Source organism: Melozone crissalis, unplaced genomic scaffold (assembly GCF_028551555.1).
Source record: "Melozone crissalis strain CALT ecotype California unplaced genomic scaffold, PUWL_Pcris_2 ptg000013l_1, whole genome shotgun sequence".
Lineage (NCBI taxonomy): Eukaryota > Metazoa > Chordata > Aves > Passeriformes > Passerellidae > Melozone > Melozone crissalis.
In genome coordinates, this window is record NW_026535791.1 from 61,335,404 (window position 1) to 61,479,582 (window position 144,179).

Here is a 144,179-nt window from a genome sequence, read left to right on the forward strand (position 1 = left end):
CTGTTACATGCTATCACAAAGGCAAAACCCTGCTCAGTGAGTTACAGTGGCAGGGTACCTTGTGGGCCACAGTGAGTTCCTTCATCCAGTAGAAGTGTTTTTCTGTACTGAGCATGCATTATTTGGCAGAGCAGAACAATGTGGTCTAAGTCTGGATCATGTCTGGATCATGCTTGTGACCTGGCTTTCCAGCACCTGCTTGGCTGTCTAGTGGCAGTGAGTAAGTAGATTTTCCAGTGAACAGAAATGTGGCCATTTTTAAGCATTTAATTGAACAAATGATACTCAAATATATCTGAACTTCAAACACACTAAAATGCATTTTATGTCATGCTGATCAAAATACATTTGAATAGCTTTAAACATTTTATAGTGCATCCAGATTCATGCAACAATGGATGAGTTTCATTCAGTATTTTATTTAGCTTAAAATTATGTTTTATAATTGCTTTTATGCCCAGATATAGGGAAGAAAAAAATGTAGTTAAAATAAAAGCAGCAAGCCATAAATGTTTTTATGAAATGAGGTTGAAAGCATTCCATACCTCTTGAGAGTGTGTTTTCCAAAGGCAAAGGCTTCAATGTCCCAAGAAAATGTAGTCATGGCATCACACTGTGAAAGCCTAGACAGGAGTGTGAGTTTATCTGATTGACTCAGAGTGAAGTGAGCTGCATTTGCATCATTCCTGGTAATGTGTTCTGGTGCTCTGAACAGTGGGAGTAGTGACAGCAAAGGGAATGAATTAATTTCAGCAACAGTCAGCACCTTGCTAAAAAGCAGAAACATGGCACTGCATTTTTCAGACTGCTTTTGCAGGGAAAGACTTGGAACCAGAGAAACTTCGAAAAGGCCTGTGTGAGAGGAGCAGGTCTGAGCCTCTAGGAAGTGTAAGAAAGTCCTGTGAGAAAATGGAGGGCTTTCACTTAACACAGTTGGTATCCTGGGCTATGGGACCGCATTCTGGCTGGCTGCAGCACAGCCTGGGATCCTGATCTCTCTGATGGCACATGGGAATTCTCATCAAGGTCTTCCCAGTGTTCTTCTGTCCTGAGCTGCCCTGAACATGCTGGAGGCTGTACCCAGGTGAGGAGCTAAGGCTTGGGAAGCCAGTAGGAAATTCTTTTGTGTGTCTTAGTCCAGATGTTGTCTGGCTGTGAGTGCTTTTGCTCTGCTTTGGGGAGATGGACTATGCCTCTCAGGGTTCTTATTTCCTCTCATTAATTGCTGCTTCAAAAGCCATGATACTTCTAGGTTGTTTTTAGAAACTTACTGTCAGTCTGCAGACTTTTGCTCAGGTAAAGCAGATGCTGTGATTATACCCTGGCCAATCTGAATTCTGTTGGTAGTCCAAATTGCAAAACACTTATCACATCTTTCACTTTTTTATTAAAAGCACGATCATCATGGAAATTTTACTTGAGGATTGTTTTAAAGTTGGATAATTAATGTCCCATTTCAGTCAACCAGTTCAACCAAGGAAGAGGCTGATTGTGTTTGCAGCAATTTCAAAGAACTCACAACAGAAACAGCATTAAATTATTAGAAACCTATGAATTTATCAGCATCTTTTAGTGGACTAAGATTCTGTCATTTTCTTGGGAAGTGCATATTGAAGAAGTTAAGGAAACTTTTTCAGAAGAGCATGATTTTTTCTGCAAGTTGGAGAAAAGGATTTGGCTTTGATCAGCATAATTTTCCTTCCCTTTAAGCAAGCTTGGTCATGACTATTTTTGTCATTAACTTTGCTAAGAGTATTGCTAATTCCTTTGCATGGTTATTTAAATGTCTAAGAGTAGCTAGTTAGAGCCATACTGAGGCCCTTTCATCAGTTTCCCTAATCCAGCTACTTGTTCTTAGGTTAGTGAAAATTTATGGGGAGAAATACCATGTAATGATCAACTTTTGATCTGTAGATCTAACAAGTAGTTTGGGTATGTTTAATAGTGCAGAAATCCTTATTCTGTTCTAAAACCTTGTGTTAATAGTAAAGACAACAAACCTTTATTTGAAATAGAGATGTTGGAAACTTAAGGGCTGTCAGAGACATAGCAATTTGACTTGTAAAGATAATTATAGTTGGTGCCTAACTGATTTTTGAGGATTTCTGCAGCTTCAGGAAAGCAAATGTTTGGTCTCGATGATCCTGCCCCGTGGGGCCTCATGCTGTGGTTTCACCCTGATCCGACTCTGGTCTCCCCTTTCCAGAGAACTCGCTGACTAAACACATTTCAACTCTGCTGAGGGGCTGCTGCTTAGCATTATTAGATACATACATAGTTACTGGAATTGCACCAAGATGAGGACAAGATGAGAAATGTCTAGAAATACCTCCACTGAATTAATACACACAAAATCTCACATTGTCAAGGGGCGTTTTATTTAGGACATCATATTTAATGTGAGATTTTTCTGGCTTTCAGCTGTGTGCAAAGTGAATTTTAATCTCATTTTGAGATGAAAGAAAAGAGCTCAGTGGAATAAAATTCTTTGAAATAAAACTAACTTCAGTAAGACCCTGAGCTGGTTGTAGCAATGCCCTGGAAGAGCAGGATTTGGTTTTTCAGGTTTGTGGGTGGGGTTTTTTTGTTGTTGGTTTTCTTGGGTTTTTTTTTTTTTTTTTTTTTTTTTTTTGGTTTTTTTTTTTTTTTTCCTCCAGGCTGATTTCTTCTGAAAACAGAGGTTATGCACTTGTGCTTTCCTGTCTCTGTATCCCTTCTCTCTCAGCCAGCCTTGCTAAGTAACGCTAGATCTTGTCAGCCAGCTTCAGTCAAATTTGACAGAAGGGATTTGGGTTCAAAGACATTAATTCTGAGAAGTCTTTGCCTGGATTAAAAGATCTCTTATTTCTGCTACCAGCCCGTGGTCAGGTGCATTTGTTATACAGAGGGATGTGATCCAACAGCCCCTGAGTGAGAAAAGCTTTCACCAGAGCTTGTGCCTGATGGGACTGCTGAGCTCTACTGCCTTGGGCTTAAAGCACTTGGAGGAGCTTCTGCTTCACTTTCTTTTGTTTCCTACAAAAGTTATCACAAGCAGGCTCTGAGCAGATAGCAGTGACAGGGTGCCTGTTACCTGTTCAGTGGCACCTCTGTGGAGCAATTGCTCTGCTCCTGGCTGCAGCTCTGAGCTCTGGTGCTGCCAAAGATCCAAGTGGCAGAGCAGGCAGAAGCCATTGCTTTCGCAGAGGCAGTCGTGCCTCTCTGAGAGACAGGAACTCACAGTGGAGGGATCTCTTTGGCAGATGCTGAAAGCAGCCACATACAGGGCTGGTGGCTTTCCTCCTCTTTTAATTTAAAATGCTGGTGAATGTATGTCTCATTGCACACCTGAAAATTCATCCATGGGACACAAACTCCTTGGTAACCAAGCTTTTTGCTTCCACTCATAAAAAGAGACTTTGACAGCTGCCAGCAAACATCTGGACAAAGCAAAATAAGTGAGTAAAGCCCTGGTGGAATGATGCAATATTTCAAGGAAACAACAGATATTTATTTGTGTTCTATTTCCCTGTACCTACAGCTGTAGCCACTGGAAAAATGATATTTCCCAGCAGTGTCTTTTTCAGTGTCTTTACAGCCTATATACATAGTTAGACTATATGAAAAAACCAAAAATTTGCTCTAAGTTATGCTAGGGTATTTTGTATATTTCTTAATCCCCAACTGAAATGCCATTCTACAGCCCATGTCAGCATGTACCCTTGTTTAATCTCTGCAGCAGGATGACAGATGGGAAGGATGCCCATGTGATGGCTGAGTGTAAACACTCTCTGGCTGTAGTGAGAATGTGGTCTTTAGGAGAAGTAGTGTTTGGTTTAGCCAGAATTTTATGTGCTTCTTGACGAAAAATTGCCGGAAGACCTAAAGCAGTTCCTTCTGCTTGAGAACATATGCATTGCTTCATTAAAGTGCTTTTTCAAAAGAAGCAAATAAAAAGCTTGCAAACTTAAGTGGTGTAACTTTAATCATCCCAGATGTTTGGTTTCATAGTCAGTTGCTGTTTGGGTTAGATATAAGCACCTTTTGGTCAGAGAATGCAATGTTTTCTGCAGAAGGGAAAAATTGCTCTTGGAGTAATGAGAATAGCTTAGTCTACTCGGAATAGAAAAAGAAAAAATTGATTTGGGTATTAAATGTTGGAGAACAAAGTTTTCTGCTTTGCAGGGTGTTCTCCTTACAGTTGCAGTTATAGTTAGTGGAGAAGCTTGCCACCAGCAGTGTTTGGAGCCCTGCAAATCCTGTTGGCTCAGTATTGACTCCTAATTAATGATCCACATTCTCACAGATGCACTGAGGCCTTCTGTGATGTGGCTGGACCAGTGGAAAACAATAGAGTCATTTATTTCCAGCTGTATTTGTCCCATGAATAAAGGACATGAATTAGTGCCAGTGTGTGGTTTCTGTTGGCTGCTGTACAGAAATTTGGCAGCTTTTGTAGCCAAGGGAGTGTAATTTATAAAATTCAGAGATCTGATGTCAACTGGTCAAGCTGTCTCCAAATGCAACATGTTGAGCTTTTCTCGAGTTCGCTTTGTGTACATAAAGCCCAGTTCTGGCTACAACAGCTGCATAGTCCAAAAAACCAGTTCAAGGCCCAGGGTGAAATAGGGTGGAATAAAGCCTTTACTCTGACCCACACTAATTAATCTCTTTCAATGAAGCCAGCATATAGCTCTGTTCTATGAGGAAGCCACTCAAGCTGTATCTGGTGTCTCTGCTTCCATCAGTGTGATGGTGACTGTGTTTTCCTTTTACCATGGGCTAAAAATGCTCAATAGTACATTACCAAAGCTGTGATGCTGTGATTGTGGACTGCTTCTGATAAGCTGTACTTGCACTAATGTACTTTAGGAACCTCTCAGATAGGACAAGTGTTTAATGTGCACATGAGGACAGTGTCCTCTGAGGCAATGTCTGTAACTCATGTGCTGGTGTAACCTAAGATGTTTTACCTGTATTACATTGGGGTTTACATCTAGAATTGAACTGGGATTTTTTTCTCTTTTTATAAAAAGTATCAGTGATTGTTTTAATATGTTTTGAAGTTATCTAAATGCCAGAAAGATTAAATATTTTACAATACTCAGGTTCATTGCATGCAGGTTCTTTAAGCAAGCTTGGGCTGGCCATGTGCTGTCCTCAGGCTGTTTTGCTGTTCCAGACATTCACCAACACCTATGCAACTGGTTTGGACTGTTCCAGTGAAAACTGGGCAATATGTGTGATTTTGTTGATAAATTGAATAATCAAACCTCGCTTTCTTGGGCCAAGCTATATGAGGTGAAGCTGACATGGTGCTATTGATTTTACCTCTAATAATGCTCTTATCTGACTCTGACATAATGGCTGGAAGTGAGAATTGTGTCTGCTTGTGGAAGAGCAGGATAACACACACCCGCGTGTGGTTGTGAGTGTACATTCATGTGCATACACGCACACACATATTCACAGACAGACCTTTTCTAGAGGCTGGGACACTTGCTGTAGTTCAGTCCAGAGCACGTTCCAGAGGGTTGGCCAGCTCTGGCATATGACCATGGATAGAATTGTTTGTGCATTGTCCTGGCTTTGTTACAAGTGCCAGAGTGATCCCATTGTTTGAGTGGGATCTTGGTTCAAATGGAATTCTGAGTGAATGAAGTGTAGTTTGGAGCATGTAGCATTTAGCTATTGCTTTTTTGCCCCTTATGTCTGTTCAATGTTTTATGAATGTTTAGCAGAGTCTTTGCACAGCCTCATTAAGTGCCTTATTGGGCTGCAATGGCCAGGAGTGCTGTTAGCAGTTCCAGCAGGAGGTGTGGCCATGTATCCTGTACTTGTCAAAGAGCTGCTGGACTTGGGAAGAGCAAGACAACCAAATCCTAGAACGCTCATCAAAAACGAAAATTAAATTCCACAAGCTTCTGTCACAGATCATCAACATCAGGGACTTACTCACATGTGCTCTGTGCACCTTTTCAAACACTGCCAGAAATGGACCTCTGCAGCTGCTGCCTGCAGCTGTTTATGGTTTAGCTGTAATTTCATAGTTCTGTACATGCTGGAGAAACCAAGATGGTTTATTGACTACAAGCAGACTCTACAGCCAGAGGAAAGGACACTTTATACTATGCCAAAGTGTAAATAAGCCCACAAACCCAAATGTGGAAAAGCCATTCTGTTGCTGACAACTCCTTTGTGATTTTTCTTGCCACAAGGATTAGGTGCTGCTTGGAGCTGACTTGCCAGAGGACTCGTGTAGTTGGAGCTTGCTGGATTTTGTTGGGGTAGCTCCATGTTCCCATAGTCCTCACCTTGTTGTGTTTGGGAGAGGGGAATGAATTATCTAGCTTCTCCCTGCTCTTTCCCTGTCTTTCCTTTCCCTTTCCCCCTGACACAGATTTATAGAGAAATAACAGGTTGCTGCTTTGTCTGTTGAAAGCTGTTCTTAGTTTCTGGCTTGATGTTGTCCTAGAAAGAGCTCAATTGTGATGATGCAGTGATGCAGACTCCCCAGGCAGTGCAAAGGAGAGCTGCTTTATTGCAAAACCCAGGCCTTTTTAAGCAGTTAGCCATTTATCAATTTACCTAGTAAAGGTAAGGTACAACAAGCCCAAGTCAGCCAACTACTGAACAGCATGATGTGGACAATGCAGCTGTCACGCAGCACATCTCTCACATCTCTCCATCCCTATTCCAGATGAGTCACTCTCCCATAGTTCCCTCCTATTTAGCCTAAGTATCAGGCCTGAGCCATGATTTTACAAGGGTAACAAAGCCCTTATTTTATAAGGCTTTACCTATGTGCAACAACTGATGAAAGCGAAATCCTGCTAGTGAAACACTGAAAGAGCATGAAGTTCAGTACATACAAGAACTTCTCAAGGAGGAAGAAGCTGAAATGTAGAAATTCTGGTGGAATTGAGTAAGCATATGATAATTCAGTGTTGGTTGGGGGGACATAAAGCTGACAGTATGAATAGGTCTAATAGCTCAGCATTTGTAGTGTTGGGGTTCAGTAGAAAAACCATCAGGTAACCAACAGCAAATAGTTGTCAAAAGCTTCTTCTGAGGTTTGCTCAGTGTTCAGGTCACGGATACAGTGGATTAAGTGTTGAGATGACATGGTGGCCATGAATTTTCCGTCAATACCCTGCCCTTTTGGCAGCCCCTTTGAGATCATAGTGATTTCTGATATGGGGACTAAATTGCACCAACATCACACAAATACCTTCCCAAACCTGTGCTGATAACAGTCTTGTGCTGAGTATTTATTATAACCAGATATCTGCTCACACCCATGGAGTCATTCACACATGACTGGGAATTTCTATGGTGGGAGACATGTGGTCCTCCTGGTTCTGCAGCATCATTTCCCTCTCTTACCTCAACTGATAGATGTCAAAATCATGGCTTATATGTGGGACAATAGGCAGGTGAAAAGGAGCAAATGTTTTTTTCCTGTTCTGCATCAAGCAGGGAATGCCCTCTTGGAACTTCCTGGTGAAGAGGGACAGGAATAAGAACTGGGGGCATTTTGTTTGCAGGACATCAACAAAGGCAGTAGAGGGGGATGAGAAGTTTGGATTTCAGGACCTTCCAACTCTAAGCCTTCTTCTAGGTAGAGTGAGCTTTTCCTTTAGGTTGATGTGACATCCAGGACAACTTGTGTGCAGGTACTCACATGGAAAAAGGTTTCAGTCTCCAGGCTCACAACTGCCATTACACACATTTTGTGACACATGTACATCTTTCTTCTCTCTCTACTTATGCATCTTTTTATCAGGATGGCTGGGGGCTGAGATAAGGACTTTTAAGTCCCCATGAAAGTACGTAACTCAGTAACATAAACTGTTGTTGAGAGCATGAGCATGGTGCTGCCTCTCCCTGCATCCTTACGTTTAGTGTGAGAGTCCAGCTCTCAAGAAAACAAGAGCTCCTCAGAGGGCTGAATGTCACACTCAGCTCAGAGAATTCACCCTGAAATGGCTATTTTTTTACTTGATGAAGGGAGAATGTTTCCTACGTGGAGAGGACTCCAAATCTACTCCACTGAGAAATCTATATAAAAAGAAAATTTTTTTAATCCCCCACCATCTTGAAGTGCCAAATAGATACTTTTCCACTAAGCTCATAGTAGTACTTGACTTGGAAGCATAGGATCATCTCTTAAAATGTGTTGTGTACCAGCAAGGACTGAAATATCTTGCCTAGAAAAAAACAGATCTAGCTTTTAGAGCAGGACTTTTCTGTAGGCTGGCTGATTATTGCTTTGTGCTGCTTGACTGTGATTTTTGGCACACAGTGTCACATACCAAATTCCCGAAATAAAATGCTACATGATATTCTAAGAGTTCTTAGGAAGCTTTAAAAAGGGATTTGTCTGCTGAGTGGGTACCTCTTCTGAAGCCAAATGATGCAGCAGCAATGGTTTGAAAGGAGAAAACTTTAGTCAGCAGATAATTAGTCTTTTTAAATAAGTGCAAGGAGAAAAAAAAAATCTTCCATCAGACTTGTGTTTGTAGAAGTTGTCAGCAATCCTGGTTTGATTGTAGAGGGTGTGCAGCCCTTTGAATAGTTAAAACATCTGTTCAGCGACGTTGTGAAATGCTCGTGTTGGGAACCCCTGATAAGGGGGACTGCTGAGCACTTGGCTCCTACAGGCTCCACAGGCAGCAAGGGCTGCACTAACTGTGGCCACTGCTTGCCTTTCCTCCTCCTGGGCAGAGCACAACGTAGGACACAGCCACTATTTTCCATGTGATTTTGCTTTGAGAGGCAGAGAGCAGGAAGTGCCTAGGAAATGGTTCATGACAGAAACCTGGAGTTTTAAATAGGAGAGAAGAGGAGGAGGAGGAGAGCACATGGGCACAGTTTGCGAACAGTTGAAACACTGACACAACAGCAGCAGGGGAAAACCAGACTTCTGAGAGAGCAAGCACCTCCCAAGCTGTCCTGATGGAAGGAGAGACAGTCCCCGAGGCCAGGGGAGCAGGCAGCAAAGCCACTCGGATCGCCCTCGGTGTCTTTGTGAGCGGCACTGTTGTGCTTGGCACCGCTCTTTTCTTGGGTAAGTGAAAGCCTTGACACTAACCTGAGCACAACCTCCAGCCTGCCTGCTGGGTGCCCGTGTTTGTGTCTCACAATGTCTTTCGGTGAAAATCTAAATCTCTTTTTCTTTCCCCTCTTTTTATATTTATTCTGAAGGGGTTTTGTGTCAGTAAAGGAGTTCTTGTTGTGGGAATGCTAGAGCTGGGGGATGCAATGGGAACTCATGTAATGTTTTGAATGCTGAATTTAAATTTGGATACTCAGTTGAATGTGTTCTGACCAGACTTGGGCTCTTCCACACGGCAGAGAGAAGCAGGTGAGATTATGCTGATTACGGATTCAGTCTTGTGACTGATGTGAAATAATATTCTCGGTTTCCTGAAAATGAATCTGTGTAGTGCGTGCATTTTATGGAATCTTTTAGGGTTTTCCTTCATTTGGTTTTCATTTAGGGCTTGACTAAAACCCCTGTAGAAATCTTCAATAGTGCATATGTGTGCACATATTTTAGATCATTCTGTTCTTCTATGATGAATTGCAAAGTTGCCTTTACAAAAGTCATAAAGAGTGCATCTAGGATGAAATTGAAATATTTTTGTTACATATATAAGCTGTAACTAGATGCAACTAAGAAGGAAATAGTTTTTCCTCTCCTAGATTTGGACTTAACTGTGGATTGGTTTTGTTAGCATAACTTGAAAGCATATGCGTACACTTTTGAAATTATGTGTAGAAGTATAAATATGCCCAGAAACTCCAAGCAAAAAGGAAACAGTGTTTTATCCTGTAAGAACTTTGCAGAGTTGGATCCTCTTTTGGAACAATTCTGCCCAACTTTTTGTTTCTTTAGACCAACACAGATTTCCCCAGATTGGTGGAAATCTTGCCTCTAAGTGTGTCTTTTTCTTTCATCCAATCCTTTATCATCTTGTTTGAAAGGTCTGCTTTGTTTGCAGTCACAAAACAATGTCAGGTTTTCTATAGAATATTTAAAGCAACAGGCTCACTCTTGGTTAGAGCTTTTCTGCTCTTAAGCAATTTCTGCAACATTTGCAGGAAAATAACTTCTGTGTCAGTGATCCCATTCAAGTAAACTTTTTATAACCATGAGTGAGTTTGAATCTTCAAATTTCTAGATAAAAGAAAAAATTTTTTCCCTTAAAAAATGCAGTATAAGCACCAGGGAGTAATAATGGAGAGACCTTATTTCTTTTTACCTTCACTAGATTTGTTTGTTTGTTGCTTAGAGCAATAAAAGCAATTGACGTTTACCACCACAGCTTCTCAGAGATAGAACTGCTTTATCCATAGACCAGGTGTGAAAATTCAGGTGAATATATTAATTCTTGCAGACAGTTTTCCAAGTGTGCCTGTGGCATGTTCTGTAGGCAGCAATTCAATATCAAAATTTTCATTGGCATAACTGCTAAGAAAATAAAAATGCTGGCCTTGGGACAGCCAAAATGCTTTTAGGATTTCTTTGGAAATGGTCTGAAATTTTCAACCTAAAGAACCAAGGAAAAAAAGTTAAATTGTTGTGGTTTAACATTTTTTCAATTAGATGTTTCCACGCTTCATTGTGACATGGTTTTGTTTGTAAGTTTGAGCTAATTTTTTTTTAAAGTTTTATTTAACTGTAGAAATGGACATCATTTTTTCTGTCCATATGAAACATTTCAGGCACCTCAAAATGTTCTTTTTTCTTCAATTTTCATTTAGTCTGCAACACTTATTGTTTCTGGTACACTTGAAATTAATTTTCTAGGCTGAAGAGTGAAATGTAGCTTTCTCCTGCTCTCTTGTTCTCATAGTTCCTACAAGTCTAAGGAGGATGTGGGAGAATCAGGTATTGTTATTACTGTTCCTTGCTCGTGCTGGCTGTGATCTCTCTGTGACTCCAGTGGGGAGCATTGCTGGGATCCTGCCTGTGACACTCTGGTGGGAGTCCTGTGACAGGACAGGAGCCACCTCCTCCTTGGAGGAATCAGATTGCTCTCCAGTGTCCTTGGGTGGGAAGTCAGGCAGCTTTGAATCTCAATTTGAGAGCCTCTTCTACAAACTTGGTGGAACATTCATATTATTTCCATCTGTACATTTGTATTGTTTTCCTTTTCCCTTAGAGATTTATTTTTTTAAACTCAGTTGTGGAGTGCATTTGCTTAACAATCTGGAAACAGGCTTATCAAGGAGGAAGCTTGGATGCTGAGGGTTATAACCATGACTCTTAAGTAATAATGTTGTGATTAGTTATCTTAACAATAAAAAAGGCAAGAGAAAAAAACTGTGCAAAGTTTTTTCTGTCAAAATTAGCTGTTATTTAAAATGGAAATGTTACTACCAAAAATTTATTCTAATTATAAAATTGTAGGTGTCCCATTGAAATGGTATTTTGTGTTTGTTTAGAAGTATCAAAAGCACAAGGGCTGCCTCAAATTAAGCATGAAATTATGTCTGGGCTTTTCCCTCCTTTCTCTGCTTTGTTGTGAAAAAAGTCTAGCAAGCATTCAAGACCTGGATGGATTCTAAAGGACTAAATTCTAATCAGGGAAAAAGGTGAGCTGGGAGGAGTGCAGCACTTAATTAAAAGGGACAGTATCTATTATTTGTAGTTCATCTTTGTAGTGGCTCAAAATCATATTCTGGAGATCTCCACTTCTCTATTTTCTCATGGTTTTCAATATTCCAATTAGAACCTTTGCATGCCTCAAAATCTTGTGTATTTCTTGGCTAATTGACAGAGGTGTTTGAGGTGTTGTGTTTCACTAAACCAATGAAAGCTTTGAAAAAGCTGTCCAGAAATAGTTTTACATTCCCATTTTTTAAGAAACTTGGATTGAAATCCAGCTATTTCTGCTATTAATTGCCATTTAAACTGTGAGACTGGAAGAGAGGAAACAGCTTTATGTTCAATTCTAGCTTTAGGACGTTTTGCAAAAAAATTTTCCTGGGCTGAAATGAAATTTCAAATTTTTCTATCACTTTAAAACATATAATTACAGCAGAAATTGCTTTAGAACTATCAGCACTGTTAAAGCTATGGTACCATAATATATTCCATTGTTGGGTTTTTTTGTTCAGTGTTATTTGCTTTTTTTGTTTTTGCCATGGACTGTTATTAAGATAATGGGTATAATGAGACATTTCTTTATGCCTACTGAGCACATCTAGTGAGAACTATTTCACCTATCCCTTGGGATTCTCCCTTCCTAAACGCAAGTATTAATTATCTGCATATTTGCTGCCTGAGAGCAGTGTCTGAAATTAGCAATTCCTGTGCTTAAATTTCAGTGGCAGTTGTAATACATGTTTTTAAAAGACGAGCGAAATTAACTGACAATTTCATAGTTCTTCTCAGCAAGGCTTTTGGAAGCAAATGCAATTACAAAACTTACAAGACAATTCAGACAGAACCTGGGTTGTGCCCTATAAAGCGCAGCTATCCTTGCGCCCATTGCAGCCTGCTCTGTTCCAGGCTGGAATGAGGAGGCCCTGGGAGGGTCCTGTTGGTGCTGGGTTGTGCTGGGCAGGGCAGTGCTGCTGCAGGGCAGTGTGGGCAGCACAGATCAAGGGAGCTCTGGAAGCCCTACAGAGGGTGGGGAGGCTGCCCCGTGGTGCATTTACAACCATGGAAGGTGCAGCCTGGTCCTGTGCAAGGTCTCTGCCCATGGCAGAGCATTGGAATTAGAGGATCTTTAAGGTCCCTTCTGCACCTAGCCATCCTGTTCTCTTGTTTCCAAGCTCTGGAGGATTATAATAGTGTGAATAGTTTGTATGTGGTGGTGCTCACTGTCAGGGAGTAGAGCTGAAGTGATGCTGCTCCAGGCACTGTGCACAGACAGCCCTTGCTCTGTGCTGCCTGTGAGCAAAGAGGGGCAAGGAGAAAGCAGCACTAGGAGAGGGAAGTTATTTGTACAAACTGCAGTATTTACATAATATATATTCTAAATATTTACTTAATATACATTCTAAGTGCTCTAAATCAGTGCAGTCAGAGAGGCACTGGGACCAGAGGCTGCACTGATATTGGAATGATTGAGTACACAACATTTGGCTGCAGCTGTCAAAATTCATTGCAAATGATCTCATTATGGTTTTCCATTTTGCAGTTAGCCAAGGTCTTATAAAGTTTCATCCGAAGCAACAGTACTGTTTGACTGCAGAATGCATTGAAGCTGGTAAGCAGCAATTTTATCTTCTCAATTATATCATGATTATAGTATGTTAATGAGATATTTGTACCATTTAATTTTTTTCCCATTATACATTTTACTCAGAAAGTTCAGTTAATGAGGGAGAAAGAACAACAATCCCAAACTTTTTAGAAAGTCAGTCCTCAAGTTGCTTCTGTTTTGTTTATTTTGTACAATTAAAATTCGCATTTTAATTTGGTCTAATTCTACTAGTCTAACTAGGTTGACTCAAAGTTTCCCGGAGGGGTTATTTTCTTTTTTTTTTAATAAGAAAAAAAAGTGTTGAGTGACTTTGAGTGACTAGACCTTCAGGAAGATTTTGTTGCTTCCTTTCCAGTTATCAGAAAACTAGCAAGTGTGTTGTTAAGCAGAGAGATGCTTTTGTACCAGATCTGGCACACATTTTATATGATTTTATATAAAAAGAGGGTAGATTCAGACTAGTTATATGGAAGAAAATTTTTATGGTGAGGGCGGTGAAACACTGGCACAAATCACTCAGAGCAGTTGTGAATGCCCCATTCTGGAGGTGTTCAAGGTCAGGCTGGATCAGGGACTCTGAGCAACATGGTCTAGTTGGTGATGTCTCTGCTTTTTGCAGAAGGTTGGACTAGGTGACCTTTAAGGGTTCCTTCCGAGCCAAGCTATTTTATGGTTTTATGATTATGTATTGAAAAGCTACTGAGCCTTGGGCTTGTCAGACTGATCTCTCTCTTACCACCTCTCTTTCACTGACAATAGTAACTGGTAAGGAAGCAGTCACAAAATGGAGGTGAAAATGCTGCAAATCTTTTACAATGAATCGTAGATCTGAATTTGATTTGTTTTCTTATGCAGTATTCAGCTAGAGGTAAACACCACATATAGCTACTCCAATGCTAATCACAATCTACTTAATATGTATCACTACTAAATTCCTCAGGCAATTAATTCTATCATGACAACAATGGAGAGCCTATCTTCAAGTGCCTGGCTTCAGCAGCTCATGTTCATGTAGTGCTAAGTTCAGTCATCATTGCTGTATGTCTCTCAAGAAGATTCATTGCAGATATTTTGTCTTTTTTGTTTGTTTGTTTATTTCTCATTAATCATAATTTCTGGACTGTAGCCCTGCCTAATTCTCTATTTATGAAAAAGTGTTCCACAAAATCTATGTGGTATTTTTTTTACAGCTGCTAGCATCCTGAGCAAGATAAATCAATCTGTAGATCCATGTGAGAACTTCTATCGATTTGCATGTGATGGCTGGATAGATAAAAACCCCATTCCTGAAGATATGTCCAACTATGGTGTTTATCCCTGGCTGCGACACAAAGTGGACCTCAAACTAAAGGGTAAATAGAAAATTTCTAAAAGTACTTGGTTGGCTTGTCACTGTAACTTGTTAATTGGCTGAGTTTGAGAGGATCAAAAATCTCCACAGTTCTCATCACTGGAAAATACCCAACAGCCTGACTTGATGTTCTCTTTTAAGTATATTTTTCTTTTTTTTTTAATTGAAAATTACATTGAGACATAATGAATTTAACATAAACAGAATTTGGGAGGAAGAATAGAACTGCTGGGAATTCTGGTAACTCTACAAGTTAAGAATGGATGGATGAAATTATATGGATTATAACAAAAGGCAAAGACAAGGGGATTTAAATCTTTCCCCCTTGAAGTAGATGGTTAGACCAGATGTAGGAGCTCAGCACATGCAATTAAGAATGTCCCAAAATCAGTCATCAGTCCAGGGCAGCAGGCTGTCTCTAACAGTGGCCAACAGCAGGAAAGAATGTAATAAAGCCAAACCAGGGTGATATTTTCCAGTACACCTAGCCCTCAGCAGAGGCAATTCTCAGGGTTCTGGAGATGGAGGTTGTTTGGGTATTGGGTTTCCTTCCCTCTGCCATTCGGGCTGCCACTGAAGTACCTGAGCTATCATCTGTGAAACAGAAAGTTGCTTAAGAATGTGTTTCTGGAGGAAAAAACAGCTCCAGGGTGGAAATGTGTAGGAAGAAAGGTATTTTAATCTGCATGTGACTTGACTTTGGGCTATACTCTGCAGCGTGGCTACCTCTCCAGGAAGCCCTGCAGGCCAGCTGGGGAGAAAGGGTGATGATTATTGTTAGGTAGGAAAATCTTGCCAGATTCTTACAGTCTTGGCTAGAAGTGAGTCATTCAGAAAAAGGGAGACATGCAAGATTTAATATTGTTGGTGGTGTGCTTGAGCTTTGCCCACCTTGAGTACATAATTGACATAAGAATCCTGCTTGAGCTCACCACAGAACAGAGGCCAGTTTTAGAATTTCATGCTTAAATACAGCATTTGTTTTTCTTTGAGTTTTGTGTAGGCACCAAAGCTCTTCTCCAATTGCTTTCTGCAGTCTTATTGTATCCAATTTTCACATCATTAAGTATATTAAAAGCTGCATTTGGGTTCAGAATATGAGTTTTGGTTTTCAGCACAGTACATGATCTCAAGACTTTTGTTTAAAGTCTGCTGAAGATGTCACAAGGAAAGGAAAAATAATGTTGCCAGAGCCTATTTTAAGTTATGCTTTGCATTCTAATTGTTCTGCTGCCAGAATTGGGCTGTATTAGATAAGTGCATGTCCTGCATGAACCATAGCCACAAAGAGGCCAGTCCTAATTGAATATAGAGTAGCAAGCTGTCACTGTCATCCTTAATTTCCTCTTTTTGCAGGTCCTAATCAAGGACATCATGCTAAGCCAGATTTTTATTTGGTTTTCTTTCTGCAGTTTCTTTAGAAGTTGCTAGTACATAGCTAGAAAAAATGCAAGACAAAGAAAGAAACATCCAAATGGGAAACATTTGCTTAATGAAAACTCTGTATCAGATAAAGGGAGTTTATACAAATTTATTTAATAAGAGGCGCTTGGCACAGATAGGGACAAAAATATGTGAAATGCTGGTTGGTGTACAGGAGTGTTTTTAAAATAAAACTTCCCATCTCTTCCTTAACTTTTAACTTCATAAACTTTCCAAAATATATTATTTGTAATTAAAAAAAAGGAAAATGGAAAGCATTGGTAGCTGAAATAATAAACATAACTTCAGCCTCTAGGTATATTTGTGTTTTCTCTTGTGTTATCTCAATATACTAGGTCAACACTGAGTTATTAATTTGTGTATGACCACAACCTTGCTAGCAGTTTTAACAAGAGGAAGAACTTCTGCACAGAGAAACAGTTATAGGGCTGAATAGACCTTGGAAGCAAATTTAATCTCTCCTTTCTCAAGAACTCTTAGCAGAACTTTGTACCACATGGTAAATATCCCTGTTTGACATTCAGTAGATTAAAAAAACCTCAGTATTTAAAGACCTGGTCATTATGAAAGTTCTATGCTCTGAAATATTTATCATATTAAAGAAAACTATTAATCTTAAAATGATAACATGGCTTGGCAGGAAGACACATTTTTCATTTTTGATGTTCTTTGATGGTATGATAGAGATGGAGACATTTATTCAGGCTATATATTAAAAAAATATGTTAGTTAAAAGAAACTATTTAGACATCTAATCTGTTTTTGGTCCCTGAATGTTCCTGAGCCTACTCCTGTTCCAGAGAAAAGGGATTTTGGGCAAAGACCTGTTACACAGATTGCACAAGTGTATCTTCAGTATTCTGGAAACTTTTTTTTTGTTTGTTCAGGAGCAATTGCTACAGAAGAAGGTCTTCCAGTAGATAATGAGTAGCAAGTGTAAGAATTAATTTTGTCTTACCAATGAAAGGTAGTTGTGGCTGTGTAACGTAATGTACTGAGCCCTGCATTACGTGTTAGTGGGCTTGAGAACAAAGCCTTTTTTTTCTATTTCTGTTGGGTGTTTTTGTTTGTTTGTGGTTTCTTTGTTTGGTGGGTTTGTTTTGTTTTGTTTGGTTTTTGTTTCTTTTAGTGTGTGTTTGCAATTTTGGGTTTTGTTTAGTTTTCTCTTTTTGTGGGTTTTTTTTTGGTGTGTTCTTGGCGCTTTTTTGAGACTCACAAGAGCAAACAGCTTTTCAGGTGTCAGCTTCAGAAAGGGTAGAACATTTTCTGTATCAGTGAAGGTTTTTGGTGCCTTAATAGGGAGTTCTAAAGAGGAAATGGTAGTAGGTCAATCCAATATAGCTAAGGACTACTGGGTGGTAGATTTTTTTGTCTGCATATCTCTGGTTGATTAAAAGATCAGGATTAGAAATATTATTTTTGGGGTTCTTTTAGATATCCAAACCGTAATGTGATAGTTAAAAGTAGGTTTTTTTTTAAGATTTGGGTTTATAATGGGGGTAGGAATATGTATATGTATATGTATATGATGCTCCCATGGGTTTCTCTGGCTGTCTTAAGATGCATTCAAGCTAAAATCATATAATCATTTCCTCTTTAATTTCTTTTCCATATGTTGTTTGAGGGTACTTGGGTTTATTTTTCTGCGCTCAGAGGAATCCACAAACCACATGTGTAACTTGCTTTCATCTCCTGACTATACAAAATAAATAAAGTTCCAGCCTGGAGAAAGTAGTGGTAGGTCTTTCCTTGGATGTGACCTTCAGCAGGATTTCAGGCGTCGTGGAGGAATGTAAAGGAGATAATTGTAGAGCCAAAAATACCTCAAAAGCAGAGGCCTGTGGTTTGGGTTATAATCCAAACCTAGTTAAGGGACATGTAATATTTAGGTTAAAATTGCTTATAGAACTATTCTTTATAGAACTTTTCTGGAGAGGACTGATATATGACTACTTCCCCTTAACCGTTCCTGGCTGGAGCCAGCCTTTCCTTTTCAGCTACACCACTTGTTAAAAAGTACCTCACTAAAGAGCTAACACTCCTGGTGCCCAAGAGGCCTCCGATGAGGAAGTTCTTGGAGTTCTCCAAAATGTAAAGAATCATTTGGCTGTGGCCTGTGTTGTATGAACAGAAGCAATCTCAAACTTCAACAGCTTCAGCCTCATGTCAGGGCAAGATAGCAGTAACTCTAGGAGTTACTAAATGTTTTTCAAATACCATAATATTTCCTGCAAAGCTATTTGTGTTCCTGATGAATTTTTCCATCTTGATTTGATGACCTCCATTAAGGTTTTAAGAGGGCTTTTGTCTTGTCACTGAAAAGCAAGTGGCTTTTTGTGAACAGTTCAGAGCTGGAGGTCTAAGGCACATAATTCAGTGCTTATTACCTGTGGTGAATGTTGGTAGTGAACCCAGAAGCTTCTTTTCCTTTCTCTGAAGTACAATGGTATACAGCTGGCTTATTTTTTTCTTTCTGGGAGTGACCGTGCAGGAAGCAATAAATTAAAATAAAAACAACAAAACAAAACTCCACAAACATTCCTAAATCTCAGCACTGCAAAGGAGCTGATTTAAATTATGTGAATAATTTGTGAATATATCTTCCAGATCTTTTCAATTTAATTTATGACTGTGGAAACAGTTTACAAATTAAGGCTCCATACTGCTCTTGGTCCAGTGAGACACCTACTTCAGGCTGATTTGCTGTGCTAAGCTTTGTAGTGTGGCTGTTTTCTGAATGTCAGTCAGTATAAAATGAGGAATTTCCAGTGTGGTAAACAGAAAGAAATGGAGGCCTTTTAGGAGAATATGGTGTGTGGGTTTCTAAAGAACATGAGACAGACAGCAAACAAAATATCTTGGCGGCGTAGGCAGCTTTTCCCAAGATAATCTGCAATGATTTCCTTTGGAAAAGAAATTGTTTATAAGTAAAACCGGTAAGTAAAAATATATCTTTGGAAATTTATGCTGTTTGATTATACGATATCCTTTCAGACTGATCCCAGGAGTCGGTGTTGAGCAGTTGTTGCTGTTGAGTGGTTGCTCTCCTGCACAGAGGACCCTGAGCCATGGGGCTCTTTTAGGCTGGTTTTATCTCCCACCATTCAACTGGTGCTCAGCTGGGACCACTGGGATAGTTTGGATGTGTCCCATGAAATCTGTAATGCAGCTGCTGACACTTCTCCCCAGGTTTCCATTAGCTGACCCGTCTCTTGTGATTTGTTTCCTTCAAAGTTATTTGGGCTTTTTGAGAGCTGTCCCAAGTATGAGGAAGAATACCAGTAGCAATTAAAAGAGGATATTTATGGTTTTGCCTCCAATATATTGCTGGCTAACTGCTCTTGAATAACAAGAAGGCAGAAAAAATCCATAGCACTTCATGCTGTTTTGCTTGGTCTTTTCTGCAATAAATGGATCTCTTTTCAATGGTACAGACACTTCTTCAGTGGTCCAAATTTTTACTATAGTGGCTTATTTGTAAGAAAATGTAAGAGAAAACATAAGTGGCACAAGTCAGGTAAATCTCTCCAGGCAAGAAGTGAGTAGGTTTTTGGTAAGTACCTAAGTCAAAAGTGGAGAAGCCAGGACTTTTTCCAGGCTTTGTGGCTGCTCAGAATGAAAATTGTTTGTAATGGGTGACTTTTGGGAAACCATGAGTACAGAGAGGAGACAATTTTGGTTCCTAAATGAGGTTTAAAGGCAGCACAGTGACTGAGCCGCAGGATTCCCACAGCAGCTGCCTGGTTTGGAGGCAAGAATGGCATTCTCCTCTGAGCCCTCAGCTACAACCAGAGCAGGGCATCCTGCTCGCTTCTGTTCCACATGTGGCACATATTTCCCTTAAATTTACAGTGAACCTGGGGTTTGTATGATATGTGCCACTCATACTTGCAGATACTGAATTTCAAAATTTTTAATGGCTATGTTTGGGTGGGCAATTTTACAGAATCAGGATTGATGCCTTGGAAGGCCCAGCAATCCATGACATATGATTCTCCTTTTTGACCAAAAAATTTCCACAAGTACATGTTGAAAGTATTATTGTAATGAAGTAAATGTAATGCTGCCATTTAGTATGGAGCTCCACCTATATTGTAATGATTGGGAAATTTGCAATCTTCTGGTGTAAATGTGTTTTAAAGTCGTTTGCCTAACACTACAGTGACATGTGTTATCCCCTAAAGCATAATACTAGGAGGCCAGAAGGGCAGGGCAGGAAAGAGGGCAATTCTACTCAAATGAGTAAGATTTATCATTGAAATTTAATTTATGAATAGAGGGTCTCACTTCCTTATAAAACAATATTTTGTTTGGTCACAGTTTGTGTACAGTTATGTTGACTTTTGGAGGAACTCACATGATGGGCTTATCTTTTGATATACAAACTCAGAGAATTTACCAAATACTGAAACTGTAAACAAACAACATTTCCGTTTGGGAAATGTGGTGTGTGTTAGGGCACTGAGCAGCATTAGGAAGCATTTATGTAAGCACAGCTGTGTGAATGCTATTTCCATGAGAACTTCCATATTGCTAAAATGGATATTCAAGGAAAGAATTTGTGGGGGAATTTCTTTTCAGGGGGTGCGGGGGATCCCTAGAATGTCAGTACATTAGTTGGGTTTATTTGTCTAAATAGAGAATCCTTTAATGAAATTCGTATTTGGAAATATTTTTTTGTTCTACTTGGTTTATGTTCCTTGGGAACTAGAACCTATATGAATTGATTAATTATGAGATTGTCATGAATTCCTGTGGAAATACATATTCATAATAATGACATCCTCATGAGTGCAAAATTAATTCATAATGATTTAAAGATTCCATTGGAATATCATAAAAATTAATAATGAGGGGCTGTTATCTTTCAAGAGTCACTGCTCCATCCATGATGAGATGAATGCTGCCATCAAGAATTGGCTGATGGACATTAATTGCATCAAATAAAAAATAAATTTCCTGAATTGATAACCGGTGTCTTGATCATGATTAAATATCTTTAAGAAAAACCAACAAAACAAAACCCCAAAACAAACAAAAAAAAACCCCTAACCAACCCCCTAAAAACCAAAACAATGAAAAAATAGCAAAGAAACTAAATTCCCCCCACCAACCAACCACCAAGCCATCCTCTCCCCTCAGCTCACAAAATAAAACGAAGGGGAGGAGGGACACACAGTTTATCAGAGCAAGGCAGACCGAGATTCAGGCATCACCTCCACAGGGGCTATTCTGAGGAATGAACTTATGGAACTGCAGAAAACACTGGTAGATTTATTAAAGAAGAAAACAAAAACAAACTAGTTACTGGTTTAATAATAGGGAATTTAATATCTAAGGCATATCTGAGGCCTGTGAGCCAACACAAGGCCTTCCAAACGTGACTAATGGCCCCGTCCATTGACATCCTAGGTGGTTCTGCCTTCCAAAGTGGGAATATACAATACAGCAGGTGTGGGCAATCTGAGAGGAGGCTAGTGCTCCGCATTGTTTCATATTTCTCTGTGAACAAGGGGTTTGCAATATTAAATTTGCATTGAGTGATTATTTCGATCACTTATGTACACCTGTAAGATGATTCTGGTTCTGGTGATCTGATTATTAACAATGGGGAACTGAGAGAAGAAATGTAAGAAAGTAGTGGAAGGCTGGTTAAGAAGGGAATGCAAGAGACATGAAAGTGGAAATAAGGTGTGCTTTGGAAAAATTTAAAAACTGTGTTATAAGCACCAGAAAGGTGTATTGATTTGCTCTCTTATTTTACTTTAGACACTCAAAGCAAAAGGCTTTAATTAGGCAAGGGTAATTGTAACCACATGGAGAAAGATTTTTTGCAAGCCTTTGATGCTAGTTTGTTCTCCCATATATATATTTAGCAAACAGTAGAGAAATATGGACTATAATTAATCAAAAACATAAAATAAATTTATAAAATGCAAGGAAATATACTTTGTACTGCATTAGGCTTGGATACTTCCCTTCCTGTGCTCTGAAACTGAGAATTCTTTACAGCCACCAACGCACAGAGAAAAGGAAGAAAAGGCTTAATGTCAGTAACAATTTAGCAATTATTTAATTTATTTATGGTGGTGAGAAATTTTTTCATCACTTTTCATGCTTGTTTATTTGTGAGTGAGTAAAAACGTTATCTTTAGATTGTGTATTTTCATATTTTGGACTTTTGGAAACAAATTTTTATTGAAAACCAATTATTTGCAGTTCACTTCTAATAAAGTGCCTGGTGGGGGAAAGGACTCCAGACTTCATGTGTCAGACTGTACACAAAATATGTGAACTAGCAAGAAGCAATGCAGAGCAATTAGCAGAATCAGTAGTTTACAAAAAAGGAAATAAATTTATGTTAGCTCATATTTTAGGGAAACCTCAGAAACCAAATATTGCCATCAATTGCTACTAGAGGAAAGAAGTGATATTGCACACTTAAGTTGCCTATCAGGAGACATTATCAGCAGAACTTGTGTTTTTAAGGCATTGAGGACTTTAACGAGGCCTTGAAATGATGAATTTGAGGTTGGGTTGCACTGGTGTCAGACAAGAACTGTGAGCAGTCATCTGCACCTCCACTGAGATTTGTCTCTGTGGTATTTTCCAGGCAGGCAAGATCTTGCTTTGCTCTTCTTCCAAGGCTTTCAGATGCACAGCAATTCTGAAATGGAAGCTGGGTAGGTGCATTCAAGTGGGAGTTTGACCTGTGCTATTAACCAGCTAAGATGGATAAAGTTGTACTGAAACATTAAATGTTGTGTCCTACAGCAGATGTCCATGTCTTTTTCAGAAGAGTGCTCTGAAGAAACAGATTTAACTCTAAGAATAGTCTTGGCTTGATGATACTTGTCTTGTTCCCAAGAAATGTGTTCAGCTTGAAATATCAATTAAGTCTATCACTTCCATTTAGAACATACATACATACATATATATATAAATAATATTCTTCACTCTCCCCTCAAGACCCCATTCCAGCTATAAGTCCCTTTTCCAAACTGATGAGAATAAAAATATATGTATCAGATTTTCTTCTTTGACTATTTTGTAGCCTGGAATGTTGCAGTCTAATTAAATCTTATTTTCATGTATCAAGACAGAAATGTTACCATTGGTCAAAAGATCTCAGCAGTCTTGTGTATAATTCTATGTGCTGTGGCCAGTGCTTTTATTTTGGGGTAGAACATTGTGCCCCTTGTAGGAACAATGATACTTACCACTGCCAGCTCTCCTTCACTTTGGACTCTGAGAAGGAGGAACTGGAAACCAGATACTCTAAATGAATGTCAGCTGGCCCCAAACCATTCTGAAATTATCACTCTTGAAACGTGCAAGCTCATGTTGCTTCAGACTGTACGTTTGTCTAGCTGTGATGTCTGTAATAGCAGTGTGGTATCAAAGTTCTTTGTGTGCCCTTTGGCATCTTGGCCAAATCTCTGCTTTGTGAACCATCCTGACCCTAATTTCTGAAATCCAGAGTGCTGAGAGTTCGAAGAGGGATGATGCCTTCATGCTGCAGTTGGAGGGATAAACATCCCCAGTGGCACACATGCAGGTGGATACTTGGTTTTAGAGGTTACTTTGCAGGAACTCTTTTGCCATACCGCTTAAGCATGAAGAAAATATGGGAATTAAGAGTTAGACATTTTTATAGAGAGCTAGATTAATCATAATTATCTTATAGTTCAGGGACCTCAAGGAATGACATTCTGTACACATGTGTTGTGTGTTTAGTTTGATTACTAAACTCCAACCAAGGTTCAAGAAGGTTTTTCTCTACATTTCAGAGGTAATTCCTCACAGAACATCCTTAAAAGAACCTGCTGTTGGCATCAGAGGACCATCTGCAATTTTCCAAAAGATAACTTGGGTTTTGTTTTTTCACAGAGGGAGCACATAGCAGTGCTAACTTAGGGGAGAAACAAAGGTTGTCCCTGATAGCCTGAGATGGGAACAGCTCTTTTAATTATTCTTCTCATCAGTTAAGAAACTCAGTTCTTATAGCTGTAGAGTACAGTGAGGGCAGGGTGACTAGCAGAGTCCTAATTGCTCAAGTGTTGAAAGAGAAATTATCTGTCATTGGGTATTTACAAATAAACCTGCTGAATGTGCAGGGCCTTGGGCTGCTTTCTGAGTCTGATCCCAAAAGAATGCATTACAAGCTGCTTTCAGTTTAGTACTGAGCATCATCTGGGCAATGCCAAGCAGCTCCCACTGTCTCTGAAATGAAAAGGGCTGAGGGGCACTCACTGTCTCCAAAGGATCAAGCTCTTTGAGTGTGTGGATCAAGTTCAGCAAGCCTTATGCTTATAAAGGAGCACTGTTCCAATCACTAGGAGGCTGACATTAGTTAGATAAGGAGCAGTCTGTGCCTCACTTTCTTTATCTGCAACAATGGATGATGGCTGTGTCTCCTTGCTCTGTCATGCCTAAGAGTGCTTTGAGATCTGTATCCTCAATGTATAGAGTGCAATGGCAGCAGTAACCACTAGATTATTTCCTGTGACCCTTTTTGTGTCACAGACAATTACATTACCCATGTAATGCAGCTCAGTAGCTTGCCCTGGGATAAAACATAATTGACTTTGGGGTAAAGTTTATCTCCCAAAAAAGCATGAAGTCTTTAAGATATTAAGGGGCAGAGAAGTCACTATCTCCTCTGGTTGCTGGTTCCAGTGGTTAATCAGTGTCACTGATGAATTTGTCTTGATTGTTCAACCATTGCCTTTCTTTGTGCCTTTTTGCCATAGACTTCTAAAGACCTCTCTAGCACCAAGCATTTTCTAAAGGTGTTTTGATATTGTGTTCCCATCACCCTTTCACATCTCTTGTGAGAAAAATCATGTTCCCTCACTGCATGCTTTTTTTGTCCCTCCCTTCTATTTCTCAAGCCACACCCTCCAAAGAAAAAACCCAATTGTTTTGATATTTTTCTGCCCTCTGTCCAACTGTCCAACATTGTTTTTACAATTCAGACAGCCAAAGGCAGGCTGTGTTCCAGTCTGTCTCACCAGCCTATGTACTCACTAAGATCATCTCCTCATTTTGATACTTCTCTGGTTTTGCAATCCAAGACTCCTGTCTGTTCTAGCATTGCCCTGGGAGTTCACACTGCATTGTTTGTCTGCTTCTAGCTTTTGAGTCCTCCAGGGTTACAACTTTCCAGGAAATAGGATGTCCCTTGGGGTTCTTGTATAATTTTTGGGTTTTTTTCAGTCCAAACATATTCCCTGGGGGATGTTTGCACATGGAGTTCTTTTTCTTCAAGATACAAAGCATTATAATATATTTCAGATCATTGCCAGATATCACTATGCAAACACTTGAACTTGCATTTTCCACACAGAGCAAATGTTTGTAAAAGGATAAGGACAAAAACTAATGGAAAAATGGTACTGTCTTTACCAACTAGATATTTCTCTATATTTAGGGTTGTAAAGTGCAGAGAAAACTTTTATTTTTCTCACTAGAATAGGAAATAAACCTCATGAATAACACAGTATTTCTCAGGATTTCAACTCAACAATATATATAGAAAATGGTCTGATAGGGTAAGTATATATCAGCATACAATCTGATCAGGACACTGATAAATTGAATCAATATTTCTAATCTGAATGAATGGTGTGCATGTTTCTTTTCTTTTCAAATCTGGCTTTACCATCCTTTTTCATGCAGTCCAAGTCAGAAGAAGGAAAGGTACGGGATTTCTTGGTGCCATAAATAAAATATGATGGTAGAAAACCAAAGTGAAGCTGTGCAAGACAGTGGGCTGGAAAATCAACAAGGGCTGGAAATGGAAAGTGAGATTAAAGGTAACACTTAGCCACAAGACTATCCTTAGCAGCTTTAGAATAGTATGCAGCCAAATAAACACACATGCAAAGCTTACTTTGTAATGTGCCTTGCTCTCACTTTTAACAGCAGATGATTGCTATTTACTCGAGGGTAGTGAACCACAGGAAGCTGGCCTTTTTTAGCACTCTTGCCCTGGAAAAGAACTGTGTGAAGGCAACTCAATATAAACTCTCTTCCTTCCTTCCTTCCTTCCCAGCTCCCCACCCACAGCTGTGCCTTTTTTTCCTTGGCTGTGTATCTGAGCATCTCCACTTCAGACAAATGAAGAGCACTCCCAGCTATGGAGTGGTTTTTGCTGGCGATGCTGAGAGTTTGTGTTTCGTATGAGAGTCAGGGAGTGCAGTGACGCAAACCTGCCTGACCTGGGGCGACAGAAGTTCAAGAACCTTCACTGGAATGGGAACTTCTACACGCTCATCTCCTATATACAAGAAGGTGAATGATGAAGCCATTTGCAACCTCAGGAAATTTAGGATATTGTGAACACCTTTAGCCAGTTTCTGACTGTGCAAGTGGTAGCTGCTTAATGCCATGAGTTATGTTATTACAACACTGTGGAGTGCAATTGCTAATAGGGGGTGACACTCGCCATAACTAAGTTTTATGTGAAGGGAAACATAAATCTTACATTTGGGCATCCTGTGCATATGGAAACATGAACAATGAGGTGCTGAGGTCAGTGATAGAGGCAAAGATCTTCTTTTTATCCCAAAGAAAATGACTTTGGAAATAATTAAGAAGTGAAGAAACTGAAAGATGTAACTGAAAAAGAACCGCTTTGCTAAAAACACGATTCAAACATATACTTGATATTTGGCTAAGGAAATGGGATCCAAAGTGTACATTCAGCTGGTTTAAGCTATGCTAGTTCACTTTTTGATTTTTGGTTATGATATTCTGCTTTGCAGGCAGGCTAGCAGTATAATTCAGTAGCAGCAGAAAATTGTTAAATTTTGGTTGATGTTAATAACAATTCAGTGCTTTTTCAGATGCCTGGAAATCAGCTTAGATTGTGGTTTCTTTTTAACCTCTGCAGATTTTGTTGGAGTGGTGTGTATTTCCTAATCTGATCAAAACTATATATTCCTAATAATTCTTCTTTAAAGGTAAAAAGAATAGTGTCCTAAAATGGAAGATTACTTTAAGAAATTATAACTTTTAGTTTGAAACAAGAAAACAGCAAGTAAAACAGCTCCAAGAAGAAGCTCAGTGTCTTTCTCAGCGCTAAGTGAGCTGTTTTAGTCAAAATGTTGGTAGCCCTGATCTCTCTAACTAGGTCAAAGTTTAAGGAAACTGTGTTTAAGGAAAGCCTATCAGACTGAACTTCTCAGTGGATTTGTATGAATACACACAATTCCTTAGTGCGGCATGAGTTGGAGCTTGGAAAGACAAATTAAAAAACCAAACAGCAAATCTGTGGTCTCTTATGATGCACAGCATTAACTGATCTTTGGTAGTCTTTCTCTTCCTATCCCTTGAAAAAAATAATCCCTTGATTATATTTTGGTGTCAAAACAGAAAATATCTGAAGCTATTTCAGTTTTTCAAAGTAGAAAGACAATTCTCCTAGACAAGTGTAGTTCAGGTGAATTTTTTCAGGGGAGCTGAATTTGCGGTCTGCGTGTCACTGGCTGGCATTTCCCTTGCTGCAGATGAAATCCATGTCACATGTCAGGAGGTGAAGCACTGCTCAGGGTGTGTGGGATGGCTCTGGAGCAGGTTTGCTCAGCTTGCAGAGCCCTGGGAGAGCAGGCTGAGCTGCTGCCCTGTAGAGAGCAGCAGGCATCGACCCACACAAACAGATTTGCTCTGTTGGGTGGGTTTGTCAGAGCCTGCAGCTGTGGCCAGGCTGCTCACAGCGCCCAATATTGCTAATTTAAAGAGCGCTTGATGGGCCTACATTGATTTCAGTCACAGTAGTGACTTTCTTTCCATGAATAAGCAACCTCTAGACAGACTAATTGATTACATATATCTTTGTTCAGTGTGCTGTGCTTCTTGACTTTTCTTGCTGTTCTTGCCTTTTCGTGCTGTTCATCCTTAAGAATTTAAATACTAAAGGACATGTAAAATCCATATGTATTGTGAGCTAAATAAGAAGCAAATTTCTAAATCTTGTGTTTGGATTTTATACTAGTTAATGTAATTTTATATTATATCCACATAACTAGTGGATGTGCACTGCTCACATCCACTAGTTAATACATGTGGATGTGAGCAGTGCTTCAGTTTTGTGCTTCTAAGTCTTTCTGGAAAATTGAGGTTAAGGCTGGGAAACCTCCGTAGCCTAAAGACCGTCCATGGATCACACCCCCTATTTCAGTGTCCACAGGATTCAAGCATCTTATTGAGTCTTTCATTTTTGATCACTGGATTTTATGTTATCAGAACCGAGAATTGTCTTCATAAAAGAATTCTGAGCAAGCTGGCAGCATCTACCCCACTTCACTATTTGCAGTAGTGAGGTAGTGTAGATGTCACATTAATGAGATGGTTTGATGGGTAAACACCAGGTCTGATTTTAACACAATTTGATGCAGTTTTATCTGAAGAGTTGATTTTATTGGCTCTTATAATCTGTTTCTCTCTTGAGCTTTAGCCATTGGATTTTATTAGCTTCAAAATTTCATGGTTGTACAGCCCACTGGCAAAGAGAGAAATTATTGTAATGGCTTTAATGGGAGGGTAGTTTTTCATCCTTAGTTTTATGGAGGATTCATTTATCATTTCTTTCAAATGCCATTTTGAAAATGTGAGCAGGTCTGATTATGCTGCTATGAATTGTACACACTGAACATATATATATAGGTGATTTGTATTACATTGTATCTAACTATTTGGGAAATATTTGAGGATTTGAAACCAAACCTATCCTCTCCAGAAGTATTTTTATGGAAAAATCTTATTCATAACTAAGAGAGAATAATCTCATTAAGGGTCTCATTAATAATCTCTTAAGGGTCTAAGCAAAAGAATTGGGCAGTGGGGTTTTTTGTTTGTTTGTTTAAGGAGAAAAAGGGTCGGAGGGAGAGAAAAGTGGCATTGCTCATCACTATGGTACTCCTTGAGTAAAATAAAGTAATAAACAGTGTGAGGTCTGCATTATGGTCCCCTGAGTGCTCACATGAGCTCAGGTGGGGAGCTCAGGGGTGCAGCATGGCTGGTTCCTCAGGGGCCTAGGGAAATTTTGGGAAATAAATTCCTTAAGATCCTGCCTCAAGCAGTGAGTTCCTAATACTGAGAGAAGCTGTGCAAACCCAGGGTATTCTCAGCTGAAGAACCCAGCAGTCACACCCAACTTCTGCCTCCCTGGAGAGGAGGCATTGTGGGGTGGAAGGAGCAGGGCTGGAGAGCGAGTGCCTGCCTCTGTTTGCAGGAGAGTGCTGCTTTGGATGGCAGTGCCAACACCCCTTCTGTACTCTGCATGTCCCCAGCCAGTCCTGGCAGAGGAATAACATTGCCTTGACCCTGATCCAGCTCTGTGTGGGAGCTGTTTGGTCTCACCATGGCTGGTGTTATGGAGCCTCAGTCGTTCTCTGCATTCACAGGCCTCTGGGACTCTTGTTTTCTTTGTTCCCCCTTTTGTGTGGGGCACACTTCTCTGCACACTTCCACTGTGCTGCCTCTGCTCATTGAAACCCAGAGCCTGGGGTGGTGCTTTGCTGCTGGGAAGGGAGTCTTGAATTTTTCAAGGCTTTTTAGCTCTGGCTGAGCACATAATGGGAGGGACTTGATGCCAGCAAAGCCACTCCTTCCAGTGGTCCCAGTAACAGTAAGGTAAGGCTGTGCAGAACCTACTTGGATCTTGCAAAACCAGACGAGGTCCAACAGAGTTTGCCAGCCCTGTTCCTGTGCTGTGCTCAAGAGTCACCTGCTTCTCCTGGCCATGGAAGTGCTTGTGCAGTGCAGCACCTGAGCTGACAGATCTCTTGAAGCTCAGCTCCCTCTGCATTCATCCACAGTACTTTGTATCTGCAGCTGCATTGTGGCTGATTTACAGCTTGCTCCTGGGATCCTGTAACCTTCTCCATTAGGTCGTGATTTCATAATGTACCAGAAGCTGAGCCGCTTGAAAAAATTCCTGACTCCCTGCTCTGTGTGTTGGTTCCCACCCCATGACTGCCTGTCACCTCAGTTTGCTGAGGGTAGCTGGTTGTGAGGATGAGTAAAAAGCTGCATCTGTCATTTGGCTTTATATCAGTTCTCTTTAAAATAAATAAATAAAAAACCCTTCTCTGTTGGGGATTGAAAAAGGTTCAATTATGTCTGTGCTACTGCTTAAGAAAGTACACATGGAGCCTCATACTAAATCAAATAAATCCTATGATTAAAGCCAATGCTGAAACAGGCAAACAATGTCTACATCTTCCAAAGTATTGAAAAAATGACTTGTTTTTTCAGCATTGTTAGAGAAACCCATCAGCAAAAGACGAGACAGTGAAGCTGTACAGAAGGCCAAGATCCTTTATGCATCCTGCATGAATGAGGGTAAGTAGATTGATTTGAGGAGAGCATAGATGCATTCCCTGCATTTGTAAAGGCAGGCTTTTTGTCTCTCTGCAGAGCTCTGTGAAGCTCTATGCAGATGCATGGATTTTGCTGATATGGATTCAGCTGGGGTTGAGGGTCTTCTGTACATTTAAAGCTGTGAATTGAGACTAAGGTACACTCAGGCACAAGTCCGTTTTAGAGAAACCCCTGCTTGTCAGAAGTATGAAGAGATATTTATCTGTGCAAAAGGATGTTAAACTGTGCCTCAGGCTTGTGGGGTTAGTGCCTGGGGTTATTAAATCAGAAGAACCCTCTGATGAAATTCTCATCTTGATATTTTCAAGAGCCTGTTGCTCATCACCTTCTACATTTCTCTAAATCTGTTTAATCAAAACACTATCCCAGGGCTGGGTATAGACAGCCCTGGACCCTTTAGCTTTGGTATTTGCATGTCAAGCAAGTTAGCCATGTTTGCAGAGTGCCTTTTCTCAGCTTGTAATGCTGCTGTAAGGTACTGTTCACTAATTTGGGACACATCACTACTCTTAGGTAGCTGCACAGGTGAAAGAAGGCTTTGAAGTCCCCTTTGTCCTTCTGACTCTTTCAGGATTTATTTTCTGCACAGTTTTCTTCCAGCATGGCCTGTCTGACTGCCAGCAAATGAGATAGCCTGCTCTACAGCCTTGGTGCCCAGATATTGACTCTCTAGCTTTGATTATGAGCAATAACCCCCCAAATTTCCCTAAAACCAGTGAAATTTCTATGCTAGTTCATAAGCAAGGTGTGGGGTTTTGTTTTGTTTTTTTTTTTTTAATTTACCTAATTCCAGCCTTTGCCTTTTTAGAAAGGCACTGACTTGCCTCTCTTATTCTTGATACAGATAAACAGGATTGGACTTCTATGCTGCCGTGCTCACAGGCAGAGCAGAGGCTTTGAGTTTCAGCTATTGTGATTGCCTTGCCTGGAAATCAGTTGGTGCCAATAAATCTTTGTCTCGTGTGGCTGCTGCTGGACTTGAATTGTCTGGAATGTAATTGTTGTCACACTTTGACATTTCAGATAAAATTGAAAAAGCCGATGTGAAACCCCTGTTAAGTATCCTGAAGCATTCACCCTTCCGCTGGCCTGTGCTGGAATCCAACATTGGACCTGAAGGGCTGTGGTCAGAGAGGAGGTTCAGCCTGGTCCAAGCCTTGGCAGTTCTGCGTGGCCAATACAGCAGCTCTGTCTTCATCCGTCTGTATGTGGCTGCTGATGACAAAATCTCCCACCGCTACATCCTGAAGGTACAGCACAGCATCTCTGATAGGTTACTTTGCATGCTGCTTTATGTTGTCTTTATTTAAAAACCCGTTTACATACCAAAGGTTTACATTTGATTGTTGTTATTATCTACTGGCTTACAGATGTATGTAGGTGCCAGTTTAAGGGAGTGTAGAAGCCACTAGCAACTACTTGCTATTGGAAAGTATTTTTGTGCAGGTTTTCTTATTTCAAATGGAAAAAAACCCATAAAAATGTCCCAGTAGACCAATAGCCAGGGTCTATGTGCATGAGAAGAAGAACTCAATATCTAATTCTGTGTGCTGCTTATGACTCATTGGCTGCATGAAGGAGGCTTTTTGTCTGTGAGGATGAAAAATGGTCCATCAGTAGCAGATATTTTGAACTTGAGCTGTTTTTCTTGAGATGGAAACACTTAATCTGGTGCTTATACAGCACCTTACAACACAGATTTATCCCAAGTGCTTTTAAATGTGAAATAAGAGAATTCACATTTTTCCTGAAATGCTTTTAGACCTGAAATTGCTTTTAGACCAAAACATTACTGAACTCTTAACAGTGCATGGCATTAAATAGCAGTTTGATAAGAAAAAGACTCAAGAAATGTTGCCTCCCAGTAGTCTAACAAAACTCCAGATAAAATTGTATAACTATGGCAAGACTGAGTGCCTGGGCCAAATGCATTGTTGTTTAAGAGCTTCAGATGAAAAGCCAGAGCAGGCGTTCCCTCCATGGCTACAAGTAAATAGTTCATGAAGGCAAGAGAGAAGGAACAAATAAGAAAGTTATGATGGCATTCATCACAGCAAGAAAAGGATTTAAGATCCTTATTTTGCTGGCATCTTGGCTAGCTGTAGGAATGTAGCCAAGAATACATTGTATTTAGGGACTGTGGTGGTAATGGAGAGGATGTCAGTTCTAAGTCACTTCTTCTATATGTCTTTTGACTGAGGCATTTAACTGGCATAAAGTTAAAGGGTAACTTTCCCTCATCTCTAGGACATTTTGCAGGATAATCAACAGCAGATCCACAGTTTGCTGTATTAAAGGTGTCATTCTGCTATGATGCTGTTTAGATCCTGTCAGGTTTTCTTCAGCTAGAGACTCACTCAAAAGAACTGAAGCTGTAGAATCTGGGAGATGTTTATCCAAGTGTCTCCTGTCATTAAATTTCAGTTCAAGTCACCTGGCAGCAAATGGCTGGGCAGGGACACCCTCACTGCTGGTCTCTTGGAAATGATTTACAAGCAGCAGCACCTTCACTCTCTGTGCTTAGGGGCACCTAGGAATTAAATATCTAACTGAAGCACGACATGCTGTGAGTGACGTATTATTCTGTAGGGTGTTCTGATGTTAGTTTGATTAGGACCTTGATCTGCAGAATGCATCAGCCAGTGCTCTACTTTGTCCATGTTTTAACAAATTCCCTTGAGTGTAGATGTACCACACAGTATTTCAATGTGCTTGAAAAATGGCTTTATTGCAAAATTCTTTTTGTTCACCATTGCAAAATCATCAATGGGTCATAAAAGAAGTGGAAACTCCAAATAAAACTTTGTTCAGCTTTCAACATGATATTTTTTCTTTTTTTTTTTTATGAGTGCTGATGCTGTTGGTTAACATTTTTTGTTTATTTCTCATATTTGTGCTCTCTTGGTTTAATGTGCTGTCAAATCTAATTCTTAAAACCAGGGAATTTGAATGAGCATTTAATGTAACAGTCACATTATTGAAATTCCCCAAATAATCAGGAGTTAACTATTGCAAAGACACATGTACAAAAAGCCTAAAAGTATATTTTTTTGCACCATTGTGCTGAGAAAAGAAAGTTATGCTGTTTTTCAAAGAATGAGGACTGCACTGAGCATCACAATTATTCCTTCCTGAGGATGGTTTGCTTTGTAGAGGAAAAGATTACATTTATTCATTCACTTAAAATTCTAAGTTTTATTTGTTTTTACATGTACATTTTTTAAACATAATTCACTTAACCTAAAGTATTTGGATAAAAAAGACCTATATGAATTGTATGAATAAATACAATCTATTGTCACTAGACTTATCTTTTAAAAACAATTGCAGCATCAAACAAAAATGTTTAGAACATCTAATAAGTTGTCTCTGCTCCAATCCAGTCAGAGTTTGGAAGCTGGTTAGTGGAAGTTTTCAGCTTTGGCTTCCATACCCTAACCTAACTTGATCACATTGAAAAGTTCTGGGAAATCTCAGTTCCTAGTAGTTACTACAAAATATGTGCTGCATAGTGAGTTTTTCCTGGTTAGGAAAATTCCTATGTTTCAAATGAAGCAGTATGCAAATATTCCCATGTAGATGTTTCACTCAAGACCCTAAATGCAAATCTCAAACGTTCAGGCCTAATTCCAGTATTAGGGTGAATGTACACCAGAAAATCTGATCCATGTTTAGATGGAAAAGGTAAGTGAAGGCCAGAGATCCATCTGGACTACAAGACACCTTTAGCTAAAGTACTGGGGACATAACAATATCCTGTGCTTGCAAACCTTGCTGGTAGCCACTTCAGTTTCAGTTCATCTGTTCAAAAGACTGAGTACAGCCCCCAGTGCTGGTCTATGTGAAGCTCAAAAGTGTAACCTCAGTTGCAATCACAAAAACCTGATGATGCCTCCCAGACAGACAGCAGCTCTCATGCTCCAGCACCTCAGGGGCATTTGGTGCATACACTGGACTGGTGTGGTCCCAAGCTGACTCTTGTACTCCTGGAATAGACATAAGATGGATGCATGGTCATCAGAACCAGGGATTTGATCCTGTAGACCCCGTCCTTTTGCATTTCCTACTCACTGATGTAGCTGTTTTAAACACCTAAATCACACCTGTGATTCTTTCTTTAGGTGGCTTAACTATTGCAGGGGGTCATCAGAGGCTCCTCAGATCACAGATAACAGTAATTACCCATCAGCATAGCATAGCATTTTCCTGTTTTGAAATCTTGTCCAACTCAGGCTGGTGCAGTGTTTTATATGTTAGATATTTGCACACAACTACTGTAATTGTCAGAAAAACATGAACCCTTCCAAAGCTGCTTGTCAGTTTGTCTTTGAATCTGATGAATTTACCTGTTAAATGCTACTTTGTGTTGTTTTTAACAGCTTGATCAAGCAAGCCTCTCTCTGTCCTCTCGAGAGGATTACCTAGAAAATACCACAGAAGCCAAATCTGTAAGTATTGTCAGCTGGATAATAGAGCCACCATTTCCCCCTCATCTCTTTTAATTGTTGGTTTTGTTTTGTTGAGCTCCAAACTGAGAAAGGGCTGTGCTTTGTTTGGATTTGGGTTTTGCAGGGTATCTAGCAGAAAACTCCACTTCTATTAAACACTCTTGCAAAGTTTCCTAAATGAGGCTTGCACTTGTATACAAGTACTTCTGTCTCATGGTGGTTACTGTATTAGTCAGCCTAAAATACTGGTGTACACTTTTACACATTGTCTAATTCATTTGTAAGAGCTGAAAGTTGTCAGTCTAATCCAGAACTGTTATTTGCATTTCCTGAGACTTGTACTCCCTGAACCACAGCAGTTGTCTCTGTCATGCACAGTATTTTTACAATGTTATTTCTCCTTTTTAACTTGCTTGGCATTCAAGGTAAGGAAAGCACAACCTTGACATGAAAGCAATATACCCCTTCCTATAGCTGGACATTTCTGGTCTGCTGCTGCAACTCTGCTCAAGAGCAAATCCTGTTGTCATTTCAGTCTTTCTCTTTCTCTACAGTACCGAGATGCCTTTTTGAAGTTCATGGTCGATACAGCAGTGCTGCTGGGTGCAAATGCCTCCCGAGCTGAATCTGATATGAAATCAGTTCTAAAACTGGAAGTTAAAATAGCAGAGGTTGGTAATCCAACATAATCCTTTCTTGAACTGAAAAGCCATTGTATCAACAACTTTAGCAAAGGAATTTTAGAAGCAGAAGGAAAGGAACAGATCCTGATGAAGAAAGGATGAATAATATTTCTCCCTTCATCCCTTCATTAATTGTTAAACTCTAAATTTTATTTTATTTTATGTCAGGGGAAAAACTTTAGCCAAATACCCTTGGTGTTTTAAATTGTAATGTCAGCCAGGCTGACCAGAGGCAAGCCTGGGGGTGGCATGGCAATGTTTAAGGGATGGTGTATTAGCAAGGCCTTTTGTTCTGCCATCTCAGTGGAGGTGGGGGATGGAGATCCATATGGCAACAGAGATACAGGGGCTGTTGATGTTTGTTGATCCATATGGCTGAGATACAGGGGTGTTAGAAACTGTGGAAGTGCCTGAGGATGGTCCAATAGGAGTTGGGGCTTCTCCTTCCAAAAAGGCGATGAGATCAAAATCCCAGCTGAACTGCATCTACACCAATGCACTGGTACCCACTGGACAGCTGGAAAAATATGACATAACTCAAGACCTTACATGTCTTTTCCAACCTAAGTGATTCTATAATTTTGAAGCTGTGTAGAATCTGAGCTCCTGCCATGCACCTGTGTTGAGAATACACAACACCTCTGTTTAAGGAGCAGATTGAGATGATTCTTTGTGTAACAGTCTAAAAGCAGTGTAAGACTTAGGTGGGATATTGGATCTTGGTGGTGAGAGGTGGTGTTTACAACAGTACCACCCTTAGTGTTTTCATAAAGCAGTCTGGGAGAGAGGATGTTTTAATTTAGGGGATCAACTGAATTTAGTGAAGTGTATTTAAAACTGGTACTTGCTTCTGACATTTACTTGGTATCATTTTTGCAAGGAGTTTAATTTATGCCACATAATTATTGCAGATTGAAGGAATGTTTTTGCTTCTCTATATCTCTGTTTCAGTGTGGTTACTACAGGAATCCCACTCATGGGAGTGGCAAGGTCATTATCATTTCAGCCTCTACTAAAACTAGAGAGAAAGGTTGGCCTCAGTGGTCACAGCCCTTTGTGGCTGGGAAACCACAAAAAGTAAGGGTACAGACTTGATGCTGCTTTGCAGAACTACCAGCTGAGCTGAGTTTCCTTCATATTGGCAAGGAAAGGAGCTATCCCTGTTAAATGCTGGTCTCCTGTTAGCAGAGAAGCCTGTTGCACAGGACAGGTGATGCAGCAGATGTCTTTTATCTGGACCCTGCTGTTGCAGTCTACAGGATGCTTCTTAATGCTGTGTTTGTAGAGAAGTGAAGGCCACCCACAATAGTAGCCAATCAGTGTTTCCATCTCTGCTGAAAGGGATGAAATTTTGTTAAACATCTAAGCCAAGCCAAATATTAATTTTCAGTTACTTAGCATGGATGGACTAATGCACAAATATTTCCTTGTGACCCAGCACACTTGAAAAGCAGTACATATTTGTTCTCTTTATCACTGATGGCATACGAAGATGTATCCTTAGCTCTGATAGCTCTAATGCTTTCCTTAACAAGTGTCTTACAGAGCATTTATCCACAAAGTATGTAAAGGAACTGCCATGTAAGATGACATGGATCATGTAACAACCCTCAGCATCAGTAATGCACGTCATTATGCAACAAGCCATGCTTGCTTACAGGTTCTTTTAGTAAAAATAATCCTCCTAACATCTGTCCAGATATTAGGCATGAGTCAATGAACATGGATTGTTGCATAAACCTTAATAAACAGAATGATTATATAAACATCTTACTGTGATGGAAGTAGTCCTGTTTGTCACTGGAGGTTTTACTGTATCCAGTGTTCCTCTGCATTTTTCTAAGTAAACATATGCAATGGAGAATTCCTGTGCTCAGGAAGAGGCAGCAAAAATACTTTAGATATAGGAAGGAATGGCATGCTTTGAGAGATCTTGTTGTGTACAAGGAAGAGTTTCTTATTAAGTTTGAATCACTGGAGCTAGAGGGAAGGTTTTAAGGGGAAAGGAGTAAATGGCTTCAAGAAGTGTTTAAAGATTTTTCAGATAAATGAAATTTGCAGAAAGGAAAAAGAAAATAATTTTTTCCCCTATGGCTTGAGCAATACTAAAACCATAAACACTTACTGGAGAATTTTGTTTGGAGAAGTGCCAGCTGTCTGGTTAGTCTGGTGTCAATCTCTGTCCTTCAGACTGCCCAGCATTGCAGTCTGTTGTATAGGATTTACCTTACAGCAGGGCTGGAATTGCCATTGGGAATTTTTGTTTCTCTTGAACACTGAGAAAATCTTGAACTATATCTTGTACTTTGTTTTACTATTATGAACCACAGGGGTGTCTTGGAGTCTGCATGTCCTTCTTGTCAGTTATAAAAGGACTTGCTTCATATTTAGGATTTCTTTTGCTGTATCCTTGGAGGCTGCAGAGGAACTTGAGATCCATCTCCTCTGGTCACACAGATGAGAGGCCTGGTTGGGGAATGCTTTATTCATGTCTGGGCTATATACTCAGGTTTCCTGCTATGGAAATCAGGATGATGGGGTGAAATGGGGAGAAACTTGTGTGTATCTGGCTCTCCCCCCAGGTGGAGTAAATCCCTAGGAAGAAAACATTCAAAGACATGAGATGCACTTCTAGCTATGAAGGTGCACCTATCTCAGATTTGACCTGTTAAATCTGAGGTTGGCTTCTACTCGATAGGAAGGAATGAATAAATATTAATGCTCTAGGTGTACTTTTATCTCTTATGTATTAGCATGTCTTTCCTTAGCATAATCAGAGCTAAATCAATCTAAAGTCCAAAGACATGCAGCTCATTAAATTTCCCAGTAATAAGTTACACATAAAAGGAACGATGTTCCATTTCTTCCACTTAAATGCAATCCTCAGAAACAGAGGTTAATGCCATAAATGCTTGGAAAACAGGTGGTGAGATATTTCTGCACCAGGATTAGGGAGGATGGTAATGATGTAAGAGTCCCTGCAAGATAAACCTTGTTTTAATGGTTTTGTGCATTTTTTTCTCTTCACCAGATCATGATTCCATATGAAAACCGAACAAGTGAGGTGATGTACAATAAAATGAACATATCAGAGCTTAGTGCCATGATTCCACAGGTTGGTTGGGGAGAACTGAATTTTTTTTTTTTTATCTGACCTGTATAATTAAAACTGTCTTTAGTGTTCAGAGCAGCATGTTAAAGAAGTATCATTAGGAATGTGTGTGCTCATTTGCAGAGTATGTTCTCTTAAATATAGTTCCAACTTTAATGAGGATTGAAAACATATGTAATGACCAAGTGTAATAGTTTCTAAGTTTTTAATAAGTAAAGCATTGAAACGATTAGTTTTAAAGGTGTAGCTCAGTTAATAAATCATCTCTCTTCCATAATCTGCTTTAACCAGCCTTCTCTTTGTCATTGCAGTTTGACTGGCTGGGATACATCAAGAAGGTGATTGACACCAAACTCTATCCTGAGCTTAAAGATATAGGTCCTTCAGAAAATGTGATTGTCCGTGTTCCCCAATACTTCAAAGATTTATTCAGGATACTAGAAAATGAAAGGAAAAAGTAAGGATCTTATGATGGTTTCACTCACACTTGTAAGGGGACATCAAATGCCTTTTCTATTTTTTTTCCCATGAGTTTCAGCTATTCTTGGAATCGAGTCTCTAGGCAAACAGTCTGTTTGGATTTGTCTGAATGAGGATTTAGATATTACCCTGTGCACAGCAAGAGAATTTTCAGTTTCAACACATTTCTTCTATGGTTAACACAGGTTGCAGTAAAGCTGCTCTTTCCAGAAGCATTCAGCATCTCTTACTTTTATAGGGTCTTGTATCTTGTGAAATCCTTTACACCTGTAGAACAGAGTTGTAAAATGCAGGTAGCTCAAATTAAACATGGTAGATGTGCTTTGCACAGGGAAGCAAGACAGCTTTGGGCAGTAATGAAAAAGTGACATCCCATTTGAAACATCCTTACTGATGACATCTAAGGGATTTCTGTGATAATTTGGTCTCTGAGGCATGTTACTGAACTTGAAAATAAATTTTGTTAAGATGTTGTCTCCAAATATCAATCTGTGCTGATTGTACAGTATGGCCACAGCCGAATGTATTTCAGGAAAAAAAGGACAAAGATTATTCTTATATTGTCTCTCTCTGTCACTAGTGATGGGATACTTACATTAGTTCATAGTACCTGTAAAAATAGAACACAAATCAAACAATTAGAAAAATAGAAATTACTGATTTGCCTGCAGATCATCAAATATCCTTTCTTTAAAAAGAGTCAGATAAGTAGCATTACTGGTGCCAATATTAATCTATTGAAGAAAGTTTTTAAAATTATTTGGGCTGTCCCTGCTTTCTAACTCAAAGTTTGTTATATCAGTGGGTATAAATGTATGATTTAGAGGATGCATATCTAGCAAGATAACAGAGAATTAGTTATTTCCTGCATAAAAATACTCTTAGATGCAAGTATATGTTGTAACTACAGAGTAAATACTTGGAGACTTTTTCCATAAGTTTCTTATTCAAGGAAAATCTGAGTATGCAAGAGAATTTAAGCCAGCCTGTGTGTCGTGGCAGAAGGACGCTGGAGAAAGACCAGAAATAATTGCAATGCCTGTCTTTAGCAAAGCTCAAGACCAGGTTTCCGACCTCACAGGTCAGGGGGAGAGGGTGAGCAAAATCAGTTCCAGCATATTCACACTGCATATTTTATAGGTGTTAATGGCTTAGGCATTTTCTGCCCAGTCTTATCCTAAGAAATTGGCATCATAAAATGTTAGAAATGGCAAATAGTGCTAAACTGAACCCAAGCAGGCTTCAAATTCTTGTGTGTAAAATGTATCCAAACAGCCCAGGCCTGATAACCAAGACCATGTTTATCTATTAGGTGTTAATGTTCATTACTTAAAATGTCAGAGTCTGCTCCAGAGATAACCTTGCTATCTGGCCTGAGAAAATTGGGAAATCATCTCAATGTGGACTCCTAACAATGAGGTCTCAGCATTTCCCTGTAGGGTGAACTGTGAAAGCTTAACAAGGATATTTTCTTTTAGGTAATCTCATTTGTCATTCTCCATATGACATTTTAAAGATTTATTTAATGTAAACAACATGAATTTGATTTGTTACTGTAAATATCTAGACCTGAAATTCCTAGAAAAGCATTTCAAAATTTTAGATTTGCTTCAGTATTCATCATGGGAATTATATTCTCATAATTTCAGGAGATGGAGTGTCATTAGGAAAAGCAGGTACTTTCATCAAGTTCATATTCTTTTCAGTTACATGGCTATCCCTAAATTATACTTTTATTCCAGTGCTTTGTATGTCGTCTTCCTGAATTAGCACCCTGCTAGCCTGGGTACTATTTAAAATGTCACAAAAAGATGGCTCATGCCCCAGTATTTTACCCAGTGATCTGGTAAAGTATTTAATGAAGTTTGCTTCAGGTGGAGGAAAGAATGGAGTGAAAATTAAGTCTGGTTACAGAAGCAATTTATGTTGGAAGTGGCAAGTTGTACAAACTCGCAATGCCTGTATTAAAAATTTCTCCCTCAGAGAACCTGCTGAGCAATCTTGAATTGTGAAATCATTCACGGGGCAATATTACTAGAAGAGAGCACATTGACATGGTGTAGCATGAGTTGAGCAGAATTTTCCTTAACTGCATATAATCAAGTTATTGAGTGGAGCTTGAAATAGGTGCAGCAGTGTCCAGAGGTCAGTCTGGAGTCCCCAGGCCAGGGCACTGCTGTGACTCCACCCCAGGAGCTGGGCTCTCCATAGCCAGCTGCCCAAGAAGCTCAACAACCAGCCTGCAAGAGTTTCTACCAGCTTGGGGGATAGCCAGCCTTAGTCATGTCAGGCGCTGAAGTCACGCCTTTATGAGAGATCTCCAAGGTTTCCTTCAGCTTTTTGGTGCACTAATTCATTTTTATGGGGTATATCTCTATTAGAGGAAGAAGAGAAGTGTGTATGTAGCTGTAATGTAAATGAGCCATGGCAGAGCTCCAGTACAGCTGTGCCATGTGAGGGGGGAGACAGAACTGTGCTGGCACTAACTGGGAGCTTATATCCCTTCCCTGTTACCGGTGTGCTGGTGTTTTATGGGAGCCATAAATAGGATACTCGAAATCCATCCTTTCTGGAGATCTTTGCAGCTGTTGAAAGAAGCAGCTTTTTCATTCTCATAGATCTCAGAAAGCATAACTAGTTTAATAGAATCATAGAATGGTTTGGATTGGAAGGACCCTATGTATCATGGATCATCAATTACAGAACAGGCTCCTCTAGGTGGGTTTGGGGCACCGCCAAGTCCTTAGAGTTTTAAGTGTTGGTGTTCGTAGTTCTCAGGTGGACTGGGGTAATCATCAAGATTTAGGGCCAGGCATAGTGGGGTATCTAATCCCATTTTGGACCCTGACTTTCATGGAGTTCATGAGGCAAGGGCAGCCTGGCCTTGAGCACTTCCAGGGATGGGATATCCACAGCTTCACTGGACAATTTGTTCAGTGCCTCATCTCCCTCACAGTAAAGAATTTCCTCCCAACAGATAATAAATCTGTCCTTTTTCAGTCTAAAGCCAGTCCCCCTTGTCTATCACTGTATGTCCTTGTAAAATGTCCCTCTCCAGCTTTCTTGCAGGCCCCTTTTCCCTTGTCTTACCTTCCCATACCTTTGCAATATGGGACTGTTAATTGAGAAGAGCTCTAATTCATATAGCATATGAGGAATTTTCTTCAGAGATGGAGAGAGGCACTGAATCTCTTTTCTGATCTTAGTCTGTGTCTGGAAAATCAGAGAAGTTACAATAATTTGCCTTGAATTAGTGCCTCTAGCAATAGAGGCAAAAGTTTTTCAGTACTTTTAATTTGATTCGTGACTCAATTCTGAATAGAATTTTCAAACAGATCTAAAATTTGTGAGAGATCTTTTTCTTAAAATGTCAATTAATTTTTCCACCTATCTCATATTAAATCTGTCCTCTTTAATTGCTACCATGTCTGTTGATTAAAATATTGCAAACTTACAGAATTTTACATGAGCAACCTACTTTATTCTCAGACAGGACAGAAAGTGCTTTAGTAAATATTCATAAGTACTGGTATAATTTTAACTGTCCCAGCAAACAATCTCTCTACCACTTCCTTTGGGAGTGTGTGTCATAATAAGGGTCATACTGGTTAAAAGTGAGCCTACACTTTCTGCAACAGGCATTTAGCAGGAAGTTAAAATAGAGTGTACTCTTCTGAAGGGTTACAACAACAAATAGTCTGGTCTCACTGAAAGAACAGAGAGGATTTTTATGTTTTATTTGGGTACTGGATTTTGCTTGATGTGTAGAGATTAGCTTCTCTGAGCCTCAGTGAACTTATTTGTGAAACTAGGATGAAAATCACCCCAAGATCTGCACTGTAGCAACTTTATCAGCAAAAAGTGTCAGTTTTTAAGCCAACTGAAGATAATGAAATGATTTGAAGTTTGCATAGTTAGCCCAAAATGTAAAATAATCATTCCCCAAATAGGTAAATAAATTCAGATAAATTAATATTTTATTTTGTTTTAAAAAACAAACTAAATCACATGGGGCTTCAAACACATGACAACAAACCCCCTCAACCTTTCCACCTGTTTCCCACCCCTGATCCATAAGCATTCAAGTGGAACCTCCCTGTTGTTTAATGCATTGTGGATTCTGTTGTGGTTACAATCTGGAATTATTACTGTCTCATCAGACAGTAATAATTGGTTTTAGCATGTGTCAGCCTTTTCCTTCCCAAATTAAAGCAATCACCAATTAATTACATTTCCTGCAACTGTCATCCACCTTCATTACTTATACCTGACACAAACATTTCCGAATCTTTGTTGATATTACTGCCTTTCAATAAGTCACCTTTTGAGACCCAGGCTTTATGAATTTCAGTCTTTCATTCATTGCCATTTTGAGAGAAGTTCCCCAACTCAAATGTAAGGACAAACATTGCTGTGTGAAAACAAGTCCACAGAAGACAGAATTGATTTTGGTTTTGTGAGTAAGTACCAAATTGTAATATGTAATTGGTGCATGATATTGATTTATTTAGCTAAGGATTTTACCCAAGGCTTTTGACTGGAAGCAAATCTTTAACCTTTTAATCTGTGAGATTTGTATAAATGCTGCAGAAGTGGCTACAGCTGGGTATTCTTCAGCTCTGCTGAAATATCTGAGGCAGATTGTTGTGAGGTTTCTGGAGTTTGAGTAATTTACCAAAACAATGAGAACCTAGGGTGCTTCACTTGTCATTGAGTGAGAAAATTCCACATTGTCAGAAACTTTTTAAGGGACAAGTCTGAACTTTGTGGCATTTCTTAGGTTGAAATGAATTTTTAATGATCCTAAAATGGTGTGATTTTCTAAACAGAGCTAACTATTTTGGCTTTTGTGACTTGTACCATCTTATAAATGTACATGTCACATGCTAAAAAATCTTTTCCAGATATGTTTTACAATTATTATGGGCATTTAGGTGCACTATAGAATATATCTGTGTACTAAAAGACGGAATATACCCAGTGTGAGAGATGCAGCAACACATCTTGAGCTGAAGGCTTTGTGTGGGTGGACTGGAGCCTGGTTAGAGGCAAAACCAAAATTATGTCTCAAGCAAATGCTGCTGTCAAGACAGCATGCCCACAAAGTGCATTCCCAAGCTGTTCTGATTCAGAGGAGGGAGCTGCTTGGGATGTGTCTCTGAGTGATGTGTCTCTAATGGAGTGACACTGCAGCAACAGCTGCGTTGCCCCACACCTATGGCAATGGGAGATTGCAGAAATGGGATTTTAGAGATGGGGGAGTTGTTCAGACAGCCCATAATAGCACCCTTGGTTGCATAGGAGCCATTTTCCTATTCACAGAGAAGTCTATGGCCTGTCAGAAATGTTATGAATATCCCAGTGGGAAACAAATAACATTTGAATGTCCTGCCTTTGAAGCAATGACTGTCCTTGAAAAATATGTCATGTATAAAAGAAGGTGAGAATAGGAAGTGTAGGCCATTGTTGGACTTGTTTTGAGACTGTTTGAGGTTGAATTGTGTATTTCAGAATGCACCTTTAGCTCATACAGCCACTGCTGAACATGGAGAGATATCAACCTAGGATGCATAAATCCTCCAGTCAGGTGCCCAAAGTTTTAGAAAAGGGGCATGGATGCCAGATCTCCTGGGAATTTTAAACAAGCTCTTCCTTGATCTCTCAGCCTCAATTCTCAGAAGATTTTTGTTACTGATACTTCTCTTTTTTGGTATTTCAATTATCCATCTGACAAAACAGGAATGGTAATACTTTAATAACTTTGTGAATAGTAGAAGTTTTCAAAGCATATTGATAACTTCTAATGAAAGATACAAATACGAGATAATGAGAGTGTATATGGGATGGACTGTTATCTATTCTGTTACCATTTATGTGCCCTACTAATGAGGGGAGATAACATTCACTTTGATCTACAAAAGAAAAACCAGTTAATCTCTGGATAGAACTTTGATGCAACTGTTATTATAACACAGTTCTTGCCACTTCTAAGGAAAATCAAAGCTGCCTTTTGAAATAAAACATTACCTAAAAATTACATACTATGTGATGGACCTGTTATAAATTATCCCTAGTAGATGGTTATTATGGGGCAATTATATATTAAATGGCTGCAATCATACAGATTCTTCCATGTAATTGGGATTTATCAATTTGGCCATCACTCATTAATTTTTAAGGTGAAGTTTCCACCATTGGGGTAAAATGTTTGGGGAGATATTTCTGTAAGTGCTTTGTGGTACATCATATGTGTTTGCATGTTTGATAAAAAATATTCCTGATTTAACAGGACTCTTGCCAATTACCTGGTATGGAGGATGGTTTATTCAAGGTTATTTAACCTCAGTAGACGCTTTCAGTATCGGTGGCTGGAATTTTCTCGGGTAAGTTATGCTTTCATAGCATTTACCAGGGTCCTAGTGCTGACACTCTTGGTTTCCCTTATAGTTGCCTATACCTTTGCAAAACAAAAAATGTTTTCCATGCTGGATACATTTCTTGAATAAACTTTTTTATTTTTGAAGACAGCCTCTAAAACAATTGATAAACATATTTTTTGTCACTAAGACACTTACATGACACTAAAACAAAAAAAGTCTTTTAGATGATGTTAGAGAGGCTTTGAAACCTCCCCTTTAAAAAATTTAGTCTTCCTTGGCAGAAACTTGAATTAGGTTATGTGGGCTGTGACATTCAGGCCAAACCCTTTTGACCAAAATCTATACTTTTTGAAAACTACTGTTTGCCCACTTGTGAATACAGCTGTACTAAACCAGAAGTCTAGGATTTTATTTTTTTAAAGCTTTCTCAGCACTCTCCCATGCTCTAATGCCATTACAGGAGCTCAAGCACAAGGATACCCAGTCATTTCCACAGAGAAAATGATCAGGTGCCTTCCAGCTTGGGGTTGCAGAAGAACCAGAAAAGTGCCAGAAGCTGTGAGAGCAGAACCAATTATCTGTTCAGTAATATGGGCATCTATGTAAAACACATACATTTGATTCAGTGAACCCTGAATAGAAATCCACCTTGGTAATTTTGTGGGCAGTGTGAGGGCTCCTTAAGTAAACCAAGGATGAAACTGAAACTGAATGGTGCTTGGTCTTGTGTCTCAGCTTCTTTGGATGCTGAACTTTGTTTGCCATTATGAAAATTGGCGGACAACAGGTGGCTGGCATGGTGCAGGAGGTGTGGATGTTCTGTCCTCCCTGGTGAGCCATGCAGGTGACTAAATAATCTATACTGTTTTGCTTTGAGGAGTACTGGAATAGTTCTGAGTTGATCACATACCTAGCAATAATCTCCAATAGCTTGATGGAAACTACATAGGAAAGGCAGCCTCTTGTACTTCTGAGATCATATTCAAAATAGTCTTGTTAAAGATGCTATTTTCTTAATGTAAAATATGAGAAATTGGCTGTCAGAACCACAGTGACAAGTTTGTAGGTGTTCCCTTCTAGGACATTTCTTGCTAGTCAGGTAAAATATATTGATGCTGGCTATCAGCCAGTCTGTAGCATAATACTGAGTTACATTGAGTTATATAATGGCAGAAAAAATCCTGAAAGAAAACATTAAGCTTTGGGTACTGTGCATTTTAATATGGTAACTGGCTGCTGTCACATCTCTGGGACATAGAAGCTTAGAGAGAAATTGAATTCAAAGTGATTGAGTGCTTATTAATGATCTCATCAAGGCTGTCATAGAATTACAGAATGGGTCAGATTGGAAGGGACCACAGTGGGGTCATCTGGTCCAACCTCCCTCCCTGCTCAAGCAGGGCAATCCCAGAGCACAAGGCACAGAATTGTACCCAGGTGGTTCTTGAACATCTCCAGTGAAGGAGATTCCAAACTCTCTCTGGGCAATCTGTGCCAGTGCTTGTTCCCTGCAGAGGAAAGAAATCCTTCCTCATGTTCAGGTGGAACTTCCTCTGCATCAATTTCTGCCTCTGGTCCTATTGCTCAGCATCACAGAAAAGAGCCTCCAAAGGGCTCCATCCTCTTGGCACCTCCCCTGCAGATACTTTTAAACAGTGATGGGCTTCCCTCAGTTGTCTCTTCTCAAGGCTAAGCAGGCCCAGCTCCCTCAGACTTTCCTCATAAGAGAGATGTTCAGTCTCTTCATCCTTGTTTCCCTTCACTGGACCTGCTCCAGAAATCTCTGTCTGTCTTGTGCTGAGGAGCCCAGAGCTGGACCCAGCCCTCCAGACAGGCCTCACTGGGCTGGGTGGAGGGGCAGGATCCCCTCCCTGCCCTGCTGGCCCTGCTGTCCCTAATGCACCCCAGGATCCATTGGCCCTCTCGGCCCCAGGGCACTGCTGCTCATGGACAGCTCATTGTCCATGGGACCCCAGGCCCTTGTCTGCGGAGCTGCTTTCCAGCAGGGCACCCCCAGCCTGTGCTGCTGCCTGGGCTGGTCCTTCCCCAGTGCAGGGCCCTGCATTTGCCTTGTCTGAATCCCAGCCCATTCCTCTGCCTCTCTCCAGCCTGTCAGGGCCCTTCTGAAGGGCTGCCCAGCTCTGGGGGTACTGGCCACTCCTGCCAGCTCTGGGTCTGCAGGGAGCTCACTGAGGAGGCCCCTGCCCCTTCCTGCAAGTCACTGATGAATAAGTTAAACAATTCTGGCCATGTAAATGGGTGTAGATTTCACAGGTCAATAGAAAGGACATGAGGAATGGAGTCCAAGGCATTGCACTAGTCTATTGTTGAGTAAGATTTGTCTAGTCAGAGGATGGAGAACTAGTGGCACTTTAGGATCATAAAAAAGAACCACCAACCCCTCTGTCAGGTAAGAGAATAAAACATTGAATTACTACTAAAAAGTTATGGCCATGAGATAAATCTGTGACCATTAAAGAAAAGGATGTATTTTATACATCCATTGTTTCATTAATTAGTCAGCCTCAACCATCATAAGCAGACTTTTTTTCTCCAGTTTCTCACTTTCTATTGGTGGCTTTTATACCTGATGTGTAGAAATCTTGGCACCAGGGTCTTAAAATCTTTGCAAGGAGAAAGAAAAATGCATGATGAGACTTTAAAAAAACTTCAGGTTTAGAAATAGAACAAACCTGCTGACTCTAGAGAAAGTGCTTTGAGTACCCACACCAGCAACTATCAGCAGCTCCTCTGCAGTGGCACTTTGAGGCCTTGTAAATGTGCAGTGGCACCTGGGGAAGAGGTTGGTTAATTGTGTCATGAAGCTCTGAATTGGCTGGGAGGGCTTGAAACCTGCTATTTATAGCCACTGTTACTACCTGAAGTACTGTGTTTTAGAGTGGTACATTAATATTAGGAGGACCATTTGAGGGAGTTCCTGTTGGCTGTTGTGACATAAATATCAATAAACCAGCTGTGGGATATAATCTATTCCTCTCAGCTCTATTTTTATTGGTCTCACAGCCTGTGCTGCCTTTATGTCCTCCTTACAGTCAAGCCTCCCTCAAAATAATGATAATTATTATGTTGTAATAATAGTATGCCACAGTCTAAAAGTCAGCCCTGTCTCCTGACTATTCCTATGGCTGATGCATACTCACAGCTTTTGGAAGGAATTTCAAGCTCTGATGACTAATACCATAGTTCCATTCTTTCCCCTGTACCAGGAAAAAGCTCCATTTCAGGTTTACTCTGACCCTAGAGAGAAATTTTCTTCTCTTTTGTTCTTATCTTTTTTTGAGTGTTTTGTTGTGTTATGTATCAAGGTTGAAGAATTTGGAAAAGGAGTTGATTGTCAAATTTGGCTTTGTTTAGAAAAAAAACACCTTATTTTTTATTGGTTTGACTAATAGGGGTTCTTTTTAGAAGCAATGTACTCTTTGCCATCGAAAATCTATTACTGCATATAGAGTATTAATAAAAAGCACTTGGAAATGCAATTCACTGGTGTATTTAAGTGTGAGTCATTGATTATGCCTAATTATAGACAATATGATAGGGAAAATCAATCTTTGAACTACCAAAATATCTCACCTTCAATAGTTGAGGGTTAAGCTGCTCTGGAATTTTCCAATGAAATATTTTCCTATTGGGAAAAGACAAATCCAAACCCTTCATTTTGCTGGACATTTAATCTTGTGCTCAAAGGAGGAGAATAATGGGAAAAAAGAAAGGGCTCAGAAACTGCAAAATTGGTGCTTAAAAGGCTTTTATAATCTGTGAGAGGCCAGAATCTCTATCCCACTTGCTCTGCTCCGATGCTGACTATAGTCTGCCTTTACACTGCTGTCAGGTGTTGGCTGCCAGACTGGAATTGTGTTTCTTCTCTGTGGAAAAGCTTAAGTTGCTTAAGTGGGAAGGGAACACTTTGAACAATGAAAATAACAGAAGTTTCTTAAATCAGCACTGTTTATTGTGCATATGAGCTCATCTTCTATCTTGTGTGCAGGATTTATTTACACAAACTACATCTTGATGAGCAATGTAATGTTAGCTAGGTAAGCACCCACAGTAATAAGATTGCTCCTGGGAGAAACAGAAACCAAGGCAACAAATGCTTTTGAGTTCTGTTTTACCTTGTCCCTTGTTGTGTTGACCATTCTTGACTGTTTCTTTTGAAGCTCATTTATGGTGACATCATCAGAGCCTGAAAGTATGGATTTAATACCATTCCTTTAGTAAAGCATGCAAGTTGTTCTACCAATGTCTTTCTACTGCAACATAGAGTGATTTTTAAATTTTTTTGGGGGGAGGCAAACATATTAAGTGTTCTTGATGATTTAAACCTCTTTTCTCCTGAAAATGCTCCATTTGGGAAAGGAACTGAAAGCAATTTTACTACTTTACACAAACTGCCATAAAAGTAGTTGGACAGGTAAATGACAAGAAGATATGAACCTGTACCCATCTGTGTTAGATGTCATTAGTTCATGGTGATGGAGGGCTCTGCAGGAGCTGTTTCATAAGGACTAACCCAATTTTGATGAGGACAATCTTCCTAGGCTTCTCACCCTGTCAGAGGAGAGGGAAACGTTTTCAGGAGATATCTCACAGCAGGGTTTTTCTAGAGGAAATTGTCTCTCACACAGAAAGAATACCAAGATTAGTCCAAAGTAAGCACTAATTCTCAAAGCCTAGTCCCTCTAAATCACTGCTACCATGGTACTGTTCTGAAGTTTAAAATCTTACAGGTATTTTGTAGTGTTCAAAATATTTGTCATAGCATTAGATGAAAATAGGAATGACTGTAGAGTATCATTATTTTTCCTTTTGGTGGCTTTTTGACAAATATGCTTTGGTGTGTACCCCGTGTAGATTCTTCTTAAACAGCATGATGTTATGGCCTAATACTTGCCCCTGTCTACAGGTGATCCATGGGACTACAACTTTGCTGCCCCAGTGGGATAAATGTGTGGACCTTGTAGAAAATGCCCTCCCCTACGTTGTGGGTAAGATGTTTGTGAAAGCCCATTTTAAAGAAGACAAGAAAGAGATGGTGAGTCCTCTGCAGTCTCTGTCTGCAAATTTTCAGTTAGTGGTTTCATCCTCACAAATTGCCTCTGATGTTAGAACAAAGTTTTAAAAGATATAAGATTTTTGAAAATGTTTTTATTTAATTTAAAAACACTATGAGAAAATGGAATTAATTTGAAGAAGTGTTAACTTTCTGCCCACCTGGGCACTGCCCCTTCTTTCCATCTGCAGTCTTACAGAAAAATAAGCAGTCAGTTCAAAAACAGGTTGAACACTGTTAATTTATGTAAATAATGACAGCCAGGCTGTGCAGGACCAGAGTGAGGGGTATTGATGAGAAATAGTTTGGTATTGCTAATATAATTTATTATGGTAAAGTTTTCACTGACTAATCAAAAAACTGGTTGAGATTTCTCTGCTTTAGGATTGCTCTTTGAAAACTGTGACTGCTACACAGTAGCAGTCTGTGTAATCTGAGCAAAAAACATGTGACTGGTATCTGGCCCAAATTAAGGGAAGCTGAGAGTCACATAGTGAGAGTTTGTATCTGGGATTCAAATTTTTCCTGCTGTACAGTGGAAGGAAATATTCTTCCATACCTTTGAGTCTAGAGAAATGTTCATCCTCATTCTAAAATTTTCAATATTCAAATAATTAATAACCCTTCACAATAATTTATGACTTATTTTCAGTCCATGCTTTTCTTATGAAGTTTTCCAATATCTGCTTTTACAGCCATTGATTTTCAAGCAGTAATCAGTTCTAAATTGACTGATTTAGTCATGAACTTAGCTCTCCATGCAGGAGAGGCACAGCCGTTGAGGAGACATGAGATGGGACCCTGTGCTGGGAGCAGCAGCCCTGTGGAAGCCCTGCACTGCCCTGGCTCAGTAGCCTGAGTTTGCCCCTTTGACTTTATCCCCTTGGACTGCTTTCACAGGGAAGGATCCCATTTTAGAAACCACATGCTTATTTGACTTGTCCACATCTTTGTCATCTGTTTCCCTCTCAGGTTCTGCATTTCTTTTCATATTTGCCTTCAGCTGGAGTTTCCTCTCTGAGATCCAGTTTTTCCATCTCCTTTTTTTTTGATCCAGTTTGTAATGCGCTATTTGGCCATTTTGTGGCAAAAATATGCCAGGCATATGCAGTATGTTATCCTGCACAGATAAGTGGGAAGAGTAGGAGTATAAGAAATGTACACTATATGGAGGGGATGGACACTTTTCATATTTGCATGTGTGAGGAAAAATTATGAGAAGCAGATAGAGCAGAGTTTCTCTTGAAATGCAAGTTAATTAGAATGTTTCTTAGTATGCACATTCCTTTTAGACCAAAGCTTTGGAAAACTATGAAGTCTGAATTCGCAGTAGCACCCATAGTGAGAAATGCATATAAAATTCATAGTGTAGGTCACAACATTCAGTCTTAAAATGAAAAACCCATGGAGATAAAATTACATACAGATGAAATTCGTTGCATTTCATTTAGAAGTGTACTTTTCAAGTTAATAATTTGTGGTGTTATCATTTTCATTTCAGTGGTTTTCAGTTCTATTTCTCTTTCTTAAGCAGTAAGAGTGCATGTGAGTAAAGCTCTTATTTGTACAGGTTTTTTCTTTTTTTTTTTTTTTTTTTTTTCTGGCTTATGGCATATATCTGTCTATGATAAGCAAATCCTGACTTGCAGATAATATGGATTCTTTCCCCCCACCATGTTTTGTGATTGATGTTTCATACCTTAGATACCTCTTTTATCAAGAAAGACATTATTTGTGTCTAAATATAGCACTGCTTCTAACTCAGAGTGCCTGCAGTGTTTTTTACAGTTACGCCTGAGCAGTTTCAGTAATAACTTTGATAGCAGGAATAGGTTTCTGCCCCTGCCCCCTGCAGCTACAGCTGCTGCAGAAAGCTTAAGTATACACCAGGGCCCCTCTGCAGAGCTTGAGTTTGAACTTGTAACCTCCAAATACAGGGAGTTCACCTCATTAGTGAGCAAAGTTAATTGAGTCAGTGCTCTGTCATCAATATCTTTAAGTTACCCTATTTCCTGGGATGCTGTTTACTGTGAATGTTTACTCTTTAGTCATAGTTAATGCTAGACCTGCTCTCGTTGACCCATATTGCCTCTAAAAATGCAAAAATGTTTTTTGAAAAGGGTAGGGGAAAAATGAATAATCCAAGGAACTTTGCTACATTTTTTTTCCCACTTCACCACAAATAAATGACAGTTCCAGATTAAAATGTTTGTCTGATACATTAATGACAATTTAGCTAAAAGAAATGTTACTTTTAAGGGTTTAGTCCCTGCTTTTAATGACATTTCAGATCTACTAGATTTATAGAATAAGATTATACAAATCTCTGCTGCTTGACATTTTCATTATTTTCAAATGTAACATAACTGATAACACAAAGTTCCAATAAGTCTTCATCTAATGGGTATCTGTCATGTCTTGTGCTGTCTCAACTCTGGTTTGTGCTAAAGGACTCAGGCAGTGGCTGGATCCCTCTCATTGCCTCACTCTCACAGCATTCCCAGGGCTATTTGTTGTGGGGTTCATCTGCTGACATAAATAGAGACAGCAGGTTGCATACACTTCTGGGCTGCCAGACAGATCCATAGGAATGAGGGCTCTTTAGACTCATATAATGCATATCTTAGCCATTATATTTCTTGTTTTTTGTAATTTCAGGGTTTTCTTAATGTGCATGCTCACTGAACAGTCCTATTATTATTATTATTATTTACTTGCTTGAGATGCGGTCTTGGCTTTGCAGAGGTGTCTGAAGAAGCAGCTGAGGTGAAGTGGTTGTGGGCTTTCCCAGTTTTGCTCAGATCCAAGCTGTCATTTATGGTCCAGGACCACAGAAGCAGCTAAGGCTTCTCAGTGGTGTGAGCCAGGGTCTCCCTCCCTGCTGTAAGTAAAGGGTAGCAATGCTTCACAAATGCAGCTAAATACAGGCTAAATATTTGGATGCTGCTTTGTATTTGGATCATGATGCTGTCAGCCCAAATTCAGTTCTTTGCCAGTATTAATAAGGCGTGTCTCTGTCTCACATAAACCAAACGAGGCCACAGGCATTCTGCAGAAAAGGCTTTATTTGTGCAAATGCCTTTCAGCTGGCTCCTTTTGCATGGGCCAGTGATCTAGAACCTAAGGCACAGAAATCTCCCCAAAGGACTGAAAATCTCTCAGTGTTTTTTATCATTTCAAGATGGGTATTCTCACAAATATGACATGAAATGATCAGCAATGAACAGGGTGTGTGATGCCAGAAGGGAAAGAAGATGGAAAAAAACTTGCCTTCAGAAGAAGCATGTTACTACTGGAGAAATCAGAAATTAGCCTTCAAGAAAGGAGAGCAGATACCATCTGATCTGCAATTATTTGTAGTCTGAACAAATCTATCACTCCTATACACACCAAAACTTTCCTTACAATGATTCTGCCATGATATATTTTACTGGGGAGGGATTTACTAAATATTTTGCAGATGGAGGAATTGACTGAAGGAATTCGCTGGGCTTTTATTGACATGTTAGAAAAGGAGAACGACTGGATGGACTCTGAAACAAAAAGAAAAGCTCATGAGAAGGTAATAAATATAAATGTTGGATAAAAAAAATCCTGCTATGATAAAGATTTGACTTGAGTGATAACAGTATGCCATGCACTGTATTTGCAGTTCCAGTTACTGACAATTTTCTTTGTGAAGGGACACATTTGTTTTTCTGAATGCGGAGCCATCTGAGCTCCTGCTTCTCTGCTGAAGTTATTTTTGTTACCTTGTTCTTCTTTCCTTGCATCCACCTTTCCCTATCTGGCTCTGGCTGATGTAGACTATGAGCTTATTTCAGATTTGGCTTTTCTTGACAAAGTCTTCACCTTGACTGGGATTCCAGGGACACAGCAATCTACAGACAGAAAACAGTGCCTGAAACACCTGTGACAACCAAGAGTATTTGCTGTGAAGAGGGAGGATCTAGCCTAGAAGGGGATATGAGAATAATTCAGGTTTTACAGTTTTTCCAGTGCTGTGGAGGGAGGTCTAACTTGAGAGCTGTCTTTTGAGAGCATAATGGTGATCCCAGCTGAACATCCATTTCCTGGCAGAATAATGCCAGTTATGAAGTGTTATAATCAAGGATGGCATTACTGGTCCTGATTGCTTTCAGATAAAGTCACAATAAAATGCAGGAGGCAAAGGTGAAGGCTGGAGGATGTACTCAAAACCTCCTTTTCACCCTGTTTCCACATTTACAGCATGTGATGAGTGGAAAGGAAGATTGTCCAGATGCAGAGCCCTGCCCCCAGAGCAGCAATTGGAGGGGTTGTATAAAAAGACAAGTGGAGGGTGTTGTGTAGGTCTGTGTCCTTATTTACCGAGGCAATGGGATATCAGTGAATTAGTAAGCACCCTCTTTGAATAAACTGACAGGCAAGTGCAGCTGAACTGTTCCTGCTCTCTGTGCTTGAATAAAAATAGCAGTGGTTTAATTTAAAAGCAAACACGGACTTCAAAATTTTTAGTAATTCTAATGAAAAGGCTGTTGAGGAATTTTATCATTGGAAAGATTTAAATTCCATGTGCAGCCCATTTACATTTTATAAAGCAGTGCTATTCATATATGTGCAAATGAAATAGAGCTGCATAAATGCACCAATAAACTCAATAACAAGAGAACAATAGTGAAATGACATTTATTTCCTGCTAACCTGGTGGTAAATGGGCTGCAGTTATTACTTCTTCCTGGCTGTTACACTTTTTTTTTTTTGCTAGAAATGCCATTAGAAATATAATAATCTGTAATTTAGATATTTGTTAAAATTGATGCAAAATAAGAGCAGGATTATTTTCTAATGATTTCCTTAACAAAGATATTTCTATATAACAACATGCTTAGGTACTGTGTTCAAAATTTGCTACCTACCTTTCAGCAGGGAAATTATACAAACACTGCCAAAACCCAATGAACTCCTAAAAAAAGCTCTCCCTTTCCCATTTTAAGGAGGATTTTCATCAGAAGGTAGGCTAGATCTCTGGTAGGTAGAGATGGCTGTTTCCCTCTGTTGACAGATTTTGGAAGCACATGGCACTTTGCTCCCAATTTAGACATGTCATAGAAGGTTCTGAATTTAGAAGGGTGAGTCTGGGCTGAAAAATGCATGACAAACTAAATTCCATAAGTACAACAAAAATAATACTAATACTACAAGCCATAGTACTATGAAATGTATAGCCAATGGTTCAAAATCATTCTCACTGAACTGAAAAACCATTTCATAGTTTGCTGACATAGGAACAAAGTCAAACTTGTAAGACACGAGTGTTATGTAATGCCTTAGATACTGCAGCAACAATTACGTGATATGACTTACGTCTACAAGTTTAAGTTCAGATCCACAGAAATAGCTGCTTGGCTGGAAGGAAAGAGCCTAGAGAGACATTTGGTAGATTTCCAGGCATGGAGTGTATGTTTATTAAATATTACTTATTGTTAATGATAGATCTTCTGTTTGTCCTGGAACTCTTGGATGAGCATGTTTTTAATTCAAGAAATAGATTCATTACATGTAGGGTCAGATAATTCACAGGGGAAATCTAAGTTTTATAATACAGCAGAACCTTCAAAATCTGTTACACTGTTCTAATTAAATCTCATGAGCCTAGCACTTTCTGCTGTTACTTTTTCAATACTTAGGCTTTAATAAAGCAGCACAGACAAGCATGAATTTTATAAGGGAGATTGGTTGGTTAAAAAAACCCCACTATTACTCTAATGTAGAGATCTGTAAAAGTTGCATTTCTTTGTCAATAAATGTCATCCACATGCTGGACTCTGCACCCAGGATGGAGAAACACCAGGAACCAAGTATAAATTGGGAGAGAGAGGGTGCAGGGAAACAGCTGGGGACTTGGGGGCTGTCTGGTTTGGAGAAAAGGAGGCTGAGGGGCCACCTCTACATCTTCGTGAAGAGGGGAAGTGGAGAGGGAGGTGCAGATCTCATCTCCCTGGGGTCCAGTGACAGCAAGTGCTGCACCCAGTTTGGACAGTTCAAAGCTACTTCATCAGGAGAGGTTGTACTGGACATTAGGAATCTTATTTTTACCAAGTGGGTGGTCAACCACTGGAATAGACTTCCTGGAGAGGTGGTTGTTGGCCCAAACCTGTGTTTGAGAAGAATTTGGACAATGCCCTTAACACTGTTCTTTAACTTCTGGTCACTCTGAGGTGGTCTAGCTGTTGGACAAGATGCTCTTCCTTCCAACCAAAATATTCTAATTCTATTCTATCAATTAAGTAAAGAAAGGATGCTATTATTTAGGTTAAGGATGATTTAGGTCATTTATGTTTTCATCACTAACTGTCACATTGTCCCTTGTAGCAGCGCAGATTGGAGGTTCTGCCCTAGGTTCCATGGCAGAACTGTATCCTACATGGAAATGACTGATTCAGTTATTTTGCTCATCCTCTGTATTTTTAATCACATTTCATTTTTGAAATGTTCAAATGCTCTGAAAAGAAATTAACTGCAGAAACCTGATGGTGGTTTTGTTTACTGTGCCTGCTCCATGTGATCTGTTTAATTTCCTTTAATTTTTCTTTAATTCCAGGCATATTTGGGTCATTAACAATTTTTTTACTCATTTCCTGAAAGAAGAAGAGGGTCAGTCTTGGTGTCTGGACAATGAGCATAGAGGGTCTTGTGGTGATTGTATCTTTAGATGACAACATTGTAATGAAAAGGACATGGCAGGTTTGAAAGAGAATTAATTGCAAATCCTCTCTGTGATTCAGATACTCACTGCTTCCTGTTTTCTGACTGATGCCCTCCTTTCTTTTGTGCTTGGCTGAGGCCAAATTTGTAAACCTTGCTGTCAGCCTGATGCTTTGCAATCAGGAAAGGAACCATCGACCTCCAAAGGACTTACAAAGGACCCTCTGGTAGAAACTATTGGTGAATTTTGCTTTAGGCAGCTTGTCAGCTCTATCTATTCACTCCATCTGTGACTCTTTGTGTCTGTCCTGTTGTTTTATGTTACTCAGAGGGGACACTACTAATTTGATGTTGAAAGGATCAAATCTACTACTCCATGTGACACAGGGAACAATTGTCTTGCAGCCTTGATATCTGAGAATAATCTCTTCAGCTGTTGTATAGTTTGGAGTTAAGGTTTGACATTCCTTTTGTAACAAAACAATATCATGAGATAACATCTAATAATTTATCTCTCTCCTCCTTCCATTCCTTTCTTTCTGTGATCGAAAGATGAATTTAAACCAGACCGTCTAAAAGCCAATCTCACAGAAAAGGTTTCTAAGAGGGTGAGGTGGTTCTGCCTTCCCGTGCAGTTCTCACCTGGCTCTCTGGATGGAGCTCACGCTGCTTCCAAAGGAGCTCGGAGTCCGAGAGAAGCGCTCAGCTCTGGGCTGTGCTGCTGTTTTCTCTTCTGTCCTTACTCCTCTGCTCTATTCAAACCCTTTTTTTATTGTACATATTTGACTATCATCTCAAATTTGCTGCAAGTATGTCTGTTAACTCCCTGAATTTTCAGTGGAATGCTCTGATAAACAAACAAACAAACACCCCAAACAGGTTTCTGTTCTTGCCCTTTTAGTCTCCCTCATTACATTTCGCCCTCATTTGCAGAACAGAGAAATTATTCAACTGGGTGCAGCTCCAAGGGTGTCTCTGGCAAGCTCTTCAAAGGCATGTTCTGTGAATTACCCATGGCCACGTCAAAGCCTCTGCAGGGATGGAGGAGAGAAGGGACGCCCTTTGGTCTCCCTTACAGTGAAGGTGCAGAATGCAGCCAGCCATGGTGGCTGAATGCTATTGACAGATCTGTTTTGGCATGGTGGGCCACAGGGGAAAGGGGGAACCCACAACTGAAACTCCATTGACATAACTTGTGTGACGAGGGCTCACTTCTTTAAAATGGTAATTTATTGCTTCTGCTCTTCAAAGGATAATTCAATGGAAGATCATCACTGGCATGTTAAATTATTCCCACTCCTGGGCAGGAACCATTATTTTATTAATCACTATTTTTCCTTCCTAAAATGTCCTTTGTTCTTGGGTTTAACTGGAGGCTTGAAAAAAGACGTTTTTCTTAAATTCTCCAAGTCTCTTGTAAAAGATCCTCTTAGGCTATGGCACAGGAATAATTTCCTATTTGGAAGTTAGTTCTTTTGCTTTGCAGTACTATTTTTAAAGCATGGATTATAAGCCAAAAAAGAGCTTGTTTTTCCTCTAGTAAGATTTTTCTGTAACATTATTAACCTCCTTAAGTCATGGAGCACAAATCCCAAGGTCACTGTGCAATCATTTGGCTCCTGAACTTGCCTGCTGCTTTGCTTTATTTCGAAGTTGTATATGCAACATTTGTTTTCTCCACATCTCTGAGTCTGAAGACTGAGTCAAGAGGAGCACAGGAAAACATCAGGACTTTGCCTAGCTATAGGTGGCTCTCTTGGGCAGTGTTAGGTACCTTTGTTTACCCTACAGGGCTTGTTCTGCTTCTTCAGAGAACTACAAAGCTCCCTAGACAACACAGTGTAATTTGGGCCCTAGGAAATCAAGAGCCATCTGTACAAGCCCTGATTTTACAAAGTATAGGTACTTTAAAGGAGGTGGGTGTCCGTGGTTTATCCCACTGAAGCCATTTGTTTCCCAGCCACAACTTGCTGGCCCTGTCCAGCCCTGCAGTCACTTATCTGAGCCACAACCCCCTTTCTCAGTTCTCCTTGGTCTCTGTCTCCTCACAGTTGGGTGATTTCACCATGACCATGACAGTTTTACTGCTCAGAGCAGAGTCCAGGCTCTGCTTCGGACAGTGGCCAAACAGTAGCAGATGTTTAGAGTTGAACTCAAGGACAGGGCGAGCATAAAGGGACACATTCCCACTGTCCTTTCCTGGCCTCTGACAAACTGCAGCTCACTTGCTTCCTGAGCCAGAAGTGGTGTCTCTGTATTTACTCATATTTTCCTCCTCTGAGTTTGTCTACTGACTTTTTGAACCCACAACAATTTTCATCATCCACAACTTCCCAAAGCAATGAGTGCCACTGCCTCACTGTGCTCTGTGGGTAAAAAGAACGTCTTTTTTGCTTGACTGAAAAATGTCACCTTCTCCTGTGTTATGGTAGTGCAGAAACCAGAGAATCATCATCACCTGTTCTCTTTTTGTGCTCACTCTTGTGCTAAAGTCTTGGCACAGCAATACATACTGGGAGAAAGGAGCCTCCTGCTTTTCTTCACATAGCCTGTCCAAGGCATGCACTAGATACCGTTCTGAAATATAACATTTCATTGAGATCTGAGGCAAGCCCAGACAAAAAGGGCCAGGCACCACAGCTTCAGGAGCTGAAATTAATCTTACTTAATGCCAAGCTACTTTGCACAAAGATGACAAATCATCCAGTCTTGAAAGTGGTTACTGGGTGCTCTGCAAAAATTAGAAATGCCTTTTGAGTCTTGTGGGGTCTGTGGATCCATCCTAAGACGAATGCAAAAATATGACAGTGGAACCAGCCCTGAGACTCAGGACTTCTGATTTCAATGGCTTTTTCAAGAATGAAAGCCAACACAAAACTGATAGAACAATACTTGGTAAAAGAGAGGGATGGAGTTTCAAAACCAAAGCTTGCAAGACACCTTTTACATGTTCCTTTAAGATAACTTTATATCTTTGCTGCAAGGATGTCAGAGAACTTCACAAAGTATAAGACTATTTCAGAGCAGTCATAGAAACTGCTAGACATACTTCAGAAGAGCTAAGAAAAGCAGGGGAAATTTCCAAAGACTCTAATTGCAGTTAGACACTTCATTCCTGTTCAAAAGCCTATAGGGGAGACTGCTGACTTTTTAATTTACTGGTTTTACTGGAAAGCTTGATTCAGATATTCTTGAAACAACCTTGCTATTTCTCAATTGGAGAGTGTATTTTGTTGAGTGCCAATTAAACCTTAGCCACTCTTCTCCTTTGTGGAAGTGAGCATTCTGAAATTAGGGTAGTCTCTGTCTGGGTGCAAAAATTTCGAGGGCCTGGTTGCACTGTAGTAGTTGCATTGCAGGGAGCGATGAGCAAATCTCCTCACTAGGTTGGAATGTGTTGAAGTTTGGAAAAGGCAGAGTCACATTTTAATTACTTTCTAATATGTCTGCAATTCCTTTGTGCATCACTAGGGGTTTATCTTCCTGACTCATCTTTCATAGAATCACAGCATGGCTCAGGTAGGAAGGGACCACAGTGGGGCCATCTGGTCCAACCTCCCTGCTCAAGGAGGGCCATCCCAGAGCACCTGGCACAGGGCTGTGCCCAGATGGTTCTTGAACATCTTCAGTGAGGGAGACTCCACAGCCTCTCCAGGCAATCTGTGCCAGTGTTTGGTCACTTTCACATTGAATAAATTCTTCCTCATGTTCAGGTGGAACTTCCCATGCATCAGTTTCTGTCTCTTGTCCTGCTACTTGGCACCACTGAGAAGAACATCCAAAAGGCTCCATCCTCTGACACTCTCCCTTCAGATACTCAGAGGCATTGATGAGGTTCCTTCTCAGTTATCCCTTTTTGAGGCTGAACAGCCCATTCCTCCTTCTACCATGTGCATGGACATATGAAAAGAAGGAGACAACTCAATAGGAAGATGTAAGGAAAGTAGATGCTTCTCAGACATGATGTAAGGGATTTGAAAATTTGTGCTACTTACCTAGTTTGGAATTTGGTCAGGATTTTGAGGCTGCCACTCCGACACCATTCCGTAGATATCTGTTTGAAAATGCCAATTTTTAGAGTAACATTTTTTCACCTGGAAGAAACAGAGAATGGTACTTTTCTTCTAGAGCAGAAGTGCTCCATGCTTTTCTCTGAATAAAAATAGGTCTTCACTTTCTATCAGATTAACATCCCCTTTTCTTTCTTATCCATTTTACATCAAATATTTATTTCTCATCACAAACTTTAATTTTTCAGCTCTAAGAATAATCTATCACATCCTGAATTTAATTTAACCTTCACAGGAAGACTGGGCCTTCCTGGTCAGTAACCACAGGAGATGTTCTTCTCCATTGGCCAGAGCTGAAACTAATAGCCATGGCATGTTTGCTTATCTCTTATCTCTGGGGTTAGATTGCTGCTGTCAGCTTCTCCCTTGTTATCTGGCTGCTGCTACTGCTCACTCAGTTGTGCAGGGATGTCAGTTCCATTAATAACCTGAGCGCCGTGCAAACAGATAGTGGAAAACAGGTGAAGGGAGAGGAAATTGTATTTAACCCTGATCTCACAGCTGTCATTTTTCAGACTCAGCCATGACTACATAAGGCCAGAATGGGTGTGTGACATCAAAACACTTGTGACAAATCTCATGCTTGAAATAGGAGGGAGACAGATGGACAGACACCTGCAGATGCTCAGGGACCAGGGTGAATCTGAAGATTTTATGGAAGAAACGCAACATGAAAACATTGTTATGCTAAATGACAGAGTGATTCTTCCAAAGAGCAAGAGATCTTCCACCACCCCTGGAAGTGTTGGGTTGTTTCAGCTTTAGCTTTCACTATCTTTGTTGTTTGGACAAGTGAACCTGTTTCCTGCAGAGGTACAGTTACAAAGACAGTGTAGTCCATCCCCTGCGTAGCAGTAGCAGATATGGAGGCGCAGGAGAGCACTTCTCAGTGTGAGGAGTCTACAAGGGTGTGCTCAGGGATCTGCTTGGCATTGCCTTGCTCTCTGCAATGAAGGTGCTTTTCCTGGCTGGGGTGATCTCCACCTGCTGTAAATGCCCACTGAGGAGAGCTGCTGGTGGCTGGGAGTGGGTGAGGAGCTCAGCAGGGCAGGGCTGTGGGCTGGGACCCCACCATGGACCCCCACTCTGGGCACTGAGCTGTACAGAACCAGGTGTGTGAGCCAGCAGCACTTCAGCTTGCTCAGACATTGTACCAGCCACTGGGGTCTGAAGCAAAGTTGTGAGATTTTAAATGGCTTCAGGTACTGGTATTGCTGGAGTTTACCTGTAAAGGAACTATGCCACAAGCAGTTCATCAGACTCAGGAATTTGTTCCTTTAGCAGCCTTTCAGAGGCCAGGATGCTGTGACTAAGAATAAAGGCTTCCTCAGCTGCCCTCATTTGTGAGGGAGCTGTGAAGTGTCTTGTGCTCAGTTTTCTGCATATGGGATCATCAATGTGAAAATATCTAGATATAACTTATTTAAAACTAAAAATATGTACAGGTTTGGAATAGAGAGGAATTTGATCTTGAGTAGAGAGAAGAGCATTTTCTGAATATTTTTTTCTCTAAGTTCTGCAGCCTATGTATTTGATTATGTACACATCTGCTTTCCCCCCATATATTACAAGGCATGGGCAACTGAGAGTGACACACTTACTGGTACAGTGCTGATCAGGTCCCTGTTCAAGCAAAAGGAATTCCATCTCAGAGATAAAACATGCAAGTTATGAGTACTCCTGGTGTTTAAGTTCTCAGTCATTATTTCAGTTGGAGAAGTTAGAAATGGTCTCTACCATGTCTGGTCTCAGTTGCATCAAGACTGCTGCTGAAGCTCACCTGTGAAATGAGAAATGAAAAGGGAATTTTTCACATCCTATTCTTTATTTTTAAAAAAAGTGCTCAGCAACCTTTGCTTAACCTTGAAAATGTTAAATGAATGTAAACTGATGCAGGCAGAGACTAGGGTCAGAAGTTGTCCCTTTCTGGAACAGGTTAGTCAGAGTTTTGCATAAAACTGGAGAAGAAATGCTGTGGTGAATCATATCCAATGCAGTTATGATGGGAGAGAGCTTCCTCACCCTTTCCTGATCTCTGAGCCTGCCCCTCTCAATGTCCAGTGCCAGAGATCTCAGCACACAGTGGTTTCTTGGGTCCCTGTGAACTTTCATTTTGCTAGCACAGTGGGTTTTCTTAAGCCTGCTGCTTGCCCTGAGCTAAAACAAAACAGCAGAAAAGATTTTTTGATTAAAGTGAGTGTGTTTCTAGCAAGAGGTGACATGAAAATGGGAGTATGAATCAACTCATGAGGTGCTCTGGGGGTGAGCAGTGAAGGAGTTCCTTCACTTCCAGAAAGGAATATTTATAGAAAACTGAATATAATAATTTTTGCAGCTCACCAATGTGACAAAGACCAACCAAAGGTGGCTTTTTAATTTTTTTTAAATTTTTATTTATATTTGGAGCTGGGGAGTGTGTTTAGTTGTTTGATTTTCAGAGATAACTATATTGGAAAACATGGAATGTTGCCTGAAAATAAAGGCAGGAGAAGTATGGTTTTTTACAGGGCTAAGTAAGAGTCCAAGCCTAGCTTGGCATGAGTCCTTCCAAAGGCAGCTTAGCAGCACATACAGTGGGGCATGTATCTATATCTGTATCTATATCTATAGCAGCATGATACTAATGACAGTCTGTGCCTTCAGAGCACAGCACATTTGTTTCTGGCTTGTTTGAAATGCACTGAAAGAGCTCCCAGCTCTGCACACACCCTGGTGCAGCCATGCCCCAAGTGATCCCCAGGGGTGCAGGGAGGAATCCAGTGCAGAACCCCCACACCGGAGCTGAGCTGTCACTGCTGGTGGTGCCTCAGCTGAGTCATTTTGCATATCTGGGCATCATCCTTTCTTCTGGCCCATGGGTACAAGTCCAGCTCCACTGACAATCCAAAGACCCTTAAAACTCACCCAGGTACTTTGGACAGGAATAGTTATCAGTTAAACATATCTTGTGTCAGGAACTCAAAGATGAAATTATTTTCTGTGTGCCACAAAGAAAGGTATTGCAGATATGATATTCTGTTTGTGAAGGACAGAATATATGTCTCTTCTGTGTATGACATAATGGAATCATGCTAATTGTCACACAGAGGTTGCAAGTGGACAATGGAATTAAAATAAAATGGACAAGGAATTTTTTTCCTCAGCTAAATTAAAGCAAAGTTGGCAGCAGAATGAGTTTCTGGTGGAAGGAGAAAAAATTACTGAGTCTATTAATTGTAGTGTTGCATTGAACTGAGGAGTTGTCCTTATGAAACTATCACAGTCAATTAGAATGTTTATAGAAGTAAGACTGAAATAAAGATCTAATTTCACACCTTCTCTGACTTTGTCCAGTTCTATTGCTTAAAAAAATTAAAATTAATGTGGGATTAGTTCAAACTGAAAAGTTAATTCCAGTGAAACTTTCGTCACAGTGCTTGAACCAATGACTGAATCTTTGTATTCCAGAGAGCCAGAATGGATTTAGAATAGGAAAGAGTAGCACTGATGTACATTGTTGCTTTTTCTGACTCTTTTGTCCATGGCAGTCCTACTAAACTTTTAGATGCTTTAAATTTTATGGTATATAATAATAATATTGTCTTGCTGAATAGTAGATATTAATACTGAACATATAATCTCAATGAACATTTGTCTTAGGAATTGCTGTGTCCCTTTTCCTCTCAGTTTCCTAGGATTATAAGGTATGGTATGGTATGGTATGGTATGGTATGGTATGGTATGGTATGGTATGGTATTTTTAAGTGTACTACATAGTATTTTCTTGTCAGTAAGTTTTTTCTGAGTGAGGCTTTGGTTTCAAAAGCTCTTTCAGAGAAGAGATAACTACTGTATCACATAACCCGTCTCCACTTTGTCACATCATGTGTCCCCAGCACTTGGCTTGTAAGAGTTCCAGAACTTGTTGGGTCTCCATGTGGTGAGTGAGTGACTCAGCTCAGTGATGTGGCTGGGGAAAAGCTTGGTTAAATTTCTGATTTATTCTGATCACAGGCTGGGGAAAAGCTTGGTTAAATTTCTGCTGTGTTATGGGTGTGTTAGGTGGTCCCACAGAGAGGGGTGTCGAGGAGCTGAGGCAGCCTTTGGAGGCTGTGGGTGCAGGCAGCATGAGAACAGCTATGGACAGAGCTGAGAGGAGTGGGGAAGAAGGACAAGGACTAGGACTTTTTTTTGGCATCACAAATTTGTTAAATGGACTCAGCTACTTTTGGAACCATAATGTGTATTTAACGGAAAGCAATTGTATGCGTACATGGGTGTCATTATTCACACAAGTCACTTGATTATTTATTTTACTTTTTCTTTGACCTTGGCCTCAAGCTATTACAAAGATGGAATGATAGCTGTGTTTTGTCTTCATTATTTTAGCAAATATTTTAGAGCATTCAAAACAATTATTGTAATACAGAGGGGATGGTTATGGTGCAGTGTGAAGTGGTGATATGTGAATTGTTATTAAATGAAACACTAGTTCTTGAAAAGTCTACACAGCTTCTATTGTTGTGACAAAACAAAATTAGGACAGTTATGCAACAAAAAGAGGACCGTTAAATTTTAAAAATAAATAATGATAATCTGTATTATTGAGTATGCATTAGACAGTTCACTGCAGATCAAGTACTGTTAAAAATTGTCATTTCAGGCCAAGTGTTCATGTTTGAGTTGCCACTTCACTTTCCATTGTAGCTGACAATGTGAAAATCCCTGATATTTCACTTTCCCACAAAGGAAATACTGTGCATCATTAAGGTGAGCTCAATCCATCTCTCACTCAAGTCAGTAGTGATTTCCTACTGACCTCTGTAGGATTGGCTTTAGCCCTGTGATGGAACTTTCCTGTGTTTTGCCAAGATCCACCACTCTATTTTCCTATTTTTTTCCATATGTAAACCCTAGATAGATGCAGTGATATTTATGCAGCAGTATTACCAGATGGCTTTTGAATCATCTGTTCTCAATGAAAAATGAAAAGACTGGGCACATATATAAAGGCTGAATTAATCTTTGTAATGAAATGGAACATTACTTTGCCATGAATGATTTTAGCTTTCACAATGTATTTCATGCTAATTTTTCAGTGAACTGTAATTGTATTAATTTTTTATATATTTAGAAGCTTAAAAATGATCTTCACAAAGTTATTGAGTAAGTTAATATACAGAAGATCTCTGTCAGACTCATAAAACTTTGTTGTGAGATATATGTTTTGTTTTGTTTTCTCTTTACAGTAAGTAAAATATGTCAGTACTTAGTGTTGTATAAAATATCCAAGTTATACTCTGAGAGGCAAAAAGGCTCTCAGGATGTCACGTGCTTGGTTGTCAAGTGAGAATTTGAATAGGCTAGGAACTGGGCTGCTTTGGAGCACTGAAACACGTGTGCATTCCCACGTTGGCAGGTTGTTAAGCAGAGTGAAAGCTCCTTTATTATCTTGTCTGTGTAGTAAAATGACTCGCAATGCTCTGCCTGTGACAGAAAGACACTGATGGTAAAATCCTGGCTGTGTTGAAGTCAGTGGGGAAACTCCCATGCACAAGGAGAGGTGGAATAGTCCCACTCTGGCTCCTCTGCCTTACAGCCTGCTCTCCCTGGCTGCTGGGATAGGAAGGAGTTGTCATGACTTACCCTGAAGCACCCTGCAGCATTGAGTTTCCTTAATTTACCCAGCAGCCCAACTCAGCTGAGTGTTTAATGATGCCAGGGGGAAGTACCCCCGTCCCTCTTTTCTTCCTGCACACATGGCTATTTAATATGCAAATTAGAGAGAGGAGTGAAATGAGCCTTTAAACCATAAAAAGTTGTTCATCATGGATTTATGGGGGATTCATGTGCAACAACCACATGGCTGGTTCCTGTACATTTGGCACATTTCATTTGACTCCCTGTGCTTGCCTCCTGGAAGGCTGCTCTCTTATACATACTTTTAATCCTATCAAGGGGAAAATAATGACATCATTATCAAAGAGTAAGCAAGCTGTAGAAGAGTTTTCTACTTCCTTGTGCTATATAAATAAGGAATCTCCCAACTGCTGTTAAATATTACACAAGTGAACAGAAAAATAGGCACAGAAACAAAACTTCCGACATGCAAATTTAGAAACCTGCTCTCAATGTGATACTTTCTAACTTTTCAGTTGTGTAAATAAATTGTGCTGCGCTCTGCTGAAAAGGTTTGCACCGATGCGAAGCTTCTAGGAGGAATCCCAGTCAGAGGAATTCCCAAGGACTTCAGAATGCTTCCTATGTTCTCTCATGAGTTTTACTTTGGCTATAGGAAACAGTTTATCTAACCAAGAGCCAAACATCCTTCACTGTCAGCATCAGCTTTGTCTGTCTTACTTGCTCAGATCTCTAAACCACACATATTGTGGTAATGCCTTTTATTTAACAAATGCAATAATACAACATTTCCCCCTTATCTACATATCTATTTGGCTATCTATCATCTATCTGTCTGTCTGTCTGTCTGTCTGTCTGTCTGTCTAGCTATCTATCTATCTATCTCACAGAATACAATCAGCTTTAGACATACAAGGCATCAAAATACTAAAAGCAGCATTACCTTTTGAGGTTGATTTCCAAAATCTCAAGATACGCTCTGTTATTTACTAGGGTTTTTCATAGACTTTATAGAAAATCTCCATAGTGTCTGACTATTTTATTCTCATGCTTAGAAATCTCAGTCTCACAACATCAAATGTGAAAGTCACAAAGCAAATGAGGAACTCATGCAGAACATTTGAGATCCACCTGATTTAAGTAGCTGACTTAGCAGAAATTAAAACTGTTGGGTTTTGCTTTTTCCTTTTCCAAAGCTAGTTTTAACTAGTATTGAAACATGGGAAATGGTAAAGGAAATTTTCTGTTTCCTTGCAAAGTTCAGTCAGTTGGACTCAACAACACCACCAGGAAAAATTGAGACATTCTTGATTACATACAAACTTGCAGATGAATCGTCCTCCCTTTCTGGCTTTTTGTTCTCCCTCCCCATCACAACCTTTAAAATATCATGAAAGACTGCTGAACCTTCTGGCAAAGTGAGGAAACATTCTGTTGAGAGTTAATTTGGCTCATTTCATATTTTCCATTCAGCATTTTTCTTCCATTGCTTTTTTTATTACTACGGCAATTTGCATGACAATGGGATCTTTCTTGCTTAAGAGATTGTCTGCTCCTGCTGCTAATTTCCTACCTGAAGTTGTTATCTTCTGTTTGTGACATCTTAATTATCTCAACCACAATTAATTGTGATGTCACAAATGGAGGATTATGACTTTGGGTTGGAAGTGAGATTGAGAAATTGAAGGAGTTTGAAGAAGCAAATAGGCTTTTCTTCTTGAAAAATAAAAGAGGAGACAGAATGACTTTGGTTAAATGGAAACAATCCTCCATCACCTTTTTTCTGAAAGTTGTGGAACAGCTGGTTTTACGTTTTGCTGTATAGGAGGCCCTGCTGTATTGAGATGCTGTGAAGTGGGAGAAAGGGAAAGGCTGTGTGGAGGAAGGGGACTCTTCTCTTGAGCAGTCAGTCCCTGAAGCAAAAAGGAATAAAAGTTGTTGGACCCTAAAAAAGACCAGGCCCTGCTCATAGAGAGCAGAATGTAGGATTGGTACAGTTGTACTTGGTTTAAAGGCCAATCATTTATTGTTTTTCATATCTTGCAATATTCATTTGAGTTTTGACATCAGAGTCTGATGACCACAGAGGAGCATTTTTTGAATGGAGGGAATTCCAAAGACTTATGGAGAAATTATATTCAGCATCATGAAAATACAAAAAAATGAAAGTTTTGTGCTAACCTAGTCTATCATAGCTGTAATTTATCCTATGGACTTGTCACATTTCACTTCTTGGTGTGTCATCTTATCTTTTTGTGTACCTCTGCTTTTCTTCTGGAAACTTGTTCCCACAGAGATTCTGGGTGTCTGAGTGGCCTCCTGGTGGTTTTGTGGGGACATTACCAAGGCCATTTATAAACTCACACCATGATGTACAAAGTGGGAATACTCATCTGCAGCTACTTCACACTGGACTATTTGCACAGGTTGTGCATAAATGCTGGGACCAAATCACAACTGAAAGAGGGTTAATGAAAATTGAAGTGTCTTATTTTAACACCTCTACTGGCATTAGGGAAAGAGCAAAGACTGCAAAGAAAGGGAGGGAAACTGGGTAACTACACACAGACCAGTCCTGTGGTTTTCAGAAAGTACAGTGTCCTTGAGAACAGGACCCATCCTCAGGTGCAAATGGAAATGGCCCTCAGTGGAAACGCCAGGCTGCACTTGCTGGGATCAAGCTTGATTCACATCTGTGCATCAAATCTGTTTTAGCAGTTGGATGTGTACCAGCTACTGTGCCATAGCAAAACAGGCCATTTCCTGTTGTCCTTTGGAAAACAGTGTACAAACAGGCATTTGACCATCTGATTAGCACAAAAACCTGTTGGGAAAATCAGCTGTTGAGGTTTTGCACTCAGACACGTCGCTGTAAGTACGCAAGAGCTCTGCAGGCAGTGACAGACCCACTGTGATAATCTGACAGCAGAATCTGGACCCTCTGCCTTGTGATGCCGAGCTCATTTGTGGCACCAAGTTTACCTTGTAGGCAGGTTGCTTTGAAGTTACATTAGGATGGCTCCAGGAAAGCATAATAATACCAAGTGGAAACTGAGCAAGAAAGAAAAAAAGCTGTATGCTGAGAAGTGGTTTTATCTGTCAAAACCTTTTTTCTTCTTTTTCTTTTTCAAAGGCAAAAGCAGTTATGGCAAAAGTTGGGTACCCTCAGTTTATAATGAATGACACATATATTAATGAAGACATCAAAACAGTAAGTGTCAGGCTTGCAGCTTTATTCATTTATTGCAGCCATTCTTTGCTCTGTTTTGCTGCTGTCTAAAGTCAAAGCTAGTCTTTTGTTTGGCATGCTTGCTTGGTTATTTTTATTTTAGTTTTGAAGTGTGCTAGCTCTAAATTTTATCTAAATAGTCAATGCTGTTATATCTGAGATCATGAGGCCTGCTGGGAGTAAATTCTGTCTGGGTGAAAAGAACCTTCCTGCTATTAAGCATTTTAAAGGTTAAGCATACACTGTAATGATTTTGCATTTAGTTATAAAAATGGACCGTACCAAAAGCATTTTTTCTCAAAATAATGATTTTCAAAAAGCCTAATGCAATTTACCTCAGAATATCACAATTTAGGATGCCTTATATAAGTTCTCCTCATATCTACAGGCTATGAATTTAATTTACAATTGATGCTTATAATCATGCCAAGAGGTCCTAAGCAATGTATAGGCCTATTGTGCTGCCTGCTGGACAATGATACCGTGGGGGGACTCCTTCCTGCCCCAGCACCTGTTCAGTCTAACTAAGGCAGGAAGGCAAATGATTAATAATAATAATAATAATAATAATAATAGTCATCATCATCATCATCATCATCATTTTACTACTTTCCAACTGTGGCGTGCATTTGATGAATTGTATTACTGAAAGTCACAGGCAAACTAGATATACAAGTTCAATCCTGAAGCAGTAAAATACAAGAGCCATCATCATCGTTGCCAGAGCACATGCACAAACACTAAACTGAGGTATCGTTTATTGGGAGAACCAACTCCACCAGCCTAGTCCTTGTCCAGGGAAGCTGTAGGGTGAGATGATACAGTGAAAACAGTGCAATGAGACAGAGCATGTGACCAAGTCTATCACTACCACTATGCCAAGTGTATGGCATTATTTGCACAGATAAATGGCAATGGCTGGTGAAAAATACTGGTTAATCATGCTTGCAGACCCAAAGTTTACATCTGAAGAGCAACTTCCTCGCAAATCCTAGAATTGTTTTAAACTGATGAAAGGGATTTATAACATATTAACATCCCTTTTCCTTGCCTGCTTAGTTTTGTGTGTGTGAATGCTATTAGATTTGGAAACTTAAGGAAGCATGGAGCCCTATGGCTGTAAATATTTAATGGGGTAGAACTCTCAGAAGGCACAGAATATGAAGTATTTTTTATAAAATGTAAAGCAAACTGAAAAAGGGACTTCATTACATTGTTGGAAGTGGTTTTAAAATGCACTTTTAAAAATAAAAGTAACCCTACTTCCTCCTGGGAAAGAGGCTTGCTTAATAATAGCCATGGAAATGTGCAGTCTGCAATGCACTGTTGGGTGCTTATGATTCCTTCAGCAGCACTCTGCACAATGAAGAGTTTTCCCAGTGTTCCAGACCCTTGTGCAGATCTGTTCAGCCGCTGGTTTTTTTAACTAAGCTCATAAAATATTTATTCTTCCTACCAAGTGTGAAAATTTTACTTGCTTTGATAATCGCAAAAAAAATTAGGTAATTATCTTGTATAAAATAAAAGTTCTGCTTGTTTTATGTCAGCTTTTGTTTCTTTGGACATGCTTTAAAAATGTCTGTGCTTTCTTGGTACAGCTGAAGTTTACAGAAAGTGATTATTTTGGCAATGTATTGCAAACTCGCAAATATGCAGCCCAATCTGATTTCTACTGGCTTAGAAAAGAAGTTCCAAAAACAGAGTGAGTAGACAAAAGGCAAATTTACATAATCTTCTAACAATATTTTAATTTGTATTATTTAATTTAGATATTAAATACTGTTATATATTAAGTTTTAATAGAATCATGTTAACAGCAATGTATTATGCCACAAAAAGCCTATGGGCAAACTCTCATTATTCAGAAACTCCTGTGAATTTTCTTTTTGAAGGTATCCCTGTTCATATGCAGAGTAGTCATGTGCTTGAAGCTCAAACTTAATTTAATGAAAAAAGGGGTAATTGAATTGCAATTAAAAATGGATTATGTCTCTTGGTCACAGTTAGAGTTTGAAATGGTACAGTGGGGATTTATGAACTGAATTCTGTAGGAATGAAATCATAGTAAGACATAATGCTATTATTAGAAATACAAATCAGCATTGTTACTTACCTGCTGTTGATAGCAATGATACAGAATGAAACATAATTTACTCTACCTATGTTATTTTTATTTATTTGTAAACATAAGAGTGCAGATTGTGTCACAAACTTTCATAAAATACATAAGAGAATTATTCTCTTTTCTTACTGGTGGGTAATCAAATCCTTTAAATGCAAATTAAAACCTAAGCAGAACTTAATTAGTCTAATCATGCTACTTAAAAATGACTTCTTCTACACACAGACTTTGAAATCAGTGCCAGTGCTTAGCTCCAGTGGTTTTATTTCATTAGGACTCCAGAAACCCTGCTCAAACTGAACCATGCCTTTTTCTGGGGGTGGCTCTGTGCTGTCCATGAGGCAGGAGGACAAACTAAGGTTGCTCATGGTTGAAGTGCTTTAATTTGGCCCTGTGTGTTCAAAGTGTCATTTATAGCTTAGCTTTAATTGTGAATTTTACCTTATCACAGCTTTCTCTGACATGGCACTGGTCAGCCCTGGGGTATGATTTTAGGGGTATGACCATGATGGTGTGTTCTCTTCAGGGCAGCAGTTCCAAGAGAGCAGTGGAACAGCTCTGGCCTCTACATAGCTCTGGCCAGCCTTGGGGCAGCCAGCACTGGTGCAGCACCTGTAGACTCTTGGCACAATGGGAAAGTTCTCCTGAGGGGAAATCAAGTGGCAGGCAGCCCCTGAGTCCAGGACTGTATTCTGAGAGCTGTCACATGGGCATGCTTAAAGAAATGAAAGTGTTATCCAATTGCCCTCTACAAGATTGAACCCTTCTCATGCCTGTCCTACCCTCTTATTCCCAGGACTACATAATAGCCAGGCCCTCATCACCTTTGTAGCTCTTTTCTTGTCAGTCCTCAGAGCACATTCAGGCCTGGGGGGTGCCAGTTTGATTTCTGGTCCCTTCCCTTTGTTAGCACAGCTATTTGCTCTGCCTTCTGCAGGGCTGGAGGTAATCTCACCTAAGCCCTGGCAGGGAGGGATAATTAGGGCTCCTGCTGGGATATTATTCTGTCTCTGCAACTGTTCAGTGGTAGAAAAGGGCTCTGAAAGTGGCGTCACTCTGCCTGCTGAGGGACACCAAGGCACAGAGACATTGCTGCCTCCAGAAATTTTTAAAAATTTATTTAAATAAACCAATAACTCCCACTTACCAGTCCAAGTCATGTCAAACCTGGCCTCAAAAATATCAACCGCTTTTTAGCTACTTCCCACTTTTAAATCATCATACTCCACTGCTTTCTGATGCTTTTACCTTCTTTTTTTTCCTCCCATTTTTCTGTTTTCGTTTTTTAAACTTTTACATTTCATATATCTCCACAGAATTTTTGATGAGGCTTGGTGCTATGTTAATAGCTAATTACCCTTGGGTTTTTGTTTCTATTTGCTTCATTTCTTCTTTTCCCTAGTTTAGTAGCTTTTAGCATAACATTTATATTTCAAGATAGATATTATAAGATCATCAAAGTTGTGGACCAAAAAAGATAAATAAGAAAATGAGTGTTTAAGGAAATAAAATAAAAGTTGCTAAAATAATATTATACCCAAAAGGTAAAACACTATATTCTTTTAGCAGATAGTCCATGTTTCTCAATAATTATTTCAAACTGGAATCACTTTCCTCAGCTAAATGTGAAATTAAAATGGCAGTTCAATCAAAGCACCAGGGAAAGATGATCAGGGGATGGACAGAGATGAGAGATACAAGACAAAGCAGTTGGATAAAACAAGGGGGAATGTGGATAACTGTGGGAACCCAGAACATCCCTCTGGCTGTCCTGAGCAGCCAAGACCCCTGCAAGGGGCTCAGAGACCCTGGCATGGAGCCCAAAACACCTGTGGGTTTCATTATGATCCGTGGAGCAAATTACCAGCCTTAGATGAAGATTAGCAAGCCACAAAATTTTAGGTAGAATAATAGTGAAGTTATCACAGGGTGGAAAAGTAGATTTTAGGGTTTCTGGAACGGGGGTTCAGGGGGTAAGATGGAGGGATCTGGGCATGTCCAGCCTTTCTCCTTCTTCTTCTTGGCCTCCACCTTCTGCTGTGATGTTGGCACTTTAGATTGGTTTAGAGTAGAAGCTCACTGTCTAACATAGGTGATAGGTATTGGAAAGTAATTGTAAACATTGTACACGTAGTTTTTAGTATAAAGACATAACACCGCCCCAGGGGCACTCCAGAGTGCCTGGAACTGTCCTGCTGGACAGACCTCGGCAGGGCAGGAGAAAATTTTTTATAGATAAGACACAATAAACAACCTGAGACAAAGAACTGAAGAGCTCTGACTCCTTCTTCAAGCTCTTGGGCTGGGAAAAGACACTTTTAACATTCCTGGGGTCACAACGACCAAAAGATCCCGAGAGATAACAAAGTGGAAAAGAATTGTTTGGAAACTCAACAGTTTTTAATTTGAAAAAAAGAAGGAAAAAAACCCCCTGAATCAGGAGTAATTATAAAAATCTTTGTTCTCTCTTCTGTTCCCTCCATCCCTGGCATTTATCTGCCTGACAGGAGAGGGGAACTCAGATGAGCTCTCATTGCTCAGGGCATGGGTGCTGTGCCACACTCAGCCCTACTGGTTCCCTAAAGCTGTGAAAGGGCTCTGGGGTGCTGGAGCTGCCCTCCTGCCAGTCCTGGGGCCAGGCTCCCCTGGGGACACCACAGCTCTGGGAGGTGTCACCTGTGCTCCACACCAGCCCTGGTGCCAGCTGCCATCCTCACAGCTGGCCGGGGAGGCGACTGTCACCTGCACAGCTGGCTCTCTCCAACAAGAAAAAGGTGCTCAGGTATCAGCAGAGAGAAAAATGAAAAGGATTTGTGCAGGAGCTGAGGAATGTGGTGCACACACCAGCCCAGGTTAGGTTGAGAGGGCCCAGGGGAGAGTCTGGAAGGGGCTGTGTGGGAAGGTGGGCACCAGGTGTGAGGACAATCATCATAAGCCAGGGGAGATACAGCTGGAGCAGAGGAAAGTGAAAAGCAATGCAGGGATAAGTGATGGCATGGGAAGGGAAAAATTAAGGAAAGTCAGGGTTTAGTTGCATTTGCCTATCCTTCCATGGAGTCACACACACTCATACTTACAAATATCCGTGTGTGTGTGTGTGTGTGTGGGTACAAACACATGCCTGCACCTTTTAATCAGAGACAGACTCTGTCCTTCTTAACACTGATATCATACTTGCAAATAACAAAGCATCAGAGGACTTCTTGGCCCCACCACTTGATTATTATCCATCTTTCTCCTTTGAAGTCAGCACATAATCTAAGATTTTTAGACAAATCTTAGCCAAATCTTTCTCCATTTTTCACTAGACTTTCAGAGCTGGGGATGTAGATGTCTGGTGTCCCAACAACAGGATACAAAGGAATCCTTATTTTTCTTGACCACACACTATTGTGTGTAAGCCCTGGCTCTTAGTTTGATACAAGGGAGGGCAGCTCTGAGAGGTTCTGGGTTGGATACTTCTAAGGATGGTGTAAAAGCTCCTTCTGCAAAAAGGGAAAAGCAGCCATCAAAAACACTGAGCAGGCTGCTGTCTGTTGGAGAGATGATGCTGGAAATAGTGTGACTGGAGAGGAGAGGCTGGAAAGGAGCCTCCTGGAGCCTTTTTCTGGTCTTTGAACCTCATTTTAAGCAGTGATGTGGCACTGAAGGCTGGGCCCAGCCTTACCATCCTAGCTGCTTGCCCATTCCTAAGGGAGACAGATGGCAGCCTGGCCTGAGATAATAATCTGTTTCTAGACGGGAAAATATAGAAGAGACTAACAATGAGAAGAGGAAATGCAATTTTGAAAGTCACCTTGAAGGTTGCCTCCCATACAGAAGTTTTTCTTCATAGTGTTTTCTTTGGAAGACATTTTCCAGCTTCCACAAACTTTGTACAGCTTTTCACTTCTAACCAGCTTAATTCTTTGTGCATTCACAAGTTAATTTTCTTTGTTTACATGATTATTTATTTTTTATTTCTTACTTTGAATGTTGAACTGAATTATTTCTTTCAAAAGACTGAGGATCAATTTGCAAATTCAGTTTGTGCTTTACAGAGAATTAAATAAATGAATAAGCTTTTTTCTGTGCTGTAAATATTCCCAACCATCCCTGTTCATGAATGGCAATACAGCACACTATACTCTTAACACAGAAAGAAAATATCAGAGGAAATTTCAGCCTCAAGAACACAGACTAAGAGAGTTTCTGCCCCAATTGCTATCTCAGTGTCTGTTTCACATTTTATTTTTACAAGAGAAATCTCAACCTTACAAGTGACAACTCTGCCGAATTAGGTTTTGACTGCTGCAGAAGTAGATAGGTAATGCTACAGGGCATCATTCAAAGCTGTCCCCTTTTCACAAACTTATAGCAAATGGAAACAGTGTAAACAGTTCTAGAATTTTTATTTATTTACTTTGTAGTTAATAAGAGCTTGGAATGTGTAATGCCTTTCTTTTTTCCCCATCCTTCTATGAGTAGATAAAGCACACGGAAATTGTAACCAGACCTAGAGCAAATGCTCGGGAAATCTGACTTCAAGCTGGAATGGGAGAGTTATTTCTAAATTTGCTTCACCTTAAAGTTTAACAGCAACAGCAGCTATTTATTACACACCTTCATGTTGTACTTTGGTGTGTTATTAGTTAAGGACTGTCCCTGAAGGTTCAGTCATTTCAAGGAGCTCACTGAAAGAGCATGGAAGAGGAGAAGTGAGGCTGCTCTGCTAGTCTGGATGGAAGCAGTCTTGGTTATTGCTACTCTTTTGTGGAAAATACTTCCTAAATCTTTTTGAGAGGGCTCAGAATGGTACAACAAAATGCTGGAATAGAAATATGCTTCTTGCCAAATGTCAGATATTAAATACTCTGCTTGTTACTAGAGAACTCTCATCCTGACTCCTCAGTATGGCTGCTGTGTCCTCTCCCTAACTGCTCAAAAGCATAATAAATTCCATGGAGGATCATTCTTAAGGCCTTTTTATAAAGGAGCAGCTTGGAAAGAGCTGACTTCAGTTTTGCAGTCAGAAAAATCAAGGCTGCTCTCAGCCTTGGGCTGATGCTAAGCTCAGCAAACAGGATGGGCTCTGCAGTTCTGGTGGTAGATCATGAGAAAAGCAGCAGCCTCAGGACAGGGATGCTGTGATATGTCCATCTGCAAGATACAAATCTATGAGTTCATAGGTATGAAAGTATGGCCAGAGGGTGGTGTGAAGTCCTCCCTCAGTAAAAGTGGACCAAATGTCACCAGCATTCACTGCTGCTCTTGGGCAGGCTGAGGTGATGCTGTGGGGAAAAGTTCCTGCATCACCACTCCTCACCCAGGAAGAGCAAGAGCAAACCTGTGCTGTTGGAGGGCTGTCTCTAGTCAGTGCAGAGCTCTGTGCTGCTGCTTGTGCTGGTTCCTCTCTGCAGCTAGCTGTGTAAGCCCCCCCAGAGGATGGAGAGAAGAGCCACAGCACATTAATCTGTTTTGAAGTATCTGTTATACGTCTCAGGCCCTTGATCCTCTGACTGGAAATAAAAGGCTAAGAGGAATTTGCAAAAAGGGAGCATTTTCTGTCCCAGAAGCCCTTTTCATGCTTAAAAATTGCTGTTTGAGAACAGAAAGGCCATTGTAAGCAGAACAAGCCAAGAGGGTGAGGTGCCAGTCACAACACTATGTCTTTGCTCAAACTTACAGTAAAATATAAATTGAAGTCTTGACTCTTTCAGATGGATTTTCTCCTTGTCAAAAAAAAGGAACAGTCCTCCAGATTTACAGCTAAGCCGGGAGCACCAGTCCCAAGGCATAAATGACAGTTTTGCATCCTTCAAAACAGTTCAGCTGATTGCTGCTATGAACAAACAACAAATTGAAATGTAGTTAATTATGCCCCTAATTTTTTTTCTTTGTCCCCTCACCATATACATTCTTTCTTAAATTTTCCATTACCTCACTACATTACCTATAACATTTAATCTCCTTATTATGAAGAAAGCAGAAAATAGACCAGAAAACAACCTCCCCCTGCTCCACCCCTTCACAATCTCCTAATAAATAACACAGGGAAAGTTATCTCTGACAATTAGAGCCTGTAATGTAGTAGATGGTTAAAATATGTACATGACATCACTCTTTTAGCCTTCATTTATTAGTTCTTCTATTTGATGTACTGCAAAATACACTGCTTAGCTTGGAGAATAAACAAACAGTTAAATTTATTGATAAAAGACAAAATGCTGCCATTTTTGAACTCTCCCCTTTGTTACATGGTTTAAATGAGGACATCAGTTGTCAGAAAAACAAGATCTGCAGATGATTCTTTTATTAATGGGACTATTTAAAAGCATGAATTGTGTCTACGTTGTCATTGATATCACACATTTTTCATATTCTGATAGATCTTCCTTTGGAAAGATCTTACTCATTGTTTTGCAGCTCCTTTCTCTTCTCTTTAAAAGAAATTTTACAAAGCAATTACATTACATTCACATGGCTTTATAAAACTTTTGAGTAATATTTTGCTAATGACATCAGGATGTTCCTGTTTGAACGTTTACTGGAGTTGCTTCTCAGTTGTTATGAACTAACCACTAATTATCATAATCTTTATTTCTTTAACTGAATTTCTCCCTTATAAAACCACAAAGTGAAATTTTGGGCTCAGTGAACTCAGGGTTTCCTCTGAGGGGATTTGGATCTAGCTGAAATCAGTCAAGATTTTCCATTCATATGGTTGAAGCCACCGTCAATATAGAAGAGCTTAGGCTAAAGAGATTCATTTGCTATTCATAGAATCAGAGAATATCCCGAGTGGGAAGGGACTCACAAGGATTATCAAAGTCCAACTCCTATTAAAATCTAGGGTTCCTTCCAGTTTATATGAGAAACCAAACTATGAGAAGAAATGCCTGGCAAGAAGTCTGTTTAGGATGTCGTGTTCACTGCATAGGGTACAGAACATGAAGCTGTTTATTTTGAATTTACATTTCCAGAAATTATCTGTTTATGTTGCTGGCATAATCCTAATTTTTCAAGTAGTTGTTCAGCAAAGCCTCTAAAGCCACTTCACTTGTTTCAAAATGCTCTCCTCTGATTCCAACATGGAGTTCCTCCACACGTGTTTGAAAGACACCCAGGAGAGTTTTCACAGCTGCTGTCCGTGTTGCAGCCTTTTCTGGGTGAATTTTGTTTCATCAGCATGGCTGGCCTCCCAAGCACAGTGGCCACTTAAAAATTAAACAGATCACATGATGGGAACACTAAGAATTGCTCCTGTTGGGCATTTATTGACTGTACTCAGTTAAAGTAATTAAACAATAGATTTCAATGTTCTAGAAAGTGCAGGTTGCATGTACTGAAATGGAGAAATATTTAAACTTTAATGTATCTTAAGTCCTTAATGTTTTTACTTTCTTCTACTGAGTTTAATTTTAATCTTTGCTCCTTTGATTCATAAAGGTGAATGCCAATGTACTGACAGGCAATTTCTCTTGTTCTTACTACAGATGGTTTACAAGCCCAACTACTGTAAATGCTTTTTATAGTGCATCTACCAACCAAATCCGTGAGTATCTTACTTCTGAGCCTCCTTATAAAGTTCTTGTTTGGGAATGTATGTATCAAACTTCAGATAACAACTGTAACTGTTGTGTTGTTTGTGACTGAAAAAAGTTCGAACCTGGTAATTCAGCTGTGAGACTTAAGTGTGTGTGTGTGTGTGTGTGTGTGTGTGTGTGTGTTTGTGCCCTGTCCATTGTGAATGATAGCTTAAATCACTTTTATTAAAGTTTCTATTAAATGTTTCTATCTTTTGGTTTTTTGTAGCAAAAATGTGTACACACATCTCCATAAATACACAGTGATAGCAGTTCTGTCCTCTAGTATTGACAGATATGTAACAATAAATGTGACTAGAGAAGACTGTGATATAGACCAGAAAACATAAGAGAGTATATCCAGTGGATTTGTTCAATACCTTCAAGGACAAGGAGTGGTATCTGTAGTTAACTGAAAATTCTTACCTGTATGTGCCGTACTACCTGTCTAATTCTAGTTTTTGTTACTGGTTGGTTTTAGGCAGCATATATTCTAGTGTGGAAACAAATAAGGTGAAAGAGCTGAGTTTTTCAATGATGTGAAATGAGTTTGGGTGTTCATTCCCATTTGCTTTAATGGGGTTTGAATTGAAATTTTCTAACAGGCTTTAAAATTCTATAGCAGGCTTTAAAATTCTATATCAGTCTGTGTGCAACAGTTTTACCTTTACCCTGGCAATTCTATTTGCTCTTATTAGTTTTGCATGTTAAATTGGTCTTCTTTGTCTGTGCTGTTAGGGTCTGGAAAGTGGCTGCCCCCACTTCTGTGGTCTCAGTCCCCAGAGTCAGGACCTCAAAAATTGCTGAGTGATTCCCCTTTTTTCTCCTGAATCTCTTTTGGTCGCAGAGAGAAAGGCACAAAGTTAATGTATCACACTGAAGAAGGTACAGCAGAGGACAGACAATTTTAGTCTGCTGGTATTTGCTTCTACCAATTTCTCTAAACAGTTTTTCCTTCAAACCACTCACATAATTTTTTTTGTGTCTAAGTGATCTCATTTGTAAAGCATTATCATAATTAGGAAGTTCTTTTGATTAAAATTAGTGCTAGATTTAGATAGTTCTGCCTTAATTAGAGGGCTGCTATCATTAGGCAGTCACATTTTTGTTGATCATCTGAGGGAGCGTTGGCTGAGGTGGTCACAGCTCTGAGGTACCCCTGAAGCATTACAGCTGCTCTTCCTCCAGCCACCACTGCTGCTAGGAAGGTTTTGTGTGAGTGCAGAGGAAGCCTGCTCAGAGAAAAATGAGAGCCATTGCTGTTATACCTTCTTTAATATTGGGTCCTTTCAAATTTGAGCAGTGCTCAGCTGTCCCAGCCTCTCTGCCATGGCACATTAGAGAAAACTGTGATGAGAGGCTGGAGCCACTGAACATTTCACACTTGCTGTGTCTGACAGAGTCAGGAGGCAAAAAAGAGGCAGTTGTCAAACGTAACCCATTAGTCATGGGTGTAGAGTTGATTGTATTTTCTATATCATAACTGCTGAACTTCTCATTCTGCTGGCAAGTGACGTGGAAGTTTGGAGAGTGCCACTCCCTCTCAGTCCTTTTAGGACTGTTTCAAAGAGGAAAAGGGTTTAAGTGGCACTTTCTGAACAAAATCGTCTCGTACCTGAGAGAGAGGTAAAAGATGTACTCATGCCCCAAAAATGATGTGCAACAGGAGGGAGGATTCAGAGAAAGGCACAGTGCTGTCTGCCCCTGCTGGCTGATGTGTTTTTATGGGGCAAGAGGCCCTGAGTGATGTGGGAGGAACATTCTCTGGTAGAAGTTGCTGATAAACATTTGACACATCACTACTGATTTCCCATTGATGCTGGTGGGGAGGAACTGCTACCTTACTGCTTTGCAGCTGTGTTTTCAGTAGTAATCTGTATAAAGTTCTGGGGCTGCTCACATGCCACAAGAACTGTGGCATTTTTAAAGGCTTAGTTAAATAACAGAAAAAAAAGTTCCAGAAACCAGAATCATTTGAGAATAAGAATTAAGCTTCAACTCTAGCAAGTTAGATGTAAAATTGTGATACAGCAAGCCCAGAAGTATTTCATGGACCGAATTTCTAGGAGCATAAGAAATAATACTAAAACCTATTTGTCAAATTCACTGAGAGAGGAGAGTCTCTAAGGCATAAAAATAAGATAATTCTTTGCATTGAAAGAGTTTGGGAAGTTCTATTTCTGGAGCTTTTACTTGTGAGAGGTTTGTCCCAGAAATAATTTAAAATTTAGTGTCAATAGAAGGGACTTTAGGAGAAATTCATACAAGGAACTATGACAAATATAAGGACTATATAATATTCTCACAGGTATACAGTACAGAAAGAATAGGTGTGATAAGTATCAAATCCTATTTTTCAAAAGACAGTTAGAGGGATCTGCATAACAAGTTATTTTAGCCTTTATATGAAGGAATCTGGTTGTGACCACAACATGATTGAATAGAGAATGAATAAGCATATGATATAACAGTGAAGAGTGAACCTGAGAATGTGAGATGTTTTTTGCTTTTTCTTTTAGAAAAAAATCATGCTTTCTTAATCTACTAGAGTTTTTTTAAATTCAGAAAGCAAGTAAGTATGCTTGATACGAACATATGCTTTTTTCCATTGAACAGTATTGATGAGGCTCTTTCCCAATACTAATAACTGAAAGTTGTCATGGGATAAGAAAGAAGGTCCTTTCATAAATTAATGAATGATTAAAATAAGAAAAGGAGGTAGGAACCAATTACTTGTTGGCAAATTGTTGACTTGTGAGGGTCTCTGCTACTCACTGCATTAGCAGATAAACTGAAAAGAGTTCTGTTGTGAACACAGAACACAACATCTGTTGTGTTCTGTTCTTTACAAAAGAACAGAGGGATATAAACCAGTCCAGGAAGACAGTTCCCTCTGCTTCTGGCTGCTGGAAGGTAGGAATGTGTGCTACCAGAAGAATACCTCACAGGTAGTTGCCTGAAACTCTTTCCCTTCACATCTACAACTGATCACTCCTCACTGAGTGAATGGATCAGATATCCTCTTCACTATCAGCTTGAGTGCCCCTGCTCTTCAGTGAGAAAACTGGACTTGATTGTCTTCAAGATCCATCCATTTTTGCTCTTTATAAGTGAGTTTACTAAGAAGAATTTGAGAAATAAGAATTTTAAAATGTGTAATAGAATTTGATTATGGAAAGTAGTTTCTATGTGAACTGGAAAATCCCCGCTTCCAAAATTTGATTCTAAAAATTAGGACCATTCATTTGGAAATGGAAATGTACTCTGTGAAAATATCAACAAAACTACAGTAACTCCAAACTTGATTAGTCACTGGAGGCTTCTTGAAAAAGTTTAGAGGAAAAGAAACATCAGTTATTTGACCCATGGATTCTGAAAAGGAGCAATCATCAGGTGCCTGCACAAGGGAAGGGAAATGTGGATGTCCTGAGCACTTCTAAGCTTTAGGCAGCTGCTTTTGCCTTCTGTGTTCAGAGCACAGGGATGTCTCTGACACTTCTGGTGGAAGTGTCACTTTCTGATCAAAAATTCTTCTCTCTCTGTAATCTGTATCACTGACATAAATATTGAATATCCATGCAAAGTCCATGTGATCTTCATATACAGGCAGGCTGTTAGTGTTTTTAACTTGACTACTCAGTTACTTGGAAAAAAGGTCTTGTTTCACTAAAAGAGAAAATGAACAGAGAATAGAAACTGGGTGATTTAAAAAATTACTAGATTTGGGAGAATTTAGCAAATCTTGCATATCAGTAGATGTACTAAATTTTGCTGTCTTTTAGTGCAAACACTTTTGGGTTTGGTGTTGCTTTGTTTGATTTTCATTACTAAACTACTGATAGTTTGAATGCCCAATGATTCTATTAATATTTCCAAAGGAGAAATAAGTAGCTGCATCAAGGTGAGATGTGCCACAAAGAGCAGAGTTAAAAAATATGTTACATATAATTTACCTTAATATTATTCAACTTTACTCCTGATGTTCTCTGTATGTGAGTTTCATTTATTTATTTCCTCTTTTTCCATAATTCAAAGTGTCTTAGAGGAACCACTATGCATGTTTATAATGGTTGATAATTATTTTTTAATCCTAGTTTGGATAACTTTTCAATTTTCTGTGCATTTGCTCGTCAATTTCCCCTTTAATTATAGGTACTTAACAAGGACAACAGGTATGTGTCATTGCCTTTAGAGTCTTAAGATGTATCTAAGTGCACTTCATATCATCTAAGCAGCATGAATACTATCTTTTTAATTATCATAATTGGAACACCAAAAACAATTTCTAAAGGATTAGTTTATTTTAATGCACTCTAAAGCAGTCAACAAATATGTGCTGAAAATAGACACAAGTGATGATCAAAGGGTGCTAGCATACTTCTGTTTAAGAAAAGGTTTTATTTCATTACAGCACTAAAATATTAGCCTTTGAATATGTTAAGGATAAAAGGAACTATTCATCAGACATTTGGTGTGTTTTGGATTTTTTTTTAAGTGTAAATATATATGCCTCTAGAATATATAAAAATAGTCACACTTGTGGGATGTGAACAGTAATGAAAGGGAGATTTACAGTGAACTGAGGCAAATATAAGCAATGCACTCATGAGGTGTAAGCTTGAATAGATGTACTGGATAATTAATGTTGATATTATCTCTGTAGGTTTATATCCATGCTCCTTCTAAGTCATTTGTGCTGCTACTGCAGCTCTCTAGTGAAAGTCAAGAGGCCTCTTTAGAGAGAGGCCTCGATACATGTTACAGGAGGCAGATATGATCTACAACAGAATTTAAAAATTGCATTCAAATTAGCATCCACAGAGAAAACCACAGATGAGGGCTCATATTAGCCAATAAGTCTCATCTTTGCAGGAAGCATCACACAGATATTGACGCCGGCAGCTCACTGATGCTGGGAATTGCAAGGGAGAACTCTCATCTTGCCAGGAGCCAGGGAAGTGCTGGCAAGCAGCACCTGGTGCCATGGCCAGGGCAGGATGACGGGAATGTGCATGGGGCATTTTCTCTTCCCTTAAGAACTGGACCATTTGGAAGGTTATTGATGAAGTAGTTTCAAGTGTGCCATTAGTTTCCTGGAGGTTAATGAACTTAAGAGATTTGGACTGAACACTTTCTGAGCCCTGTTATTAAGTAAGCTTTAAGTGTCTTAAGTGAGCCCTCATTTTCAATTTTCCTGAATTACTAAAGACCACTATTCTCTTTAATTTAACCATGGTGCATGATCCTTACCTCCATTCTTCATTTTTCTTCCTAAAATTCCTATCTATGAATGTATAAAATAGAAGAATTTGTTCTTTGTTCTTCTCCCCCTAGCCCCCATTCCCTCGCCCTGGGGAATCCATTGAGGATTTTTCCTCATAAAATAAAGATTTAAGTTTCTTGTAAAACAGATGTTTTCACATTTCCTATTCCCTTAGCAGACAGTATTCCTTGGCACCTCACAAACCACATCATGTTTCTCCTCATGTTGCCCCACTGAGGTTGGTAAACACCAGATTCTCTCTTTTTCATGAGTAGAAAAAAGTCTCTTGTCAGGTGAGGGAGAAATTGAGCCAAGAATTGAAGCAGAGGCTACAGAGTCCTCTGCTTTCAAAGACCATTACTCTCATTACAGAGCACAAGCCCATGGGCTCTGACAGGGTGCACCTACAAGCTCACAGCATCATTATGAGGCCACTCTTGGTAATCTTTGAAAGGTTATGGTGACTGGGGGAGGTTCCTGAGGACTGGAAGAAAGCAAATGTCACTCTTATCTTCAAGAAGGAAGATCCAAGGAATTACAAGCTGGCCAGGCTCACAATGATCCCTGTGTACATGATAAAATAAATACTGGAAACAGTTTCTCTGACCAGCTTTCTACATTGAGATTACTAGCTCAGTGGAGGAGGAGAGAGATGTGAAAATGATTTATTGTTTAGAAAGAACTTCAGCACTGCCTTCCTTAACATGGTCAAATACCAACTGCTGAAGAATCAGCCACTTGAGAGGATGGTCAGGTGCACTGAAAACTCCTTGAACTGCTGGGCTTGAAGGGCTGTGATCAGAGCAGCTGGTCCCTAGCGTGGTGGGATCAGCGGCACAAAGTCCATCTTGAGGATGATGCAGCCTGGCTGTCCCACCTTGCCACCAGTAAGATGCATGGATATAGGGTGCCAGTGCTGATCTGTGTCAGCCTGAGCTCAGCTGTCCACAGAGCAGTGCTCTTGTGACATGTGACACCAGTGCCCACCTCAGAATGGTGCTGCAGCCCAGCGGCATTGCTGCAAATTTAGGCAGGTTTTAAGAAAGTAGTCAAAGCACATTCTGCAAGTCCAGGTCTTGATGGCAGATGGGTTTGTGTGGGGTCTGTAACAAGATAACACAGTTTTCTTCCTGTGTGCTGTTGGTGAGTAATGGCCTTGGTGTAGACTCTGGGCCTGCATTTGTAATCCAGTGTATAAAGAGAGAGACTGTCAGCCTGTATCTCTCTTCTGGGGCTGTGTAGAGGGAGAAAGCTTTAAAAGATGCACAACACAGGCTAAATTTGTGGCCAAGTGTTAGCTCAAAATACATTCCCACTGCCTGTATCTATTCCTTAAGATGTGAAATTCCCTGAAGTCTGTCTGTCTTGCTCCTTCAGATCTGTCCTTTGCCTGCTTGAAATCCAGTGGCATAGAAATAATCCCATTAGTATTTATTGCATCTGGAGCCTACCATGAGCTCTCTGAGTTTTTTCATTAATTCTTTTAGGTGCAATATGCCAATCAAAAAAAAGAACCAAGCTTCACAGGGGAATTGCCTAAATCAAGGGACTCAAATCAGCACAAAATAAGAAACTGTCTGGTGATCAATCTCATGTTACAATTTTAAGGATATTCTGGGTATAAGACATTGTTATCCTTGATCCTCCCAATGATGATGTAGTTGTTGCTTGCCTGAAGGAGATGCTGCATAAAAAGTGTTGTCAGCTCTCAGTGTGTTCCTTCTAATATTGGAATAGTGGACAAGCACCCTCAGTGCTGCTGACCTCTGGAGCATGGGACCCACTTGCTTTTCTAGCTCACCAAGAATCACTTTCAAACCTAGATTTTTCTTTATTACCAACAAACAAACAAACAAACAAAACCAACAAAACCACAAAAACATGCACCCTCCAAATAAAACAGAACAATTCCTACTGGTGATAATGTATTCCAGTTTCCTGAAATGTGTAATACAATCTACTGGCTTCTCACTCTGCTTTGGCCTGAAAATACTTCCTGAGCTTCCTTTAGTGCAAACTATAGAGGTATTTTCACACATGTCCAGAAGCAGAAACCACTCCTTCAACCAACACTTTGCTCAGTGGTGTCTAACCTAAAATGGATCCTGACTGAGTGAAATAATTACCAACCTGGTGTACAGAGCAGCACTGGAGCTTCCTACCATTCCTGCACATTGACTTATTCAGTGAAACTATCTCATGGCTTAACTCACAGCTGACTGTGTTTCAACCATGCTCTATGAAGACACATTTAGTGCAGCTGGATAAGCCTGAGTGAAATTTGCACCTAATTTGCTGTAAATAATGCATATTACCTCTACTGCAGACAAGTGCAAACTCACTTCAAGTTTATACCTGGAAAAATTGATTGCAGCTCCTTAAAAGATCTGGATAGCCTCTTGGTGCAGTGACAGGCTCCCAGGATTGTGTGATCATTAAATATGATTTGTGGGTGACTGTTCACACTGCCTTCAGTGTGGGCTCATTTGTTCATTTTGGCCACAGTTCCTCTCTGCTGCTGTGGGAATAGGATCATTTGGAGTTAGCAGAACCTAAGCTTTCCAAAACCTTTTCTGAATTTCAGAGTTTGGAGGGAACCAGTTCAAACTAGATTTTCAGCTCTGAACACAGCTCTTAAAGCCTAACAAGCAATTTTCATCAGGTTGTATGTGTGTACCATTGCTGCTTAAAATGTTCAAAACATGCATGATAAGTAATCCTCTCAGTGCACTGGGAGGCAATGACAGATCAGTAAAACTTTGTCCTTGACATTGGTAAAATTGTGGCTTTCAGTGCTGGATAAGAAAATTATATGCTTGAAACAATAAAGCAACATCTGGAGAAGTAAGAAAAAAAACCACAGGCAACATTTAGAAAATTTTGTAGCCCACACTTTTTATAAGCTAATTGCAGATAGGGAATGATGGCAGCCATGGAGGAGCAGCAGAAAAAAGCAGTGGGCAGGCCAGGAGGACATGCCTTGTGCCACATCACTTGGCATGAATTACACTCAGCATCCTGGGTTTGTTTTGGGGATTTTTTTCATTTGAAAGTAAATTTTTAAAGACCTTGTAAGGAAAAGACAAAGATCTTGCCTGGCAACTTATCTCAGATATAAAGAAATCCATAACCAAACTATCAACAAAAAACTGAATAGGGTTAGAATCAAATGAATATAGTTTCTGTATTGTTCTGGGTGTTCAGGTGATTCCTTGAAGAGGGACCCATAGGGAAATGAAGAATTCCTGGGAAAACAAGTGAATCACTTGAGGAAATGTTCTTCCTTAACAAGGTGATGACCATGCGGGTAAACCTTCTAAGCAGATGCTTTATAGATGAGAGTTTGTGACCCAAGACAGTAAATTCCACATTTGGGCCTGGAAGGATGGCACCTTTCACCATCACATAAGAACTTTGACCATGGGTGTATGTTTTATTTAGCAATTATTTGGGCTGTTAAACTTTTACCATGTGCAGTTCCACTGTCTTTAGTATCCTGGCACTAAAATGTCCCCCTGGAATTAAAAATAAACCTGTGACTTTGAATTTGAGGAACAATTTTGTTTCCTGTGTGAAACATCAGTAGCTCATCACTCATCAGAGTGTCTCCATTGCTCTTTTTTTGGCAGCTGGTTAGTTGCCAGAACCAGAAGCAGCCAGGTAATATCTATCACTAGACTGACCCTACAGCCTTAATAATCTACAGATTTCCCTTACAAAAGTGCCTAAGTATGTTCATATACCTCTGGTTTTCATAGACTAAATAGAATCAGGCTTACATTTTATCACTTTCACATTTCTTGCTTCACTGAAGCCTCACTAAGGTAACAGCATTTTAATTCTTACTGCACTTTACCTATGTATTGTCTATTGATCAGTCAGCACATCTGAGGATAATCCAGGACCCTTCAACCCTTCATAGGAAGCCTGAGGTGTGTTTTTCACAGGAACACATGCATTTACTCAGACCTGCTTGTGGCAGGATCTCTGCTGCCTCTCTGAGATCCTCTCTTGCATTCTACCACCCAGGGGAAAGCTCCCCTTGAAAAACCTTCTGAAGCCAAACAAATGAGGTCATAAAATCTAAATCCTTGGGCATTGTGACAGCTATTCAGCTGGATTCAATTGATCTCACCAGATTTTTCTTTTCTTTTTTTTTTTTTTTCTTCCCCTTTTTGTCATTGCAGGATTCCCAGCAGGAGAACTTCAAAAGCCTTTCTTTTGGGGAACAGAATATCCTAGGTAAGTAGTGCACAAGGGAACCTCATCCACCTAGAACTGAGGAATAACAGGGAAAGGTATTGCAAACACAAATAGATAAAGAAGAGGGTGAGAAGAAGAAGGCTGTGGTGCTGAAGGCAACTGAAAGGCAGCCCCTAGGAAGCCTGTGTTGTCCTGCTGTTGGGCAAACTTGGTCCTTGGGTTGTGTGTTCTCTCCTGCTGGATCCTGCTGTTGCCTCTGGAAGGGCTGACTTTGAGAAGTGCTGCTTTGTGTGATATTTTCTTACCCTTGGATATGTTGCTATTGTCTTAACCTGATGACTGATTTCTCACAGGAATTGCTAATTAAGTGCACCCAAGTGCAAGTGTTTCAATGCTACAGCATGCAGATGCAGCAGTGTGCACATGGCAGGTATTAAAAGGAATTTTAAATCAGATAACTAACACTTCCTGAACAGAAGTGAATACCCTGAGAAGCCAATTATTATCAGTGTATTGTTCACTTTCTGCTAATATCTAAGATTAGCAGTGGGCCCTTGCCTGTGCCTGTTGAGGTGCATGAGAATATCTTCATGTGCATAAGGGATTGCCTGAGCAGGCCCATGTGCCAGTGAGGCTGAGGAAGGGTAATTATAGGTCACATACATTAAATTTTGAAAAATCACTGCTTTTTGTGCAGTTCAATAGCTTTCTATTTTAGGGTAGGATAAGACCATGAAAAATTTCTGGTGGCAGTTTCTGAAAGTTATTTTGCAGTTATATAAAGCCAGTTTCTGGTGAAACATATCCTTAATAAATCATTGTTTAAAAAAATCAAACTTTTTGAACATTTTGTGCTTGCCATCATCCAATCTGGATTGTGTCCTTGTAAACAGGAAATTTGCCAATATATGCAGAAAGACAAGTTCAATTTATGAACTAATTAATTTGTATTCAAAGAGAATTCTTGTGGGCCAGGTTACTTTGTAAGTGGTAACTGGGGATAGAAGAAAGTCCTTTCTTGTTAAGGTGAACTTATTTTCTGTTGTAGTTATTGAAGACCAGCTTTGCTTTCTGATTTCTCTGTATTCTGACCTTCTGCCATAGTGATAAAACTGTGGTTCTTTCAAAGTATTGTATTTTGCTCATTTCTCTTCCTTAAAGGTTACCTTAGCTTAAATTGGTTTTGCTTGAGTACGTATCAAAATGTAATTTAGTAAACAAATGTAGCTGGTTTATATCAGACAACAGATTGCTTTTGTCCTTGAAATATTCTGGATGTTTTCTGTCTGCCTAAAAGAAACAGTACATGGCAGTGGAGCAGATAAACTACAAAAAAGTCACCAGTGCCTGCTGAAAAACTAATTTAGCAAATATTTAACATTTAGTGGCATTTTAGTGTCCAGCTCCAGCACAACCACCAAAACCCAGTTACATGTATTTGCAGAAAGCAAAACTTGGTTATCACTTTTACATCTCAGTGCATTAAATAAAATAACACAACACTCAAATGCGACCATTCACAATTGTGAGTCTCCAGTGCCATATATATTGAAATAGAGACTTCAAACTACCTGAAGCTTCCTTTCAGTTCTGAGCCTCCCCAGTCCCAGAAAGGTCTCCTTTAATTTGGTGTCTGCTGGGCTGCACCTAACCCTTCCATCTCGGCCCTACTGTGCCCAAAAGTGAAAAGCATGAACAGAACTGGCAAAATTCCTGGAAGAAATGTTGTTGAGCTGGACAAAATGCTGCATTGGGGTTCACAGATTCAAAGGCCAAAATTCACTGCAACATTAACCCCATCTTTTGCAGCTAAAGAAACCTCCAGGGACTGGCAAAAGACCAGCCTGTTCTTTGTCCCTGCACCTCATGGTGACAAAGAACCTTAGAGGAAAAATAAGATGTATTCAGTAATAGGGCTTGTTTCTTCTAGATCTCTTTGCATGTTTTGTGCTATTATTTTTATTCTTCTCCAGCTGCAAAAGATCCTGTATAACCCTTTACTTCAGATATGGAAAACAAGTCTTACATAGTGCATTTATTAGGGGTAATTATCACTGTGTGCTACACAAGATTACAAACTTGTCACACAAAAGGATGGTATTTCCATTGCTGAAACATATAATTTTAACCTGCATGTTTTGGAGATGGTTTGTAACAGTACTTGGGCTAAAAAGCAGTAGGGGAGATTTTAACACATGCAAAGTACCATTCAGGAAAGAAAAAAACAAAGTGAAGGACTTTCATGGGAGCAGAGGGAATTAAATGATATAATAATTTTTGGGCATGACTGAGATGAGCAATTAGTGCACTATGGATCATTAGCTCCAATAATGTTATTTCAAAACCCTCTGCCTTTCTTCTATTTCAATAAAATGTCTTAGAAATACTATAAGCTACTTTGAAGTATAGCATCTCAATAACTGAAATAATTAAAATCACAAAAAGTGGCTCCACAAATGAAAGATACATTGAGTAAATCACCTACCCCATGATACCCACTGCTTTTGGTGTAATAAAGCCCTAAGCTTTTCCCTCTTTCATCCCTATTTTTCCTAAAAGCATGCTTATTGGGATATAATAAAGAAGATATAATTAACTGTCACTCAGAAATACAAAGTATTTCTTTTTACTCTGTTTTCCAGGTGCCTTAGGTCTGACTGTGTATCACATCCTCTTCCAGGGCAGGTGCAAGGGAATTATATGACCTTTCTTTTTAGAACTGAATGGAGATCTGTTAATGCTTTACAAAAGATAGTTTTTGTTTCAGAGTAGGTACAGCTGTAACTTTGTCCTGTTCCCAGTGAGAACATTCAGAATTCAGTCAGCTAAAGGAGAGTGGAGCCCATATGATGCTGATAAGGGATTTGGTTGGAAGAGTGAACCATCACAATGCTTTCAAAGTTCTAGATTAAATGTTACTTTTAAACAACAGTTTAAGACTTTCAACTTCTTTAAGTCAAAATTCTGTAGGTCTGAATTTTAGACCCATATCCTCTGCCTCCTCAGCTTATTTTTAAAATTCATAATGATCTTTCCTGATGTCTTTTGTTCTTTAATGTTCATGACTGTGAACACTTTCTGAGGAAACTGCTTCTTTGTGTTCCAGGTCATTAAGTTATGGTGCCATAGGAGTGATTGTTGGCCATGAGTTTACTCATGGATTTGATAGCAATGGTGAGTATTTGACTGCACTTTGATAACTTTTTTGTTTACAGAGTTGACAGATTAGAAAGCTGACTTGTACATCCTGTAGCATTTTTATTGTTTTGTTTTTTTTAATGGTGCTGAATTATGTGAAAAAATTATAAATTTGTATTTATTAGATTTATTTACATGGATGCTTGCTTGTCTGAATTGGATTTTATTTGGTAAGAAATATCACAATTCTGATTCTTTATGTTTGTCTTCAATGAAAACTAAAGCAGCAACAGATTCTGAAAGTCGTAACAGAGGGAGGGGAGAGTGGGAAGGACAAAGGAATACTTTCTGACTGATAAAAATTACTAAGAAAACTTTTCATTTCAGGCTTGACATTTTTCAAAAGATAATTGCAAAAATTTTAAAATACCATACTAGAACAAAGTGTTACAGAAAAGGTGTTGCAAAATATTAAAATTAAATTTAGAAAAAAAGAGAGACAGGAAAAAAATAGTCAGAAAATACCAATGCAATTGTCCTGACTGGATGGAGTGGGGCATTGCACCTACTTCTTGGTTTGGTTGTCTCAGCAAAGTGTTTTTAAAAATTGGGCTCCTGAGAGAAAGTTAGGGGAGAAAGGGGAGGAGCGAGATGCAGGAAGAAAGAAACTCAAACCTCCTCCTCTAGGAAGTAAGTTTGAGTTTGCTTATGTTGCATAATATAGAATACCTTAAAAAAACCCCCAACAAACCCAAAACCCCCCACTTATCCTGGTATACTGTTTGCACTGCTCTACAACACTTTGTGTCAGCAAACACTCCAGAATGGAGGCATTTTTCTTCATCAGCTCCCACTTTGTGTAGGTGAGCACCTAATCTCCACCTTGTTTCCTGCCCATCAGAAAGGAACCTAAAGTTTGATTTCCTCCTTGCCAGGGTCTTACCTTCCAAATACAGAAATAAATACATCTCTAGGGAATTTGTCACCTTGTGGAAATTTTAGAAGTTTTCATGGAATGGATTTGTTTCCTGATCAGGTGAAGAATTAATAATAAATTAGTTATCATCACATTGACAGAATGAAAGACATATGGTCTGAGATGAAAAATGCAATTATACTTGCAAAAAAGCTAAGTGTCTCTTACACTATGTAATTATAAAATGTACTGTAGAATTCATTAGTTATTACTATATTTTTCTGCAAATGAAAACTATGACAATAAATAGAATGCCAGCTTTTCACTGCTTGTATGAGTGGGGCCAAGATTTTGCTCACTGATCCTATCCATTTTGTACATACATTCACATGAGAACATTCCCCTCTCATTTCTGTGAAGGTGATAGATTCCTAAACTGTAAAAGGTTTTTCCTGCAAAAACATTTGTTTTCTTTCTTTCCTTTTTGAGGTCGGAAATATGACAAAAATGGAAATTTAGACCCTTGGTGGACGACTGACTCTGAAGAAAAATTTAAAGAGAAAACAAAATGCATGATTAATCAATACAACAATTACTACTGGAAGCAAGCTGGCTTACATGTATGTAAACCACCAGTGACTGAAAACAGTGGTACATGAGGAGTTTAGGTCATTGTGCTTTTTTCCCTTTTTTAAAGTTCTCTTTTCTCTCTTTTTTTTTTCTCTTTTTTTCTAATATCTTCTCTCAACATATTAGAATATTAAACTACCAACTTCATTTGTCACAACAAATGATTTTTTGAGGTGAATAATTGTGTTAAAAATTGTCTGTCAGGTTTGATTAGTCCAGTCAAATACCACTACCCACACTCTGGTGACAGGGTTAACCATTTCTCTCCATCACATCATTTTGGAATCAGAGGAAGAGGATGAAGTCACTCAGCAGGGCTGGTCTAATTATTGTCAGCATGTTAAATGTCTTCTGAAGATGAAGTCTGTAATGAAAACTGAGCAGTCACTCTTTTAGAAAGAATATAATAGCATGTTTTATAGATTCCTCTAACAATTCTGCCTGTTATTTATTGCAGCTATAAAATGGATGCATGAGCCCTACTTTATTTCACATTCAACTCTTGCTATTTCTTCCATGTGTGCACACAGACCCCATTTGTCTGTTTAATCAAGGGAATATGACAGCAGTAGCTCCTAGAAAAGGATTGAGAAAGTGCAAGGGAATTGTTTTTGTTTTGTTGTCTATCAAAGGAATGAGTTTCCCTGAAGATGTGTATGTTCATATGTGTGTCCAAAATGAAGATAAGCAGGATATGTCCCAGACTTTCAGAAATAAATAGCTGAAATTCCAGTGATGTTGTCTGGGACACGATTTTAATCTTAGTTTTCAGGATAAAACACATACTCCAGTCCCCACTCAATTCTATAATCTCTACCTACATTTTACAAATACTAGTACATCTTTGCCTTTTAAGAATAGTGAGGCCCCATTAATTTTTTATCAACAATTCTAGCACTTTTCCCAGGCTTATTTGTGCTGATCTCAGAGATAACAAAGCCATATTGTGATCCAGTCTGAAGTCCAGCAACTCAGACTTGAAATAATTAATAACAATCTAATTTGCAAATAAAAATTCTCAGGCTCATTCCTGAATATTTGTAGGGCAAAAACTGTCATTACAAAAATGCCACTCAAAAAAGATCCTTAAAACCTTCCCCAAGGATGTGGCTGAGCTCTTCTCATGCTCTGCCATTGGCTTGGCCATCCCCTTTAACTTTTGCACTGTCTCTTGAGATGAGGTAGGTCTGAATTTGCTCCCAGTGTAGGTACTGCCTTTGAGGTCCATGGGCTTACTAGAGAGACCACAGTTACCCACAGCCTTGTCATCCCATTCCTTCTTTATCCTCAGGATAACCAAAAGCACTTTTTAGATGATAGAAGATTTTTCCAATTTTCTGACATATTTTATAGCTTTTGTAGGAAGAGCTATGCCAGCAAAGACCTTTTATTATTATAATTTTGGCCTGTCATTTGCATCAGTACTCTGCAGGCTTTTTACCCTTGTATGAATATTTTTCATGGATTAAGAAACCTATTTATTCCTTTTCCTTCTCATCTGGTATGCAATAAAAATGTGTCCAGAAAAGAAACCTAATGAAAGAAAAAGTTATATAGAAATAACTTCAGAGAGCTATAATCACATAAAGTCATCTCATCAAATAAAGGGCTTATCATGGTCCGTGATCCCTGCCACCACCTCCCTGTGCAGAGTAGTCTCAAATACCTGATCCCCAGCTGCCTGAGATCAGCAAAAAGAATTCTTCCACTTTTTAGCTGGCCTGTGGCCCTGTTAGGTTACTCTGATCTTGTGCTCCAAGTCAGTCTCCTCACAAGCCCAGTGCCAGTGAAATGTGTGAGCAGGAAGGCCAGAGGAAAAGGCAGCTGTGTGCTGTCTGTCCCTGGTGTCCCAGCACCTTTTCTCCTAAAGGCTTCTCTCTCACCCCATCTCCACCCTCCCGAGAGCAGGGGAGAGCTGACAGGAAAGGGCTGCACTTTCCTCTGTGGCTCCCATTTTTCCTGTATGTTGTACCCAAGGCATCCAAGTGTCCCAGTCCAATCTGGGTGCTCATCTGCGCTGAGTGTGGGGCTGTGCACAAGTTCCTGGCCATTCCCTTGAGTTTTCCCCTCATTTTCCATCCTGAAATGAGTCCTGATGCCAACCCCACTGCACTGATCCCTGTGGCATGGGAGAGCTGATGGCTGCAGCCAGCACTGACCTTCAGAGCCCTGCTCAAACCATGCTCAATTATCTTGTTTATTTGAGGCACAGGAGAGAGTAAAACTGCTTAATTACAAATACAGTTGGTAACACAAGGACCTTAGTAGGCTGGGTGAGTAGAGATAATGCTACTTCAGCAGAAATTAGGATTTCTTTGTAGTGATATTGAACTTGGTAATGCCAAAAGACCAGTTTCCTCACAAAGTTTATATTGTGCAGTTTCCCACAACACATTCTTGTTGCTATTGCTTCTGCTCTTGGAATCAATACCCAGGACAAGCAATAGGAATCTCCTTTGCAGAAATTTTTAGAGCACTGAATATACTACCAATTTTGATTCTGACAGCTATTTTTAATTAAGTTTATTTATGTTATGTCTTAGGAGTTATTTTCGCATCCCAGTAGCATATTAAGAGTTCTGTAGAGAAATAAATATAGCCTTTTAGGTAAAAGTTTAAGAGGCTACTGGATGTCACATGTCACCAGATATAAACAGTCCTTAGGGGCAAATTACTGACACTGAGCTCAAAGATCAGGGACTGGATTCTTAAGTGCATTCTATCTACTATATTTTGTGCTACAGAGATCTATGACCAGAGCCAGGATAACTCATCACAGAAAATAGTTTACTGGCAGTTTTCACATGGAAACCCAGTTTTCCTAACCAAAGTTGGTTCAAATTGACTAAGTTGTTCTTGCCTTGTTTTACTTCTCCCCCTCTTTTTGAAGTTGATCAAGTAGGAAGTTCAGAAATGGGTCAAATGATTGATGTTCTTTCATTCTGCCAAGGTGAAAGGGAAGAGAACTTTGGCAGAGAACATTGCAGATAATGGAGGTCTGCGAGAAGCTTTCAGGGTAAGTAGATGGAAAATATCTGAAACATCATGTTACTTAAAAAATAATAAAAAAAAAAAGCTGTGGTTATCTTCATGTTGCTGAAAGGCACTTAGTATCTCTTTCTCATCAGGCATACAGGAAGTGGATTACAGAAAAGAGGGGAGGAGAAGAAGAGCCGTTACTGCCAGGCCTTGAATTCACACACAACCAGCTTTTCTTTCTGAGTTATGCCCATGTGAGTAGAACAACTGTGTCCCAAACCCCATCTATTAACTTGAACCATGTGCAGTGCAGAGATGAGCTTCTTTGTTTTCAGCAATCTGCCTCACCCAAACACAGATTTTGAGAGTATAAGGAGAGACTTCTCCCGCAATTATTATTTCTTTCTCTTTCCCTCTTTGTCCTCAACTACCCATGGTGCCAGAACTGCTGAAATGATTCATGGTTTTTCAGTGTTGTCACAGCAACTTTCTTTCTTTTTTCTACTTTCCTGCACTAAAAGGGTCTTCCTGCATGTGTTGACTCCCCAGCCTCCTTCAATTTTAACTCACACCATTTGGTACTATGTATATTGTTCAAGGGAACTAAGCAGCAGTAAAGAAAGTCTTAGTTTGTTTCTTCCCATCTGTACACTAAATATGCTGTGACAAAACTTTGATAAGGGCTGTGAGATTTTTAGAACAAAACAGAGCGAGGGAGGATAAGAAATTATTTATTTGGGTAAACAAATTGGGGCAAACTCTCTACATGAGAAGTAAAAGGCTATAAAACTTTGTCTCCAGTAGAAGGAATGAATCACCCCAAACTGAATAAACAGGACCCAATGCAACCAGTCCTGGCTAAAAATAATTTCTCTGCTGAGAGTCAGTGTAGCAGTCTGTGGGCCTGTGGCTGTTTCAGTTTGACTATATTGGACAAAGAAAATATTTAATTTTCATTGTTTATGCTAAATAAAGTTTCACCTTGTGTCAGTTTTTCTCCAAGCAAATTTTGAAGCTATAGGGAACATCTGGGGCTCTTACAGAACCACTGCAGAAATCATATTTCCAATGGTCCCTCACAGGGAGGGCACACTCACAGTGAGAGCAGTGTACACAAGGTGCCCTCGAGCTCAGTCTATTTTCACAAAGCTCAAGAGACTCAACGGACTTTTATAAAATGTCAGGACTGTGTTCAGCCAGAAAAAATTGCACTGAGGTCCACTGAAATCCTATGGGCAATCTGGCTTAAAGGATTTTGTTGATAGGAATATTTAATGTAGAGACTTAGGTAAGGTAGGGGCAGTTTAAAGGAGATTTTTCATGCAATGGATACAGCATAAGAGGAGTTATTCAGTTGTGCAAATATTCTATCTACCCTGTTTTTTGGTGGGTTATGATTGAATTAAGCATCTTATCAGGAACAGGGAACTGGAGACCACTGATGGAAATGTGGAATATGTGTAATTTCAAAAGAAATTGACATTCCAACATGGCATAAATATATCAGGTAATATAGCAGCAGTTCTAGAGATGATAAGCATTATTATGTGTACCTTTTATATACATTATATAGTTTTGAGACCAAGAAGTATATTTTGTAAATATTAAGGTGCGAGATGCTGCAAAACAAGCTGAAAGACAAGCTGCCATTATAGAGAACTTCAAAAAAAGAACTAGTAAAGTGACTGTGATTAGATGATGTGAAAGAGTGTGTAGAGAAAAACAGTGGGTGGACACTGGATCCATTAGGGGATTTGAAAAACAAGAGAAAACTTCAGATTGGCAAAGGTAAAACAAAGCAGGAGTTTATGGTGCCTTTCCATTTCATGTATTTTATAAGTAATAGACATCTTAGGAACAGTGGCATTACATTTTGCTGTGCATAAAAAGTCATCCCAGATAATGTGCCTGTTTATCTTTTTTTTTTTTTTTTTTTATTTTATTTTATTAGGTAAGATGCAACGCCTTCAGACCAGAATCTGCGAGGGAGCAAATATATACTGGAGCTCACAGCCCTCCTCAGTTCAGGTAGTGCAAATATGGTATTTCCTCAGTGTACACACAGAATCAATCACTGCAGAACAGAAGTGCAGAAATATAGCATTTTAAGAGGGGTTTAAGAGCAAGCACAAAATTGGATTGTGCTCTTGGTTTAGATGGAAATTGAACTGCTTTTATTAGCTTATCTCTCACTATTATAAATGCTCTTCTGTAAAATTGAGGAGCTTGCATCTACCTTCAAAAGCATTTGAACCAGAACACACTCTGATCCCTGTGATGTCCTGTAATCATGGCCTGAGTACCTGAAATGCCTCATCTATCACTTTCTTTCCCTAAGCAATCCCAGTTTAGAAAACAGTGAATATAAGGAGGGGCCTTGATTTAATCTGTCTGAGTTCATTAAAAGCTCTTTTGTCTCGACCTTGAATTACATTGATAAAGCAAAGCAAAAGGCGCCCTGTGAGTTCAGTTCAAGCCCTGACTCCTCCATTGGCCTTGCAGTGACACTGTTTGAAGAAGCTGTGGTGGTCCAGCCATAACAGAGGGAGCCTGTCCTGGCCCAAAGGCTCCTCTGGCCACAGACACTCATGAACTCCCTGCCATGGGAAGGGGGAAATTTTAGAGACCACATAGGAATTAGGAAGCCAGAGTTTATTTTTCTGCTTCTTCACCAAGAACATGTTGGGTTTGTTGGGATTTATGTTGGTTGCATTTACTTAACTAAGAATTCTGTGTTTGCCCTTGGTCAAGTACTATATTACCTCTTTATTTGGACAAAGGATGTTATATCCACAACAAAATTAACACAATACAGTGGATTATTTGCCTTCTAGAGAATCTCAGCACTTTCTGTTGACTGAAAGAGTGTTATACCAGCTAGTAAGTAGTGCAGTATGCAAATCTGTATGCCTTTTGACGTTGAAAATACATCATGACAATGAGAACAGAAGCATCAGACTGACCTTCAGCCTACAGAGATATTATTTTTATAATTCCTACCCATGTTAAGATTTTGGTGAAATAACCATCTGTTGTCTTTTAAAATCTTCAGGTTTATTTATCTATACATATATTTATATTCTGAATAGTTTCACAGCTACATTCCCATGAGATGGTGATACACATGCAACTCTAGGGATAGAGTATTTATTAGGAAAACTCCTGAAGGCATCAGGCTATGAAAGAAAATTTCAGAGCTTAGGTTAATTTGAGATCTAGAAAATATAGACAAAACTTTTTCTTAGTTTTTCTGCGAGATACTGAGAACTGGCTTCTGTTTGACAACTGAAAAAAAGCAGTGGTGCTTGCCTCCTTGCAAATCATATCAGCTGGGCCAAAAAAAATATCTTATCTATTTCTCTCAGCTTGGTTTCATTTATGTCCCAAGAAGCATAAGCATAACTGCAATACAGCTAGCTCCAACACTGACAGCTCTTTCTGTCCAAAAAGCTCAAACAGCCCTTTAAAAAGTAATCATAAAAGGTAACAATAAAAATTATAGAAATGAACAACACATGTCTTGAGCACAGATGTATGCATCTGAACTACTCACACCAGTTTCTCTTCAAAGTCAAAAAGGAAATGTCACTTTAGAAGTTAATATATATATAAATAATCTTTCAGCAGGTAATAAATTTAAATTACCTAGACTCTGCAAGTACATCTTTCTATTGATTACCAAGGGAGGCCAGTGTGACCTGCTCAAGGAAAGGTGTCTCTGCTATAATTCAATGGGATGAAATCCAGACACTCCACTCTGATTTCAGTTAATGAGTGGCCAAATCAAACCATGGGTAGAAAAGTGGCGTGCATGCACACATAAAGATTTTTTCACTGGATAAATTCCAGGTTTACTTGTTTTTAATTGGCAGATTTTCAGTATTAGCACGTGTCTTTGCTATTTTTGAATGCCAATTTCAGATTGAAATCCCTGGCATGGCAGGCAGAACTCCCACCAACATCAGCAGCAGCTCTGCATGACCAACTCTTGCTGTTCCAGCCCCTGAATATGTATCTGCAATTTTTTTTTTACACTAAAGCTGCGTATCTTATTTGAAGCCTAACCTAATTTGGTAATCTTTGCTACAAAACTGACCTTTAGGCATTTTTGTGCCAGATGACTGCAAATTTTTTTACTCACAGAAAGTCTAATCAATGTAATAAAAATATTTTCTACCATGCTGAGCTACACTGAGAAGTAAATTGTCTGCAATATAGAAAAAATGCCTCCTCACTGCATAACAGAGGCAAGGTATACAACTGCTATCACAGGAGATGTTTTTTCTGCTTTTAACTCAGAAAACTTTGCAACCATTACAAGTTTCAGGTTAGTAATCCCAAGATGGTTGAAAGCATAGGAAAAAACAGCAAACAACACAACTGCAATCTAGCAAAGGTAAAATAATAGTTTCTGACTGCACCAAATAATGCAGACATGAAAGCAGGAGCCAAGGATGACTGCATGCAAGGACCAGCTCCTCCCCTATGCCCAAAGGTGCCAGTCTGGAATGCAGGCACATTGTCCAGCTTGTGTCAGGCAGGGATGTGCTGCTCTTTCAGTATCACACCACCTGTGGTAGAAGCAAGAGAGCGTGGGAGCTGTTCAGGGCAGCAGGCTCAGAAAATATATTTCCAAAATATCAGAGGAGTCAGGATGCTCGCAGGTGCAAGGCTGAGCAGCCCAAAAAGAGCTGTAAAGTCCCAGGGAGCCAGTGTGTGTGGGTGTGGATGTGTGTGGGTGGGCAGAGCTTGCTGTTAGGAGAATCTGGAGCCCCATGAAACCACTGCCAGCACAAGCCCAGTGTGTGCTGACATCCTCCTGCCTGCTGCACTGCAGCTGCCTGGCAGGGCTGGAAGAGCAATTCCACCCTGCACAGCTACTGCTGATCTCCCACCTGTGCTGCAAGGGTTACACTAGAAAATTGTTCTAAAGGATACAGTATCACAAAATGAATTTGGTTTTCCTAAAGTTTCTAGCAAAGCAAGATGTTTCTCAAAGCATGAAACTATATTTGCTTCATATTAACTTTAACTAGGAGCCCTTCTCCTGAACCTTTTGCTTTTATTTGTGGGGAAAATGATATGAAAGCCTGAAAATTCAGCCTGAAGTGAAAACACTGAAACACTTGCAGACCTGTAGTGTTTGACAAAAGGCAGCCTGCATGTCAATCACCTTTCTCTTTGCAGAGTGATCGGATCCATGAGCAACTTTGAGGAGTTCCGCAAGGCGTTCAACTGCGCGGCGAACACGACGATGAACCGCGGGGCGCAGTCCTGCCGCCTCTGGTAGCTGTTCCTGCCGGCCCTTCTCTCAGGAGCCTGCAACTGAACTGCCCAAACCCATTGCCAGAGTTTCAGAATGATGCTCTGAAATACGGAGAGGTGTTACTTCAGAGGTGTCTTCCTCACCCCTGTTGACGATCTGCATGGATCCGATCATTCCTTACTTAGAGCCTAGAAACATTCCAAATAGAAGAGCTTTTCTTTAAGTATAATAATAAAAAGTAACTTCTTTTAACCATAAAACTACTCCAGCTCATCTGCAGTATCACTGTTGTTGATGGATAACTGCCATTATCAATTCTAATTCCTGATTTATAGTTGAGCAAGATGTAAATGCTAAAATCCAGTTTTAATCTATTGCTCTGCAGGGGTTCTATGCAGAATGCTCCCACAGTAAAATTTATTCTTTCTGGATGAAGAAATTCATGAGACCTGCTATAAAGCCAGCTCTGATCTGCTGCGTGATACTGCATTTTCATAACTTAAGCTGTCACTGCCCAGCATGCCATAAATGATGTTGCATGATGTAAAGACACAAGACTTTATATTAGTTCAGTTTAATATGTCAGATTAGTGCCTCTGGTTTTGGAACAGATTCAAGCTGAGAAAGTACCTCATGGTATTCATCTGTAGGACTAAAACATAAAGGATGCTTGTCAGATCATGGCCTCTTCTAATTTTAGAACAGCTTATGATAAAAATCAATGTATGGTGAAAATCAGAGGCTCTCAGAGGGGATTCCCAGCACCACGATACTCATAAATATTGCAACATTTATTCTGGTTTACAGTGTAGGCAGTTTTTTTCCCAGCACCTTGTGCTGAAGATAGCTTCATCTATATTTATTTTTTCTAAGCCAGAAATACTATACCAGTTTTAAATGATGGATTTTATTGTTTCTGAGTCTTACATGGCATTTTAAGTAGTGTGTGTGTTTGCCCTCATGTTCTGGATGGGGCAGGATGACTCGTGATTTTAAGGTAAGAGTTTGTGACAGGAAAACAGAATACCGCCACCATTTGACTTGTCTGGATAAAAAGAGCAATTGAGGAGTAGAGGACTTAAAAATACAGTAAAAATACAGACCAGTTGAGTTTACAATTTGATTTTTAAGAATATTCATGAAAAGATATTTTATTACAGCAGAAATCTTTAACCCATAACTATTACTGGGGGGGACGAGATGCGGGGTGAGGGAGGACGCACACACAGAGCTCTTTTTTCCTATCAGAAAGGTACCTATGTGAGTGGCATCTATTTATATTTTTGTGCATTATTTCCTTTTTACATGGTGGAATTATTTCAAAAGGAGTTTCTTTAGACTGATTTAATTACTGCAAATATATCTGGAGTAATATACATGTGTATATACATATATCCAAAATATAAGTATTATATGCTTTTATTTTATTTTATTTTATCAGTATAGAAATGTTAGTAAGAGAAACTTTTTCTTACAAGAATTGTTCAAATACTGTTGGATAAATACTTGGTTGGATGGTCCAGAGGGTGGTGGTCAGTGGCTCAGAATTCCAAGGGACGCTAGTGACAAGTGGTGCCCCTCAGAAGTTCATACGGGCACCAGTGCCATTTAATATCTTCATTAATGACAGATAAAGGGATCAAGTGCACCCACAGCAAGTTTGCAGATGGCACCAAGCAGAGTGGAGTGGTTGTCACACCTGAAGGATGGGATGGCATCCAATGGGACTTGGACAATGAGAAGTGGCTCACGGGAATCTCATGAGGTTTAACAAGACCAAGTGCAAGGGCTGCCCCCAGGTCTGGGCGACTCCTGGTACCAACAAAGTCTGGGGATGAACAGATCAAGAGTGGCCCTGCCCAGCAGGACTTGGGGTGCTGGTGGGTGAGAGGCTGGACATGACCCAGCAACAGGCACGTGCAGCCCAGAAAACCAACACTGTCCTGGGCTGCATCCAAAGCACTGAGGGCAGCAGGGCAAGGGAAGGGAGAGAAGGCCACCAAGATGATTAGAGGGATGGAGCACCCCTCCTATGAGGAAAGGTTGTGAGAATTGGGATTGGTCAGCCTGGAGAAGGGAAGGCTTCAGTGTGACCTAAATTTCAGCCTTCAGTACCTGAAGGGAAGCTCAAAGAAAGGTGGAGAGGAATTTTCACAAGGGCATGTAGTGACAGGACAAGGGGCAATGGCTGTAAACTGAGAGTAGCTTTGGATTAGATGCCAGGAGGAAGTTCTTTACTGTGAGGGTGCTGAGGCACTGGAACAGATGGCTCAGAGAAGTTGTGGGTGCCTCATCGCTGGAAATGTTCGAGGCCATGTTGGAGGAGGCTCTGAGCAACCTGGTGGAAGTGCAAGGAGGTGACCTTGCCCATGGCAGGGGGCTGGAATTCGATGGTCTTTAAGGCCCCTTACAACCCAAATCATTCTATGAATCTGTGATTTTCCAACAGTCATGGTGGAGGAAGGTTTACTGAAGCTAACTAACTGAAACAAATTGGGTTATTTTCCTGTGGGTCTTTAGAAAGAAGGGAGTCATAATGGAAGCATAATTTATGGAAAAGGACAGGATCTCAAACTACCTTGCAGAGTGAAGGAAGCAGACATTCATGTCTTTAAGGCTATGTTGCCTCTTTTTAGAAACAAAATATTGTGATTTGGGACCAGAACATTCTTTTATCTTTTTTCCCTGAAAAATTCAAAGATTTCTTAAGAGGAAAGCATTTTCCCTTCCTGCATTCCAGCTCAGTTCCTGAGTTCTATGGATTACAATTTATCATTTGGATTGCCACTACTAAACTTTTTCCTGGAGATATTTTTCCCATAAATAATGGTGGCAGCATTTTCATGGAGCTTTTCCTCAAACAAGCAAACTGAGTATGTACTGACTTTATTTCTGTGCTCATACAAGCACTGACATGACTTGATGTTGGCTGCTTTGGATCAACAGCACAAAGTTCAGGGTTGATGTCCTGGCCCAATTAAAGGTACTACCAATATGGTTGTTGTCCTCAGAAAAATCAGGACATCAACTCAGGCACTTATCTGAATTTTTTAAATTGCTGGAATATGCAAAGACAGTTTCACAACAGACAACTCTATGTTTTCTAATTTTATCTCTCAAATCAGAGATGTATTTGCAAGAATTTCTCTCTCATGGTTATTTTCCAGTGGGACAGATTCTGTTATTTTGTGATTTATGAAGTTGTTTCTCTGTACTGGATTGGATTTTTTTCTAAAATGTCTGATGTTTCTTGCCTTAAATGTCACTCTTCCTGCTCCCTATTAGGCTCAGGTCTTTCATGTTTAATACCAGGGATTTCTGCATGGTAGTGTGTGTATTCCCAATGGCACAGGAACCACTGCCAACTCTTTCATCCTTGCTGGGCCACCTCCTGCAGCAGGCAGGGGCCAGGTCTGGGCTGGGGGGACAGTGGGGAGCTGGGTGTTTTGGGGGCAATGCACTGGGAGAGAGGAAGAGAGAACATGACCTGATTTTGTACCCTGATTTTGGCAGCTGAGAGGGTACCCACACGCTGCTGGGGGAAGCCAGAAGTCCTTGCTGCTGACGGGTACATTCATCAGTTGTATCCTAATTCAGGAAATTCTTGCTGTTGACTCAGGTTCTCATTGTCTGGGGTTTAGGTCTTGCCTGTGTCCACACAAGGACCCTGGCCTGCCTCACCTGCTGCTTTTTACCTCAAACCAAAGAGTTCATCATACAATTTACAGTTCACTTTGGATAAGCTGCTTAGGTACCATTTGGAAAGCAAAGCAGAAGGTAATTAAACAAGTTCTTAAAACTTTTGTCATCAAAGACAGCCAAGACATTAGTGATGGTTTGTGAGGGCTCTGCCCATTGTCTCTGTTTTATCAGAGCACCTGGCTGTGCTTTGTTTTTGCATTGTGCCTCCTGGGTCTGTGCCAGCAGTGCCTTCCTGCATTGCTCTCAGGTTCACTTATTACATCTATGCAAACAAATCCTTCATCACAAAAATCCTTTTCCCAGAGCTTTAAAATTGTTATTTTGCTTAATTGTCAAATAATATATCAGTAATTTTGGGAAATGTTTCTTCATGTTGGCTCAGTAATCTACTTCTGCAGTGACCAGGAGGGATCACCTATGAATGAAACATTTTTACCTTTGTAAATCTGAACAGATATTTTTCTACTGTGTAGACATAAAGAAACAGCCTCTACTCCTGTCCCATGTCTCCTTCTTCATGTCATAAAAATATGGAAACCTATTCTCTTCTAGTTAATCTAGTCTAGATTTTTGTTTTATTTTGTTTTTGTTTTGTGTAAGCCTGAAATGTTAAAACACCAGTTTATACACTGTGAATATTTCTGCTGATCATATTGTGGAAGACTAAGCTCTCTGAAAAGGCAGCTGGGCTATTCACCTGTATAAACTGCTTAGGTGCATAAATGATGTCCAAGCTGGGTCTGGCCACCAAAGGACCAAAAAATCTCAGCTGAATTATAAAACTCTGCCTCATGCCCTGTGCAGCTGGACTTCACTATTCTTTAGGTAGGAACATTATCATGTCACTAATTGGTTGAATAATTTATAAAATAATCAGGTAGGTCTGCATATAACTTTTCATTGAGTATTATTCAATTAAAAACTTGGAAGTATATCTCATAACAATGTTATATGTTATATGTATATATATATATATACACATGTATCTGTCAGTGAAATGTTAAAAGCCTGAGAACTCAGGAGACAGAACTATAGTGATTTAAAATGTCTTTTGTCTTTACATCTTTTTAATCTGATTTTTATTTACTGGTCAGTCTACTGTACATTTGAATTTTTCTACTTGCATAGTACATTGGTTGACTGTTTTAAAGACAATTGTGTTAGCAAATAAAGCTGAAGTGATGAAGAATTTTCCTATGCTTGCAGTATGGTAAAACCTGTTTGGCTTGGCACTGTCCAACTCTACAATATTACTTCTATAATATATAGTCTTAATGAGATGTAATAAAGAGCATAATGATGTGGCCTTAGGTTCTCAAGACTACTTTTACTGCTTGACAGGCTAAGAAAGACCTCCTCTCTCTGTCAGAGAATTGTGTAGGCATCATCAGCCAGAGTTTAGGGCCCACTTACCCTCATTTCCCTGCTGGAGGTAATTAAAATGAACATCTGATGAGCTATTGTGGATGAGGGCTGGATGTTGTAAAAGCTGCAGAAGGGCAGAGCTGTCTCAACCAAAAGCCAGTGGAGCACAAGAGTGAGAAAAGATCTGCCTGCCTATCAGCCTCCCTCTTCTCCTCTTCCCCAAGTCCCTGCCTCTCTCAGCCCACTCTGCTTTGCAGCTGCTTTAAAGCATTTTCCAGAGGAGTTTTTGATAAGACAGTCTATTGTAATCAGGTCAACCCCAATGATGGGGGAGAATGCATCTGACTCCACTGATATCAGAAGGCTAATTAATTACTTTATTATGCTATATTATTCTATACTATATTACACTATATTACATTACATCTAAACTGAATCTGCACAAAGCACTCAACTCAACTCAACTGCACAGAATCTCGTGATTGTCACCCAACAGTCGTAACGCACACTCTGGGCCCTGATAGGCCAAGGAAAAAACCACCATCATCATTTTGGGTAAACAAGCTCCATATTGCATTCTACTTTGGCACAACACAGGTACAGCAAATGAGATAAGAATTGTTTTGATCATTCTTTTCTCTGCTTCTCTCACAGCTTCTCTCAGGTTCAGAGAATGTGAATCCCACAATAGTCCTTGTGCTGTGCCTGGGTTTGAACTCCAGCTCAGCACACCATGTCCCTCATGAGCATGACTGAGCACTGCCAAGGGCTGTTTGGGCACAGGGGCTGTGCTGGGCCTCGTCCATCCCCAGCTGGGCTTTTCTGGGCTGGGTGCTCCCTTTCCTGGGCTCTGCCCTGGCCAAGGTTCCTGACACACCAGCAGTGGTGCTGGGCCCCTTCACGGCAGCACCGTGCCTGTGAGCATCGAGGAGAATTTCTGCTGGTGGGGACAATGGGTGATGTTGGTCTTGCTGCAGATTTTGGATGGTGCTCTGTGGTGATGCAGCCCCTTGCAGGCCACTCTACACACAGCTCTTGGGTTTGGGGTGGCAGGGTGTTCTCTAAAACCTGCATCAGCTCTCTCTCCTCCAGTGCAGCCTTTCAACATTTCTAAGGGCAAAAGCAAAGGTTTCTGTGCAGGAAGATGAATTAACAAAGCAAAGGTTGGGGTCAGAGTGTGAAACCAGCCTCAGCACAAGGGAAATGTTAGGCTTAATTCTCATGGGTTATCAGCACCTTGGCAAGATGCTTTAACAATGTCTATAGAACACCCTGAGGAATTCAGGGCTTAACTGCTGCAGCAAGAGCCTGCTTCACTAATCAGACAATTTAATCCCATTTACAGTGTAATATATATTAATAAAAAAGAAAAGAAATTAAAGATACCCCAGGGATTCTTCAGCACAGCATTATATTTTATTAAATATAACATCAAAGTTGGAAGTTACTGAGAATCAAGATAATGTGTTACACTAAATTGTGATCAAAGAAAGAGATATAATGATATAATTTTAATAATCCATAAGCAACCAAAGCTGGAACACTCTGAGTATGAGGTTAGACACATACACAGCTGCATATGTTAACTGTGGTTATGAACTGAGATGCACATTATAATACATGTCTCTAAAAATTTTATCACATCCATATCTACTGCCCAAACTGGTAAACAAAGCTTGGGGAAAGGCTTCAAAAGGGATCTTAAACTTTTTCTACCATAAAGTTTATTTAACATACCAGTGCTGCTGTGAGCAGTGACCACTTAGGTTGTTTTATGTGGATGATGCATACTCTTCTGAAATGTGAGTAGCAGACATTTAAGTATAGAAATCTGAAAAAAATATGATGTCACATCTTCTTGACACTAAAAGAGTATTTGGGTAGAACCAAAAAAAAAAAAAACTTACATTCTCAAATACAAAAATTAGGGAAACACAAACATGTGAGTTTATGCCATGATATGCAATGAGAAATAAAAAACTATTGTAGGATATGAGCTCCCAGACTGGGTCAGGGGAACGGTTTATAACTTGACAGATTATTTTTGCTGGGAGAAAAACCTGAGTGCAGGAGACTTATCTGCCTTTGTAACTTCATGTTAGAGCTCTGTCCTTTGGTGGGGGTCACAGTGCTGTCTCCTGAGAGTTCACCCCAACCAGCCCTGGGGCTTGAGGGATGCTTCTCTTTGCTTTCTCTTGCGCGTCTAGAGCACCTAAAAAGGCTGCAATTCTGCCCCTGGTTTCTAGTTCTATAAGTATTTTTTGGTTTTTTCACCAAGGAACACATCATATGAATCAGCCACTCTCCATATTACGGCATTTGTAATGAATAAAGAGATGCTTTTGTAGGTCTGTGCTGCAAAACAAGGCAATGTTGCTGCATCTCAAAAACGTCTGTGTGTTTTGTGGAGTGGGGCTGCTCTTCACCAGACAACGTATGTGCTTCCATGTCATTCTGCTAGAGTGGGCATTGGGTGGCTTTCACTGGAGAGAAGAGAGCAAAACAGGGAGTAATGTCTGAATAGGATGACAAAGAGGAATTAGAAAGTCTTTAGTGTTGTAAAGCAGTAAAAGATTGCATTAGTACAAAAGCATTACTACAATTACTGCTATAAATGATTATATATACATGTATATGGGCACAGTGTGGGAAGTCTGTAAGTCTGTGCTATGTGAGTGCATATAAAAGTGTCAGAAATATGAATTATTTTTTAAAAAATTGAGTCTCGGGGTAAAACTCTGACCTCAATGAGTTCATTGAGTGATTAATGTCTGTGGGGCCAGCATTTTATTCCATCTGGATAATAGCATATAAAGTTTACTGATTTAAAACTATTTGGGACACACATTTTCTTCTAGGCAGAACAAAATTTTCTGCCTCTGGTATTTTCAGCATCTGCCCTGTCCTCAGTCATTTGCTTAGGACTTACTCTATTTGCTCTTGTTTAGCAGATACTCCATTTTCATATTTTTAAACATTTCAAGAGTGAATTTGTCACTGTTTCAGAATTGCAAAGTAGCTTTTTCAACTTGCCCTTTCCAGATATGGTTCTATTAATCATTGAAATAAACTTGCTATGCTCTATCAAACTAAGTGTAGGTTTATTTATGACGCTGAGATCATAAATATTTTTGTCTCCATAAATGTTTTTTAGTCTCTCCTAAATGTCTTGGTCTCCATGATGAGGCGGAAAAGTTTAGTGTCACTGGAGTGGCAGGGGAAGCTGTTGGTGCCCATGGCAAGGTCAGTGCTCTTGGGCTGCAGGGTGGCTGGGGAGGAGATGGGTGATTCACCATGGGCACATAAAGCTGCTCAGCAAGAAAAACTCTGTGCTTGTCTGTGTAACTTGCATTAAAATGGTGCTGTCTGAAAAAACAAACAGATCTGTTGTCCTGAGAAAGAAATTAAAGTACTTTCAAAAAGGTGGGAAGACTTGAGCCCTCATGCTGACTGAGGCAATAAAAGCACTTGCACTTGCTTGTGCAAACTCCAGCAATGTTACAGCCCTGCAGAGCTGCCTCTGCCTGCAGCTGTGTCCTTCCCCTTGTTAGGAGATGACTCAGATTGCTGGGTGGGCTGAGCAAGGAACAGGACTCACTGCTATGGGAGTGCAGCATGGAAGGAGAGCTTGTGGGAAACAGGGCACCCCCCCCTGTTGCCCAAAGAGGAATCACAGAATCCTTCAGGCTGCAAAAGATGGTTAACCTACACTGCCAAGTCCACCACTAAGCCATGTTCCTAAATGGTACATCCAGAGGTCCTTTAAATGCCCCCAGTGATGGTGACTTGAGGAAGCGAAGGGAGTCGACCCATCCTAATTGATCAGCATCGAACTCCGATTTATTGATTCAACTTACACACTTTTATAGTGGTGTTAATCAAGCTCATACATATTACAAAACCCGAGCTCATCATTGGCCACAGATTACACACCAACCCCTACTTTGTTGCCGAAACCTGTGGTTTTCTTGTTGAGACTGACACTTGTTTTTCTCATCCTGTTATTGACTTATTTATCATTCTCAAGGCCTCCATGTTTTCCACCATGCCTTTCTTTCTCACCACTTCCTCAAGGACATGGTGTTTACTGTTAAGAAAAAGCCTGAGAACTTGCTGCTTACAGCTGCCTTTTACTTTTTAACCAGCTGTATATGTTCATGGCTTTTTTTTCCTTCAAGACATGTCTGAGCAAAATTCGCCAACAGTGACTCAACCCCTTCCCTGGGGAGCCACCAGTAGTTCCACCACCAGTTCCCACTATAGCAGTGGGTACAATGCCCCTTTTTACAGTGTCCCCCCTGTAAAACAAACACACCTTCTTATAGTGTCACCCCTATAAAACACACCTTCTTACAGTGTCCCCCCTGTAAAACACACCTTTTTACAGTACACCCCACCCAGAGAAACCTCCTGCCTCCTTAGGGAAGCCTACTTGTGGAAAACCTGATGGAATGGGGAGGAGGAAGGGACCTGGCCCAGAGAGGTCTGTCTAAGCACTGGGCACACCTTGGTTTGCAGGAGCACTGATGGGGTGGCAGGACTGGTGTGTTGTCACCATGATATTTCATGAAAAATCCCTTCACCAGGATTTTTCTCCTGAGAAGCTGAGAAGCCTCAGAAAAGAAATGTGAACAATAATTATCTGGTAGCTTGAAATGTGGTCTGGAGTTTGCTTACCAACATGTGCATCTTTGATTGGTTCCATCTGAATTGTTTTTAATTAATGACCAATCCCAGTCCAGCTGTGTTGGACTCTCTGGTCAGTCATAGGTTTTTATTATTCATTCTTGTCTAGCCTTCTGATGTCTCCTTTCTCCTTCTTTAGTATAGTTTTAGTATATCATCATGATACGATTCGATACGATACAAAACAATATAATGTAATGTAATGTAATATAATATAATGTAATGTAATACAATACAATACAATACAATACAATACAATACAATATAATATAATTCTGAGAACTTGGAGTCAATTGTCATCTCTCACCCCATCCTGGGGACCCTCACAACACCACAACAGTGTGCCACCTCCCCAGCTACCAGGGCTCATGCACTCATGCAGGGCTCCTGCCAGGGCTCATGCACTCCCTCCCTCCCATGCACAGGTGCAAATGCCCGTGTGTGCTGTACACACTGTGAGTTAATGTGTGAGGTGTGCTCTGCGCACCAGCCTCTCCTTATTCCTGCTCCCTCCTCCAGCCAGGCAAATCCCCACCAAGCAGGAGTGGGAAGCAAGCAGGCTGTCCCCTTCCCCAGATGAGATAATTCCCAGGGAGGCACAGCTTGTAGCAGCAGCACAACCCCAGACAGTGGAAAGGTGTCAGGTCATTTCAGAGACAAGATAGGAACATTTCTCCTCCTAGCATGGGTTGAAGTAAAATGTCACGGTATGACTTCAGCTTAATAATTATTTTAGCTCTCCAGTGTATGATAGAAGGGCAAAACTATGGAACCTTTCTTTAGTGAACAGTTTCGTTCCTTCAGCTGGGTTTTCCTTTGTTCTGCCTCAGTTCAGTGACAGCCGGCAGCTCAAACCTGCTCGCACGAACAACATGTGTTGAGGCAGTCACTGTGGCTGTATCCAGCATGCTTATTCAGCTTTCTTTTAATAAATCCACTAATAGACTTTCAGAGGCAATGAAGGGAAAAGAATAATTTGGAAACAAAGCTGTTGAAAATAATACAATGCAGTACAGAAGAATGTGATTTTGGAGGTCTCTGTAGTTGTTTTATTTCTTTAGAGGATTTTAATCAACCTGATTACACAGGGAAGCAAAGGGATTTTAAAAACAGTATGGTGATGGTCAGAAGAGAAAACAAAGGGGCATTTTCCCTTTCTTGTATTACTCACTTTTGTTTTCTCCCTTTCATGTGATTTTACAAGCAAAAATCACGTATTAGCTCATTTTAATTAAAAAAACCTATCCATGCTAGGGTTTTCCTAGAGAAGCAATTTCAGTCTTTGTCCACTAGATCATTTAATCAAAGATACCCTAAATGCTTTCAAGATTGCTGTGGCTGCACCAATCTGACTGCCATCAGTATAATGGCTTTCCCAGTGGATTGGGAAAAAAAATGTGTAATTGGACATGAGCCCATCCTTTCAAGTGGGATTAGCTGCTCTGCTGCAGTCTTCCCCTAAATTTGAGGGTCTGATGTTCTTTTCTTGCTCCTTCTGTACTTAGGGCTGCAAAGCAACCTTCCAGTGCCATCTTTAGAGTTGAGCTGTACAGGCACAGCCAAGGAAGGAGTGTGGAGTTGCACTCCTTTCTGTGTCACTAGGAGCAATTGGTGTCTGGATAAAACTGAGGGTCACCCTACAGCATTCCTCACAAAAGAAAACTGTATGTGTGCAGTGGGAATTTGCCACTTGTCAGTGCCAAAGGCTTTTGGGTAGATTTTTCCAACAACCTCCTCCTACCTACAGCCTCTCCCCAGTGCTGTGCATGTCAGGACCTGTGGTGGTGTTCACAGGGGTCTTAGGATGAGGGAAGAGACAAGAATGTTGACTCCATGTTTCAGAAGGCTTGATTTATTATTTGATTATATATATTATATTAAAACCATACTAAAAGAATAGAAGAAAGGATGTCATCAGAAGGCTAGCTAAGAATAGAAAAAGAAAGAATGATAACAAAAGCGTTTGTCTCGGACAGAGAGTCCGAGCCAGCTGACTGTGATTGGCCATTAATTAGAAACAACCACACTAAACCAAAGATCCACCTGTTGCATCCCACAGCAGCAGATAACCATTGTTTACATTTTGTTCCTGAGGCCTCTCAGCTTCTCAGGAGAAAAAATCCTAAGGAAAGGATTTTTCATAAAATATATCTGTGACAAGGACCCTCAAGCAAAGCACTGGTGATATTTTCCCTGCCCCAGCAGGGTATTCTGCATATCCCAGCTGGAGGGCTGAGGCTTGGCTGCTCTCTTAGCCTCACCCAGCTCACACAGTACTTCCCACAGGCCAGGCCAGCCTCTCACCACGGAGCAGACACTGAGTGGCTTCCCCATGGTCACCAGAGCACCAAAGGGCCTTCAGGCACCCCCGTGAGCAAACAACCACAGAAACCTTGAAAGATGTGGGACTTCATGGGCAGCCTTGCTCTCTGTCTCCTTTTATAGGTGAAAGAATGTTTGGTGCCTTTTGTCCAGAGCCCAGAGCTGTCTCTGCACACACCATTTTTGCTCTGTTACGTGTTAGATGGAGAAATTTAGGTCAAAATTTAGCTTTGTCTTTTCTGTTAATAATAATGGTTCCCTAACTAGTCTTTCCAACCCTCTCCCAGTGACAAAACTTTCCAGAGCCTTACTTTTAGTTGACTGGTGTTTGCAAAGTTAGTCAAGTGTTTATGTTGCCAAAAGCAAAGGAGTTCCAAGAGAGGAATGCTTAGCTTGGGTGGGGGGAGACCTGCATCAGCACAGAGATCACAGGCACACACTGTTCTGTTGGGACCCAGGACATTCCTCTGGCTGCCCTGGGTGATTCCAGACCCTGGCAAGGGGCTCAGAGACCTTGGCACAGAGTCAAAAGCATCAGTGCCTTCAATTTTAGTCCAGGAAAACAATTACCAACTTTGTGTGAAGATTTACAAGTCACAAGAGTTTGAGTAGAATGATAGTTAATTTGAAACAGGGTGAAAAAGTAGAATTTTTGGGTTTTAGAATGGGGGGTCAAGAAGCAAGATGGCGGAATCTGGGCGTGTCCTGTCCTCCTTCTTCTCCTTCTTCTTGTCCTCCATCTTCTGCTGGGATGGTGACAGTTCTGGATTGGTTTAGAGTAGAGACAGACTGTCTAAGATTACTGTAAATAAAGTACACGTAGTTCTTAGTATAAAAAGTTAACACCACCCCAAGGGCAGTCAGTGGGCCACAACCCGACCTGCTGGACAGATCTCAGCAGGTCAGGGAAAGAATGTGATAGATGAGAAAAAATAAAAAACCTGGAAAAGCAGAACCAACAAATCTCAACTTCTTCTTCGATGTTGGGGCTGGGAAACAAAAGACTTTTTAATACCTCAGGGTCATCTCAACCACAGAAACCTGAGACTGTTCCCCTTCCCTCAGCCCTGTGCCACGTCCAGGTCACCAGCAGCTGATGTGGCAGCACCTAAGTCCTGACCAAATTCCAGGACAAAGGAGAGCCAAGGGATGCTTTAGCTCGAGAGAGATGATTTCACACGTGAAGATCTCGGTTTCCATAATGGCTGATGTGGGTTGATGCTTGCTGTGGAAAACTTTCATTTTAAGGCATTTCCAGATCAGTTTGTTTGGCTCGTGTTATATTAGGTGACAGCTGAGGAAACAAAGACAGATCAGGCAGAATTGAAGGTGACAGGTCCTTCTCTTGGGGTGATTGAGTGAAATGTCCTTGGTGTCAAGAGGACAGTGAGGGAAAAGAAAGAACAAAACCACTGAATGTCTCCTCATCAGAGTTAAATTTCCCAGGATATCAAAGGACACATGAAGAATGCCTAAGATTTGCTTGGTCCTGCTGGTGCAGAGGTGGATATCACCAACAAATACAATTATTTAGAAGGAACATTTACTCCCCAAAGAGCTAGCTTTGGTATATGTGAATATAGAAATAAGTTTCAGATAATTCTTGCAGCAATTAACTAACTGTAATTATGTAGGGCAGGAACTAGAAAAGCCCTGCTCCCTGTGTGCAGACAACATGTATGAAGTAAGATTCAAGTGTGATAAAACAGAGATGTGAAACTGGGATAGAGATCTTCAATATTTGAATGCAAGAGGGCACAAGTCAAAATACCACATGAAATGAGAAACTGAAAGTTGATTCTCAAGCTGATGTAAGAAGAAGCCTCAGGAGCTGGAAAAACATGCATGATGTAGGAAATCAAGGAGGTCATAGTCCCATTATCCCAGAGGAGCAAAGGACATCAGTGCAAGAGGGGATGGATAAATGGACAGCTTCAAAGCAATGCCCCATTTGCCATTTTAAGCTGTAACACAGTTGAAAACCTGTTGCCTCAGATCCCTGCCACAGAAATAGAAATGTGCCTGAAGGCAGGGACCAAAGGAGGAGCCAGGATGGCTCTGGGCATTATTGTACCAAGCAGCAGATGTGTGACTAGGTGTGTGCTTTGTTTTGTGGAAAATGAAGTGAAACTGGAACACTTTCCTTCTGCATCAGGGCAAAAAGTTCAAAAGAAAAAGAGATAAAACATTTACCATCAAAGGGAAGAGGAGATAATTTTGGCAGGACAGCTGATATGAACTCTACTCTTGGCTCTACAGTGACAACCTGTCTGGAAAGTTACTTGAAAAAAAGGCAGGAGTCCAGTCCTCCTTTGATAGTTATTGTTTTCTCTTTCTGCTATTTTCATACTTGATAGGCTTAATGAGAAAATGTCAAAAATTTCTCATAGCAAAGACAGTGAATGTGTTGAACCCTCTATGAGCAACAGCACAGTTCACAAGAAATATGAAAATTAATACCTGGCAGCAAACTAAAATCTCCAGAGAAAAGATTGAAAACACATTTAATCTTCTAGAGTTTTATTATTTGCATGTTGAAAATACTGTAGTCTTTCATTGTGAAGACTAAGAGGACACTCTTATTGTTTTCCAAAATTTTATTTGCACCAAGATTCTCCTAGGAAGTCCTGAGAGAGCAAGGATGTGAAGGACACAGTGATTTGTCCCTCGAGTATGTACTGAACCATGGAATTTTTTTTTTTTTGGAGCTGCCTGACATCTTTCCAAACAATGATGTTTCATACTTGACAGAAGTGGTAGCACACCCAATCATCTGCATTCAATTCTGGGCAGCTTAATTAATTAAGTGCTTATCTTAATGTGCCATGGGAAAAAAACCCAAAAGTTGTCTTAGTGGAAACAGATATAATGTGCTGACAGAATGTTAAAATACAATTGGTAATTAGTGTGCACTGAGAGTTAAAATTATAGAGCAACAGTCAGAATTTGGGAAAGGATTTGAGCTGCACAGTAACAGAAGAGAACAATGTTTTTTCTTTCTCTGATGTTTCTTATAAGATGAATTTTCTATGAGCTGTTTTCTTTGAGGATTTGAAATCTTCCATGGAGGGTTGGCATCTGGAAATTGTCCCTTTCCATCTGGTTGCTGCTCCCAAGTCTTGAAAGATTTAGATGCATTTGGCTATTTCCCTTGTGTGAATGGCTCCAGTGAGTTCTTCCTCAGAGTTTTTCTAACTACCAATGGGATGAATTTATCTAATTTACTGTAATATAAGAAAACAGAGAGATACCAGAAAAGCAGCTGGAGCTTAAATTAGCAAGGGAGGTGAAGGACAAGAAGAAGGGCTTCTATAGCAGAATTGGAAAAGGAGAACTAAAGAAATTGTGAGCCTGCTGCTAAGAACAGCTAGAGATTGAGGGACAAAGGACATGGAAAAGGTGGAGGAGGTCAGTGCCTTTTTGCCTCTTTTGCTGTGCCAGATTGCCTTCAGGCTCTGCTGCTCCTGAGCCTGGCTGCATTCTCCTCTGCAGCAATGCCCAGGGGAGAGGAAGACACAGTAAGGGAGCACTCAGGCAAGCTGGGCACATGGGAGCCAGATGGAACAGAGGGGATGTCTCTGGGAGCACCACAGGGGTGGGCCAGCATCACCATGGCTGCTCCATGGCAGCTTTGATGGGCATGACAAAGTTTATGGAGCGAGGCTTTTGGAGGTCCTGTCCAGGTGCTGGAATGTCAGAAGGTGACTGGGAGCAGCCTGCATGGAGTCACCAGCAGCACCCTGAGCCTGGTGAGACTGATTGCCTTCTGTGACCAGACAGATGAGCCACAGTGAGGAGAGAGTGATGGATGCTGTGTATTCTGACTCTAGCAAAGACTTTGGTGTAGTTTCCCATGGCATCTCGATAGCCAAATTGGTGAGATATGTTTGGCTAAGTGGACAGTAAGCAATAAGGTGAATGGATAATTGCCCGCACTATGTGTCTTAAAGGATTTTAGTCAATAGTATAATGTGTACCTACTTGGTGGTCACTGTGATGGTCTTCAGGGACTCTTATTTGGGACAGGACTGTTTGATGTCTTTAAATTACCTGGATGATAGCACAGCGTGCACTGCTCAGAAAATTCACAGCTGATACCAAGTTGTGCAGAGGGAGATCTTGCTAGACTGGAGCAATGCATTGATTGGACCTTCATGAAGCTCAGCAAAGGGAAGTGCAAAATCCTGCATCTGGGAAAGGAGAATCCCTGCAACCATCTTGTGGGAACCCAGGAAATTCCTCTGGCTGCCCTGGAGGCCTCGAGCCCCTGCCCAGAGGGCTCAGAGACCTTGGCACAGAGCCCAGTACCCCTGTGCCTTGGATTTAGCCCTTGGAAAAAACAATTACCAACCTTATACGAAGAATTACAAGCCACAAAAGTTTAAGTAGAATGATAGTGAATTTATCACAGGGTGAAAAAATAGATTTTTGGGCTTTTAGAATGGGGGTTCAGGAGGCAAGATGGAGGAATCTGGGCATGTCCTGCCTTTCTCCTTCTTCTTCTTCTATGCCTCTATCTTCTGCTGTGATGTTGGCACTTTTAGATTGGTTTAGAGAAGAAGCTCACTGTCTAGCATAGGTGATAGGTATTGGAAAGTAATTGTAAATATTGTACACGTAGTTTTTAGTATAAAAAGATAACACCACCCCAGGGCAGGCAGAGTGCCTCTGACTGCCCTGCTGAGGGGACCTCGGCAGGACAGGAGAAAGAATTTTATAGATAAGATACAAAAACAACCTTGAGACCAAGAAATTAAGAGCCCTGACTCCATCTTCAACCACCAGGCTGGGAAAAGAGACTTTTAAAAATATCTCAGGGTCATTCTGACCAGCGAGAGTCCCGAGACCATCTGGGCCAGGGACTCAGTGATTAGCAGGCAACCTTGCAGAAAGGGAGCTATCAGTTTGGTGCTACAAGTTAAATATCAGTGAGCAGTGTATCTCTGTGGCAAAGGCAGCCAATCCCATCCTGCACAGTTTTAGCAAAATGCCAGGAGGTCCAAGGAAATTACTATTCCCACGTATTTGGCATTTATGAGGTTGTGCTGAAAGTTCTGCATCCAGTTTTGGACTCCCCACTACAAGAAAGATACAGACCTTCTGGGACAAGTTCAGCTCCAACCCCAAGATGTTCATGGGGCTGGAGTACATATCATAAAGGAAAGACCATGGGGATTGGTTTTTCCAGCAGAATGAAAGGCAAAGGGGAGAGTTTATTGTTTTCCACAACTATTCAACAGGAGGGTCCAGAAAAGACAGATCCAAATTCTGCTCATAGGGGTGCAGTGAAAAGAGGAAACAGACAGAAATAGGGATAAGAAAAATTATGAAAAGAAGTAGGAAAAAATCTGCAGTGTGAGGAAGGTCAAACATTGACACAAATGGCAATGGAGACTGTGGAGTCTCCATCCCAGGAAACACTCAAACTCAACAGGAGGCACCCGAGGCAACCTGCTCGGGCTGCCCTGCTTCTGGTGGGAAGGGGACTGGAGAATGCCAGAGTTCTCCCCAACCTGGAATTCTCTGCAATTCTCTGGCAGTGTTAATCCTGTAACAGCAACACAGTGTGAAACTAAAAGACGGTGGATTAGAGACCATGATAAAAGCAGCTGTTTCGGTTGCCCAGTCTAGGTATGGGGATGTTGAGAACATCTGAGATGCCAGGGCAGACAGAGGAGCACTTTGGGATTTGTCTGATGCGGTGAGACAGTCCTGCAAGAGCTGGGGGAAGGAACTGATGTAGGGGCCAAACATAATGACTGTGGAGCTTTTAAGAGCCTGATGGAAAATCCTGACTCGTTGCATGGTAAATGCTGTTCATATCAAATTGCAAGTGAGAAATGTGAGAGAGATCAGCATTTCATGGCTGAAAACTGTTTCCAGAGTGAGCTAGACTCAGTGCCACATCCAAGGCTCCAGAGCTCTGAAAGCAGTTCAACCTGAGACCCCAGCAATACCTTTGAGAAAAGACAGGTGGCTCTTTCAGCTGTTCTCCTGTACAAATTGTTCTGAAAAAAAAGGAAAAACACAAAGTGAAGAATCTTAAAAGATGGCTTATTTAGTGAAATAAATCTTCAGAGCTGTCACTTGAAGAACAATGATTTTTAAACTGACTTTGGACAAAGAGTTTGTGTGACTATTCATTGTGAACTGGCTGTAGTCAGTGGCTTGCTCACTCTAGCTCTAGCTCAGATGTTTGCCTTATATGAGCAGCATGACACCCAGCCTGTTCTCAGTGTCCCAAATTCATAGTGCTGATCCTCTTTTTCAGTGAGAGGCTCCAATTAGTACTGCATTTCTCCCAAAAATGCATTTTAACTACAGAGTAAAATAATTAATTCTAGGAATTAATTTTCATTATAAAAAGTAATATTTCAACATATTATTAGTTATTATCTAGAGAATGACCGGCAGCCTCATGTTACAGGCTAGTTGTTCCTAGTTGTGACTTGCAGAATTCTTTTTTGAGAGAGGCTGCTAATGCACTCTGGCCATTACCACGTACCTAATAATTGCAAAGGACATAACTACCTGAATTCAGGATTTTCATTAGTAAAATTGGTGTTCTCAGAGTTCTGAAAGGGCTGTGTCAAATGGAATCCTAGAATGCTCTTCCACAAACCCATTTCTAGCAGCAAGCTCACAATGCTGTTTCTGTCTCTGCTGATACATATTGATTCTGAGTTTTCACGACAGAGATAATGGCTTTGCTAATGGCACAGTAAGCATCACAATTTACATCGGCCATAAATCATCAGGTATCTCAAGAGCATATAATCTACCATGAATGAGCTGAGTCATAAATTGTGTCCCTGTTACATTTGTGTCACTCCAGCCAACCTATATCACTTATCTCTCCCCAGCCTACACATTTCAAAGTGCTACAGGCAAGGAAAAAAAAAAAAAAAAAGACAAAAGATAACTCTAGAAATTGATTTTCAGACATGTAACAACACATCTAAGAAAGGTCAGCAAGTAAACTCCTTCTTGGGCTTGTTGGCAAAATAAAGTAAAATTGACACAAACTAAAAAGAAAAGGATGACAGCAAATTTATCTATCTGCCCCCTGGCTTTCAAGCATACCTGCGGCCTCATCATTTAGGAGGAAAGACATGGAACCCAGAGAGCACCACACACATGGACAGTGCATTAAACGGGACTTTTTGTCCTTCCTCAGGAGCAGGTGGCTTTGCCAGCTGCAGAGTGGTGTGGCACTCTCCCAGCCTGCTGTGGAACAGCTCCTCATGGGCAGCCAAGGAGTTAATTTAAACGATGCTCTCTCTGCTCCCTGCCAGGAGGATGAGCTCCCTGGCCAGGGCAGAGGGCAGAGTGACCTGCTGCTGCAGGGGACACAAATGCAGTCTCAATTTTACATAACTGCTTTAAAAAATTTAAGCTGTCATGCTTCAAGACACAAGGACTTGACTGAATGGAGGGAGCAACCCTTGGCCAGTTTTCCACTAATCTCTGTCCTGACTGCTGTGCATTTTATCCCTGTCTGACATTGACAAATGCAGCGGTTGTAAAAGCCTTCAGTAAAAAGAAAAGATTGAGGTAGGCAAGCAAATTAACACAAAGTTTAGCCTCAAGCTGTTCTCTGCTAAATGTTTTCCTGGCATTCTTTCTGCTGGGGCAGTGCTGCTTTGAGACTCAGGACTGTCTGTGATGTGCTCTGCTATGTGGGCTTTTAAATAAGCTGAGGTCTAGTCAGACTCTGGATTTCTCTCCCATGAGCACCAGTTGTTGTGAACACTTCCCAGGATTTCTCTTCCGTCCTTCAAAATTTGTGCCTAAATTTGTCTTAGTACATAGGTTGTATCTTGCCAAAGTCACATTGGGGTCTTGGATAGTTCAGCTTGGGGGAAAACGGATCAGTCTGCTGGATGGTTCATCAGGTCTGAAAAAATGGATTGCTCTCATTTTGAGGGTTTATGCAGGGCCTTGGTGGGATCAGCAATGCAAGCCTGGTTGTGCTGATCATGGAATCATGGATTGGTTTGGGTGGGAAGGGACCTTAAAGATGCCTCATTTCCACACCCCTCCCCAGGGAGCCAGCACTGGTCAGGCTGCCCAGAGCCCTCTCCAGAAGCAGAAGCAGAACCCAGCCCGACTGCATGAGATGCAAAACATTTGACATGAATGACATGAAGTGAGTCTACAGAGCAGGCAGCTGCAGTAGTGCCTCTCAGCAGAGCTTGAATGGCAATGCAGAATATTTTAAAATGTTTTGTTATCTCTCTTAGGCCAGGAAAACCCAACAGATCACCTCACCCATGCTGCAGAAAAACTTTCAGCTAATTGTGGAGGATCCTCAATTAGCTTCTCCACAAACCCATTTCAATCTAGCAGGCTCTACAATGCCTCCAGCTAACTCTGACCTTGACAGGAACTGAACCAAGAAATTTTGCAGAATAGGTATTCACAAATAACTGTTCCATCTCTTGGTCTTTGCAAATACCTCATTTTATTTAGAAGTATTGCTAATGAAAGTTGGAGCTGTTAGCACAGATTGTGACTATGAAAAATTTATAAATAACAACACTGACATAAATTAAATTGTTGAATAGTGAAACAATTGGCTATTTTTTTTCCAATGTCCTTTGCTGAGACTCAGCAAAGCCATGTGAACCCCAAGTTACTCTGACTTCCCCAAAGTCATCATAAGATCCTTTGCTATTCAGAGCAGAGATGCACAAGCCAACATATGGAATTTTCTTATTTTCTGTAATGTAGACAATTATGCAAAAAAAATTATGAAGACAAAAGTAAGCACAAAATCTATAAATTCCCTTCACACTGGAGATGTGTAGGCAATTTTTTGATGTTGAAGACATTTCATAGAAGTTTTGTTTGTTTTTTTTACTTAAACTGTGCCCATTTGAAGCCTGCTGTCAAGCACAGGATTCCTGGAAACAACAATTACTAGCTAGAATGCCTTCACATTCAGAAAAATGTCATGTTGGAGTTTTCTGCCCTGCTGTGTATGTTCCATTTTAGAGTAATAACTCATTTTCTTTGTAGGTGAATAATATATGATCTTTAATATTTGAATAGCCCCTCACACTGTAAAATAAAGTACATTTTGAAATGTTTTACTCTTAAATAATACTATAATTAGTATGTGTTTCATTAGAAAGTGTCTCAAGAACCTTCCTATTCTTCTTTCTAAGGAGAATTCAATCGAATTCAGTTATTCGGGGGCTGGGACATGAGAACTACTGTGATAAGTTTATGATGCAGCGTGCTTGCTGTGGAATGGGAGCATCCTGCTCCATGGAAAGCCACAGAAAATTAAACAGAACTGGTCTCTTCATAAAATGTTTTTAATCTATGAAACATCGTACAGAACTTTCTCTTTTCTTCTATGAGCATTTGAAAAGAACTAAACCTCTTTTATATTCTTTTTCTCCAGCAAGATTGTTTTAGGTAGAGGCTGTATTCCAGCAAAAAGTTTTCATAAATAAAATAAAAAAGGTTTTTTAATAGTTGCCACCTCTTTTTGTTTCATCTTCAAAGTTAAAACTTTTGCTGTGGGCCTTTACTCAAAGACTGCTATGATAAATATTAGATGCTATACTATTTGTAAAATGTTATTTTTATGTTCTTTCTGTTTCAACAAGTCCTGCCCTTTTCTAATATTAAGAAATCCCTGTGGTTGGTATCTAAAAGCATTTTTCAGTGCAAGAGAAATGATCTTCACTTTCCTTTACTCATTTGTTCTTGACTAAACTTTATGGGTACATTTCAGCTGGAAATAAATTAATGCCATGATAGGGGCTCCCCTGATATCACTGCAGAGCTGTGGCTGGGAGGAGGGGAGGGGAGAAAGGCATGATTGCCTCTCTATAAATAGAGCATTCTCTGCACATCACCAGTTCTGCACAGATGTCTGTCAGTGACATAGATGCTGCTCCAGAAATTACCTAAACAGCTGCATTCCAGGCAGAGAGGAGACAATTAACAAATGGATTTGGGTTGCAGAAACATTTCATTTGGTGACAGATGTTTGGATACAATCTTACTTTTTATTTATTGAATAAATGCTCTTAATCTGATTTCCTTCTATTATGTGCCAGAAGAACATAAGTAATTATTTTCTAGGTGAATATGTTTATATCACAATCAAAGAGTCAATCATTTATTATTTTACTAGGAGAAAACGGATGCCTTTTAAGTACTGTTTGACTAACCACAGACCCACTGCCTGGGCAAAGGACATGCACAACATTTGATGAGGGAATATATAAAAAATGAAACATTGGGGCTGCTTTCCAAGAAGAGGACAGACTTCTCAGGGAGAGCTTTTTCAGGAGAGTATTGCCCCCCCCCCCCTTACAAATGTCCTTTATGGGGATGTATACTCAACTTCTCAAGCTTCCTAACCCAAAGTAAATTTCCTTCTGGAAATTCAATGGTAAATGAACAAGTCCTAGATTTTTATACAAATACTTCTGCCTAGAAAATAATTCTTTACATAATAATCAACTGCTTGATAACCTGGGGAAATATGAGACAAATTCAATATCCAGGATTATGCAGTCAGATTAGGCAACATACTTGTGCCTCTTTGTCTTAAAACCTATACATCATTAATAATTCCCTGGATAACTTTCAGATTTTGGTAAGGAATGCCACCATGTCCTGTTTAAATCAGGTTGCTTAAAAATACCATGAACAAGGGTTTACCTTGCTTGGTAGCTCTCTCTCTTGTCTCCCACTGAAACAAACCTGGAGGGCTCCTAAAGGGACTAGGATTGCACTACTTATTCTTGCAGCTATTTCAAAAATATTTGAAATATTTTGCTTTTCCCCTGCTTTGCTAAGTAGTTATGTGGCTGTTCCAGATCAGCTGGCATTAACAGGGGCTGGGGTGAAGGAGACAAGGCAAGGGAACTGGAAAGGCATTTCAGGGAGTGTGGGGAGTGAGGCAAGTGCAGTGGGAAGGAACTGGCTGCTTGATTTAAAGCACGTGGTACGTGTTAGCATGGAGCAAAGGACATGCAGGGAGCTAATGGAGCTGGTGTAATCTCTCAGAGGAGATAATTTAGGTATGCTGGATATCTTAACTACCTTTTTAAAAGCCTGGAATAATTTGGTTCTAATTTCTGAGCAGGGACTTGCAGCCCACACAGCAGTAAGTCTTGATAATTATTAATTATATGTTTTCCTTCTGTTCTCTATGACCTTGTTTGTAAAAGCTGTGTGGTAAAGCTAGAATATTAAGAGGTTTTTGGGCTCTGGCATGCCACCTAGCTGGAAAAGAGGAGAATATTTAAAGAAGAAATGGATAACAGAAAGTATAACCTTGAGCTTGCACCCTTTGAGAAGGCACTGAAATGCAGAGTGCACTCATCCAGCACCCTTGGCCACAGAAGGAGTGAGGAGGTGATTTCCTGGTTTAGCTACAATTGAACTTCACACCCATTCTCTTCTTTCAGTCTGATCTAAAATGGTACCAGGCAGCAAAGGCATAGGGCAAACCACCCATGGAGGAAATTCCAGCTTGAAAACCTGCCTTAGATTATCCTTGAAAACCTGCCTAGTTTTATCCCAGCAGAGATCCAGACTCCAAGGCTTTGGCTCCAGCATTCTGGAGCATCACAGAAGGAACCACTCAAGTACCATGGAGAGCACAAATTAATTCTGAAGAGGAGAAACTTTGGGATGAAATTTTTGTTTCTACTTCATTACCCTAGAAGAAGCTGCACTACTCTCCTACTGCAGGATCACTGTGTTCCTTTCCAAATGTGGATATTAGTCTAAAATCCAGCCTGCTGTAAATGTGAGCACTTATGTTGTTTTTTATGTTGTACCTGCTTAAAGAAATGCTGCCCTCTGATCTTTCTCCAGTTGCCTGACTCCCCCAAAATATTTTTTTCCACTAGAAATAATGAAGCAACCTGACTTGCAATAGGAAAACAATGTTCTGGAAACCATGAAAGCAGCCTGTTTGCCACAGTTACAAAGAAAAAATATAATTGGACCTGGATTTCAAGATGTTGAGGAGATACATATTGATTTTGACTTCTCTGAAAAATAAATTGGCCTTCAATCCTTGACACTCTCAGAAGAAATTATTTCCTTACTAGTTCTGTCATGGTTTTCTTCCACAGGTTTGGAACATAATGTCATTCTCTGCATGGCAGTTTGTGTAGTAAGTGAATTATTGCAGTGGTGTTGGGAACAGGCCCCAAGAAGTTCAGACACTATAAAACCAGAGCCCGCCCACACTTTACTTTTCACATAATCACACAACACAAGCACAGAATATCTCAAATTAAGTTAGAAATCTCAAACCTTTTATCTCCTGCCCTTTTGACTAACAATGTAATGTGTTTCTCAGCTCTTTAAATTGCAGAAAGTGGTCCCACTAGAGTAGCAAACTTCTGTGATAAAGATTTATGCACAATTATGACTAGTAAGAGGAAAAGCAAGGCAGTTTTATGAAAGCATAGATGTCTGCTGCAAAAGGTAGATTGAACTGAGAAAGTTAGGGCAATAATAGAACACTCTTTCTTTCCTGAATAATATTTTAAAACACATCACTGTTTGCATTGGGATGAGTGCTGCCAAGAGGCTCTCAGAGCTGCTTGGAAAATGGAAGAAATTATGAATTCCTCTGTCATCTTCCCTTGTCTTTGTCCTCTCCACGTTTGCTTTATCTCTCATTTGTGTCTTTCTGGTGAATCCATAGGTGTGCCCTCTCTGAGATAAAGTGCCTGTTTGCTTGGCTGGGCTCTCCAGTGAGTATGGAAGCAGTGACAGCAGTGGCTCAGCTCCTCCTGGTGAGGACTAGAAGCTGAAAACTGCTCAGCAGAACCCCTGACATTCAGATTAAATGCTGCCAAAATTCACTGTCTGGGAGAGGCTTGGAAGAGATTGCACCTGGGCCACTGATTTTATTTCACAAAGAAAGTGGCTTGCTAATGTGAGAAAATAAAGGTTGGGTAAAAATGAGGGGAGGGGAGGGGAGGGGAGGAGAGGAGAGGAGAGGAGAGGAGAGGAGAGGACCATTACTGTGCTCACCTGCTGCCAGTCAGGAGAAGGAGGGAGACACCAACCCTAAATACAGTTCCTGCGGCTCATGAGCACATTGATTACAAAAGCAGAAACAGAGGAGGAAAATTTGGTGCCAAGGAAAGGCAACAGAGTCTTGAAACTATCTTTGGTGCCACCAATGGTTTGGGTCTCAACCCTCAGGAGAGCAACAATAATTAATGGACTTGTGTGGATGGGCTTTAGAGAGCTGGAAATCTCTTGGAGAGCCATTCTCCAGGCAGAGAAACTCAGTGTGCAGCAGACAATCAGGCCTGATTGTGTGTGTTTCCAGATCAGCTCCAATGGGGGCTGCAGACACATGGCTGCTGTACCCTCTGTGGTGCTTTGTGGAGCACAGACCACCTGGAGCATCAGGTCTGCTCTTCCACTGCTTTATTTTTAGAGCCAGCCATCACTCTTTTCCTTAACAGCTGCTCAGAAGTCTCAAGTGATTCACATTTTCTTGTCCTGCTCTCTATTTAGTTACATCAAAATTTAGAAGCCCTGGTGCAAAAAGGAAGTCATTAATACACCATTACTTTATTTGCAATCCCTGCACCCAGTGTTACACTTCCAATTGCGCATTCTTACAAAACACATCAGTGCTAGGAAAGTTAGCATGTTATGTAAACAAAGCAGCTGGCCCAGAGGAAGACTTGCCCTGTTGTAGTTTTGCATTTTGCTCCATTAATTGAGCATGCAGTGAGAGAAATGACCACATCAGTGAACAAAAATTCCTCAGCAAAGGGAAAGCACCAATAGATATAACATACAGCAGCCTCTCTACACAGTGCACACTTCTGGCTGTTGTCACCTGGAATCAGATGGACTTTGAACATTGTGCCCCAGGTTATTACACCTCCAGTGTATGTCAGAGATATTACAGGTGCTTTAAATCTTGGGCTTTTTCTGGCAATATTGTACAGAATCACATACCTGTCACCTGACAGCATAAGACAGAGGTAAGGATAATAAGATCTTTCCTTAATGTTTTCTTCAGGTCCTAAAACTACAGTGATTTTTTTTAAACTAAAATTAATATGCTGCTTTTTTGGTAGTATTTGGGTGCCTGTAACTACAGCGGGCCACAGCAATCATCTGCAGCAGAAGAATAAGGGTTATTCAGTTTTAATGTGTGATTCAGCCATAAGAAACTGGGTGTCTTTAACCAAGCTGATGCCAATGAAAATCTACTTTTAAAATAAGCCATTTCCATCAGTGAAGAAAGATGGCAGTGCAGTGAGAACATATTGTCTGGCACAACCAGACCCTATTAGGTCTGGCTGTGGCCTTCCAATGGTATTATGAGCAAGACAGCCAATCACTCAGAGCTCCTGTTCCTCAGCTATACCTATAATAAAGGTGATAATTCTTTGCCAGGTTATTCCTTTTTTTCTTGTCTCTTCAAGGCACGGACTGCACCAAGTAGGACCATCTACAGGGTATTATTTTTGTATCAGTAGTACCTTCAAATATGAAATGTAGGCTAAAGCATGTGGTTTGATTGTTATTACCAGAATAAAGTAAAGGCTATTTTAGATTTAGCAAGGGCTTCATCCCAGAATGCAGCTGCTAAGCAAACCATCAATTTAGAATTACTTTTGGATTAAAATACATCAGGTTTTAAATAATTCCAACTTTTGAATGAACTGTGATGGCATTTTGTTAATGAAGGGTAAAATCTTCAAGTTTTACCTTTGTGCGGTTTCTCGCCTGGTTAGGATGTTTTAGCATATGATCCCTGCTGCATTAATTTTGGATATGCAAAGCATGGAGGGTGCTGGGGTTTTTGGGTCATGGCACATCATGCCGAGAGCAGTGAGGAGATGGGAGAGGCTTTCCCACCTGGGGGGGCCTGGAGACACGTGGGCACAGACAGGGCCTGGCAGGCAGAGGGATGGGCAGGATGGATATTCACTTCCTAACTTTATTAACTAGCTTTTGTTAAGCCAGAAATGCTTTTTAGCTTTGCAAATCTTTTTACTTTGGCCTGGCTGTTTGTGCATTAACTTGGAAGATTCAACAAATTCCAGTCTATGCTTGTAAGGCTGGAATCACCATGCTGTTCTGGACCTTTACCTTTTTTCTTGCAGCAAATAAATGAAGACCTTTCTGTTCTCCACAAGCATTTTTTAAGGCAGCACATTGCTTCTTTTTCTTTCCTGCTCCTGCAGTTGTTGTGTAGAAGTCAAGAAGCTTTGCAGTAAGCCACAGGGAGGCATACTTTCTTCCTAGATGTGGCTTTAACCTGCTCAATTCAAGCAACAAAAGCCATGTTTTGTGTAATTGAGGGAAAGTGGATGTAACTAATGATCAATACCAAGAATTGAACCATTTTCCCCATTTACAAATTATCAATAAAAGGCCTGGGGTTTAATGATTTGCCTCTCGTTCCAAACTAATCAATCAGGGAAGAAACTGTAAATTAGTCTCAGCGTATTCCCCGAGCAGGTCTGGATGCTGATGGCTGGAAACTGTTCAGACAGGGGAGGTGAGTCCAAGAGCCTCCAGGGGCACCAAGTGAGCAGCCCTGGCAGGGTGCTGCAGAGCCGAAACCTGGGGAAATCCAGCCAGGTGAATTTTAAATCCTGCCTGGGGCAGTGCTGTGGCCCCACCACATGTGCAGTGTCAGAGAACCTGCCAGTGCTCTGGCAGGCAGCAGAGAACAGCATCCCTGCCCTCCAGTACTTGCCTGGGGACTTTGCTGTGTTACCATCAGACTACACGTTGTGTGTGCTTTCAGACCTGTTACCCTGAATTTCCTTGCTGCATGGGGTTTGATATGCCAATACATTGGGGAATACCTGTCCCAGGGCCTTCCCATGGGGTCTGCACACTTCTAAATAAGCAGTCTGGTTTTGCCTGGAAAGCTCACAGTCATATCTAAAATGTGTTCCTCTGCCTCTTTTCATTTTAAATGCAAGCAGCACTTTAACATACACACAGAAGTGTCCATTAGGTTTATATTTGCTCTAAAAATACCTTACAGGTCAATACTTACAGGGGACTCTGGTGGGAGCCATCTTCTGCCTCACTGTCCATCTTCAGCCTCTCTTCAGGTCCATTCAAGCCAGATAGAAATACCAAGGAACACACAAATCTTTATTTATGTGACTTTTCATCAAAATGGTGGCTCTCCTCTTTGGGTATGGCCTTCCCCACCATAGAGTAGGTTTAGGATTCATGATAGTTGTCAGGTTTGAAAGCCTCCAAGAGCTGTATTTTAGGATTTGAGATATCCTGTGTGGCATGAGGCAGCTGTGGGCTGGCTGCTGGTGCCTTGTTCCTCAGCCTCAGATGAGTGGAGACCCTTGGAAATGATGGGGACCACTACAGCTGTGTAGCAGAGTTGAGGCTTTCAGTGCAGGAACCTTCCTGATTGATAAGGATTGTCATTTCTGTGCAAGTTCCCTTTATGTGTCTCTTTAGCATTGCTCTGGGTTTTAAAAGGTTTTAAGGTTATCCACATGACCAAAATCAAGCTGCTGGTACCATGTCTTTGCTGAATATAGCGGTGCAGTCCTGCTGATAAATACCTGACTCCTCCAGCCAGGTAGGCTATCCCTCCATGTCTAATCTGTCACAAAAGATTTGTGTTTGAAAGCAAAATAACAGTTTTCTTACTTTATTTTTTATTACCGTAAATCTGTCAAAGGCAAGCAGCTGGAGCAGAGCTCTACATCCTGAGGGGAAAGAAGAAAAAATATTGTTTTGATGGGAAACTCAGCTAAATCGTTTAAATTAAGAATTACTGACACTGGGGCTGCTGGAGGTGCAAATGGAACACCTGACTGCTTGAAACAAGAGTCTGGAAAAAGAGAAATTGTACAAAAAGAAGTTGTGGATAATATTCCCTCTTCTCTGGTGGTTGTTAACCTAAGATTTTCCTCAGCAAAACCCCACAGGGCTATTTTATAGTGAGGAAATGGTCAATTTACTGTTGAACCAGAGGGCTGGAGTCTGAAGAAGCAGTGGACAGAATGTATCTGGGTAGGAAGTGGAGCCTGAAGTTTCAGACTGTGCTATCTAATGGCTGTGTGTGCCCTCCCAGGCAGGAAACCTCAGCCTCACACAGCAGCGCCCATTTCAGAGGTGAGCAAGAACGGCCTCACTTGTCCAAGGGCCCTTTAGCCCTGCTGAGAACTGCTTTACTGTATAAGCAGGCTCCTGGAAGAAGCCTTTCTAATTGAAACACTTTCTAATCTAAAGTGTTTCTAATGAAATACATGAAGGCCTGGACAAGTTGGTACAAAGATAGTACAAAATGATGCTGCAATTCACTGCAGAAGGCTCTTTCCCTCCTGAGCAAAGACCAATGTCCTGAGCTACAGGGGGAATCCACTGCAGCACTTTCCATCAAAGATAAAGTCACAATTTAGAGTTAGACATTCACCTTGGCCATTTAATTAAATAAAGACATCAGCAAGGGCTTCAGCAGAGACAGCACCCTAACTTTAAAGACAAAAAGGTGGATGCAAAACCCTTGTGTGTGAAATGGCAATACTGATTGCAGACTGGATGTGAGAGAGCAAACCACCAGCATGACTGAACAAGGGTGTACATGCCTCACTGTTTATGATAATTAACATTTGAAGGTCAAAGTGTGCCTTAGATGCAATTTGCTGCATTGATCTCAAAACTCTTTACAAAAGGAATATTTATTCTTTACAGAAAGCTTTCCCTCCCTTTGGCATGTGCAGCCTGGTTGATGGAGGGAGCTCTGCACATGGATCCTGAGTGAACACAGCCCACCTCTGAACGGCATCCCCAGCATGCCAGCCGTGTTGACCTAGGAAATGTGAGATTACTATAGCCCCCCAAATGAGTTTGCAGTAATTACTCAAAGGCAATAAACTATTTTTTGTGAACAGAACACAAGACATTAAACATTTCATTAATGACAGCTTCACATTTCTTTGAAGTCATTATGATTAGAGACTTATGCATTATGAAATTGCTTAGATTTCAGTTTCTCCTTCACTGGTCACAAAACCAAATCTAATATATTTATTTTTTTCCTCGTGCACATTCCCCCTATGCAGTGTGGTGCCTCCAAGGCACACATTTCATTTTTATTAGCTGGGCAGTGTGAGTCATGCTATTAATCGCTATCAGGAGCAGCACATCACCAGACTGTCCTTTGCTGCACAGCCTATATTTAGAAAGGGAATGAGACTGCTGCTGGCTTATATAATGATGCAGCTATTTATAGATCTCCATTATACCTAGAGAGCACCATCCTGCCATCTGAGCTGAGAGCAGCCAGCCTGACAGAGGTGTGATTATAGATTCGTCATCTTCCCTACCTGCCCTCCAGACACAGTTGCAATTTTGTTTACCTTGCCAGTATTTCTTTTTATTCCATCTGCATTAAAAATACATGTAAATTCCTCTGTTCAGACAAAAAAAACACCCCAACATTTTAAACCCTGTGATTACTTGTGGAAAGGTAAAACAAAATACAAAACAAAAACTAAAAATCCCCTACATTTTCATTTAACTTCCTTTTCAATTGCATGAAACTCATCAAATGGACTTAAAAACACACCCATATGTCTAGTAACATTGCACTAAAATTTTCAGATTCTGAGTTTTTTCCGCAATTTCTTTTTTCTTTTATACTGATTTCCAGTGGCTATGAGTAGAAAAAGCAGTGAGAAACATGACTTTTTGTTGGGCCTGAGCAAACATAAGGATGGGGGAGTCAAGCATTTGTTTTGGAGGTAGAAATGTGTTTTTTGCTGTATCTAGCATGTCTCACAACAAAACACTGATTCAGTCCTGCACAGCAGTTCAGATGAAATACATTTTCAGACAAATAGTTGCAAAGCAGATATCAAAGGCAATTTAAGGTGAGTTAGAAGGCTGAGGGCATGGTCTCTCTGTTTGCACATCTAAGGCATTTCAGACCTTGGATGCTCATTTGTAAATTTTCTTGAGCTGTAATTTTACCTGTAGAATAGTAAATAGAGCAGATTCCTGCCCTGGCCTCTTGGTGCCCACAGCACCACAAGCAGGAGGCTCAGCACTGGCTGGAGCTGCTGAAGCAATAATCTCACTACTGCAGTAAGCTCACACCAAGGCACAGTGTCATTCCAAAGCAGACGCTGGAATGCTTTGGAGCTGGTACAAACCTGGGAGGAGTGTCAGGTGCACCAGAAAGTCGTGCTGACATCCAGAGGGACCTCACCAGGTACAAAAAACAGGCTGTCCAGGAACCTTGTGGAGTTTAACCAAGGGAAAGTGTAAAATCCTGCTCTGGGGAGGAAAAACCCCAGGCACCAGAACATGCCAGGGGCCATCTGGCTCACAAGCATCTTAGCAGAGAAGGATGAGGGGGTCCTGGGGGACACCAGCTTTGACAGGAGCCAACAATGTCCCTACTTGCAAAAAAGGCCAACAGCACCCTGGGCTGCATTAGGAAAGTGACTCAGCCCTGGTGAAACACTGCAGCTGGACTGATGGGGTTGAACTTGACCATGTCTAGAGGTGTTCTTCCCACCTCAGCTTGTCTGCAGGCCTGGGAGGGCTGTTCCTCAGCTGCAGAGTCACTTCCTTCACCTTTAAGGTCCCTTCCAACACAAACCTTTCTGTGACTTTACAGGTGTTGGACAGAACAGGGTCAGCACAGGACAGCGGGTGCCAGGCACTGCTTGCTGGAGGAATCCATGGGAGCCATTGGAGTGGATTCTCTGTGGATCCTCTATGCAGTGACAGACAGGGTAAGGTATGTCAGAATGGATCTGTGGGACCTGAGGTGCCAAGAGAAGAGTTACCAAAGCTTCTCTGGTTTTCATGCTGTCAGATGCCTGCCTCCAGGAGGGACACAACACATGCTCTGGAGTTGTGCAGCTTCCTATCAGTAACGCAGCCAGATGCTTGTCCTGCTGTGCAATAAATCACCAGTTAAAGCTCTCCACCAGGCTGTGGGAGATCTGGATCTGTCCCTTCCTCTGCTCTTAGGAATTTATAGCCATGGGGCATGACTGAGGGCTGCTCAGAGTCCTGCTGGTTGAAGCCCAATTGCACACAAATAGGAGAGACCAGTGACAAGCTGTTGTGCTGGCCAAAAGTAATCAGTTCCTACCTGAACAAGTCAAATGCATTTTCTTCCAGCTTCCTTATTTTCCATGCATTTGTTTCTCCCCAACCCATGGAGGTCCATGCACCAGAGTGAAGCACAGGGAATCCCAGAGCAGTAAGTCCAGGTGTCTTTGTGCTGTCTTTGCTGTTGATTGTAACTGTGCTTGGCAGGGTGTAAAGTCCAGGTGCTGCTTTTGAGCTGCTGTGTGCAGGCTGGGTCACCTGATGCCAGGAGCAGGGACAAGGCAAGCGGGAACACACCAAGGTCTGCATCTGGCAGCAAATGTGCAGATGTCTAATAAGACAAGAAGTTTTCTCTGTGTCCTTTTCTCTTTTTGATCTTTCTTTGGTTTTCTTCCCCTCTTCTCTCATCAGGGTGTTAAATGTGTCCCTTTAAACTCTCTTGAGATACCCAGTGCTCACAGAGCTGGCTAAAGTACAATACCCTTTGAAGCTCTGTCACAGCTGATTGAAATCTGCTACTGACTCAACAGTTTTCAGACAGATACAGTCACAGTGCAATCACATAGACATCAGGAAAACAGGATTAAAAATATTTCCTTGTAGTATCAAAATAGTTTATTTATGCTGCTATAGTACTAGTTACCTATCCTATATTGCTATTGCCCAGTACCTATGGCTAGAGGTGGTTTTTGCTAGATTTGCAACAGTCCATGTCATCACAATGTGTCATCACAGGCCACTGTTTAGAGCAAGCACAATAGTTCCAGCTTATTTCATCATCATGTGCTACTTGAAGTGCTTAGAAGACTAACATAAGGCATCAGCCTCTTTACTGCAATTATAAGCAGCTTGTTGCTGCAAATTGAGATAGGTAATGATACAAAAACCTGATGAAATGGCACACATTTTGCTCCTGGCCAGGGTTGCATTTCTCTCAGGCCACAGGATTTATAAAATTCCCTCATCCCCTTTAGCCTGTACATGCAGTGCATGCATAAGTACCACAAGAGAATTAAAATATAAAGGGGGCACCGTCAATGTGATGGCCATTAAAATATGGTCACTGACCAAATCCCTTAATATACTGAGTTACTGCTGTTGGCTTTAAATACACTTTGGAGAGGATTAACTGCAAAGCATGTTAAACCAAGGGCATATCTCTCATCCTCAGCTGCCACAAATGGGATGTAAGTTTTGCATACAGAAGAAAAGAGAAGGATTTTGACAGCTGGAGATGCTTATCTTCCCATACCACAGGGAAGGCTGGACAAGATGCTACCTGCCACCTTTCCAGGCTGACATTATCTACACATCAGTAAAGGTGCTGAATGTCAGTCTGTGATAACTGGGGAGCTCCTGCTTCCATATGCAGAGGAGCTTGCCACCACACAACAGCAGCAGATAACGTTCTTTGAAGTGGGGCAAGGCAGGCAAGGCACAAAGCATGGATTCAGAATAGGCACCATCCTCACAAATTAATTTGAAGACTGTTTATTAAAACATGCAATAATACTGCAAATGCCTGTGTTAGCTGGCAATCATTATCCATCACATTTAATTAATCCATTGATATTTAACTTACTCTGAGCTTCCTATTAATATATACAGTCTGATTTATTGTGATGGGTATTGAATAGTAAAAAAAAATATTCCCACTAAGACAATAGGTCAAACTGCTGTGGAAGACAAGAATTGTTGTTTAAATGCAAGAGCTTTTTGGTGTCCTGGAAGGAATTCAGACCAACCTGTCCTGACTGGAGGTGGTACAAGCCCAAGCTGTTGAGCTACTGCAGAGGGGGTGGTGCCATTTGTCAACACTTGATGCACATTTCAGGTCCAGAATGTCTCTCTGTTTGGAGAAGAAGCTTTTCCAGATCCTACAGAGAGGTTCTCAGAATACAATGATTAAAAACTATAATACCCCCACACAGGCTATTATTTTGGTGTAATATTGCACTGTGGACCCAGTTTGTGCATTGTGCTGTATCTCAACACTTGAGTCCTCCTGTGGTGTAGGGCACTGCTCGTGTTTCTGGGTCAGGGAATCCCTCCAACAGCAAACATGTGCTTCTCTGTTCAGGCAGTCTCTTCCAACAGGGATGCTTATGCAGCAAAAGTTCTCAGTTTTTCCTCCTCACTGTGTAATGTCAATGTGAGACACCTGAGACCAGGCTTCAGAGAGGCCAGGTAAGGAGTAACATCCAAAACTTCATTTTCTGCTGCAACATAATGAAATGAGGGTAAGGCGCTGGGTAAGGGCAGGTAAGGGGAAACTGAGCTCTCTAGCCCTGTCATTTACTCAGTCAGTCACTCAAGGAGAAGAATAGTCAGAGGTTGCTCACTGTTCCAGTGATGCATTTTTGCAACCTACAACAAATTGTTCCCCCTCCTCTGCCAAGTGAACAGCTCCATTCCCATGTGAATGGAGGCAGGTACACTCCTGAGATGGGTAGCAATTTGGTTGTGCAACTACATTTAGAGTGCAATTCACCCAATCATTTAGGTTGGAAAACACTTTAAAATCACTGAGTCCAACCATTAACCCAGCTCTGCCAAGTCCACCCTTAAGCCATGTCTCCAACACTACATCTACACATTTTTCATATTTTTCCTCCACTGTCTAGAGCAGCCTGTTTCAATGCTGGTCTACCCTATCAGTGTAGAAATTTTTCCTAATAATTTCAATACAGCCATAGTATTGATACAGGTAACTGGCACAAGAGAGCTACTGACCAGACAAATGTTGGGGTCTCTTACAGGTAAGACCCCTTGCTGACTCGATTGAGTGGAGTCAAGGTTCAGGTACTTACATGCAGCAAACCATTATTAAATGATTCTGGTGTTATGTCCTGTCTCCCATCAGGAGGCTGACGTCTTCCCTAAGCTCCACATCACCTCAGCCAGCCCTGTGTGGGTGTCTTGGCTGCTCTTGGTGTCTCAAGGGGTGTCAGAACTCAGGACATCCCTCTGTCTGACCTGGATGCTCGAGACCCTGCCAGGGGGCTCAGAGACCTTGGCACAGAGCCCAAGACACCTGTGACCTAGATTTTGACCCATGGAGCAAATTACCAACTTTATATGAAGAATTACAAGTCAAGAGAGTTTAAGCAGAATAGTAGTTAGTTTGTCATGGGGTGAAAAATAGATTTTTGGGGTTTTTAGAATGGGGGCTAAGGGTCCCAAGAGGGAGGAATTTGGGCATGCCCTGTCCTTCTTCTTTCTTCTTTGTAGCCTCCATGTTCTGGGTGATGTTGGCACTTTTGGATTGGTTTAAGGTAGAAGCTCACTGTCTAACATAGGTGATAAGTATTGGGAAATTATAATAAATAATGCACACGTAGTTTTTAGTATGAAAAAACAACACCACCTCTGAGGCAGGCAGTGTGCCTTAACCCAACCTGCCAGTCAGACCTCGGCTGGTTGGAGAAAGAATTTTATAAATAAGAAGAAATAAACAACCTTGAGAATGAGAACAAAAGAATCCTGACTCCTTCTTTGATGGCTGGGCTGTGAAAAGAGACTTCCTAATGCATCTCGGAGTCACTCTGACACCAGCAGAAATCCCGAGAAAGTGGCACCAGGATGTGAGACTGGGGAGCTGAACTGGAATCTGGCCTCCCATTGCTTACAGTCAGGGCCTGGGTGTGTTTGTCACTGGCAAACCCTTGGTGACTTCCCTCTCAGGCTGAAGGACTTTTGCTCCTGGTGTGCAGTCTCATCCCTTGGCCACTGGAGCTGACGGGTGCCGGCTAGCCGCTCCCGTAGTGACCGGTGGAGACCAAAAATCCCACCACACCCAGGTTCTCTGCCAGAACCCCAAGTAGTGGCTCTGTCTGTGACGCGGTGACGCAGGCAAGAGCAGGACTGCGAAGCACTGAGGTGAAGGAAGGAAGGAGCAGACACATGTATGGATGCCAAGGCGCTTTATTCACCCAGGCGGGGCCAGTAACAGCGTCAGAAATAAACATTGGGGAGGCACTGATAAAGGGGATGGGTGTGATGGGAGGAGACACGAGGGACCAATGAACAAAGCCCAGGGGAGGAGCGATGGACACAACTGAACCAATAAGAATGGCACAGGGGAGGGAAAAGGTTCAGAGGACAAATAATATCTTAAGTAAGCGATGATTGACATAGAAAATTCTCGAAATAAAGGGGGGGGGGGGTGGTTACAATGATGGACAGGTAACTGGCAGGAGGAACAAACCATTATGAGGGAGAACATGGGGGGAACCAAGGGTTAAAACAAAATCTTAACTTATGAAGAATAACTAACTTTACAATAAAACCTATATAGAACACACAATGCTACACTGGTGTCCCCAGCTGGCAGACATAGCACTCAGACCCTACAAGTCTCTGGACTCCAGGTTTTAGCTTTGGCTTGCAGATTAATGGAGCTGCAGCAGCAAGAGGAAAAAGAACAAGCTTCAACTCCTCATGAGAGCAGAGCCTGAGGTGGGAGGAGAACAGGGGTGAATGGGGCAGAGCACAAGGTTTTATTGCTTTTACATACCAGGTCTCTTGGCAGACCTGCTTTTCTTTAATCACTGTTGAGTGTATTCTCAGTGTAATGTCTACAAATGGTCCCTCAAATGTATAAACAATTTTTTTTGTATAATAGACACATATGTAATAAAACAGTGATTGCTCATTCCTGCTTAAGTGCTGGAGGGAGCTTGAGTAGTTGGGAATAGCTGCTATAAAGGGTTTGAGGTCAGGATCCTTTGAGATTTTGAAATATTTCACCAGGTTTTTAACTAGCCTTAGTATACTGTCTCTCCCTGTCTCCAATTAGTGGGCTTTGTATTTCGGGATTCTGCTATGCATAAAAGTTCTGCTTTACCTAAAGGAAAATAAAACTGCCCTTTAGCAGATATATTGCTTTTCAAAGCAAATTGGTTTCACTATATTTGGAAGCCCATATGTGCTGAAAAAAGCCCTTTAACTGTGAAGAGTTACTCAAAGCCCATAAAATGAACACAGAGTAAATGTTCATGAGCTCAAACCAGGGAGCTGTTTCATTGAACTGCAGGAGACATAATACAACTGTAAAACATTGTTTTCTCCTTTTCTTCACTTTTTGTACATTGCTATTCAAAGCAGGTGCTATCTAATGGTAGAAACAAGTTTTCTAGCTATATCCCATCTGAGGTGTTTACAGAATTGATACAATGCAAAATAGGCGCATTCCAAGGCTTCCCTCAGCTTTTCCGCTCCCTGGCTTTCAAGTCTCCTGTCACACTGCAGAGCTGGTTTGGAAGCAGCACATCCTTCTGTGGCACTGGGCTTGGGGCACTTCTTGGGTCCATATCTATGCCTCACATTTTGCTTGAAACTTGGGAGACTAGGGAGGGCCCAAGGACAGTTCTGGGCTACTGAGCTTCAGAGAATGCCCAAGAGCTGGACCCTGGTACCACTGATGAGCTCTCAGATGCCTCATGGTGAAAGCATTCCCAGAGCTGGGGCTGTGTGGGTGTCTCTTCTTAACATCTCAGGGACTGGAAGATAGGCAAGAGCTGAGTTACCCTGGAATGGGAGAGCTCCCAGAGAGCCCTGCCTGGATTGTTCTGCACTGTGCTCCACAGCTGGGCTCCTCCAGACACAGAGGGACACGGAGAGCCTTTTGTTTTGGGGACAAAGAAATGAGTGTGTGAGTTCACAGGGGAGATTCCTTAATGATGAAATCTTTACAAGGCAGATCAGGACTGCTCCTTTGCAGAGACAAGGAACTTGTGAGCCACGCAATGTGATGATAAAACAACATTCCACGTTCAGCCCACATTTTCTCCTGCCTCCAGAAGCATTCTAGTTCTTCTGTACACTGCTCATTGGCTGAGAAAGTGAGACACAACACCTTCCTCCCTGACTTCTAGGATAATTTATTGCTGATACCAGAGAAAGCTCAGCTTCGCCTGCCCTTCCCTTGCATGTCCCTATTCCTCTGAATTATTGCCTGAGGTGCTGAGACAAGCTCTCCTTCCTTTCAGTCCAAAAAAGGACTTTCTTACCAGCAAGCTACAGCTGAAGCTGTGTGGCTTTCCTTTCTCATTTCATCTGGAGCTGGTTAGGGACAAATAAGGGTGAGGTGACAGCTCTGAGTAGCTCCTGGGAGCTACTGGAATAAGCTGCAGGGGAGAAGTGATATTTTGTCTTCAGTAGGCAGAGTAAATAAGAATACTGCCCTGGATGGGCAAGTTAAACCTGGGATAGCTGGTGAGGTTCAGCTGTCACGACCATCTGCCTCACCTCTCTCCTGGAAGCTGCCTCTCCAGATGAATGATTCATGAAGTGCCTCAATTTACAGCTTGGCATACTCATAGGAATTAAAATTAATGTGCACTGGCTTGGATACATTAAGCTGTAAGTGCAGCATTGCAGAGACAGAGGCACATCCCAGTCAGGGTGTGCCTGATGTGAGCAGGAATACTTGGCTCTGCAAGGAGTGCAGGATGGGTCCTGAAAAGAATAAACCTGTCAGTCTCCCTAGTGCCATCCATGTCAAATATGTGCCAATAAATTTATCACCCCCCAAGCTATTTTTTCTGTGCCCTCAACAAATAAATTTTTTTTTCAAGAAAAAAAAATTGGAAATATTTTAGATTATTTGGTTGAAAACTTGTTTCCTCAGCAAAATTAGTATCTTTTTTCTGTTTCTTTCTGAAATGTTTTAAGATCCTGAATTGCAATTGTCACTAAATAGAACACCTCTAACAGGCAGTTTTTACTAACACAGTTGGCTTTGGTTTCATGCAAGGAAATGTCATGGATTGTGATCATGCTTATCAAGAAAAATGAACAATTCTACTCATCACTTCCATGTTATCTGAGATGATCTTGGAATAAATTTCAGGCTTTTAGTGGCATCAAAATCCATACATCAGAATCATGGACAGGATGTGTGAGCTGAATTAGATCTCCAAAATCCACACTGGGTGTGCTCTGCCCGGTGTGCCTTGGGAGGTCATGGCTAAAGGATGTGGTTTGCTCCTTTCCAAGGTACCCAGGAGTGAACTCAAAACTTTAAAAGGCTTTGGGAGGGCAGCCCCCAGGGTTTCCTGGGACTTGGAGATAAACTAGGCAGTCTCTAACTATGCTGAGCTGAAGAGAGGACAAAAGAGAACTTAGGAACTCTGAAATAAAACCAAAATAATAAAAACTTCCTTTGACAAGTTATAAAGACAAAATCAAACAAACATTAAAAAAACCAAGTCTCTTAAGAGAATTGCATTTATACCCAGCTGGTGTTGTGAACGATTTAAGGACAGATTCCAGTTCCATTGCCTTGTTTTCTTTCCTTCTCCTCCTTCCCTCATTCCCTCCCCTCCCTGCTCCCCAGACAGGCATGCTGTGCCCTCTGCAAGCCAAGTGTGAAATAGCTGCCTTCACTCATGTCTGACCTGCATCAGCCCTCGGGGAGCCTGGAGGAGAGGGAGTTTCTCCTCCTGATTGTTGAATGCACCGGGTCATAGGCAGGACCTGCAAAGACAGCTCTATTGTCTCACCTCCTGCGCGTGAGGCCCACAGGTTCCCTCACACAAATACTGAGAATTACACACCAGGGCCTTGGAGTTGCATCTGTTCTGCTCCAGAGGCAGCTGTGTAATGCTACAGTGATGGTAAATGCTTCAGGGCTGTGGGAGCTGGAGCAGAAATCCCCTGGGATTACTGATAGGGGATCACCTTGCCCTCTGCATCTCATGCTTTCCCATAGCTTGCTCAGGATAAAGTAGAAAATAAGCAATCCACATGTCCCTGGTATAAAATAGGAGTCTCCTTTTGGTTTCATGTGCATGTCTGAGCCACCTAAAACATGCCACCTCTTTATTATTTTGTATGCCTCTGGTGTACAATTGCTGTGATTGTGAGGACAGGGTTATTTTTTGCTTATGAGTGATTTTTCTAAAAGAGAAAGTGGTGGTAGCTCTCCTGTTACCTACTGCTGCTCCCCAAAATGTGAGCTTTTCTAACACAAACCAAATCTTGCAGTGACAGGGAGCTGAAGCAGCCCAACATGGCACATAAAAAACTGAAAAGTAAATGGAAATTGCAGCTTTGCTTTTATCAGCTTGCAGACAGCTGATTCTTTTTTGTCTTGGCTAGCAGAAGAACCCCACCTCTCGTCTGCCACAATAGATCTGGAGGCTAAGAATAGACATGGCAAGTTCCTCTGATAGGCTTTAGTGGTGTCTCTTGAGAAAAAACTGGCAACCACCAGTCTGTCAAGTTAAGACTGAGAGAAAGCCAGCCCAGGAAGCACAGGGTGAGCATATTGATGAACTGCCTTGCTCAGCCTTTGTTTAGGTGCCACCTGTTGCTGGAGAGGTTTTGCTTTTCTCTCCTGTGATTGCGTCAGTGTGCAATGCTTTCCTTGCTGCTTCCTTCCTCCTCCTCAACAAACAAACAAACAATTAAGTTTACAGCCATGCTTATCAGGAAGGCAGGGTTGGATTAGCTTACAAAAAATAAAAATTTCATGGTGTGCTGGAGACAGACACGGAAAGCAGAGGAGCACTCTGGTGTCTGTGTTTGTGCAGTGCTGTGAGCAGTCAGAGCGTGTCACCTTGACCTCAGCAATCAGCAGGAGCCTCCTGCAGCAGAGCTCAGAAACCATCATCCCCCCTCTGGGGCTGCTGACCAGGGCTTACAGCTGGTTTAAATAAGAGGACTCGTTATGGTTCACCCGGCTCTGGAGCACCTAGCAGATAGGTGTTCCCCAAGTGACTAAAAAATGTGCAAAAATTATTGTTGTTTAAAAAAAACAGCCAATGTTAATTTCCCTAGGAATTACTATGAGCCCAAAGAGCACTTTCACACCTGTGCTGTTGAGAGCAGTGTGTAAAGACCAGCTTGTGGCTACTTTCTCTTCCTTTTCACCTGCAGAGTGGCAACCCCCTTTTTAAAGGCTAATAAATGAAATTATAGCTTGACTTCAAAAGAGCAATGTGAGAATGGTCAGTACTTTGCTTTTCCATAGGAATGTTGCCTAGGAAACATCAGCCTCTGGCAGCTGTATGTTAGTAAAGACAGATTCACTTTGTGTGTGAGGAGGCATGACAAGAAAATGTTCCTAAAAGGAAGGGGGTGCAGGCAGACAAAGCCCCCCCTGCAGCCTGTCCTTGCTCTCCTGCAGCTGAGGCATGTCACTAACAGCTGGAGCTGCCAAAGGACCTTGGGATGCTCCTGGCACTCCCTGCTACACTAATTGCTAAATTAAGGTGTTCCAAGCCTCTCTTTGTCTTTGGAGCAGCCCTAGAGGCACATGAGACACATGGAGTACAACTGAGATGGATCTGCCTGTGCCATGGTGGGGGCACAGTGGGGGGATCTGAGGCTGACTGCCCAAAACACCTGGACAGACACAGAGGTAATCCTTGGAACGCTGCTCTGAGGCAGAGGGATGGCATCATTAAAGAATGAGAAGTGACAGAATCAGATAGTAATGAAGATCCTGTCAATACCATGATAGCAAAGGCACAAGAAAATAAAAGCTTTAAGGGGAACAGGGCAGCTCTCAGGAGGGAGGGAAGAAAAACCTCACTCTTCCAAAGGTACAAGAGCTGTAATTAAAAGCATACTGAAAACAAAGCACAGTAGTTTGGAAACATGTTGAAGTTGAGGTGATACTGTCAATAGAGGAGGAAATAAGCCACCATTTGTTCTTTCACAAAAGCTGTCAGAAACCTACCAGATGAATCGGGAAATAATTTTCTATATGACAAAACTTGAAAAAAAGAAGATTTGGTACAAAAACCTAGGGAAAACTGGAAC

General features: G+C 40.6%; 1 protein-coding gene across 1 annotated transcript; it reads left to right on the forward strand.

The window, feature by feature from the left end:
* The first annotated feature begins 8,937 nt into the window (after positions 1-8,937).
* PHEX (phosphate regulating endopeptidase X-linked) lies at positions 8,938-102,272 on the forward strand. Its single transcript, XM_054272004.1, has 22 exons — positions 8,938-9,049; positions 13,137-13,205; positions 14,393-14,554; positions 30,259-30,345; positions 31,408-31,634; positions 34,764-34,832; positions 35,387-35,503; positions 38,547-38,630; positions 38,939-39,084; positions 45,397-45,490; positions 50,415-50,543; positions 54,022-54,123; positions 70,071-70,148; positions 71,765-71,868; positions 79,764-79,822; positions 89,304-89,358; positions 92,426-92,493; positions 93,863-93,993; positions 96,954-97,019; positions 97,132-97,236; positions 98,934-99,010; positions 102,170-102,272. The coding sequence occupies exons 1-22, from the start codon at positions 8,938-8,940 to the stop codon at positions 102,270-102,272; spliced, it is 2,244 nt and encodes a 747-aa protein (XP_054127979.1).
* Positions 102,273-144,179: the final 41,907 nt, after the last annotated feature.

What these genes read in the sequence shown, in the direction of transcription:
- PHEX (XM_054272004.1), top strand. Translation starts at nt 8,938, where the DNA reads ATGGAAGGAGAGACAGTCCCCGAGGCCAGGGGAGCAGGCAGCAAAGCC. An exon ending in TTAGTGCCATGATTCCACAG is followed by an intron (nt 38,631 to 38,938) that starts GTTGGTTGGGGA and finishes TTGTCATTGCAG; the next exon opens with TTTGACTGGCTGGGATACAT. An exon ending in GGTGGCTGGAATTTTCTCGG is followed by an intron (nt 45,491 to 50,414) that starts GTAAGTTATGCT and finishes CCCTGTCTACAG; the next exon opens with GTGATCCATGGGACTACAAC.